Here is a 144,179-nt window from a genome sequence, read left to right on the forward strand (position 1 = left end):
CCGGTCATGCAATAATAGAACTCAATTCAAAAGTATGTTTAAAAACAACAGTTGCAGGTTCTCGTTTACATTTTGGAAGCTATTGGGTGTTCCTGAAAGATGCACATAAGTACCGATGCGGATGCGGTGCGCAGATTGTTGGCTGTGAAAGCCAGGTCTGGAGGCTTTTATTTCACAGTATCAGAACAACATGGCGGAGCTGCCTTTTGTCACATTTCATTTTCGCTTCTCATTTGGAACTCTCGACTGGTGGACTTAGAGATTAAAATGAATATTAATGTAAACAAAGTGAAACTTTTCAGTGACAATTTGCTAATCTTTATTACTGATATAATTCTTCTGATTTTTGCAAAGTCTTAGAGGAATTTGATGAAATCTTTTAAAACAATGAATACAATTAAAATTATTATCATGGTTTAGAAGTAGTTTGCGGTTTAGGAGCATAAAACAACATAAGGGTATCTCATATTTGGAATTATAAATAACATTTACTTTTAGCAAAATGTCAAAGCAAATGGCTAGGATTTTCTTTTAATGAAGTACAGTAATCAACTTGTGAAATTGTATTTTCTCTTCTACTCACTGATCTTAGACCCTAATCCCTGAGAAGCTGTCCAGGTAATTCGCTGGACTGTCTAACCTTGTTTTTGATCTCCAGGACTGGGAGGTCAAAAGAGCCATTTTATGCTTCGCTTGTCGTTGTGATTTTCAGCTCACACTAATCTGTGATAAATGGGGGTGGGGGCTTCTGGAATTCATGTTACAAACCAGAAATAAGCTGACAGTTTTCACTTAACTATACAGAAACTCTGCCTTTGATCTCCAGCATTCTGTATACTGTCTCCTTTGCTTAGCTGAAATATATCCTTAAAACCATCAAAGCTATTTATTTTTTTGCAGTCCGTAAAGAATGAGCTCTATTTGCTTACCCTAACCCTCACGTGCTTCAGCAAATAGACAAAGGTTTAAAGTCATTGGAAGAACAAACTAGTTAAACAAGTGTGAAATGTATCCATCTAGAGGTTGGAATCACCACACAGAGCCAAAGATTCAGAAACACTTAGTACTGATGATGAATATAGCATGGTTCAATTTAAACCTACCATTGTACCGCCAACACTCGTGACATGAATTGAAGATTGCAGAAATTGATCTAACTGTTTGTGTGTCAAAAATGAATCCATATAAATATAATATAATAGGTGAAGCAAAGATGTCAGATGACAACAGCAGCACTTCAGGCCAGCTGGACAAACACGCCCTACTTGGTCTCCCAGCTACAATTTAGGTTTAAATCGTTTTTTATTGGTATAAACAATATTGCAATTAAACATTACAATGCCAACTGTATAAAATCGTATGTGAAAGCCAAACAATATGGCATGAAAGAAAACAAACCCCCAGCGCCCTCCCTCCCCCCCTGTCTCCTCCCCGAACCTACCCCAGCCCCCTAACCATAGTACCACCTCCCTCCCTCTCCACCCCATCGAACAGCAAGGGGGAAGAGCAGGCAGCCGCCTAGTATCTTTATGTCTGTACGGGATGGGCCTAATCCTGTGTTAAAACAGGGAGACGTAGTAAATGCAAGTATCTGGGACATGTGAGCTCTCGAAAGTCTATGCTTAACAGAGTCATGAAAGGACGCCACAAATCTGCAAAGGAAGTACCGTCCCCTTGAAGCAAAAAGCTGATGCGTTCCATCCCTGTTACGAGCCATATCCTGTGAAGCCATCCTTGGAACGTGGGAATCCTCACCGTGCCCCAGTGATACAAGATATTCTGCAAATCTGCAACTAGAGTGATACCCATCTGCCTATCTCTGCGGGACCGGAGGGTGAAAGTAAGCATGTTGGGCAGGGCCAAAAGGACATACGCAGGAAAGCGCGGTATTTGTGTATTAAAGTGTTTGTCTCTCCCAATATAGCATGAGTTGTGGACATTCCCACAAAAAATTTGTTGGTGTGCCTTCTGTCCCATACCCCCCCCCAACAGCGTGGGGAAAAGTCATGGTAGCTCTTGTGTAGAAAGGTAGGTGTGAGGTACCAATAAGTCGCTATCTTGGTAGCCGTTTCCATGCTGGAGACATTGCGAGCCGAGTGTCTGGACCTGTAAAAAATGTCCCCCCATTCTTTCTGAGATAATGAGCATCCTAATTCTGCCTCCCACCGCCTCTGCTATGTAGACTTAATCAACTGTTCCGGGGGTCTCAGGAGGTGATGGAGCTCTGTGATGAGGCACTTACTTGACTTTTTAGTGAGTAACCACTTCTCGTATGGAGTGAGTGGCTTTGTGCCCCCTCACGTATTGATGGCTGCATGACCCAGTTACATATCTGCTGAAAATGATATCGCTCAGACTCCGGGAGCTAAAAATCAGAGAGGAAGTGTTCAAAACTCAGGGGTCCTCTGTATCAAATGATCTGTGCCCTTCCTCAGTCCAGTGCTTGAAGGCCACCGGATCCAGAACGGGAGTGAACATGGGGTTGTTAGTTATTAGCGTGTGTAGAGACAGAAACATCATGAGGCTGCAGCGAACGGCGGTCGCGTCCCAAGCCTTCAGGGTCGCCCGGGTGACCAGTGACCCATAGAACCCTGTTGGGCGCTGACTTTTGTGAACAAAAATAATTCTCCACAGGGGCTGGCCTGCCAGGGCTCACTCCATAAAGAGTAAATGCTTCTCTGACTCTTTCTGGAACCATTGGAATAGAACCCGCAATATTGCTAAACATTAGCCTTCCGCTGGGGGTCTATAGCTGAGGCCCCTGTTCAGCCTGGGCTTTTTGTCTGCCCAGATGAAAGAGAGAAACTCACGCTGAAGAGACCCTAACATACCAGGGGGAGGCTCTGCTGGTAGCATTTGGAAGAGGCATAATATTTTCAGAAGCACATTCATTTTAAGTGCTGCCACATGGCCCAGCCATGAAAGGCCAAATGGTCGTCATCTGTGGAGGTCTTGGCGGGTCTGTGACAGAAGATGATTATAATTCAAGGAGACTGTATACCTGACCGAAGTTTCCAGTTTTATTTCAAGGTATGGTATAAACTCTGTGTCCCAAAAAATGGGGCAAATCTGGTGATGGGCATCCCTAGTAGAAGGCTGTAAGGAGAACCCCACGGCCTGCGACTTGGATACCTTTGCACTGAAGCCAGAGGCTGCTGCGAACGCCTCCAGTTCCACGAGAAAGGCTGGTAACGATGTCCTGGGGGCTTCCAGTGTAGCAATAACATCATCCGCATACAGGCTCATTGTGTAACGTACTCCCCCAAACAAAATCCCTGTAATCTGGGTATTCTCCTGCCCCCTCTGAGTCAAAGGCTCCATGTATCGGGCAAAAAGCAGCGGCGAGAGCGAGCAGCCCTGCCTCATTCCCCGTGCTATCGGCAATAACTCAGAGGTGTGTCCATTCACCCGGACCGTGGCAGAGGGACGGCTGTATCAACTGGACCCCCATTTGCAAAAGCGGTCTTCTACCCCAATACGCCACAGGGTAGCCTCCAGGAATGGCCAGTGCACCCTGTCAAACCCATTCTCAGCATCGACAGCCAGCCTGATCCGGTGAGAACTGGGAATGAGTTAACCCATTGAGGTAGTCGAGAGAGTCTTGCTCGGGCAGCTGCTGTGAGGTGTACAGGTCAGCTTAAAAGTCTCAGAAAAGCCTGGTAAATGTCCGCGTCCCGAGTAAGTTCAGTGGTCCGCGCGTCGCAAATCATCAGTACCGAAGCCACCTGGCACTGGGCGCATAGTTCATAGGCCAACAGGCGTCCACATCTGGTCCCCCCTCTGTAGAAAAAATGCTTTAAACTGAGGGTGGTGTACTCCGCCCTGTCGAGATCAAGGCTAGCCAGCTGTGACTCACTGCATCCAGCTGCTGCCACACTCGAGGCGCGCGGCTGCTTATGAATGCTTTCCAATTCTGTCGTCTGTCTGGAGAGTTCCTCCCTCTTTTCCCAGAAGATTCTATTGTCCGCCAGAGACAAAGCGATGAGCTCCCCCTGTGCCACAAGTTTAAGTGTTTCCCAAAGGGTCACTATCGAGGTGTCTGGAGTATCATTAATTACTAAGAATTCCTCCAGGGTCTTCGTGAGGCGCCTCACTACCTCTGTGCGGTGAAGGTGAGTATCGTGCAACCACCAACAGTATGGTGGTCTATATACGGGAGGAAGTGCTAGTGTTAGTGTCAAGGCTGCGTGGTCTGAAAGCACATGAGGCTCTATGTCTGAGGAATGTGCTAGCTGGAGGAGGGATTGGGAACCTATGAAGTAATCTATCCTGGCATAGGTCTTGTGGGCATGGGAGTAAAATGTAAAGTCTGTACGCCTGGGTGGAGAGCACGCCAAATGTCAGCCAGACCTAGTTCCTGTAGACATTCCCTCCCGCTCTTGGACAGTGCCCCAGTTTGGCCTTGTTTCAGAGCAGAACGATCAAGCTGGTTGTTAAACATGGTATTGATGTCTCCCCCTATCAGTAATTGCTGGTCTTGGGAAGTCGTGTCAGAACCCTACAAGTCTTACCCCGTGTACTCATGGAGCTATCTCGCAGGAACAACGTGAACAACCTCCACGTCCCTCTCCTCACCCTATCAGAGGTGTGTATACAGACCAAGGCAAGGATGGGACCAGGGGAAGGAGTCCTAATGGTGTTGGGAAGGGATGCCGTCTGTGAAGACCTGGGAAGGAGCCTCACTGAGGCTGAGGGAACTCTCCTGGGTATCACCAGCTGGAAATGAAAGGTTGAAGGATAGGAAGTCTTCAAGTTGGAAGGGGTAGGACGACCAGGAAGGCAGCCAAAGCACGTTCCAGTTCCCATTGCACCAAAAGAGGGTGACACCAGCGCTCCTGGGCGCGTGTGTAAGTAGGTCTGGCGACAACACCCTCCTGCGCTTGCCGCTACTGGTAGGGAAAACACCAGAGCCCCATGCTAGCGCAGGGATAGTGAAAGGCTGCCACCCTCGCCTGCGTGGTAGTTAGGCAGAAATGCAAGCACGCTTCTCCTATGCGTGACGGGAAAAAAAAGAAAAAACAACAAGCGTTCCCGCGAGTTAGTGTAACCAAAGAAAACCGTGACCACATGTTCCCATAGCATGTCACGAGGGTGAAAGTAACAAGACGCTCCTGCGCCACAGAAATACAAAGTAAACGTGTCCACGCATTCCCAGAGCATGTCATGAGTGTGAAAGTAACTAAGCATGGGCGGATTTTGCGAATTGGCAATCCGCGAACTTGCGTATTTACGGATTCGCAATCCGCAAAATCCGCGAACTCTCGCGAATTTGCGGATTTTTTTTTTTTTTTGTGTTCGCAGGGATTTCTGCCAGTTCTTGAGGGTTCTGTACCAGTTCGCAATTAAAAATACTTGTCGGCTCGCAACGGCCGCGACTATGTTGTTTCTACATCTGGTTCATCATCACAGGTTCACAGCACCCTCTGTTTCACCACTGTCACCCAGTGGTACACCCATGCCACCCTCTGGTACATCACTGCCACCCTCTGGTTGGTTTATCACTATAGATTATGGGTGTGAAAAAAAGCAAGCACACCTTCCCTGCTTCAACTGACATGAATTAATTTGGGGTTGATTAATGTGTCACTGAATTTAAACTTCCAGTCTGGCTGGCACCTGCTTCCTTATCTGTAATTTGCTTTCTGTTGCAGTGCAATTCTTTTTCACAGGACCTTTGTGGCCTATAGTTGCAAGTAGGCAACTGAACTCTGAAGGGTCCCCTCAGGAAGCACTACAGGGAATGGTTACTAATGATAAGATTAAACTTTTGCACCTGCTGAGTGCTTTTAGTTGTGTCTGTAATTGCTTTCTGTTGCAGTGTCATTTTTTTAAAAGGACCTTTGTTGTATACTTGTAGCTATTCTCTGAGCCTGCTGTGAGCGTCAGAGCAGGGTCATAGAATAGTTGCAAGTAGGCAAATGAACTCTGTAGGGGCCCCTCAGGAAGCACTACAGGGAATGGTTACTAATGATAAGATTGAACTTTTGCACCTGCTGAGTGCTTTCAGTTCTGCAAAAATCCAAATATTCAGCAGCATCCACAAAAAATAATCCTTCCAGGTCAAGATCCAAATCAAAGTGACCAGCACATGAAGAAAGCACTCGGAGGAGCCTGGTGGACAGGAACAGGAAGTTGGAGACTGTGGGGCACTTCCTTCCTCCCACCCCCACCCCTCAAAATGGACTCCTTGCAAAGAAAAAGTGCAGGCAAATGTCAACCTGAGGAGTTATTCTGATAAAAATCATAATTTTCAAGGTTTATGCTGCCTGCTGGTGGATTTCTTGTGCGAAATTGCAAATTTTGCAATCTCGCAATTGCGAGATTGTCGCTGCCCGCCACATCTACGTGTTCGCAAGTGTTTACTCCCGCGAAATTGTATAGTATTCTAGTTGGCAAGTGCGACCAAGCAAAAAATCTGCTTCGCACAGATTTACGAATTTTCGGCAAGTTCGCGAGAGTTCGCAGATTGCGAATTTACCGAAAAGCCGCAAAATCCGCGAGCGGAACGGATTTTACGCCCATGCTTAAAAGTAACTAGGCCCTCCTGCGCAGTGGAAATTCAAAGTAACCGCGACCACGCGTTTCCAGAGCGTATCACGAAGGGATAAACCAGCAATGCACTCCTGTGCGTTTTGTCAGCAAGGAGTATGCTTCAGTGTGTCAGCAAAGGGGAGAGACTCAAGGAAGGTAGTCAGGCCATGGTGTCCAAGTCAGGTCATGATGCAGGGCTCGGAGGTTTGATTGTGGTCCAACCATGACCACTTCGGCGTCGCCTGCTTGAACTGCTCTGTTGCTGCTTTTTGGTTGAGGGTTTGTCAATGCCCAGTAGTTTTTAGGCCTCTGAGAGGGAGGGTGTCTGCCTGAGCTCCCCCTGAAAGGTGAAGACCAAACAAAAAGGATGCCCTCAAGAGTAGGAGATGCCTTTCACCTGGAGATGTGAAGTAATGGGACGGAAAGCTTTACAAATCACGAGGGTAGACACAGCCAAGTCCTGATATAGTGCAGGTTCCTGGCCTCTTGGAAGGTAGGGTTGGCCCTGGCTGCTTGGAGTATGCGTTCTTTTAGCTGGTAATCATGCCCACATGTCAGGATGACCACTGGGGGAGCCGGGGTGGCCCTCCGAGGGCCCACTCTATGTGTGTAGTCAAGCCTGACAGGGGAACCCTGAGCCTCGCCCAGGAGCAAGCGAAAGAGACCAGCAACCAATGCTTCAACATTGGGGTTGTCCGTGTCGTTTGCCATGCCTCGGATGCAGAGGTTGTTGCTCCGACATCTGTTCTATAAGTCCTCAGTGTGGGCCTGAAGGTCAACGTTTTGTTCCTGCAGCTTGAGGATTTCTTTCTGAAGGCTCTCCAACTATTCCTCGAGACCTGTGTCCCGTTCTTCCAGAGTGTTAACCCTCTCTCACAAGGAGTCCACATCCCGACGCAACTCTAGCAAGTTGGCCAGAGAGGTCACGGTTCATGGCAAACAAATCTTCACGGAGGTAGGAGAAGAGGGACTCAAGAAATGAGCAGCTGATTGGGGCCTCCCCACCATCCATGCACTCTGTCTCCTATCCAGCCTTTGGGGCTGCCTGGCCTTCAGGCTGCGTGTTTGATGACTTGAGCAGCAGTTTCTTCACTGAGGGTCTTTACGGTCTTTTGGGGCCCTCATCGTGACCGGCAGTGCTCTCGGTCTGGGGTAGGTGCTGATGTCCCTTGCTCCCTCTGTCGCAGTTCCCAGGCCCATCTGACCTAGACACTCACTCATTCTCTGCGGAACACTACGGCCTCCTACTGATGAGCCCAGACTCCAGCAAATAGCACTGATCATCCAGCCAGTGGATCTGAGCCTGTACCAATTAGGAAGAAAGTCGTAGGTGCCAGAAGCCCCACCAGGGGACGCCCCCAACAGGCACAATCGCTGTTGTTGGGCCCCCAGTCCAAGAGGGACAGAGCTCTAACTGAAGCACCTCGGGTGAGTGTCTGGGCCTGCCAGGGTCTCCCCCCAGCTCCCCTCTTTGCCTGCGAAGAGCCAAACACGAGCGCACCAAGGCCACCAGCAAACCACACCAAGGGGGGCCGCAGTCCTCCGGCCCCTGCACTTTCCTCAGGCCAGCTCTCACCCCAACCGCGTTAACCAACCGGGGAGCACTCCCATCCAGCCAGCTGCTGTGTGGACAAGATCGGCAGGGCCTCTTCACTCCACGTCAGTGCTTCCACGGGCATAGTGGGGGGTCCATACTCTCGTTGGCACAATAGTGTTGTGGCCCTCTGCCTCCGGCTCTCTGATGCAATAGTGGTGCAGCGGCCGCCTCTCACCTCGTGCTTGGTGTGCTCGTCTTCCTTCACCGCATTGATGGCCCCGGGTTCCACAGGAGCTTCACCTCTGAGCGCCATCCCAGACTTTTGAGGGCCACATCAGAGCAGGGCCTATGCTGTTCTAGTCATCTGGAGGGGCCTTGCGCAGTCACTATTGCTACACGCACGGGGGGTTCCTCCTGCTCGCCAGGACAATGGCGTCGCGGTCAACCACCACCTGCTTCCCTGCTGTGTTGTTAATGCGGTCACCGCCCCTCAGCTCTTGCTGGGTGGGCCCCCATCAGTCACCGCCTGGATGGCCCTGAGTCTCACCGGGGCTGCACCACGGAACGCCACCACCAACCTTAGAGGCCTCAGCTTCACTGGGGCTATGCTTACTTGAACAGCCAGGGCCTTGTGATGTTCAGAAACGCAGGCTCCACTTTTCCTGGGGCCTAGATCTGCGATGTTCCGTCGCAGAGCGCCACCACCAACTTCTGCAGGCACGTATCCCTTGCTTGATATGCGAGCCCAGAAGCATCCCTGGGCAGCAACTCGCTCACCAGACACAAACCCTCCGACATTCCCCTCATCCGCTATGCAGCCTACAGGCGGGTCTCCTTCTCGCCCGTTGTTCTGCAATGGATTCCGGCTCACTGTGTACTGCCCCTGGACAGTTCCAGACAGTTACTTCCTATGCCAGGCTGACGCTCTGCCACGGATCCCCTCGTCCACCACACAACCCCCAGGGGGGTCACCGACTACAGGGGGGCTCCGCCGCTAATTCAGCGGGGCTGCGCTGGGCCGGAGAGTCACGGAGATGTGCCCTACCAGGTCTCCATCTTGGCCAAGCCCCAGCTACAATTTAAACCCCTCCAAGATGGGAGGCAGCAAGCACACAGCAAGAAGCAATAAAACTACAAAGTAAGTGGAGAGACCAACTAATAGCAACAGTATATTTCTCGTTTGCAGGTGGAGCACTGATATGAGTCTGTCATGCTACACTATTTACACTCTTCTAGAACGCATAGATAAGAATGGAAGATATGCCCAAGGCAGAAGAAGACTCAAAGAGTAAGAAACAGTAGTGGCCAGCATTTATATACCAAATCTTGACCAACCTGATTTTTTCGCAGAATGTTCGACACAACTAGCCAGATGGCTACTAGCAACACTAATATTGGGTTTGGGGTGGATACAATTGTTTAGTGTTGTGGTTGTAGTGCAAGATTGATCACATCAATCTCTTCCTGACGTAGTGGCGGAAAGGGTTTCAAGGGTGTTCTGTTTTTTGGAAAACACAATAGAAGCTAATACACACATGGAGACCGATACAGCTAACAAGTAGAGCTCATTCTATTCCCCTATGTATGAACTCCATGTTTAATTGGATGGCATATTGTGCTCAGATTAATCGAATGGGACACATAGTTCCCCACATCTAAAATCTCAGTTTTAGATCTAGGGGTCTCTAGTAGGCAGAGGTAGGTACATTTGGCGAAATAGGGACCCTTGCTTCTAGTCAGAGTAAGGGGGAAACACACTGTTGATAACCAATGCTCACCCCCTTGGTAGCTTGGCACGAGCAGACTGGCTTATCCCCAAGGCAATATGTAAAGTATTTGCACCAACACCCACAATAACACTGTGAAACACCACAAATAGACACCACACAGGTAGTTATAAAAATAAAGTTATCTTTATCTAAATGAGGCAAGAACAAAACGACATAAATCCAACATACACAATAAAAATGGTTTCTTTAGAAGGTTCTCTGTTAGTGTTCTTGTAAATAAAAATGAACTTGTAGCTTCCGTGTTATTTGGGCAAACCACATAGAAATAGTGGAAGCTCTGTTTTCCTAAGCCCCTGCACAGTTCTGTTATTATTTGCACAGTTCTGTTATTGCTAATAGCTTTCCCCAGCTGGCAGCGGTTCCGCGCGTAGTAATTGCCAAATAAATGCCCCCAAATACGGTGAGAATACACAGTGAGCTTTCGTTTAAGCCTCGGTCCTGCCGTTCCTCAGGGGTAAGTACAGGCCGCTCTCTACTACTGCAGGAGGCCATGAATGGGCTCCTGCAGACTCACACCCCTTGCCCCAGGCAGTAACATAAACATGCGCTCCCTGGACTTCGGTCCGAGCGTTTACCTGGGGCAAGGAGGTCTTCCTCATTTCTCTGCAGGCAGCAGCTGATCACCGGGACGTGGTTGGGTTGGCTGACGATGCCTTGTGCTTCTAGGACTCAGGGTAGCTCGACTTGGACGAGCACCTCATTACCGGGCAACACTCCGTGCTGGTGCCAATAGCAGCACTGCTTCTGTATGGCGTCGGCGGACTCTGGGTCGGCGGCGGTGAACATAGCTCGGCTTCCTTTTCCTTACGCCGAGCTCCCGCTGATGATTCAAACCAGTGGGGGGCTACACACACAGCACTTGGGAGATCGCACTCTCGGCTCCACGAAGGTCACAGTACCAGCTCGATAGTGCGCAGACACACGCACACAACGTTAAGACGCACTGGTCTCACAGGGCTCTCTAGGCAGATAGGGTTGCCTGCAGACACTGGCACACAACCTTGCAGATGGTCCTGGAAACTTGGATGTCCCTGTGTTTCCGATAACAGGAGGCCAGCTGTCCTCAGGCCCTTGGAGACTCAGTAACGTCTCACTGGAACATGTGCTACCTTTTGCATACACTGCACCCTGCCCAGGGGGGTACCTTGGGCCTACCATAGGGGTGTCCAATGTGTTAGAAAAGGGAAGGGTTAGCCCTGGCAAGTGTGTACACTGGCCAAGACAACATGGCAGTTCACAGACTGCGCACAAGCACTGAAGTGGCAGGCCTGAGACACCATTTTAGGGCTACCCATGTGGGTTGGCACAATCAGTGCTGCAGGCCTACTAGTAGCATTTGAATTAACAGCCCTGACACATTCAGTGCACTTTACTATGGACCTACTGGTAAGACAGATATGCCAATCATGGATACCAATCACAATAACAATTTAACCAGGGAGCACTTGCACTTTGGCACTGATCAGCAGTGGCAAAGTGCCCAAAGCTTCTAAACCAGCAAAAATGAAAACCAGCACAGTGTCAAAAATACAGGAGGTAGAGGAAAAAATTCTGGGGACCACGCCTGGTCTAACACTCAGAAACATCATTTCCAATCATAAACCACAGATAATAACTATCACGAGGGATACAGCAAGCAATCCCATGTACACATGGAGACAACAAAGCAGAATACTGGAATGTTGCTTCTTTCAAGAGTGAAAGAGAGAAGCTATCCTAAACTAATTCAATGGGAATGATAATACAACCCGATAAAGGTTAATATGATGGAAAACCTTTAAAACCATAATTTAATGAAGACAATAGAAGGAATGAGGAAGACGTTGGAGTTCACTCAGTTTGATATCACACTCAAACCAATGAATGGAAAGCAAAGTCAGGATTTGGTAACTAATAGCAGCGACTCCTAGAAGCTCAAGAGGACCGCCTAGATCACCGAGAATACTTGGAACCTGTGTGCACAAAAGGTGATAAGTCCGGGAGACTTATATCCTGGCTGATCCAGACAGAATTGTTTGACAGCCCAACATCCAAACTGAAAAATGCCATTGAAGGAATGATCTATAGTGCAGAAGACATCAACAAATATTTTAACTACTTTACACTTTTTTGGAAGGAGAGTACACTCAATGCAATAAATAAATCTGTGATTATCTACACACAATAGCCTCCTCCAAGAGCAGAAAGAAGCACTAACCTCTAAATAACAGAAACGGGGATAAAGGGAGCCTTAATCGATATGGTGATGGGTGAGATCCTAATGTTCTGATGGCTTGCCCATCGAATTTTATCTGACTTATTTAAACAAATTAGCATCCTGTCTCATGCGTTTATTCACAGAAGCCCTGCAAGCTTACCACCTCCCTCCACTTTAAAGTGAACCTTTAATAGTTTCTAAACCGAAATTTAGATGGAACCCACAGGTATATGGACTGTTATCCGACATAAGCACTGATTATGGGATCCTGCCAAAATTCTAGCCAGAAGATTGAGCAAACTTGGTTAGTACCTGGCATGAACATATCACTGAACATCAGAAGGCCAATGTGAATAATGTGTAAAATCTCCTCTGACTGAAAGCAAGCTGTGGGTGGTGTTCTCGATAGACATGGAGAAAGCCTTTGATGAACTCGACTGGCACTTTGTATTTCAACTACTGAAACTGATGATGTTTGGTGTCCAGTACAAGAAACTAATCAGATTTCAAAATGTACTACCTGGTGACAGATTTTGATTTTATTATTGCATTTTCATGGCTGAAAAGTTTATAAAATGTACACAGACATGTTTACTTTTTGGCCATCAACATACAATAATAAAATCAAACTTTGTTGCCAGGTAAGTACATTTTGAAATCTGATTCATGATGAAGTACAAATACAACATGAGAAAACCCCCAAACCAATTATGAAAAATAGAATACATTCTAAAAATTACAATGAACCCAAAACGCAAAAAATCCAAGGAGTAGAAAAAGTAATGACTGTTTATGTGCAGGAAGGGGTCCCAAAACTAGAGTGCAGCATTTGGAGCCCCAGTGCTCTGGTATGTATACAGCCGCCCCATCTGACATAGGGGTTTGTGCCATATTGTCCGAACTTGATGACAACCATCAGGACAGGCCTATCTTGTTTATTAGTAACAAACTATTTTCTCGAGAACAAAGATATGCATTAATATAAAAAGAATATGTCATAAAATGAATCACTAAAAACTTAACTACAATGTAATCTCTACACAGAGCATGTGCCTTTGGCGTAGGTAACTTGGAACAAGGGTACTAACCTCCAGCTATTGAGTTGCTTTCTTTCACTACAGCCATATAATTCCATAGTTAAGCACAGGAAGAAAGAGAGTAAGGGAATGTATTCTTCCTTTCATGGTTTCGTGGTTCCCTAAATCAATCTTCTAAAATGGAAGAAACCGGTGGGAGGAGATTTTTATCAGGGCAGCTGTATACTTACCGAAGCACTGGGAGCACCAAAGGGAATAAGGCTATGCATTCCTTCCTGAGGGCTGTTTGGATTTTTTTTTATATCTCCCGGCTCCCGTTCCCGGCAAAGGTCATCGAGAAAATTGTCAACATGCAACTGGCCCGCCACCTGGAAGACAACAACATCTTGGACGCGTCCCAGTACGGATTCAGACGAAACCACAGCACCGAGATAGCCCTCATCGCCACCACAGACGACATCAGGCACCAACTAGACAACGGCGAAACATCAGCCCTCATCCTCCTGGACCTTTCAGCCGCCTTCGACATGGTCTGCCATCGCACTCTAAAAATACGCCTCCTAGAAGCTGGAATCCATGAGAAGGCTCTTGACTGGACCATGCCCCCCTTTCCGACAGAACCCAGAGCGTCTGCCTCCCACGCTTCCAATCCGAAGCTACCGAGATCATCTGCGGCGTCCCCCAGGGCTCATCCCTCAGCCCAATGCTGTTCAATGTCTACATGGCCCCCCTCGCACAAGTTGCCCGCCATCACGACCTCAACATCATCTCCTACGCTGACGACACCCAGCTCATCCTCTCCCTCACCAAGGACCCACACACCACCAAAACCAACCTCCACGAGGGAATGAAGGCTGTCGCCGACTGGATGAGGAGCAGCCGTCTGAAGCTGAACTCGGACAAGACAGGGGTACTCATCCTCAGACCCACCTCCCCTCAGCCTGGGATGACTCCTGGTGGCCGACCACACCACCAACACCCACCGGCCATGAACACAATCTAGGATTCCTCTTCGACTCCTCCCTCTCCATGTCTAAGCAGGTCAACACCGTCTCCTCCTCCTGCTACAACACCCTCCGCATGCTCCGCAGGATCTACAAGTGGATCCCGGCCGAAATAAGAAGAACGGTGACACAGGCCCTCGTCAGCAGCAGACTGGACTATGGCAACGCACTCTACGCAGGAATCCCAGCCAAACACCTACGACGACTACAACGCATCCAAAACGCCTCCGTCCAACTGATCGTCAACGTCCCCCGCCGCAGCCACATCACCCCCCACCTGAGAGACCTACACTGGCTCCCCGTCGACAAGAGGATCACCTTCAAGCTCCTCACCCACACACACAAAGCACTCCACAACGCCGGACCAGACTACCTGAACAGCAGACTCGCCGTTGTCTCCCGCATCCAACGAACGACCTCCGTCGGCAGATCCTTCTCCTACCTCGCACCCAAGACCTGGAACACCCCCTAGCCACATATGGCAGACCCAAGACCTACTCACCTTCAGAAGACTCCTCAAGACCTAGCTCTTCGAGCAGTAGCAGCACCCCCCTCTCCCCCCAGCGCCTTAGGACCCTCACGGGTAAGTAGCGCCCTTTACAAGTACTCTGATTGATTGATTGATTGATTGACTCCAAATGCTGCACTCTAGCTTTCAGCCAGGCTGCTGCAGTTAAGAGTGGTGGAGCGGTGGTACCTGCTAGGGGGGATTTCGAGAGATGACCACAAGGGAAAATTAAATCTTTTTCTATGTGTGCGGCAGAATGCAGAAAAAGCAAAAAAGAGGAGAAATACAAGTATTTCTCCTTGTTGTGCCATTCTAATGCCTGCTAATTGCACTGCATTAGTTTTTTGTGCTGCCTCAGATTTACACCTCCTTGTAAATCTGGGACAGTGTCAAAAAGCAATGGGTGTTGGGATGGAATGGCCATAGCAATACCCATTGCACGCCTCTTTCATGCACATACCTGCTTGAAAGGGTACCATATTTACAAAGTGGTGTTAAGCCACAAAAGTGGCTTAAAGCCACTTTGTAAATATGGTGCAGGGCATTGATCCACCAAAATGTTTTTAAAAAGTGATGTTCTTGTGGCGCAATCCCCTTGTAAATATGCCCCAGAATGTTCAAACACTTTACTGTTCAAACATTTTACGTAAACCACCAACACATCCTATTCACCCGGCCGCCTGTCACATTTATCTCCCCCTCCCCTTCATTTACTATTTGAATAATGTACCAAAATAGTAAGTGTATTTCTGCACAAAAATATTTCTTTTGTGAAATAGCATTTCTATTTCTCCTGCTTTGTCGATCAGGCCTGGCGTCTTTTGGCTCCTTTTATCTACCGCGCCAACTATCAGTGATTTTAAAAATTGTATCTTACAGAATTACTATGTCGAAAGTTGTGCTTCATAGGACACCACCCCATCTAATTGTTTGCAAGCATTACAATTTTCAAATTCATAGCAGTTTGTTTAGTTTACACATGTAACAGCAGCATTACATTTAATACGACTGTTGCCCATCAGCCCTTTTTGTAAACTATTTTCTATTTGTGTGTTTGCATTTGCCAGTTGCTTTCAGTTATAAAATATAAAAGGCATGCAGTATGTTGTCTGTAATCGTTTGAGATTTTGCATCAGACAGAAAATAGAGAAAAAGCAAAAAAGCGCACAGATGTCCAAAATGATATCGGTTGCAGTTAAAAGGATTCTTTTAGTTTTCAGGAAATGAAGATTGCTACCGTTTTTCCCGAAAACATTACAAGTCCTCCGAGGTGCTCGCCTCTCCAGTACGAGAGAGAAATACATATTTAAATAAAAGTTTGTGTTTTTGCTACTGCCCTTTCAGATCCTTCTTCTATCTCACAAAGATGTTTATCACTTGAGCTAAAATTCTTTTTTGTGTATTTCCACATTTCACATCAGTAGGAAGCGATAATCCTCCCTTTCATGCGCGCAATCTCATATTCGTGATAGACCAGCTATGCTTATGTGGGATTTCATGATGCTTGGTGTGAAGGATTGACTGAGAGCAGTGTGTTTTGAAAATGTGTGCATGACATTCACAGTTTAATTTGAAGATCAAGTAACACCAGCCTTAATCCGCAATCTCTGCTATTCAAATGAAAAGGTTACAACTTCCACGAGAGAGTTGGACTACACATGTCTAAAACCCATATTGGCTCAATAAAAAATGACTCTGCGAGGAAATCAAACTACATTGAGGTAACAGATTACCATAGAGATAAGCTTACTTCTAAAAGTTCAGACGAGAAAACAGCGTTAAAGGTGAATCCCGTTTAAATAAAGATACAAACAAACCGAGTGAACTAATAGAGGAACACAGGGGCATATTACCAAGCGACAAAGATTTACCGCTGAGCTGCGGCGATTTTTATCGCAAATAAACCTTGGTATTACCAAGGTTTATCGCAAATGCGATAAAAATCGGCCGCAATGCATGAATATCGCTGAAAAGTCAGCGATATTCATGCATTACCGCTCTTAGCCATGTTATCCACCTCCCATTGGATAACATGGCTAAGAACTGCTCAGGGCAGGTGTTAGCTTTTGGAGATATTCGCGCTAAGCACGAATATCTCCATAAATTGGTAATAGGAGATAGCGGTGTTAGCGACTGTTTCCAGTCGCTAGCATCTAGGCACGCCCACTTTGCATGTCATTAGTGATAAATATCACTGACATGCAAAGTGGGGCCCAAGATGGTCGCTATCTCCTACTAGCTGTCGCTAACTGGTGTTAGCGACAGCTAGGTAATAGGGAGATAATTTTATCTCCGCTTTCTTGGCTTTTAAAGCCAACAAAAGCGGAGATAAACCCACTTGATAATATGCCCCAGACTGTATAAATGCAATAGATTGCAGTAACTGTATGTTGAACGTTACGCATGTACTTCGATCCGATCGAAGTGTATTATAAGGTACATTTGGGTTTCTATAGCCAACTGCTACACATACTCGTCCTACCCTAGAGGTCTTATTTACATTTTTTATTAGAATTGTTGTTGGATAGCAGTGCAGAGTCTAAAATAATGCAGCTAAGTGCTACAGTAATCATAACCTTGAGTTTTTTTAATTCAAAGGTTTCCTTTTTATATCGCTTCTCTACCCCTCGAGTTGTCAAAAAACAGTTCCTAATGAGACAGTGTCTAGAAGATACTTTTAACGGTACATGCCAACTATGAGATCAGAATAAGTAAATATTGAATAATAAAGCTTTTAGGTTTAGCTATATTTTTGGGCACCAAAACAGGTGTTCATCTACATCACCACAGGGCCAGTGGCTAGTGCTGAATGGTGGAAATCTGGAACAAACAAAAGTCTATATTGTCCGTGTTAGACCTGTCAACCTTAGGGTGGTCTCCCCTACATTTTTGCCCTTTTTGCCTCCCATTTTTATCCTATATTTTGTTGGACTTAGGACTCTGGGCGCCTCACCACTGCTAAACAGTGCTGAGGTGCAGGTGCTCTCCCCTAAAACCTTGTGAGGCTGGCATATCTGCCACAAGCCACTGCTACTGCAGTAAGGCTAATCCTCCATAGGCTAATATTGGGAACCTCTCCTTATGGAATAACTTCTGACAGGGACCTAATAAGTCTATCATGTTTGGTCTTGTTGGACTCGGGGCGGGGAACCCTTTCCAATGATATATAGGGTTTGGGCATTCCTTCGCTAGGGATCCCACTTTTATAAAGGGGACCTTTTCCTGCCTACACTTAGATTAGGCTGCAGACTCCCCCCTCCCCTCTGCATACTGATAGCCTGCCTGGGTTGGGAGGTGGGAGTGGTGATTCACACCTTCTTCCCTGGGATGAGCTGTGATGGGCTGCCCATTGTAGCCTTAACGGCCTGTCTCTCGTCACTGTGACAGCTAGGTCAGGGAAGGCAGGGAACATTCCAGAACTCCCTGGACTCTTCCAGAAGCCCCTGCCCCCAGACCCTTCCAGAGACTTCCACCACTTTCTAGCCCTTAGACTAAAAAGATATATAAGGGAGGGTCCTGGCCTCACATTCTTGTTACACTGCTGGACCTGGAAGAATCCCTGCTGGAGTGAGGACTGCTGAGCAAGAGGATTGCCACTGGGAAGGAGGCTGACTGCTCCAAGGAACTGCTGCCCCACAACCTGCTGAGCTGCCCTACTGTCTGCTGATCCTGCCCTGCATGGGAGACTGCAACATCACCACCAGAGTGTCTCCACAACTTCCCAAAGGAACTACTTTTCTTTGAACCACATTTTAAAGAGTCTTCAACCTTTTAAAGATTGCCTTTTTGGGACTGCACCCTTTTTAAGCTAAAGGAAACTACCTGTCCTTGGACCACAGCGTTTTAAAGACTGCCCTTTGGAACAGCAACAACACTCTCAAGATTTGCCCTGCAACGCTGTGCCTGCCCTCAGCACTACTTGCCCCGTGATCCTCCCGAGGGCTCTGTGATTGCCTCTGTTTCTGGCGCAAGCCGTCTGAAACTGGCCCTGAGGTCACTGCCACTGGGACCGGAGCGCGCTGTGTAGCGCTGAGAAGTGAAGCACTGTGTGGCAGGAGGCTCCGTCGTTGCCCCGGACTTGGAGGCACTGTTAAGCGCTGTGCTAAAGGAGCGCTGTGTGGCCGTGACACCTACCCGTGCAGCACCTGCTGAGCCCGAGGCCTCAGGGGGAGAGGAGCCTCGCACACGCGCCTGCAACCACCACCCCAGGTAACGCCTCAGTGCAACCAGGCTGCTGCGAGGGGGCGGGGTGCGGGTTGGCCGGGTACCTGGAGTGTGAGCTTTGTGCTTGGCTGGGAACCGTCCTTCACTGACCGGCCTACGGGGGCATAATTACTTGGTAATTGACACTGGGGCATTTTTTAGCATTACCAGCAGCGCCTGGGCAGCCGCACTTCCTACGCTGGGAGCATCATTTTTATGAGAGGCACACTTATTACGCTACAAGGGAACTTTGGCCTAAGAACCTTCCCCCAGTGAATTTTGACCATAAGAACCTACCTCAAGTGAACTTTTGCCATCCAAGGACACTGTGAGAAAGACATTACCAGCAGAAGCCCTTGGCACACCTGAGCTTTTGGTGATTTGATCAGGCCTGGGAACTGGATTCATTCTTATTGATTATTGATCTTGCTTGGAAACTGGAATCCTTTTTTATTATTGATCTTGCCTGGAGCTGGATTTACCTGCTTTTGGTTCTCGCATATCTTTTAGATAAAGAAATTCTTATTCTTATACAAAACTGGTGTGGTGTTCCTTTTGTGAGTGTTTTTACTGTGTCATCGCCATTGTGTGTTGCACAAATACTTTACACATTGCCTTTGAAGTTACGCCTTCGCTGCTCTGCGCCAAGCTACCAGGTCGGAAGCGGTGGTCCCTACTTGGACTAGGGTGCATACCCCTGCCAACTAGAGACCCCGGTTCTAACAGTCCCAAAATAACTGTTTTGTATTTGGTGGTTTCTCTTACTATGCAATCTCTCCATTCTGTCAAACACCATCATTAGAGTTCCTCTAGGTCCTGTCGCTTGTTTCTTCTTTTTTATTCAACAGTAATTAATCCAAATACCTGACGGCAGTACAAGCACAACCAGGTCCAGTGCATAGAACTTCACATCGAGACCTGACCTTTAGAAATAGACATTTGACAGTTTAATGTTGAAGAACAAACCCCCCCACCTCCCACTCCAACCACTCTCTGTCTAGTTCCACACAATGAATCCACAGCAGCACTACTGGTTCCTCCCACACAGAAAATGCAGATGGCACCTACAGTGCCCGGCACCTAAAGAGTGATCTCATCAGGCCTACAGAATGCTCATAGGCCCCTCTTAAGCCAGAAGCCTGAGGGAGCGCAATGACTTAGGAAAGCCCAGGCCTGGTTCCGCTACTCCAAGGTGGTCAACTAGGAAGTGGAAATCAACAAGAACTTTTCCAAAGTCTAAATGAATAAACAATGCATGTATATTACTAAAGTACCATACACCAGACCAGTGTTATTTATAATTTATTTATTTTAGACATGAACATTTTCTTTTTTGTTTTCATTTTTTTAAGACATATAGGGTAGTGATATTTACCAATAGTATACATGTATACATTTTGTGAGCTAAACACACAGAAAGCATCGAATGAACCATATAAACACACTGAGAACAGAGACAAAAATAACTACACTACATCAAAAATTCAGACAAGACAATCACATACAGTCATATAAAAGAACAATATCCAGACTTTTAACCACAAAAGGGCCATGGGGTCTTAATTCATAGGGTAATTACAGTAACAGTGTAATATTAAAAGATTCTGAGATAATAAAACACAATGTTATATAGACAGAGACGTGCCAACTCACGTTTCGGAAGTTACAAGCAGATGAAAGCGAGTGGTTCAACCTTCATCAGGGCGCAGCTAATATATATCATTCTGTGGCAGTTGCCATCCAGTCTGTACATATTCAGAAACCATATCAAGCATAGGGGGCTCACAACAGTCTTCAAATACAGGTTGATGAAAAGCTTTGCCTCAGTGGATGTTTCCCTGAAAAGCTTTTATTTGCATTTGGTTCTTCATTTGGAACACCCCCAGTTCAGACATCATCTGAATCCTATATCCTATAAGAAGCTTGCCCTATGGTAGGCTTGATTTAATTCTCAAACATTTTTTTCATTGACATTTTATTAAAAAAACAGTATTTGAAGACTATTATGAGCCACCTATGCTTGATATGGTTTCTGAATAAGTGCAGACTGGATGGCGACTGCCACAGAATGATATATATAGACAGCGCCCTGATGAAGGATGCACAGCTCGCTTTCATCTGCTTGGAACTTCTGAAACCCGAGTCCACACATCTCTGTCTACATAACACTGTGTTTTATTATCTCAGAATCTCTTAATATTGCACTGTTACTGTAATTACCCTATGAATTAAGAGCCCTGACCTATTTGCAGTTAATGTATTGATATGTTTATTGTTCTTTTATATGACTATATGTGATTGTCTTGTCTGAATTTGTGATACAGTGTCTTTATTTTTGTCTCTGTTCTCAGTGTGTTTATATGGTTCATTCGTTGCTTTCTATGTGTGTGGAGCTCAAAAAAGTATTTATATATATATATATATATATATATATATATATATATATATATATATATATATATATATATATATATACATATAAATATCACTACCCTATATGTCTTAAAAAAGAAAATAGAAAATAGAAAAAGTTCATATCTAAAATCAATAAATTATAAATAACACTGGTCTGATGTATGGTACTTTTATAATATAAACACATTGTTTATTCATTTAGACTTTGTAGAAGTTCTTGTTGATTTCTGTAACTGGTATTTTTCTCTGGTTGCTTCTCCATATTGAATCAATGTTTCAGGGACCCTCTTTGTGTAGTCAACTAGGAAGTATCATTGAGTTTCAAATGTCTTTGCCATGTTGTGATAATCCCAGAATAATTTCTCAATTGCCAACAATGCCTACAACTTTCCTGCCCATTCATAGATCGTGGTTGATTTCCATTTCTGAGCAATAAGCTGTTTCGTTACCAAAATCATATTAAAGATTATTCACCATCCACCCTTCATCATAACATCATATCCCATGGGAGGAAGACCTATAATCATTGTGCCAGGATCCATGTGCAAAGGGTAGCTCACCACACCCTTGATATAACTAAGGACCTCCTTCCAAAAAAAGGTAAACTTTGGACATGTCTACCACATGTGGGTCACATGCACATGAAGGCCACATGCTCTCCAACACAACCTATCCTGCTGACCATACTTACACTGCAGGTGTTGCGGTGTGGTATGCCACAGCATCATTACCTTGTACAGGAATTGTCAATGTTGCACACTCACACACAGATGGAATATCTGCCGGGAGGGTCTGCCACTGCTTCAACTAGATTGGGTGCCTCAAATATTGGGACCAGTGCTTCATGTAGGATCTTTCTGGGTCCCCCTTCCCTTTCCTCAAAAGGGAATACATCTTGGAGATAAGACCCTTGGGGCCAGCATGGGTTTTAAATGCTTGCACCCACGGGGTCTAGGGGTGATTAGCTGCTAGTTTATTTGGAAGAAAGAGGACCCAATGGCATAATTGACAATACTGCATCATCTCTGTCTCAGCCAGTGGGAAGTCTTTCTTGCACTGCAAGAAGTCCTTAACTTCACCACCATGAAACAAATCTCGCAGCATTCTACACTCCCCTTTGGTCCAGGACCAAAACGCCCCCCACTTCAGCTCGGGAGTTAATCTTTATTGCCATAAAGTGGTATGATGGGAGAGTTGAAAGAAGTTCAATGGGAAGTTCTCGTGAGAGTGTCCCAGATCTCAAACACAGCCCACAGAATCTCGGAAACATAACAAACTGCCAGCCTCACTGCCATCTGAAATGACAGTATAGCCCAAGGGGCCCGTCCCATCGCCGCTACCTCCATATGCGTCCAGTGACATTCCTTCTCCTAAAGGGATCACTCAAAGAACACTAGTACTAGGGCGGCATGATGATATTTTTCACTATTTGGGAGTGTCAATCCCCCCTGGCACTTAGAGGCTCGCCCCACTGTTCGTCAAACTCTAGCCTTCTTTCCAACACATATAAAGCAGTCAATGGACTTCTGCAAGCTTTTGGAATCCCACTCTGGTACTTTGAGTGGGAGTACCTGGAAGAGATCTGGTAACTACATTCTTTTTAATGATGACCAATCTCCACGCGTTGAAAGATAAAGGGGTGTCAAGCATGCAAAATCAACTTAAATTATGCTAAAGGTGTGGATAAATAGCAGTATATTGCTGACACAAGCGTGGAGTAATGTAAATGTAAACGTAAATGTAAATGTGTTGTATTTGTAAAGCGCACGGCTGCCCACGCGATGGGGCGTCCCGGCGCTGCACTCATACCGCTGTGGAACCCTTCCTGGATTTTCCATGTGAAATGTCCACTCCTGGGCACCCCCAAGGTGAAGCCAGGCATCCAAGCGCTGCTGGGGCCGTTGTGGAGATTAAGCAAGCTATTGCCCAGAGTCACAGAGTGGGACCCATGATTAGACTAGGCACAGAGGCGAGAATTATCAGGTCTGGGGAGATTGAGTCCAAGAGCCGCCGAGGCGGGAATTTTTTTATTTATTTATTTATTTTCGAGATTTTTATTGCGCAAACAAATACCCGAAGGTGTCTCGGCGCATGTGGAGGCTAGAGGGACCGAACAGCAAGCTTACTGGTTGAACAACCATGTCTTTAGGAGCCTACGAAAGCTCATCAGATTGGGGGCAGTTTTAATCATGAGTGGCAAAAGGTTCCAAAGTTTGGGAGTAGCAACCAGGAAACGCCTGTCTCCCCAGGTTGCCGTTCTCGTGCGAGGTACCGGCAGGAGGCAGGTGTTAGCGGATCTCAGCTGCCTTTTAGGGGTATACAACTGAAACGCTTCAGTCAGAAACTTAGGTCCAACGCCGTGCACTGCCTTATAGGCAATGCAGAGGGCCTTGAATTTAATGCTACTCTTAGCCAATGCAGATGACGAATGGCGGGAGTAGTAGGCTGGCGGCGGGGGATGTCAAGAAGGATTCTTGCAGCCGCATTCTGTATGGACTGCAACTTAGATAGAACGAGTTTCTGAGTATTAAGAAAGAGGGCATTCCCGTAGTCAATTTTAGAAAACACTAGGGTAGAGACCAGGGTCTTCCCAGCTGAGGTAGGGAGGTAGGGCAGTCATTTCCTAATTTTCTTTAGAATAAAGAAAGCGGATGATACAACCTTATTGACGTGAAGGTTGAATGACAGCTTGCTGTCAAAAATAACTCCCAGGTTTCTGGCTTTTTCTACTGGGACAGGGGGAGAGCCCAGCTGGGTAGGCCACCAGATAGAGGACCATTCCGGGGAGAGTTTACCGAAGGTCATGACCTCGGTTTTGTCCGAGTTAAGCCTCAGACAATTGGAGGACATCCAGGTACTGACAGCAAGCATAGCCCTTTGGAAATTAGCTGCCACCACTGGGCCGTCCTTATGGATCGCCAGAACCAGTTGGGTGTCGTCTGCGTAAGATGTAAGTCGCAACCCATGGGCCTTTATTACCCTCGCTAAGTCCGCTACATAGATATTAAATAGCGTTGGACTTAGCGAGGATCCCTGTGGGACTCCACATGGGAGTGCAGAGACAGAAGAATAGAAATTGCCCAACTTCACTGTCTGGGTACGGTTGGCCAGAAAAGATGAAATAATATCTCTAGCCATACCGTTTATCCCCAGGGCTGTGACACGGTCGACCAGAGTAACATAGTCGACCGTGTCAAAGGCTGCGGACAGGTCCAAAAGGATCAGGACGGCCACACCTCCCTGGTCCATAATAGCCCTGATCTCATCTGAGGCCTTTATTAAAGCGGTCTTGGTTCCATGCCCTTTCCTGAAGCCAAACTGCGTTTCGTCGAGCAGTTGGTGAGTATCGACGAACTCTGAGAGTTGTTTATTCATCAGAGATTTGCATATTTTGGCAGGAAAGGGGAGACACGCAATAGGTCTATAGCTGGCCAGAGCTGTAGGGTCCAGGGAGGGTTTTTTCAAAAGAGGTTTGATTACTGCCTTCTTCCAAGAAGCTGGATAGTGCCCAGTTTGAAATGCGGCGTTACAGATTTCCATAAGTGGACGAGAGATCACCTCACTGAGGTTAGCCATCACTGAGGGGGGACAGGGGTCCAAGGGGGAGCCAGACTTGATAGTAGACACGAGTCTGCTGATTTGATCTTGCGTGATGGGGGCAAAGGAGGAAAAGGGATCATGGTCAATAGCTAGTCCTTCCTCGCTGCAAGCTCTGGATCTTGTCCCTGCCTCCCCTGCAAAGGATGCGTAAATATCTGCCACCTTAGTGGTGAAAAAGCTGGACAGAGCGTTACAAAGAGACTGAGAGGGTTCAGCCCCAGGACCCATAGAAGGGGTGGACAGAGTAGAGACCACTGAGAACAGTTCTCTAACAGAGTTCCTGGCATTCTCTATTTGAGCCGAGAAGAAGGCACTTTTTCGGGCAATAATAGCCTTTTTGTATACTGTCAGGGCATCTTTGTAGGATTGTTTGGCTATGGGGCAATAGAATTTCCTCCAACGCCTTTCTAGGTTCCTGCAATATTGTCGGTGGAGCCTAAGCTCTTCGGTGTACCAAGCCGCCGACGGAGCTGTTCTATTGGGTCGCATAAACTTCTCCGGGGCCACCTGATCAGCAGCGTTCCGAATCCAGTCTTGGAAGTCGGAGGCTGAGAGAGCAGGGTTGGCTCTTCCCGTGGGAGAGGAAAGGTTCAGGATGTCCGCTATCTGAAGAATATCTGCATTCTTCCAGGCACGAGTCCCTATCCTTGTTCGTGGCCTGGAGGGGGGAGGGTTAGCAAGCCGGGTATGTAAACCAAAGATAATGGCCCTGTGATCTGACCACGTAAGAGGAAGAGTGTCTAATACAGAGATGTCTGGGTTGTTGGTAAACAAACCATCTAGTGTGTGTCCCGCCTGGTGTGTTGTTCCCTTTACCAATTGTTGAAGTCCTAAGGTTAGGAGGTCAGCAGTGAGTTGAGTGGTGTCGTGGTTGCCCTGTTCTTCCAAAGGGAAGTTAAAATCTCCCAGTAGCATGTATTCCGTCGAACTTAAGATGTGGTCATTAAAATCAGAAAGTGTAGCAAGAAAGGAATTTCGAGGCCCAGGAGGTCGATATAGCAAAATTCCTTTGAGGGCTTGTTTGTAATTAATATTAATAGAAAAAGTAGCTGCTTCACAATTAGTGGACTGTATGGGATCGAATGTAGTACGGTACTGATTTTTATAAATAATGGCGAGTCCGCCACCTCTTCCTATATGTCTGTCATGCCTAGCAACACTATAACCCTCAGGGGTTGCAAGGCAAAAGTCTGGTCCTGAGCCAGCATCTCCCCAGGTTTCAGTGGCGAAAAGGAAGTCAAAATCATGAGCGAGAATGAACTCGTTAATCTGTAAGCTGTGGCACGGAAGAGAGCGCGTATTAATGAGCGCTGCTCGACATCCATGAGAGTGGGTGATATCCGATTCATGAGAGAATATATTACTAGGGGCGTCTGAGGCTGAGGAACCTGGCAAACGAGGTTGCTGAAGTTGGTATTGGCACCCAGGACAAGGGGAAGGGGTAACGCCCACTGCAGTAGAAAGAGGCAGAATGATAAAGTGTTGGCGAGAGTGGCCAGGGTTCAACTGTCTTAATTGCTGGGGTGAATAGCGCACTAGAGGGCAAGGAGTTATGGCCCTAGGCCGTGTCCAGTCGCGGACGGGCGCAGACGGGCTTGGCTTAGGCGCGGCTTCGGCACGCGCCCGCTGCGCCAGCCCGCTGCGCCGTCTGGTCATAGTACCAGTTATATAGGGTGTGAGGAGGGTGGGAGGCCGGCGTGACTAGAGCGCAGCCCCAGCCACACCAAAGATGGCGCCCACCGCCGCCTACACCGGGTCAATAAACGGCTGGGCGAGGCAGGGAAAATGAAGCAATAGCGTGTAGAGGGGTGTCAGTGTACCTAGATAAAATTCCCCTTAAAATAAGCAATTTAGAAGCCCCCAACAAAAAATACTGTTCGAATTTAAAATCTCCTTAAAAACGAATTACACAGCGTGTTAAAGCCAGCAAATTTGTAAATTCGATCCGACTAGCTCGCAGCCCTAGTACTCTCACTAGGGAGAGCTCTAAATGGCAGCGAGAGCAGAGCAAGAACCAAGCTAAATAGCCTGGGAGGGCGGGAGGCCGGCGCGACTAGAGCGCAGCCCCAGCCACACCAAAGATGGCGCCCACCGCCGCCTACACCGGGTCAATAAACGGCTGGGCGAGGCAGGGAAAATGAAGCAATAGCGTGTAGAGGGGTGTCAGTGTACCTAGATAAAATTCCCCTTAAAATAAGCAATTTAGAAGCCCCCAACAAAAGATACTGTTCGAATTTAAAATCTCCTTAAAAACGAATTACACAGCGTGTTAAAGCCAGCAAAGTTGTAAATTCGATCCGACTAGCTCGCAGCCCTAGTACTCTCACTAGGGAGAGCTCTAAATGGCAGCGAGTGCAGAGCAAGAACCAAGCTAAATAGCCTGGGAGGGCGGGAGGCCGGCGCGACTAGAGCGCAGCCCCAGCCACACCAAAGATGGCGCCCACCGCCGCCTACACCGGGTCAATAAACGGCTGGGCGAGGCAGGGAAAATGAAGCAATAGCGTGTAGAGGGGTGTCAGTGTACCTAGATAAAATTCCCCTTAAAATAAGCAATTTAGAAGCCCCCAACAAAAAATACTATTCGAATTTAAAATCTCCTTAAAAACGAATTACACAGCGTGTTAAAGCCAGCAAAGTTGTAAATTCGATCCGACTAGCTCGCAGCCCTAGTACTCCCACTAGGGAGAGCTCTAAATGGCAGCGAGAGCAGAGCAAGAACCAAGCTAAATAGCCTGGGAGGGCGGGAGGCCGGCGCGACTAAAGCGCAGCCCCAGCCACACCAAAGATGGCGCCCACCGCCGCCTACACCGGGTCAATAAACGGCTGGGCGAGGCAGGGAAAATGAAGCAATAGCGTGTAGAGGGGTGTCAGTGTACCTAGATAAAATTCCCCTTAAAATAAGCAATTTAGAAGCCCCCAACAAAAAATACTGTTCGAATTTAAAATCTCCTTAAAAACGAATTACACAGCGTGTTAAAGCCAGCAAAGTTGTAAATTCGATCCGACTAGCTCGCAGCCCTAGTACTCTCACTAGGGAGAGCTCTAAATGGCCTTGGAATTGAACTCTGGTCCCGGGCCATACCTCTGCATCAGGGTCTGCCGCTCTAACCATTGAGCCACGCCACGCATCCCCAGATACTTGAGGCCTCTGCACACAACCCAGTGCAGTAGAAGAAGTGAGGTAAGTTCAGCGTACACCTCAGGGGACAACCCACACCCAGCATTTCAGATTTTTGAGGTTTCATTTCGAACGCAGGAAATCACAACATATGCATGCAGAACCTACATTACTTTTAGATTCGAGCACATAGGGTTAGTCACAGCAAGGATAATGTCATCCGTAAAAAGATGTATCATATGCAGTTCCCTGCTAAAGAGCATGCACTCAATGACCGCCTGTCTCAGTTTTGCTGCCACCAAGTGTTCAACTGCAAGTATTAACAGGAGCGGGGATAATGGGCACCCATGTCTAGCTCCCCTATACATGGGAATCCGTCTCCACATCTCCTCATACACATGAATATGAGCATACGGAGCGCAATAATTAGCCGCTATCCACATTAGCATGTGGGGTTCCAAACCTATGGACTCCAACATTTTGAAGAGAAAAGCCCAATTAACTCTGTCAAATGCTTTTTCAGCATTGAGAGAGAGTATTGTCATAGGAATAGACTGAAATTGTCCGTTGTCCACAAGATGTGGCGCCTGCTGAATATTGTCTGCTGCTTGGTGATATGGGACTAACCCCGAATGGTCTTGGTCCACTAGGTATGGCATGTGGGGCAGCGACTGATTCACAAGGACCTTTGTGATGATTTTTACATCCCAGTTTAGCAGGCTGATCAAACGATAAAAGCTACATTCATCAGGTGGCTTACTTGGTTTGGGTATTAAGGTCAGATGTGTTTCTGCCATAGATGGGGTCACTGATTGTGAGGAAAGAAAGGAGTTAAAGGGCGCTGTTAGATGTGGGATCGTGGCTGCTTTGAAGGACTTATAGAACCGATTAGTAAGACCATACGGACCTGGCGCTTTATCAAAGTGAAGGGCTAAAATTGCCGCTAAAACCTCTTCTTCCATTATGAATTCCTCTAATTTGTCTCTGTTGCTACTATTGAGAAGGAGCAAGCGCGCTTCACTAAGAAAGGCCTGTCATTTGTTTCATCTGATCTCTGTTCCTCCATGTCTAGGAGGCTTACATGGGCCTTGAGGTCTCCTGGTCCCCTCTCTGAAGATGAGCCCCTCTCACTGCCATATACTAAGTCTTGGACAGATGATGGGGTCAGAGAGCTGTCACCCCCTGATCGATGACTCTTCTTTCATAATCCATAACTTCACTTTCCAAGGGTGGCCAGGGTCTGCAGGCTTCTTCCCAGGCCCTGAGGAATTCTCAAGAGCTTCCTTATCTGCTGATAAGCCCAGGTTAATCTTTATGTTATTAGACCATTCTCTTTATTCAACTCATTGACCTTGATTGTCGATAGAGTGGGCAGCTTGATCTCCTGGGGCCAGATGTGTGATGCATTTTACTGGTTGCAAACAGCCCACTGGACCATTTGTGACCAGTAAAATGCATTTTTCTATGTCCAAGGCCTATTTTGCAAGTCAGTAACCTATTACCAACTCGCAAACTAGGGTTTGCGAGCCGCTATTTGTAAGGGGAGTGCCAATGATGTCCCTTCCTAATAGCGAGTCACAGGGGAATGTACAATTGTTTCGTGACTGGAATGTGGTTGCAAAACAATTGCAGTTTACCACCTACCTCAAGTGATAAACATCGTTTACCACGAAGTTTTAACAACGCGGTACCTTTAGCACGCATCCCTTACAACGCAAGTCGTTACCACGACTTGCGCTGGAGGGCGCTAAAGGATTAAAAATAGTAAATTTACTATCCAAACACCTTCCCTAGGGTCCACGGGGACTGGTGTTAGAATAGTAAATTATACTATTCGAAATCCGCGCCCCCCAACGCAAGTCGTGGTAACGACTTGCGTTGTAAGGGATGCGTGGTAAAGGGATGCGTTGTGACGATACGCGTTGTACCGTCATACATCCACCTCAAGTAGGTGGTAAGCCAGACACAAACTGGAAGGGATCCCAGGGGACCTTTTCCCCTTTGTGAATGGTAATGAAAACGTTTTTTAAGAGCAGGCAGTGGTCCCATGGACCTCTGCCTACACTTAAAAAATGAAACAGAAATGTTTTATTTTTCTTTCTCAAACACATCCTGTTTCCACTAAGGAACACGAGCTGCATTTAAAACAAAAAGGTTTCTTTATTTAAAAGCAAACACAGACAAGGTGGTCTGCTGTCCACAGCAGGCCACCATCACTGTGTCATTGCCCATTCCCAATGGGTGCACATTGTAACCTGCCCCATGAATATTGATGAGGCAGGTCAATTGCGACACCATTGGGTACTGCTAATGTGTCTGAGACACATTAATACATTTTATTATGTGAGTCTCTAATTGCGAAAAATCTCAATTAGAGAATCGCAAAATGAAATGCCCAGACAACTGACCTCATGTCCACTTTTAAAGGACTTTCATAAACTTTGCCAAAACGTTTTCAACTTATCAACCCTATTTAAACTTATTCCAAATTTTTAAAAAGTTTGCAAACTTTTGTAAATCATACCTTGGACACTACACAACCTGGTAAAACTAATGGTAAATTACAGTACTTTCTTCTTGGTATCTACATGGTGGATGTTTAAGTCTCCTTCTTATTATTTGAATGGTACTGCAAAACACATGTTCTAGATCCTACTGCTAGGCACCAATGTGAGGAAAGTGCGTTATTACATTGTGTGGTTGCGTGATCTCAATGTGTGATAAAGTCAGAATTCTGTATTAGTCCAGTCACGTTTGTTTGTAAAACCTTGGCTCCAGGGACAAATGTAAAAGCATTCAGAAGTACCAACCGAGATGAATGAGAAGAAAAAACAACACAATAAATATCTGAAACCAATATCTACACATAGGTTGTATTTTTACCTTTAAATAGAAACTCCAGAAGGTTTCGGAAATATTACTTTTTAAAGAAACAATAAATCATAGCTTTTCACCTAGTCAATAAATCATTGTAATTTACTGTGACTCGCGGCTTAGTGTTAGTCACAACATGTAACTTGAAAACAACTATAAGTTTACTTTTGTTGTGACCAACTGTGTCAGGGAGCCAGTCACATGGACCAATAAGGACCAACAGAACAGTTACCCCACAAGAAAAGCAGTCTCCAGTCCAGTTCTAGGTTCTATGGGTGAAGTGCCATTGGAAGCCAAAGAGTTATCCTGATGCAAGGGGTACAGGATGCAGAACACCCTCAAGAATGCTAAGAATGCGGAGTCAGTGCCGTGGGCCTTTCTGGGCCGCCTCTCGCTGAATGAACAAGGTGGGTTTACGTTGGCCTTAGAAGTTGAGGTCCCATGAAGTCCTGATGTAGTTCAGCTCAACCCCATTTGTCACTGGTCTACTGGTCTCTGGTTACAGTAAGACCAGTGGTTTCCCTTTAACTTGCATTAACTATCATGCTGGGTTACCAAACAGCACTCTGACAATACAGCCAGGTAAAGCAGACAGAAGTGCAACTTTTGAGGGTCGGGACTCTGTCTCCCAGGCTTCACTTCAGTGGCAGTCAGGTGTTCTTGGCCACTAAATCAACAATGCAGGCTTCTTCAGCTCTTATGGCCCGTAGCTGTAACAGTGAGTCATCAAACTAACAGTCACTGGCACCTTCTCTGTAGGGCTCATGGACAGTTTTTCCTCAAGCAGCACACCACAGGCACAGTCCTTTATTTGCTAGACCAAGGTTCTGAGGTGCACTCCATTCTTTTGTTTAGTCTATCTTTTCTTAGTCCAGGGAACAGCAGGGCAGTTCTCCTTTGGTCCTCTCGCAAGTTTGGACTTGACCAGAGGTCTCAGTGCCAGGGGTGCTGCCTTTATATCCATTTCCGACTTCTAGCCATTGGACAACCACGTCCCCTCCTGCCTAGTGATGACTTCCTGTAAAGGGGTTCAAAAGAAATGCCCAGGACATCCGGAGAAGACTCACCTGCTGTTTCTGCCATCATCCGGTATGCAAACGTTTTACACCAGAAGATTCCTCCACACCCACTTCCCTCGTGAGCATGCTCCAATCAGCTGCACTACAGAGGTTTGTTGCATTAGTTGTGTTTACTTCCAATTGTAGAACATGTCTTGCAATGCATGCAGCTTGCATTCTGTCCTTGTTGCCGGTTAAATTGTGTTTTGACTTGGGCTTAGCAATTCGGTTTGTAGCACCCGCCAGCCCTTTATGCCTTCTGAGCCATTCAAGGAGGCAAAACAGAAATATGGACTGGTATCCTCCCACTTCCCCTCTCCAACTACAACCCTGTTTTAGGAGCTTTCTCAAACTACTCACAAAGTACCAGAAGTAGTCTTACCCCCTTCACATATTACCAGTCTACTTGAAGTGCTCTCAAACCCCTCACAGACTAGGGGGCCGATTAGGATGGCGGACGGACTTGCGTCCGTCCGCCACCCTTGAGGAGGAGGGAACGTCCGCAGGGGCTGCGGCGTTCCCTCCGTGCTGATTAGGATGTGACCGCCAGGGTGGCGGTCACATCCTCTATATTTAACATTGCGGCGGGTGCAGCTTCAAGCTGCACCCGCCGCAATGTTAAAAAAGCATGTTTTACATTTACATGCACAAAGCGGCCGGCACCGCACGGTGCCTGCTGCTTTGTGCACGCAAATGCAGGGGGGTACCATAGGTACCCCCCATGTGCACCCCCCATTCACCCAGGGGGCCCGCAACGGGCCCCCAAAGTGAATGTCCGTATGCTTTTCCATGGCGGAAAAGCCGCCGTGGAAAAGCATGTATTCACGAACATCCTAATATGGCGGACGGTGTCTCATAGACACCGCCTGCCATGTTATAGCTTTTCCGCCACGGTCGGAAGCCGACCGCGGCGGAAAAGCGGCGGACGGAATTCCAGACCCACCAGCCATCCTAATTTGGCGGTGGGTCTTTGGAGGCTCCGCAGCGGTTTTTCCGCATCCTCCAGGCCGGCGGACACTTCCGCCGGCCCGGAGGATGCGGAAAAAACGCCATCCTAATCGGCCCCTAAGTATTAAACACTGCCATCAGCCCTCACATACCTCCAAGAGTAGCTAACACTAAAGAGAGTACTAAAATGCCTCTCTGACTAGCAGTCACAAACCAAGGAGAGAACAACCCACTGACAGCACTTTAACACCACCAATAGCATTATCACACTCTCTCATGCCATGGGCTAACAGCCACACTCTACCAAAACACTCTCAGACCCCTCAAAAAATAGTTTTAAAAAGCGGGCAGGTATGGTGGTAACTAAAACTGCCTCTTCGCTAATTGGTTAGATTGTGTGTGTATTATTGGGGGTGAAGGCAAGAATGAATCAAAAGAGGATGAATAGATGAGTGATTTGAGAACTGAGTGCACGGATTGTGAGTGTGTGGCACGCTGGGGAGTGAATCAGACCTGTTTAGTTTTCCATAGTTTTTTAGTTTATATGTACCGAACTTTTTTGCTGTACTGTCAAGATCAAAATGCGAATATGCAAACAGCAAATTTGTGGGCAGATTTAGAAATCCGAGATGGCTCTCAGTCGGGCACCGTATGTTCTACCGTAAGAGGTGAAATACATTAAGGCACCAGACGTATAAGCTGTTCGTAAACACATCATTTGCCACGGAGAAAAGAGGAGCAGTTAATGGCCCATGACCGTTTCCTCATTTCCTCTATAAAAATTGCATTACTTGAGAATAAAGCAGACTTTTTCTTCGTGGATCTGAATTTTCACCGTGCCTAGATTGCCAGTGGAACCGCTCCTCTCCGCCCGCGTCTAAATTGGTTTGAACAGTGAGAGAGCGGCCTGATACTGCTGAGCAAGGCCTTAGGGCATTTGAAGCGGCGTTTCTAGCACTGCTTTTCACTAGGTCCAAACTGCGACACCATGGCATTTCAATTTTAGGCTCTGGTAAACCAAGAACCTATAGTTCACGGAATGTTTCGATTGAACTCGGTGCCTAGCCCAGCCCTGGGAAGTTATTTTCCAATTAGAGCTACTTTCATGCAAAAAGGGAGTTAGATAAAAAAGTCTTGAATGTTTTGCATGGGGGCGGGGGAGGGGGGCACTTTTGCCCAATTAGAACCTCTTGTTATTTTGCAGGCTGCAAGCCCGCTGACCAGACGTTTCTTTCACACACAACAGGCACCGACATTATATCCTGAAAACACTGAGGACTGGCTCTGTACTTCAGAAGCATCGTCTTGTGCACTTGTGTTTATTTTTTGTGTTGAATTTCTTTATTAGTATTTATTGAATATAAGACAATAAAAGCAATTAAATACATGAATATGCAATATGATAACATAATTTACATTGTAAGTAATGCATAAAGTAAAATATATATGAATTCATAAGGATGAAGACTGTATCTTATGTTAATACAAGAAATACAATAATAAGATGAAAGGAGGATAAAAAGATTCAGTTGTGTTTATTTCATTGAATTTTATGATAGACTTTCAACAGTGGGGACACGTGCTCAACAGTCAGAAGATGTCATAGAATATAGAATTTGTGGCGCAAGATATCGACTCCAATGGCTGAATCGTATAAAGTGAGCAATTGAAGTGATCATTTAAGTCTTGGTGCCGGGTCACACAACATTTTATCCTCCACTATTTGGTGTTCATATGAACCAGCAATTTTAGGAAACGTGTTGTACCCAGGTGTGTGGGAAATTGGTGTAATCTTCTTTTGCGTAGTTACGCAAAAATGTATAAAAAATATCATAAGCTACTTATGTGAAACGCAAAACCTGCATTGTGTGCTATATTTAAGTGCAAAATGCGTACTCACATCTCTTTTGGATGCAAAGATGCATTTTACCCTCAAACACAAGTATCACAAACAGTAACCTCTTGCAGTCAGGTTGTTTGCATACATTTGTTGCAATCAATGACATTTAATTATGCAATGTTGCATTAAAGCATAATTTCATTTTACATAATATGGATACCCACAAAACTCATACTCACCTCAGTATATTCTTGGTTAAATATTACCCACAATACCCCCATTGCCATATGGACTGACATAGTAGGTAACATTGTTGAATACATAAATGCAGTTCCATATTTTCCGAGACTGTAACCGGCTAGGGCCTAGCTAGCTCTTTAATTTGTCCTCCTGCTATCATACTGTCGTTCCAGAATTCCATTCTTCGCTTGTTGGCTCTTGTGTAATTCGATAGACCTAATGCTTTAGAGTAAAAAAGATAATTTATGATTTGTGGACATGAAACTATAGAGGAGGTAGTTGCTGCTTATGCTTTTGAACAAAAAATGCGTGATCCTAACACATTTCATTGGTTGAAATTGGTGCTTCTGGGATTCAGGTTTAATAGCAGCAGCAATATTCATAAAAATAATTGAAGTTAATAGTTATTGCATAAAGTTCATATGAATTTTTCATATTGAAGCCAGCCAGAAACGTAACCGAAATTTTTACTTTGCCACAGAGTACTATTTAGACAGCATAATTACAGATTTCAGGACTGTTGAATCAACGCAAACCTTTATCCCTTTGATGTTGTTGGCATGAATAACCTTGAGTTGTGTTAAACTAGGTTATTTTTGTGCAAAACAAATGGAATCAATTTTAGATAAAACGCATCTCAAGCACCTAGAGACAGTCTATCTGCTACAGAAGTGCAGTTAGTGAAAACAATCAGTTAGTGCTTTGCCAATGCACAATTGACCACAAGCAGGAACAGCAATCAACACATAACATTGACCTAGCCATGAAATAAATACTTACAAATGATTTGAGGCGAGGGAATGATCAAACAAAAAGTCTGAAGGTACCTGTGAGGGAAACGGAGTCTGACACACTCAAATAAATAATTTTGATGACCTGGTAACTTGGTTTGAGGCTAGCATTACAGTCTCACGTTGCGCATTGTTTAAATGTGCTTTTACTTTTAAGTGTAAATTTACCACATTTAGTGTTCTGTATTTATCTACCGACCTAAGCTTGGTCCTGACCAGTTTTTTAGCTCCACATCTGGTCTGGAGTGTTATTGTCGGCTGTTTGTCTCCCCGGTCCACCACAGCCATTAGCGGGCTGATTGTTGTGGAGGGAGCATTGAACTGCAGACGCCGGAGTTTCCTACTTCCGGTGTGCCATTTTTAGCCGGCATATTGTAGGTGAGGCAGTCTAGTCTCCACTTCCCCATAGCCTATATTTAATCAGGCCATGGTGCGGGAGCGCAGCGGACGCGCGAAACGGGCACGCCAAAGGCAAGCCCGTCCGCGCCAGACCGCGCCTGGACGTCGCCAGACGCCAGAAACGCTGACAGTGGCACTATAGGATTGTGTACCTATTCCAGGGCCAAGCTGCTGGCTGTCAATACTCTGGTAAGCTATTGTAGCTCGCCTCTGTTAGGATCCACGAAGGGGCCCTTTTGCTGTCTTTGCTGTGGGTTTGATTCACACACGCTTTCGACCCCCCTCACCCACCCCCCCTTCGTCCAGGTCTTCTATGAAAACCCTTCATCTTAATGTTCGCTCCTTGACCAAACATTATCTAGATGTGTATGATTTGGTTCAGGAGGAGTCCCCTGATGTTTTTTTCTTAACAGAAACTTGGCTCAGCGATGACATGGTGTCAGAACCCAGCTTAGCGCTTCCTCTAGGCTATAGTATCCTGGCCTTAAACAGGGAGACTAGAGGGGGTGGCATTGCGGTTATCTTTAAGTCCTGTAACACCTGCACATTTGTTAAAGAGTCTGTGGCGGTCTGCAAATGTGCCCTGTTGGACTTGGCCCTTTTGGCAGGTTCACCCCGAAACCTTTTGCATTTGCCTAGCCTGTTTCTGTAACCTGGTGTTGGTGATTTTAGGCCTCTGCGCACTTTTTCACTGTGGTACAGTGTAAAGTGCATGCGCTCTCTGTGTATGTTTGGTGAGTGGCCTGCCCTCCCATAGGAATGCATGGGGAATATGTGTGTCCATGGTAGTTCCTGCTGTGTGGGGAGTGCAGGGTGGAGTTTGGTATGTGCGAACTCGTGTGAATAAATGGTGCGCGATGATGTGCGCAGATTTATTGTGTCTGGTGTGGAAGTGCCACTTCTAGAAGTGGGCATGTCTGTGCAGTAAATGTGAATTGGCTGTCTGGCTTGTGATTGGCTGGAGCTGGCTGGGGTGCCTGGCTCCAGGAGTCAGGATGGGTCTGCCCCGGTGGTGAATGGAGAGATCTGCATATTGATGTGAGGGAGGGGTGCACCTGGGACCTGAATAGGGCTGAGCTTTCCCTCCACAATGCTGGCTCCGCCCCCTGTGGTGTGTCTGATGTCCCTGACCCACCCTGTGAATAGGCAGAGGGGCTGAACAAAACAAAGTGCTCAAGAACCAGTTGCGTCTGGTTCGGCCCTTGCCTGCACCTTTGACAACAAAGGATTTCTGTGTATAAAAAGAGGCTGTGACCTCATGTTAAATGTTCTTGTGTTCCTACTTGAATCTACAAGTGGTGTGCTGCTGCCGGGGCCCAGGGGAAGGCTTGCCTCCCTGGGCTCTGCCCAGCCCCTTGATGTCTGATGGACCTTGTTGCTGGAACCCCGCTGCCTTGCCTGGGGGTCTGGAGATCTTCCCTGTGCTGAGGAGCTGGTTGCTCCATGTCTTTATGCCCAGGACCTCTTGAAAGCCCCTTTGCTCAAGTTGCTGTGTTGAACTGGGGTTTCTATGCCCCCCCCTAGTGCCTGGGAGCGCTGTGCTCCTTTTCCTGGTGGCCCCTTTAAGAGGGAATCCCCTGGGGAGGGATTCCCCTGTGACTCCTGCTTAGCGGGTGTCCACCCCGCTTATTTAATTATTTTTATTTACGGGTTCCCATCTCGTTTATATGCACCTTAGCGGGTGCCCACCTCGCTTCTAAGTTTATTTTCTTCACCGAGGGAGCTTACCCCTCATTTGTGCCCCAAGTTTCACCGCCGCGGCACCGAGGAGAATGCCTCAAAAACCGGAAGTCCGGCCCGCGCCTGCCTGACTAGGGGTGGGGCTTGGAGTGTGTCCCTTCCGCTCCCCCCCCTGCCTGGGGGGAAGCCGTGTCACGGGGGTCTCCTGAGCAGGGAGGCAATGAAGAATGTGGCTCAGCAGGGCTCCCGTGAGCAGAGGGAGCGCTGCAGCATCTGCAGAAGGAAATGCCTGTGAGGCTCTCGAAAGCGAGAGAGCCCCGCCCGCTGTCCCCGCTGAGCGAAGCCTGCTGCCTGCGCCGGTAGAGCCCGGTAAGTGTGGGTCTCTCCGTGGTGGGGGAGCCAGTGGGAGACAGTCAGAGTGGCCCCGTGGTGCCAGTGGGCCGCTCCTCCGTGGCTATATTGTTTACAGGGCACCAAGGGGGTCCCGAGGGCCAGAGGGGCCCGTGTTCTTGCCCCCGAGGGCCTGACGACAGAGGCATGTTTTCTTCAGGAGCCTAGGTGGCTCCCACGCCCCCATTATTGTTTAGAGCCTGGAGGGCTCCCAAAATGCATATTCTTCGGCCCAGAGCCTATAGGGCTCCAATATTTGACCAGGATTATTTAATGGACCAGAGGGACCTGGGTTCCCTCCAACGCTTTGCGGTGTGTATCACTTACAACGCAACTTTTACATCGTAATGCTGTTACAACGCAGCTATTACAACGCAGGATCCATTACAACGCATGGCATTACAACGCATGGCATTACATCGCAGATGCTATTACAACGCATACCATTACATCGTAAGTATTGGTAAGTATATAATATATTTTAATTTTATTTAATAATATATAAATGATTTAATTAATATTAATTATAAATAAAAATAAATAAAAATATTTATTTATGTTTTTAAATATTATAAATTAAATTTATTATTTTAAGTAATTTTTTAAATAAATATGAGTATAGGAGTATATGTATAGGTGTTTGGGGGTACAGGGTGTTTTTAGGTTTCAGGGTAGGGTTTGGTTTTTGGGGTACAGGGGTGTTTTTAGGTTTCAGGGTAGGGTTTGGGTTTTGGGGTACAGGGGTGTTTTTAGGTTTCAGGGTAGGTTTTGGGTTTTGGGATACAGGGGTGTTTTTAGGTTTCAGGGTAGGGTTTGGTTTTTGGGGTACAGGGGTGTTTTTAGGTTTCAGGGTAGGGTTTGGGTTTTGGGGTACAGGGGTGTTTTTAGGTTTCAGGGCAGGGTTTGGTTTTTGGGGTACAGGGGTGTTTTTAGGTTTCAGGGTAGGGTTTGGGTTTTGGGGTACAGGGGTGTTTTTAGGTTTCAGGGTAGGGTTTGGGTTTTGGGGTACAGGGGTGTTTTTAGGTTTCAGGGCAGGGTTTGGGTTTTGGGGTACAGGGGTGTTTTTAGGTTTCAAGGCAGGGTTTGGTTTTTGGGGTACAGGGGTGTTTTTAGGTTTCAGGGTAGGGTTTGGGTTTTGGGGTACAGGGGTGTTTTTAGGTTTCAGGGTAGGGTTTGGGTTTTGGGGTACAGGGGTGTTTTTAGGTTTCAGGGCAGGGTTTGGGTTTTGGGGTACAGGGGTGTTTTTAGGTTTTAGGGCAGGGTTTGGGTTTTGGGGTAAAGGGGTGTTTTTAGGTTTTAGGGCAGGGTTTGGCTTTAGGGATAATTAAATTATAATTACCATTTTAAAATTAATAGAAATATATTTAATAAATTAAATTAATTATTTTACATTAATTAAATTTTTTAATTAAATTAAATAATTTAATATTATTAATTTAATTTAATTTCATTATAAAAAATATGTACATTAAACTAATTACTTTTTTTAATTAAATTAAATTAATTACAATTTTTATTATATTTACATTTATTAAATAGATATAATTTTATTAAATTAAATTAATGACAATTTTTAAATGTTTTTTAATTAAATTATTTTAAAAAATTTAATTACAATAAACTAAATAACATTTAAAAAAAAAAGTCAACTTACCTATATTTACGATGTAATGCCATGCGTTGTAATAGCATCTGCGATGTAATACCATGCATTGTAATGACATGCGTTGTAATGGATCCCGCGTTGTAAAATCTGCGTTGTAACGGAATGCGTTGTAATACAACGCGTTGTAATGACACCAATCCACGCTTTGCCCATTATTTTCAACAGCCCCGTGTGGCTCTAACATTGGCATATTTGTTTGTATGGGCTAGTGAGGGCCCCTGTCGCAGTTTTTCTGATTCACAGCTGCCCAGCAAGTAGTGGGCAGCTGCACCATTTAGGTTTCCTTTCTAGGGACATGTCTTTGGACTCAGGAGTGAGTCGCACTCCTTCGCCCCTACTTTGGCCATCCACAGCTGCGCAGCACTTAGTGCCAGCTGCAGCGTTTAGGCCCTGTTCTTGTCCTCAGCTGCCCAGCAAGTAGTGGGCAGCTGCAACATTTAGGTTCTGGCGCAGTGGGGCAACCTGGACCCTAATGTGATTTGTGTACTAGAGTGAGGTGCTGCTAGGAAATGTATTGTTATAGTATGTTTTGCGCACCCCGTGTTTTATACCTCTAAACTGTGGTTTATGATTATGAGGTTATGTTGCATTCCAGGTGGTTATGCTAGTGAGATGGTACCCCACTCTGTGCTTAACGCTCCTACATATGTTATCCTTAGGAGGTAGGGTCTAATGTGTTTAGACTAGTGAGGAGATTGACTACTGTATTTATACTGGTTAGGCCTAATGTGATTTATGCGTAATGGGCAATGCCTTTATGCCTGTGATACCGCTAAATGTGCTCATGCTTAGGAGGTTGTTTTGCCTAGTATAGTTTATACTAGTTAGTTATGTGCCCCTGCGTGATCTATGCCTATGGTGATTAGTATTGCGTAGCGTGTACCTACCTTTTACCAGTGGTTACTGGTTGTGTTCTACACTTGTTATTTTGTGCTACACTTATTCTATCTTCTAGAAGTGCTATTTCTGCTAAGTGTTGATCCTGACAGTGGCCCACGTGGCCCTGTCCTGTGTAAATAATCCCGTGTGAATATTGCCCATGCCAGTTGGCACAATGTATATTGTGTGATTACTATCTGAAGTGTTTTGACAATACAAAAGTTATTTTTATGTAACCTTGTGTATAGTTCCTTTTGTAGTGTGCCTGGGATGTTGTTGCTGTGTGCGTGTGCAAATGCTTTACACATTGCCTCCGGGATAAGCCTGTCTGCTCGTGCCAAGCTACCAAGGGGGTGAGCAGGGGTTATCTTTGGCGTGTAACTCCCTTTCCCTGACTATAATAATAATAATAATAATAATCCACATTTGTAAAGCGCACAATCACCCGTAAGGGTCTATAGGCGCTGGGGGCGGTCGGGAAGATTAAGCGAGCTATTGCCCAGAGTCACATGGTGCTGGGCTAACCTGCCGCCGGAGCCGGGGATCGAACCGTGAACCCCAGATTCCAGCGTCAGTCGCCCTGGCCGCAGCGCCACACCTCACCCACTAGACTAGAGTGGTGGTTTCTGCCTGGCTTTGGCGCAAGTCTTATCCAACCAGAAATCCCAGTACTAACATGCCCGTTTCGGAATCGCTTTTAGTGCTCATTCGACCATGACAGAGTTGTTATTCTATCGCCCCCTGGGCCAGCTAAGGAGTTCAAATCTGCTCCTATTGATGTCACCAGTATTCTGGCAATGAGTGTAGCAAATTTCAGCATTTTGGGAGACCTTAACATGCCTTTTGACCTCCAGCATGATAATGAAATTGACAGCTTGCATGCAAACCAATTACTTCAATAGGTTTCAGGCCATACCCATATTGCCAGTCAGTTGCTGGACCCCGTCTTTTCTAATAACATGCAGTTAGTGGTGGCCCTCTCCGACGACTCCACGCATGACTCCTCCAAATTTAGGAGCGGTCTGGTGGCAGTCGCGGAGTGGATGACCACCATCTGCCTCCAGCTTAATGCCAATACATCTGAGGTGGTGCTGGTGGGGAGAGACAGGGGACTATGAAGTGAGCAATGGTGGCCCATCACCCTTGGTAGTGCACCCACCCCTAAGGCGGTGGTAAAACACCTAGAGGTATGAATGGACTCTACACTCAGCTTCCAGGATCACATCAAGAAAGTGGCCGGCACCTGCTTCAGCCTCCTTTGGGGACTTAGGCCCCTGCTGGGGTTTTTCGATCCACCCCCGTCAGTTAATTGTTCAAGCAGATATCTTATCTAGACTGGATTATGCCAGCTCGCTCCTCCTAGGGGCTAATCAGGCAGAGGTAGTGCGCTTGCAGCGAGTTCAAAATGCTGCAGCCAGAGCCCAGCCAAATTGTGGAGCTCCCTGCCCTTTCAGATTCGCAGTCTGGATAGCCTGCTGGACTTTCGAAAAGCCATTAAGACATACCTTTTCCCTGTGGCCAAGGTTCCCCTCTCTATGTTCACTACTTTCAGTGCTGGGATGCCTAGATGTTAGCCTCAATGTTCCACTGCTGTTAGCGCCGGGATGCTTTTACACTGAGGCAGCTGTGTGCTACATAAGCCTAGTTAACATTAACCTTAACACTATATTCAATCTCATGTGCCTCCTAGGATTAGGAATATATTTATCCTAATCCTTATCACTTTAGAACGAGATCTCATAGTCGATACTGTGTAACTCGATGTGTACATGCAACATGGCCAGCAAATCAGGGCTAGTATTTGTAATGTGTACACTATTGCCTTTTGTGCCATGTCACCAGTGGCAGCTCCTCAACTAAGGCGGAGGAGTGTCTCCCCAATGAACAAAAGGAAAAATAAAATGATAATAACTATTGTTATTATCAATATAATTTTCCTATTTCAGTGATGTGCTCTTGGGCGGGGTTGGCCAGACCAGGGGGAGCAGTGGTTTACACTTCCTAAGTGCTCATGACTGCTTGACTCTCCCTCTTCGGCTGGCCAAACAGTCCTGCACACTATGCATCTTCCCCACCATGCTACATTACACAGCCTGGTGAGGAACATGCAAAGCCTCTACTTCCCCATCTGAGCACCGAACCATGGCACTCAGACCATTCACAACACTGCATTGCAGCATTGTGAATGACTCAGGAGAACTTGGCAGCATGGGGGTTTCCTGATGCCGGCCAGGGCTTCAGAAACAAGGAAGATGACAGAGGATGGAGGAGAGGAGGCAGCCTGCCGTTACTGTAAGTGTTTTTTATTCCCTGATTCCCACCCCACCACCCAGGTCCGGTAGCAAGCGGCGCAGCATGTCACACCTTAAAATGGGCAGAAACAGGAAGAGTGCACTCTTTCACAAGCAGTTGCCCTTCAAATGGGTGCAGATATCCCCCTTCATGTGGGTGCAGGTATAGACTACTCCCCATGCTGGGGAATGTCTGGGGAATATGTGTGACCCTGTTTTACCCCTTAAGAGGGCTGTTCTAAGGGGGTCACTTGTTAGGGGTGCACTATCAGTGCACATCCTTAAGTATTATTTTCCTCTTTGCCTGCATGCATAATAAGGCAGGGGCTCAGAGGCAAAGAGTTTGCCTCATTTTCATGCAGCCCCTCCTGCATGCAAATAGGGAAATGCCCCATTTAGCTTTGCTGCCATTTTGTGTGCACTAGTGCTATTTGAATTATCTGAATTGTGCAATACTACGTGCTCAAGAAATTTGCCTTGCACGCTTAATGCAAGTCCAAGGCTCTGAATGCGATACCTCCCCGGGCAAAGTTTTTTGTGGTGGTAGTGTATAATCATTGGAATAGTTTCCACACTTGCCAGCAAGGTGTCGGCTGAAATATGAGAAAGTGTTTTCTAGTTTTACTAGACCTGCCAGCCTTAGCGTAGTGTTCCCCCCAAACATTTTGCCTACCTTCTCCGTTTTTGCTGATCTCATTTATGTTGGCCTTAGAATTCTGTGCGCTTTATCACTGCTAACCAGTGCACATGCTCACTCCTTAAAACATGGTAACATTGACTTGTCCCGAATTGGCATATTTAATTGACTTATAAGCCCCTATTAAAGTACTACTATATGTACACATGGCCTGTAAATTAAATGCTACTAGAGGGCCTGCAACACTTATTGTGCAACCCACTTAAGTAGCCCTTTAAATATGTATCAGGCCAGCTATTGCAGTTTGTGTGTCCAGTTTTAAAGTGCCATTTTCAATTTGTCAAGATAAACCTTTTGCCAGGCCCAAACCTTTCTTTTTAATACATAGTAGGCCCTGGACAGTCCAGATGGCAGATTGCAGTGTATTTTAAAAGTTGGGCAAGTACATGTCCTGGTAGTGGAAAACTCTTAAATTTCTTTTCGTCCTACTGCAGGACCTACTCTCCCATAGGATAACATTGGAGTTACATTATTACATTTGATAAGTGGTAACTTCCAAATGGTAACAGACAACCAGATCATGTTTGGTGTCTTTGGAATTTTAATGGATTTTAAGATACAATTTTGAAAATGCAACTTTTAGAAAGTCAAAATGTTCCTGTGTTAGCCTTAACCTCACACAATAGAGAAATTATGTCTGCCTGGATGAACCACCACTGGCAGAATGGAAGGGCGAGCCCTACTAACACTTGAATAGGCTGTGTCCCGCCCCTGTAGTTAGTCTGGAGCCCCACTTCAAAAAAGGCAACTGTTGTAAATATTGGACCTCAAACACCAACTCCTCAGTACACTTCTGGACCCGTGGAGACTCTACCTGAAAGAAGAACTGCTGTGCTGCTGAAATGACTGCCACACTGCTGGACTGCTGCCCTGCTGGACTACTGCCTTGCTGGAGTGCATCCTTGCAAGATTGCTGCCTTCCTGTCTGAATCAGAGGGATTTGGACCTGCGCCTGAAACCAGGACTCCCAAAGTGACTGCAGGGGCTAGTCTGCTGGCTTTTGTTCAGAGACACAGGGACATTACAGGCATCCAACCACCTGGGCCAGCACCTAGATCCAGCTGGATAAATCCCCTAACCCCAAAGTGGTACCCATCAGGTCCTGGACACTTAATGTAGCCTCAGATAGGCTAAATTGAAGTTTGCGGGGTCTTCTTGACCAAACCCATTGGTGCTGACACTTTGTCATTCAGACAGGCTGCCAACATGAAATTCCATCCACCAACCCTTCTGCAACAGCATCAACTGCTTGCAGGGAGTGCCACTGTGAAGCCCTGGCCTAACTGTTTGCGATGACAACAGGATCTTTGCACTATATCGATGCCCATCTATGATGCCAGGCCTGCTCTTTGTGCTACATCAATGGCCATCCGCAACACTGCCCTGCGCCTCACAGCCACTTCCACTGTGAATGTAACTCTTTGCTCTAGGCTGAAAAAGTAACTTTCAGTGGGACAAACCTGGTCCATGTATCCAACCTGCACTCTGTTGCGGTCATCCTGAGCTTGTGACTTTCTGTTGACCTCGCATGACCAGATAGCTACGAGTGGCACTTTGGGCTTTTTTTGGTGCTATTTCTACTTAAATCTTTGGAATTGCTTATCTCCGGTTCTACTAATTGGATTTTTGTCACTTTACTCTTGTTTTATATACTAAAATGTACTCTTATTTTTCGAAATTGGTGTAGGAACCTTTTTGTTGGAGTGTTCTCATTTTATTACTGCTTGAAATGTTGCACAAATACTTTACAATTGCCTTTAAGTTAAGCCTGACTGCTCTGTGGCTAGCTACTAGAGGGTTGGCAACAGGTTAATTTGGAGGTTTCGCCCATTTATCCACGCATTGCGGACCCCAGGAACGATCCGGATGGCCTGCTTGCACCCTCCAAGTTTCTGGAGGGAGCGCCCACGGAGCCTTTACCAACATGGCCACTGGTTCGGCAGAGATGCATCGCTGCTGTGGAGTCTGAGCTGGCGGCTCTCCCCCCTCCGCCCGGGAGGAGTGGTGATTGTGGCATGTAGCCTGCGAGGAACGGCTCCAGTGTAATCCATGGCTGGTAAGCAGAGCCTGTGGAAACCGGAGCCTGCAGTGAGTGATGGCGGTCCTGCGATTTAACCCTGGACATGCCTACCCTCCAGTCCCGACCTATATTGCTTGGTACACCGCAGCCCCTTCCGGAACATACCCACCCCAGGCCCCCAGAGAACACTCTTTATCCGAGCGGCCTGTCCCACCACGGACTCTCATGGACTTCTTTACTTTTTCTTTTGTCCCGGCTGCCATTTTGCTGCTGCTCTCGGACACTTTTCTTTGGACCCCGACTCAAGTCAAGTCAAGTCAAAATGTATGTTTATTATGACCGTAGTCTTTAAACAAAGCAGTGAGCATTACACAGTAAGGGGTGTAAACAATAAATACCTATACTTATTTTTAAAATGTTATTCTTTAAAAGACAGTTCTATAATTCATTTTCAAGTACAAATTCCATTTCTAAAACACTAAGCACCAGTTAAAAGGTTCAATACCTAAAAACATGTTATAAAAAGTTTAAAACCTATTCAAGTTCATAACGTTGTGCAAGTTTCAAAGAAAACAAAGAAGAAAGAAGAGAAATTCATACAGTACTACATGATTCCTTGGGCCACCATGCACTCTGGGCCACCTTTAAGAATTTCCCTAGGGCAATCACAATATCGATGGAGGGTATTTCTGTTAAGAGGCTGGCTGCCTGCCTCCTCGTTTTTATTTCATATTTTAAGAAGACCGGTCGCAGCCATAGTTTCCTCTGCTCCAGGAGGAACAGGCAGTCCAATAGAATATGCGGCCAGTCCCCCTTGGTTCTCAACCTACACTTACAACAGCCATCATGGTCAAGCATTTTGGCTTTAAGCTCTTTATTTATTATCCACGGGTTAATACCAGTTCGACACCTCAGGATCCCTTGCCTGAACCCTCGGTTAGGGAGTCTATCGAGGTAGGGGAACCAATTTTCATTGGACCAGGCTTCCAACATGTGCGTCACTGATTTTTTATTTGTTAGATAGCCTATGTCAGTTGCTTTAGAGACTTCCTTCCCCCTTTGCTTCAGCTCCCCTTTAGTACTAAGGATCCGAAGCGTTTCTTGGTCCCAATCAATCTCCAAAGCTTTGCAAATTCCTTTCAGTTTGTCCCTACAACTTTTTGCCCATTTTAGCTCGCTTCTCAGTATTTCATTGCGACACCAACATGCTACTTTTTGGTTTTCAGGGTCTTCCAATCTCTTCCAAAATCTAATCACCGCCATCTGGGTTTGAATTTTCCAGGATTTTGTTGCTATTTCTAACCTGATGGCTTGTATCATTGAGGATTTAGGAAGGGATAAGAGTCTTTTTAAGCAGTTCCCCTCTAACACGTCCCAGGATCCCTTACCGCTCAAATAAAGGATCTCAGCGCCATATAACATTTGCGAAGGTATCATTGCTTCAAAAGCTCTCAGCATAGGTCGGTGTGACATCTCTCCATATACCCCATTAAATCTTTTTAAGCCACATATGGAAGAGAGTGCCTTAGCTTTTTGGGTATCCAGATGGGAGTTCCAATTTAAAACTCTATCGAACCACAAACCCAGATATCGATATTCATTCACATTTTCCAGTTTGAGATCACCTATATACCATGTAAATTTGCTTATCTTTTTCCCGAAGCAAAGGGTTTTGGTTTTATCTAAATTAATTGTTAATAATTTACTGGTACAATATGTATGGAAAGCGTTAAGCTTCCTTTGTAGGCCCCTCTCGGTCTGGTCTATTATCACCAGGTCGTCTGCGTACAACAGGCAGGGTATTTTATTGCCATCCATTTTAGGGCTGGCACTGCCCTCCACCTCAAGCTGTGCCGGAAGGTCAGACAGGAAGATCGAAAAGAGTTGTGGGGCCAGCACACAGCCTTGTCTTAGTCCATTTGCTATGGGTATTTTTAAAGTTAGAGAACCCACCTTATCCTTGATTACTTGGCCCCAGTTTTCCCTGTGGAGTTCTTTTATTATAGTGAGTAGATCCTTAGGGATCTTCAGTCTCTCTAGTACTTCCCATAAGCAGGCCCTATCTACCGAATCAAAGGCTGCTCTGAAGTCGACGAAACAGCAGCATAACTTGCCGTTCTGTTCCGTCGACTTCATCGCCATCGCCCATAGAGCAAATCCGTGGTCTATTGTAGAGTGGCCTGCTCTAAAACCACCCTGTTCTGTGGGTATTATTTGAAACTCGTCTACCCATGCATTCAGCTGTTTCAGCACTATTTTAGAGAACACCTTCTCGCCTATATCAAGTAAGTTGATTAGCCGGTAATTTTGTGGCTCCTCTTTGCTCCCTTTCTTGTGGATTGGCCTGATTACGGCCCCCTTCCAAGTGGGCGGCATTACCCCTTCTTTTAGGACTGCCTGGAACATCTTGGCTAGAAATCTTGCCCACCATTTAACATCAGATTTCAATATTATCGCAGGGAGGTTGTCCGGCCCTGCTGCCCGGGTTAGGTTGAGTTCTCTTATTGTGAGCTCAACATTCTCTTCCTTGAACTGGTGCAATAGGACATCCGAGAATTCTTGCCATAGATTAGGCTCCACCTCCTTTCTAGGGGTTCTTACCCCGTATAGCTCCCTTATATACCCTTCCCATGCAGCCTCACTCACCACACAGTTCATATCTCCATCTGATGCACCCGCTACAGACTTTACTAGACTCCAGAATTGCCTTAGGTTTTTATTCTCTATGGCCTCTAATAATTCTGACCAGCATTTTTCTTTGTAGACCCTTTTTGCATTGGTTACCATTTTCTTAAATTCTTTGTTCAGCTTGACTAACAGGTCCTGACTCTCTAAAGTAAAATTCTTTTTTTGTTTTCTTTGTATTGCACGTATCTCCTTTTTCTTATTTTGGCACACCGCAGAGAACCCTTTACATCTAATTGTAGGTTTAGCCATTGTAGGGTGATTCCCTTTTAGTTTTATCTTTAAACATTGAACCACCTCTTCTAATTTCCCTATAAACCATTCCAATTTTTTATTCTCACAGTTTTCCGGTGCTATTTTTAATTGCATAGACTTCAATTTTTCCATGTATTCCTCGGTGAGGCGTGTCGTCACCCGTTTGGGATACTCGACCTCCTGTGTGATCACCCTTTCTCTCAGTTGATCTTTTCCCCCTACTATAGTTATATACAGGAGTTTGTGGTCACTCACTTCTTTTTGAACCAACCTAAAGTCCCTGATCAGACCGAAGCTCCAAGCCTGCAGGAATATATAATCGATTGGACAATTCTGTTGCCCTTGAATAAATGTCTTTCCTGCTGGGCAGTCTGTCTCTACTCTCCCATTTACGCAGTGAAAACCCCTACCTCCTAAGGTATGTGCTAAACCAAGATCTTGTTTCGAGATTTCCCCGCTTGGGAACTTGGCCGGATTTATCCCATACACCTCTAACTGTTCCCTATTCCATAAGTCAACTTTCTTTGGGTTCAGTTTGTGGTTAAAATCACCCATTATTAATATTGTCTCTAGGGGAAATTTTTCTAGAGTACTATCTACATCCTCTTTAAAATACTTCATTTCCTTTTCATACTCCTCCCTTTTATCCCACTGCATATATACATTAATTAAAATCAACATTTTATGTTTCTGTTTCACCTTCGTGAGATCAATTCTACATGCTTGTACCCATTTGCATTTTGTATTCAACCTTTCAAAATCTCTCATAACTTTTGTTGATATCAAAGTCAGTAGCCCCCCCGAGGGCCGTCCATACTTTTCCTTTGTGGCTAGCTGCTGTATCTGAGCGTATCCGTCAAATGTAGGGGTGTTGTCGCATGACCAGGTCTCTTGCAGGCAGGCAATGTCCACTTTATTTATGGTTTCTTTTATGTACTCACATTTTTGCCCATTGCCCAACCCATTAATATTCCAAGTTAAGAGACCTATATCTTGCGACCCCCCTCCATCCTATTCAACGTCACTCAGAACCCCTACTTCCTCCATATCCAATGAGTTACTTAAGATGTCTTCTCCCATTGTATTATTATGTAACGACCAGTTATCCCATGAGGAGTCATTCCTTGTGTTATCTATTATGATGTTCAGGTGGCTTAAATCCTTTTCCGTTTCTCTACAGAGTAACACTTGTCTCTTCTGAAGGCCGGCATGGTGATTTAAAAACTTATTATCTGTGCATGATTTTATTTCACTCTCTGGGACAATCCTTATTCCCTGTTTAGTTATCTCGGTTGATGCTTTCAGGATTGCCCTTTTCACCAGATCTGAGTGGAGGGTAACTTTTGTTACCTCCTTTCCATACCTATTTTCGACAAATCCAACTTGCTGTAGGTCTTTAGTACCAATCCCTATCAGGCTGCCGCATTTTTCAAACGCGTTTAGAATCATTGCCCTATTGAGGGGTCTTGGATTTCCTGTCGACTTCACTTTCCTCCCGGCTGGTACTAGATCTAGAAATAACCAACTGTTCTTGTCTCTCTCAGAAGGATTCGTGTTTGTTAGCAACTCCTGGTGATAAGTGATTGACCTCACTATTTGCCGCCCGTTCTTTCTCATATTGGGGTCTTCATAAATCTGGGATATTGCTGTCCTTTGTTCCGTTCCTCGATCGTCCCTTTGCCTTACTTTCTGTTTAGTCCTACTAATGGGAGGGGGGTTCTCGATTGCCTCTTTGCCTCTCTGCTTTTTTCTTAGTACTCTCGGGGTCCTTCGGGTCTTTTGGTCTTTTACCTCTACATGTACTTGTTTTGAAGGTTGCAGCTGATGCGTTCAAGATTGACTGTATCACCCCCGTCTCTGTTTCCTTCCCTTTACTCTTCACTTCTTGTTTTGGATGCCTGTTTTTTCCAAACCTGGACGTGGCTCCCCGTGTGACATACCCCCCACGCCTCTTTATCAGCATTGGTCTTCTTGATATATATACATTGTCTTCAGGCTCTTCTGCCTTCTTTGCTGATTGTTTTTCTGGTTCGTGTTCACTTTCCAGTGATACTCTGCTTCCTTCTTCTAGTATTACCATGTCACTTTTCTCCTTTGACGGGGTTGGGACTATTATCGTTACCTTGTTTGGCATTTTGCTCTTTATTTCTCCTAGTTCTTCTTCTATTCTCTTTAGATGTTGTTTCTGAGCTTTCATCAACCCATTATTAGAGAGGCTCACTTCCAGGATCCCTTGTAGAGCCTTCTGGAGTAACAAGATTATTTCTATTAGCGATGATGTTGGCGTTTCCGAGATCACTGAATCCTGAATTGTATTTCTGACCGGATTTACTGGGTTGCTAGACCTTATGCTCTCTTGATGCATTGGAATTTTTTGCAATTGATAAAGCTGCTGGAATTGATCTGGAGCCCCTCCCCAGATAACGCTTTGGTTCCGATCTTCATTTCCCCTTTGGTCATCGTTTCCTGGGGACAGCTGTGAGAACAATTTGGGGGATGATGATAATCTAGGCGCCGAGATTTGGTGATTTTGACTTTGGAGAGTCAGATTTATAGTATTACAGTTCTCTCCCTCCTCTTTGCTGCCCGGGCTGACTTCTTCATGGATTCCTCCCTTTTCTAACCGACTTTGACTTTTGTCCGCCTTTTCTGGGTTTTCATCCATTTCTCCGCCAATTTCCACTATTTCTTCATCTAATTCCGATGTTACCGCTGGATTCAATGATTTATAGTGTTTACCCACAAACTCTTTTATGGACTTTGTAGCTCCCATGTTCTCTTTCTGTTTGCTAGTCGTTTGGTTGCCCCCTCTTTTTGCCTTCTGTACATTCTTCGCTGTTTTTTTAACTTTCCTTTTCTTTCTTTTACCCTTACTATTATCCGAGGATGACACATGACTTTCTTGGCTCTCTTCCGGCGATTTTGAGCCCTCCATTAATTTTCTTCTCCCTTGATCGTCCCCTGTATGTAGATTTGACCCTTTCTTGGGAACCATTTCAGGGTACAAGCACTGTTGTCCTAATGTAGGTGTAACAACAATGTTTTACTTAAAGCAATTACAATTACAATTAACCACTTACCTCTGTTCTGCCTTGATGCCTTAATGCCTTCCGCCTGCTTTCCTTCCGTTTAGAATGCCACAATTGCCCTTTCAACCGTGTTTTAGGTGGGTCGCCTGCTTCCCAGTTGGTTCACAGTAGATCACAGAAAATCCTAGCCTCCTTTGGGCTATGCCCTTCCTTGGTGCCTTTAAGTGCCTCACTTGCAAGTTGAAAACAGCTATTCCCCTATTTCCCCTGCAGACTCAGCTGGTTGCTATTCCAGCTATAAGTCCAAGTCTGTCTTGGGGTTAATTGGGTCTGAATTATGCTGGTTCGGGGTGAATGCTACGTTTAAGTGTTTGCTGGCGATGAATATTCAAATGTTTGCATAAGAGGTAGGGCACGCGGCCGTTGACCTCCGCTGCCGCTTTTCCACAAGCGCCCCTATCATGTGAGCTTTTCGTGACTCTTAACGGCACTCCAGCTTGTGCCTCCTCCTCCCCTGCGGGCCCCGCTGTGATCCCAGGCCGGGCGGGGGGGGGGGGGGGGGGGGTGAGTGACGGTGGGGGACGGGGTTTGCAGCAGTCCGCAGTCCGCAGTCCGCTTCTTTGCCTTTCCTTACTTCCCGTTACCCGCTTACCGCAAGTAGCTACAGCGGTCCTCCGGCGATTGTCCTGCCCTAGTTTACAACTTTAGCGCGGCACTTTCTCCGTGGCTCCGTGGCTCACCGCTTGTCTCCGCGGCACGGCTCCTACTTCCAAAATTGATCTGCTCGAGCTTCGCGTCTGGCGTGGGCGTGGCGTGGCTCAGGCAAGGCAATGCTAGGCGAACAGAGATCTGAACCTCCCAATATCACTGATTGACATTGGACCCCGACTCTCCATCTTGTCCATTCCCTCGTCCTTTACCCTTTTCCCTTATTACCCCCTTGGCGATCCTCAAATGTTTCTTCCCTTTTCTGTTTTGCCTTTTCTCCATACCCTTGTATCCCTCCCACCCTCCCTTGGTGCTGTGACTGTGTCCCCCCTCCGACCCCCCTTAATGGAACTCTGCTCTTCTCTTCTGTTTTTTTTTTGGGTCTTGACCTGAGAAAATCTACTATGTGTATATAGATATATATATATATATATAGAGAGAGAGAGATAACTCTAATCACTAGTATATGCATTAGACCTTTCTATTCTCTACCATTCCTATGTGACTCTTAGAGTATATCCATTTGTATCTCTTCCTTGAGTGACTTTACTATTTGTACATTTGCAATTGTTTCTGTTTGTATATTTTATATAGCGCATGTAATCCTAAGTCCTTATGTTTTGCAACTGGTTCTTATGGAAGGCGCTCTGACACCTTCGGGTAAAGTTCGCGCTATATAAAATTGCATCACATAAATAAATAAATAAAATAAATAAATAAATAAACAATACTTGTCATCACATATGACTCAGTCTTTGTATGCTGTAGGGCTTGGAGCGAGACTGGAATATATTGGAGCAGGTCGTTGGTATGGTTGCCTGCAATTATGGTAATAAAAGAGCAATGGAATAACCAAGGTGTTTAACATCGTCAGCATCCAGCATTCCTAACGTGACCTTTTCTAGGTATGGGAACTAAACTACAGCTTTTAGACATTATATCTTTGATAGTGTATCAACAAGGGAGTGTAATGGGGAGAGGATGTAGTATTTTGACTAGAGCAGCGACGCTCAACATCCTGTCACTCAGGACAAATCACTTAATTTCCCAATGCATAACAAAAATGAATGTGGCCTCATGTAACAAAACTGGTGCTCATGTTGTCGTGGTGAGCCTCAGCTAGGCCTTCCAGTGCTAGGGGTTCTCCCTTCTCTGTACAAAGTACTTAGACCAATAGGAAGAAGTTGGCATGGAAACTGCAATACAAAACAATGCACTTTATTAAACTCAAGAGGAGGAACTACATTCACACAACACCCTTCGGTAGTGTATGAAGTAGCACACAGAACAGTAGGAACATGGACCTTTTATACCCACCCAGGGGCTCAAAAGAAGGCGGTATAAGAACAGAAAGAAGGTTTTAGGTACATATAAGGTCATACAGAAAATGCACAATCAACAAGTGGGAGGAGCTAGCAGTTGCTAATTCTAGTAAACACATCCTGACAGTTACAGACTAATGACAGCTACATAGACAGCTGCAAGCTCAACTGAGCATGTGCAAAGTGGAAGAGGCTAAATATAACTCGTCACTAGGCAGAGCACAAGAGCAGATGACAGAAAGGTAGGACAGAGCACATGGTGAGCACGTGGTAACACATGGCATACAAAATGGCTGCCAAATCCAAGATGGCTTCAGCTAGATGCTAACCCCGATCGCTGCCAAATTACAACAATGTAAAGCGCTTTGATACCCGATCTCTCGGGTCTGGTTCATGCTATATAAAACTCAAACCAAAAAAACACAAGGAAGACATCAAAAGACATTGCCTGATTGTTTTTTTATTGTGGTTAATTGTGAAGTCAAATCCCCAGAATGTGCTATCAATGAACGAGGGGTTGTGAGCTGACTGTACATATTCTATTTAGGTGGGTCTAAGATTTAAAAGAAGAATGAAATTCTGTCTACAATGTCAACCAGGCAGTCACATATACCAGGATCCCCATTTTTGCAAAGAGCAAACCTATCACTCTTAAGGGTATCCAGGTGCTGTGGGCCCGTCTGGGAGAATAAATGAGCTATTGCCCGGGGTCACATGATGCTGAACTTAGCTGCTACTGGTGCCATGGATTGAACCATGGGCCCGCGGTATGGAGTCAGGCACTCTGGTCGCTGTACCACACCTCTCTCACTGTGTGAGGATAGATAAGCTGTCAGATGTATTTCCTGTAAGTCTACTAGTAAAGTGAAACATTATAGGCTCATTTATATCCGTGAATTAAAGGGGCTATCGAGTGAATGATATCACAATAACTCTCAAAATCCCAGCTGACATCATCAAACAAAGAAAAAATCTAGAATGCCTACTGTTGGTCAGCGTAAGGTTTGTAGGACCAGGCAAAGAGAACCAATTTTTCTCTGAACTAAATTTATCTTCAAAATGGATTCTCTACACTGGCTCCCTTAAAATTAGGAGACATTAAAATGTCCCCCTGTGTTGTGGATGAGCTGATTTTGCCCCAAGGGAAATTAAATAAGGCCACCCACAGGTAATCCACAGTCTCTCATGGGCATATTGACCAGTCATAGAACTGCCTATTGGCCAATGGGCTCCAACTTATAACACATATTTTGGAGTTCTAGAAGCTTTGTCTAGGAGGCAGAATATTTAATGATATTCCAGTTCTAGAATCCAATTTTTCTGCAGTAAAATATATATTGGTGCACGTTTACAGAGCTGACTCTCAGTTGTATCAGGTCCATCATGAGTAGGTCTTCCAATCCAGGCCTGTCTTTGCATTCAGGGTCTTGTAGTCTTCCCTTTCCCTTCCAGTGCTCGAATTCAAAGGAAAATACCCAAGGGCCTTAGTTCCTCACTAAGGGGCCTATGAAACTCGAGAGTTCATGAAGTGTATCTCTAGGGGTTTAGGGAGAATTGACCATTCCCTTATGCACATGGGTTGGTGGATTTTAGTAGTCCTATATATGTTTGTGCGTATGTACAAATATATTGAGCACGTCTGCATTTTAGTGGATCTAGCAAGTTGTATACGTGTATGATATTGACTGCAGCTTTGAATTGTTGCATTTTACAATTGCATGCCATTTGTCTAAGGCACTGTCTTTATTTAAATATAATTTTTTCAAAATAGTTCATTCTATATGCACAAAAATTCAGCAATCGAATGCATCGTATCCATTACGCGGTAGTATATAACAGTGTTTGCTGTGTTGTTTCTGTCTAGCCTTCAAATGAATAAGATGTACTTCCATCTAAAAGCTGCGTTTCTTTCCACTTAGTCAGACTCGTATTCTCCTGTATTGGCTTCTATGTGAAAGTAATTCCCACATGAAAATTGCAGCTCCTTTTCGTGCAACTATTTTTTTTAATTATTCAAATGAATTCCCAGGTAAGCTCATTAATATAGGAAAATTGAATAATGTACTGCCCTTCTGTACATTAATTAGAAAAAGCAGTCTCAGAAATGTAATTCCTGTGGGTCCACTTGTTTTCTTTAAATCCATTTACACGCATTACAGCAACTACACTTGTTTATGCTACATACAGATCGTCTCAGTGGGAAAATAAGTTTAATGAATCTAATTTTCCTTTTAACTGCAGATTTACTTTGAAAACAGCACCTAACCAAAGAAGAGAAATGAAATGAAATGAAATGAAATGAAAATGAAAATGAAATGAATGAAATGAAATGAAATGAAAAAAGACTTATATAGCGCAACTTAGCCCTTCGGGCGTCAAGGCGCCTAACCAAATCATAATCAAAACATAATCTTAGGTCCGAGAGCATGTCTATGGATAGGCCTCGATGAAGAGCCACGTTTTTAAAGATTTCTTAAAAAGCGCCATGGAAGGTAGTGTTTTTAGCTCGGCGGGAAGGGCGTTCCACAATATAGGGGCCACAGAGGAAAAAGCCCTTCCCCCCCATCTGACTCTATTTGTCCGAGGGACGGATAGAAGGTTCTTAGTAGCAGAACGTAAGTTTCTACTGGGGGTGTAAGGAACCAGAAGGGAACTTATAGCTTCAGCGCAGCCGCCAGAAAGAGCGCTGAAAACCAGGCACAGGATTTTAAATGAGATCCTGGCCTGGATCGGGAGCCAATGCAGGCTCTTCCTGGCGAAAGTAGCTGAGGAGAAGTTAGGAACATCCAGGACAAATCTAGCAGCCGCGTTCTGGATGGTTTGAAGACGTCGGATAAGGCCTTTATTGATGTCTGCATAGAGCGCGTTGCAGTAATCCAACCGTGATGTAACTAAAGCAACCACAGTCTGTTTGCGGGCTTGGGGGGAGAGGTAGTGAGAGATTTTCCTGAGAATCTTAATAACTCCCCAGCAGGTGGACACAGTTCTATTAACCTGCTGTGTCATGGCAAGGGAGGTGTTGATAATCACACCCAGATTTCGGGCGGATTTCGAAGGCTGAGGACAGACTCCAAGGGAAGGGGGCCACCAATCACTTGACCATGTGTCTTGATCCTTGCCAAAGACCAGGACCTCGGTTTTTTCTCCGTTCAGCTTTAGTGAGTTTAAGATCATCCACTCCGAGACTGCTTGCATGCAGTTCCTGAAACTGAACGCGGAGGTACTCACCGAGTGAGAGAAAGACACCATGATCTGGGTGTCATCAGCGATTGACACCACCTCCATCCCCTGCGATCTTACTAGCCTGGCAAGTGGGGCCACATAGATGTTGAAAAGGGTCGGACTCAAGGCCGACCCCTGTGGTACCCCACATTGCACAGGTGTAGTAGGGGAGAGGTACTCTCCTAGCTTGACCCTCTGCTCTCTCTGGTTAAGGAAGGAGGTCAGAAGGCTCAATGCTAGACCCTCCACCCCTATCTCCCTCAGACGGGCTGTTAAAGTCGAGGGAGATAGGGTATCAAAGGCTGCAGTCAGATCAAGCAGGACCAGAAAAGTAGTCTGGCCTCGGTCGACCTTTGATCGAATGTTGTCTACCACAACCGTAAGGGCCGACTCGGTGCTGTGAAATTTCCGGAACCCATGCTGAGATTGATCAAGGAACCCAGACGCCTCAAGGAAGGTAGTCAAATGCTGATTTAGATGAAATTCAAGCATTTTAGCTGGGGCAGGCAACAGAGATATAGGTCTGAAATTTTCGAGGTTTTCCGGATCCAGAGTCGGCTTTTTAAGTAGAGGCTTGACTATAGCCTTTTTCCATGTTGCTGGAAACAGGCCCTCAGTCATGCTATGATTACATATGGTAATCCCCATTACTCTTAGTCCTACTCGTCCTCGACCCAGTCATTACTCATGAGGTATTCCACACGACAGGAAACAAAACAGGAAAACGCTTTTAGACTCCACCCACCCTCCTGTCAGGTGCTATAACACACCTCACCACCAGAAGCATATCCTGATGTACCAAGCACCAAAGGCCTGGAAAGGGAGGGCGGGCGGGACGTATGACTGGGTCGAGGACGAGTAGGACTAAGAGTAATGGGGATTACCATATGTAATCGTAGCATTACCTCTACGTCCCTCGTCCTCGACCCAGTCATTACTCATGAGGCATACCAAAGCAACGCCCAAAACAGGCCTTTGGCAACCACACAACAAAACACAGACCAGACACAAAGGAGTGCAGCAAGATAAAGTCGCAAAAGCGAACAGAATCAGAGCGGAGGGAAAAACCCCCCACAGCCAGCAACACTCCAGGACCAAAAACCGGTCCGGGCAGAAAAGGCACAACCCAACCAGCAGTGCCGCACGAAAGTGGATTCGGAGGCTCAGAACCCAGCCCGGCAAAACCACCAAGAGACACACCCAGGGAAGCAGTCCAGGAGGCAGACACGCCCCGAGCGGAACGCGCCAGGACACCCGCCGGACAGGGCAAACCAGCACCAAGAAAGGCAAGAGCAAAGACCGCCAGAAACCAGCGACCCAAAAGAGAGCCCGGAAGTAGCCGGAGCCAAACCAGCCAAGCCAAAGGACACGGGGAGAGACACAGAAGAGCGAAACACCCCAGAACGAGCCCCAGAAAGGACAAGGCACGCGCGAGGCCAAAAGAAAGAACAGAAAAGCCACCAGGCCAGAAATACGGGCCCACAGATCCCAAAGGGACAAAAAAGGGGAAGACAGCAAACTCCCCAAGACCAAGGAGAAACCCCATGGGGGCACCAAAGAGCGACCAGAAGGAGAAGAGAGCAACCCCGAAAATAATCCAGAAACCCAACAAGCCAGCAGAAGGGAGAAAGGAAACCGGGATCCGGAAGGCACGGACAGCAGCCGAAGGCCCAGCAAGGGAACCAGAGGAGGAACACCACCTCGAGAAAGAAGACCAGTGCCCCGCATAGGAAGACAAGGCAGACCACCAACGAGAAGCCTCCAGCACCAAAAGCAAGAGGTCGGGCAGACCACGTCCAGAAAGAGGGACGGAGACCACAGAGGAGAGGGGAGGAGGCCCCATCGCCAGGCCCGCAGCAGAGGAACTCCAAACCCAGGCACAGAGACGAGGGAAACCACCGACTCAGGGAGTCCGCCACCACATTGACCACACCCCCAATGTGTGGAGCAGACAGGGCCAGAAGATGAAGCACCGCCCAATCCGAGATGGAACAAGCCACCAGACTCAGGGACGAACCGTGGGCGCCCCCCAGGAGACACAGAGAAGCCACAGTCACCGTGCAGACCGATCGCACCAAGACATGGCAACCCTCCAGACGAAGGAGGAAATAACGAAGCCCCCTTAGTACTGCAAACAACACCAACCAGGAGGATGACCCGCGAGACTCCGACGGGAGCCAGTGCGCCAGCACCACCCCACGGGCCAGAGCGTAGCCCAAGCCCGAGGTGCAGGTATCCGTGGCCACAACCAGAGGAGGAGGGAGATGAAACAACATCCCCACGGAAAGGCGGGAGTGGACCAGCCACCACCGGAGAGTAGACACAACATCCAGAGACACAGGAACAGGAACCGCAAAGTCCAGGACAGGAAAGGGGATCCACCTCTGCACGAGCCACAGCAGAGGCCGCAGACGAACCCAGGCCCAGGGCACGGTGAAAACAGAAGCAGCCAAGAGGCCCGAACCTCCAGCCACCGAAGAAGGGGAGCCGAGACAAGCAACAGCAACAACCACAGCAAAGACTGCAGGAGACGAATCCGGGCGTCTGACAGGAACAACCAGCCCAACACAGAATAGAACACTGGCCCGACGAAGGTCCACAGGGACGCAGGCACCAGGAGACCAATGGGCAAGTAGAACAAACACTCGTGGCCCCAGAGAGTAGACATGGACAAGTGAAGGCGGCGAGACACGACCGCCAGGGACGGATCCCGAACCAACCAGACGTCCAAACACGGGAACACAGACACCCCCAGGAGATGGAGAAGGGCCACCAAGGGAGCCATCACCACGGAGAACACCCGGGGGGCGGACCAAAGACCAAAGGGGGGGACGCAGAACAGCCAGCGCCGACCCAGCAGGCAGAAGCGCAGGAAACGTAGACACCGCACAGCCACCGGGACGTGCAGGCACGCAACAAGGAGGTCCAGAGAGGAGAACATCCAACCGGACCGGATCAGCTGAAAATCCTCCGGAGAGACACCATCACGAACAGGAACTCCAGCACGAACAAGTGCAGACCCCGAAGGGTGAAGACCCCCCCTGAACTGCGGCACCACAAAGAAGATGGAGTAGACGCCCAACCCCCACACCTCCTACGGAACAGGGACAACCACAAGCACGCAGACCAAAGAACGAACACCGTCCAACAAGGCCAGACGGCGGGAAGCAAACCGAGGAGAAGGGGACACCACCACCCCGGAAGGGGGGGAAGGGGGGAGACAAGAATCCGAACCGGAAGCCCAGTGACGAAACAGCCAGCACCCATCAGCCCGAGGACGTCAGGCGCCAAGCACGAAGGAGCCCGCGAAGACACCCAACAGCCAGAGGAGGACCACCAGCAAGAACGGGCCCCAGGGTGGCATAGTCCGGACGCTGCGGACCAGACCCGGCACCCCACTGAGACACCTCCAGAAACTTCCGGGAAAAAAAAAACCTGCCAGATCCACGCTGAGCCCAAAAGGAGGACCGGCGAAACCCAGAAGGCAGGCGGAAAGTCCAGGCACCAGAGAAGGAGGAACCCCCTCTGGGCGGAAGAACATGAAAGGACAAAGAACGCTTGAGCACCTCGAAGACCCTGTGTAGCTACACCTCCAGAGAGACACCAAACAGACAGGCATCAGCGGAAGGCGGCCCCAAAGCCATGGAACGCCGGGCCGCGTCCGACATCCAAACCCGCAGAAACAGGATACGGCGGGTAGCAACAGAGGAACTACAGGACACAGCAGAAGCCCCCACAGAAGCAAAGGCGTCGACCGAGAGATGTGATCCTCCAGGCGGGCCACAGACGCCAGTCCAGAAACGCCCGAACGAACAGCCAGATGAGAAGCAGCAGAAGACATCTTCAGGGCAGAATCCGCCCACTCGCCCACACCGTCCATCAGAACGCGACCAGCAGCTATGGAAGGACGACCCATAAGACAGGCCACCGCAGAGTCCACAGGAACGGAGAAAGGCAAAGAGTCAGCCACATCCCAAAAAGGAGAAAACAAGGACAAGAAGAACCGAAGAAACAGAAATCCCAACAGCAAGCAACAGGAGTCCAGAAGAAGGCGCCCAAACCGGGCATCAGCACACCTCCAGGCATCCCAGGAGAGGGGAGGAGGCCCCACCGGAAAAGAAACACCACCCCACACGATGGAGGCAGCACACGACCAACGCTCCAAGCCGAGCTCCAGGCATCCGTGCAACTACCCCAGTAGAACAGGAGAGGGTAGGAGAGGGAACGCAGTGCAGTGGAACAGACTCCTCCAACGGAAAGCGATGAAAGAACAACACTGCCGAGCACTTACCGTCAGCAGACCCCCACCAGACGCCAAGCCAGGACGCCAAGAAGCAGAAGACCAGCGTCCAGGCCACAGCGCACGTGAACACCGGGCAACGTAGAAGTCAAATGTAGAGGAAGCGCAGCAAAGACCCCTGCAATGGGGAACGAAACAAACAGCCGCTCCATAAACAGTAGAGGCCAGTGGAGGGGATGTAGCTCAGTGGTAGAGCGCATGCTTCGCATGTATGAGGCCCCGGGTTCAATCCCCGGCATCCCCAGGAGTCTCTGGTCTGTAGCTAGGCGTTTTCCAGAAGGCCAGCCTGCCACCTTAGCACAAAACACAAAAACACGGCACGGCACAGTGCAAGTACAGCGAACAAGGCCATCCCAGAAGAGACGGCATACCAGACCTGCACGTTCTCCCCACAGATCACATGTAGCTCCAAGAACGTCCTAGGGTGATTAGAGCATAGAACCAGGCAGCAACAAAAACCCCACGGACATCGGGCAAAACTTTTTCAGCCAGAAAGATCCCCGTAGCAGCCGCAACATGGGGAGGCAAAGAAAACCTGTCCCACCGAACAGGCGAAGCAGCCAGTATCCACCGGCACGGATAGTGGTCAGAGTCCCGTCCGGACTCGGGGCTACCGGGAGCCCGCAGCGGCAGCCAGCGGGGCAAACAACCCTGGAAACACTGCACCGCCGAGCAGGAAATGGAGTTTTCAGCACCAATAGGCACAAATCAGGACGGGCATCCCAGCCGGAAACTCTCCGATGCGGCAAGGAAGTCAGACGCGGAACCAGAACAGCGTCCCGACCTCCCGCAGCTATCAATCCAAGTGCTCCTCCCAGAAGGCCTACTGGGCACAGAATGCGCAACCGTGTACAAACACGGATCAGGCACGACTCCGCTCCAAGCACCGGAGCGCCCGGAGCCCACCCGCGCGTCCGCCCACACCAGCACCCGGCACCGAACACGGCCGATGGGTGTAACAGGGGGCAATGCGCATGCGCGCAAAATCCAGGAAGACGCCGCCGAGACAGCCGGCAGTCCCAGAGCAGTCGGGAGAACAACGCGACCCAGAGGCACACGCAGGAGCCGTCACCAGGGCCCCCACAAGGCAAGGAGGCAATGGCGACATCGGGGAATCCAAAGGGGAGGAGCGCGCCCCAAAACAGCCCAGCGCTCACAGCCCCAAACCCCTACCTGGTCCATCGAAGATCCAGCAGGAAAGCAGCAAGCAGCAGGAGGAAGATCCACAGCACAACCATCAGCGTGACTGGGGCAGGAAAAACGAAACAGGAAGACCCACAAAGCCCAGCAGTACGGGTCACCTGAATCCAGGAGGAGAAAGGGAAGCCCAGCAGCCCCACTCCAAGAAATCCCACGACGGTCCATGGGAGCCCCCCAGAGCCCAGCAGAGGAGGATCCACAGGACAAACGAAGCAGGTAAGCGCCCGGCACTCACCCCAGCGTCTCCCATCAAGCAAACCACCGACAGGAAACAAAACAGGATATGCTTCTGGTGGTGAGGTGTGTTATAGCACCTGACAGGAGGGTGGGTGGAGTCTAAAAGCGTTTTCCTGTTTTGTTTCCTGTCGTGTGGAATACCTCATGAGTAATGACTGGGTCGAGGACGAGGGACGTAGAGGTAATGGCACGATTCATCACCTCAAGAAGAGACAGAGAGAAACATAAGTTTTTGCTCGGAGACTATAAGGCTAGGGTCATTAAAGAAAAGCAGGCCTAGAGAAGGTTGTTGCTTACTGTATCCATCCCATTTACAGTGAATAACCTTAAGTGTAGGGCTGTCGGCTGCATAGAAATGTATAATTCGCTGTTCTTGCCGTGCTGACATCTAACTCGGAAATTGAATAGAAAACATTACCAAAGGCAGATTGAATTGTAAGCTTTGAGTACTAAAATTATGGGAAAAGAAAAACAATGTTTGTTATTTGAGTACACACCGCGACTGGTATCATCATGCTGCATAAATACTCCTTCTTAATTACAGCAGCTATCACTAACACACAAGACAATCGCACAACAGTGTCAGAGAAGGTGATGAAGAAAGGAGGTCTATAGGTGAGCTTTTAAGAAGTGCTCTGCCTTAGAAGGGCAGGCAATGTTTTGCTCTGTCGGTCTTATTTACAAGTAAGTGCCGCAGCGCGGCACTGCAAGCACTTTGGCTGCACCATGCTGCAGCACTTTCAAAACACTGGAATATGTCATATTTACAACAATATGATGCATCCCTGTGCGTTTCCCTGCTCTTGCGCACAATTACCTGCAAACGGGGCTTGTAAATAACCACGTAAGTACCTATTTCATGTATCAATTTATTTGTGTGTTGAACGGTGCTAGAACCTGGATGGTGGCAAAGAGCTGTGCAATAGAGAAAAGTTTGTTGAGATAATAGAACGATTTGCAATAACCAAGGCAGAAGTTGTGGACATTAATGGTGTACACATTTTTGGGGCAAACATGATTTATGTACATTTGGGGCCAACAATACAGGAAGTAGACAATAAATACATCAGTTTTAGCCCTAGTCTAGAAGTTGTCACAAGATCCATATACATTTGAAGCCAACATCTAAAGTTACAAGTCATACAATATTAGAGCTTGCAAATATTAAACATAAGAGCGGTCACCAGCTATTGTGCCGATAATAAAACTTTATATTATAGGTACAAGTGAAGTGGAAATGGCATCTACCTGGCGTTAATAATAGGTTCTGCACCATAAATTTGCTGTACATATAGCTTGACGCATATAGGGCCAAATGTATAAAATTTGCAAATAGCAATTACCTTATTGCGATTTTCTGCGAATTGCAATTAGATAATCGCCATTCCCAAGGTATGTAACTGCATGAGTTTCATATATCGATTCCTAGTAGGTCGCAAATCGACCCACCTCATGAATATTAATGAAGTAGGTTGCAATTTTAGACCCATTGGAAATTACTAAAAACACAGTGATGGTGGCCTGCCAGGGTCAGCAGACCATCATGTCTGTGATTGCTTTTAAATAAAACAAGCACTTTTTTTAAAACCCATACCGTTTTCCCTAAAGGAAGAATGAAAAGTTTTCTTTTCATTTTTAAGAGCAGACAGTGGTCTGTGGGACGACTAGCTGCTATGAAAAAAACGTTTTTGCTACCATTCCCAAAGGGGAAGGGGGTCTCTTATGGACCACTTCTCATTCCCTTCCCATTTGTGAACGGTTTACCACCTACATTAAGTAGGTGGTAAAATGCGAATGTTTTGCGACCGCATTTCGGTCACAAAACATTCCTACATACCAGTGCGATTCAGTATTAGGAAAGGATGCCCTAAACACACTTCTTCCTAATAGTGAATCGCTAATCCATTTGACGATTTGGTAATAGGTTACCGAATCGTAAAATAGGGTTTGTTTGGTACATTGGGAAAGTCTTTTTTCCAGCTTCAAACGGAGACCTTAAAAAATGTACATACATGTGGCCCATAGTGTTATAGCAACTTAGTAGATTTAGCTGGAAACAGGAAACAGTAGGTCACCAATAGTGGAAACTAAGTCACAAGATCATTACACTTTTAATTTGAAAGAGAGAGTACTGGCACTTTGACCTAGTCATGCAAAACCTTTTATAGGATCTGTTCTGGACACTATCAGACTGAATTTGTGTCAGTCAGAGGCCAATCTATCCGCATGGTGAAGGACATTGCCCCCACCATCCAATGGGACTTGCGCCGCTATATTTAGAGTTGTCCGCCAGCCCCTACAAGTAAGGAACAGTCTTTGGTGTTGTGTTCTCAAGGATTTTTCTTCCTTAACACTCACAGTATTCCTTGCTAATCATTTGGATGAAGGACTCCAATGCTGTTGAGAGTTCATCATTGCTGGCACAGTTATCCTTCCTCGTTATCTCAATTGCTTGTGCCTACCATAGCACCACTCAGAAGTGACATATCCTCTTATTGCAGGCAGTTTGTCGCAAAGAGAAGTTTGATTGTTTGCCAATCAATATCTATTTTAGATTCAGCTGAGCATTGCGTAGTGGGTCACGTGCACCCCTTGAAGCCATATTTATGAGTGCTGTGTCCTCCTGGCAAAGGGCGAGCATTCCTATTAGGAAAATTCCATTCTGGCGTAGTATTTTGTTGCTTAAGACATTCACAGTAGGCAGGCTGAATTCGATTTAATGAGTACAAGCCATGTGTGAAACCATGCGCACAAGTACAAATCTGAAAGGCAGCACACAAGTTTTTTTTTTGTAATTTGAAAAACAAACAGGTGTATATCTTTGGTTCACTCACAAGCAAATAAAATGCTTCCAAATGCAAACATCTGGAAATTAAACGTGGTAAAACGTGCATTGGCATTTCAGGGAAAATAAAATTAGAACACTATAGATGTTACTAATGCTGTCCAATTATTGTTATGCTATTGTAGAGGGGCTAGCCCTAAAATACAGATGTTTGGAAGTTAAAATGACTTAATAACGACACATTTCTGACAGTTTTAGGAGTAAATGTCCACTGATATGGAGATAAAAATGACACCGTTGAGATATATTGTACTGCTATCATAAACAGTAAATTCTAAGGTACAATGTTGTAGTCTAATACACGACTAGTACATCAGACTTCTATTTGTATTCACGAACCTATGTTTTAGAATCCATGATTTGTGGCAGTATAGCCTAACCATGACTGATTTATTCCGTCTTCATAATTGTCTGGCAGTTTCTCAAGTCGGTCAACAGATCAAAATAAAAGCTATCTAGAAAATCTAGTTTGTATTGTAAACCAAGTGAACGCATCATTCTTCTGAGCTATGGTGCACCAAAATCTCTCAAAAGGTGTGCATTCATCTAAACATGTATATGAACACAGCAGAGAGGAAATAATCAATGTATGTATGTATGTACATTTTGGTGGATGCAGGGTGGATGCAATGGTGTAGCTAGCTCTCTGGCCGCCCACAACACTCGTGCTGCCTGGGGTGGCGCATCCCCTGCACCCTCCCTAGCTCTGCCACTGGGTGGATGAGATTCGAAGTTATTGAAGGTCTAGTTGAATATCTTTGTGCATGGATCTCTGCTCAAGAACATAGTAACTTTATGTATTACTTGTGTGCACATTATGGTTAGCTTTCTTGAACCCCAATCCTGTTAGAGTATTACTACTTTCGTAACATAGTGCAGTACTGACAAGAACATTAAAAGCATGGAACGTTTAATATTCTTTAGCCTAGTTTAATTGCAGTGCTAGTGAAGAAAAGGGATAAGTAAGTGCAGTGCTTAATTTATTTAAAAAATAAATGCCGGGCCATAGTCAGGAAGCCACAGAAGCTTGCACCACTCATTGCCCTTGCCAGCGCTGCCACTGACAGTACCAACACCACTAGTAAGCATCTGTTTCCTCCAAGTGTGACAATTCAGACTATTCCCAGAAACCACAGGCTCAAATTAAGCACTGCTTAAGTGGCCTCATGAAAGATACATTCTTACCAGTCTGGAGGCGGTCTGTCCCTGAAATGAAAGATGAGTGTCAGTCTCTAATATGGCCTTGTTTTGTGCTCTGCTATGTAATAATATCAATGCATTCTTAGGCTTTAGTAATATGGTTGTCAAAATAGCAACATAATGCCCCGTGCGTCTTGCCTTCTTGTGGGATCTTACCTAATATCGGTGATTGAGCAAAGTGTTTTGTAAGCTTCTGGGTCCACTGATTGTTACATTATTTCTCCTTAACCAAAGCCCTTCTCTTCAGTGATGCTAGGCTTTATGGTTGGAGCATTCTCTTGTATGGCCTGGTTGTGTCCTAGCAATGATAGAAAATCAATGCTATAGAAGAGTAGGGTCTGATCAAACATATTCTTTCAGATAAAGGAGGCTCCAAGGCAATTTTCTGCAACTCTGTATTGGTAGCCTACTTACTTATGATCCACATATACAGCATAAATATTACAATAGTGTTAGAAATTGGGTCTCTAGTTCGCAATGGTTTGCAATCTGTCCAAGTAGGGACCCTCACTCTAGTCTGAGTAAGGGTAAGGGTGTCAGATAAGATAACCGCTGCTCACCCCCTTGGTAGCTTGGCACAAGCAGTCCTTACTTCACTGGGGAGGTGATACTTCGGATCCTTACTCCACCAGGGAGGTGATGCATTGGTTCATTACTGAAAGGGGATGTGGTCAGTCGATCTCCGGACACATGGCCTCAGTTCCTTAATGCGGTGCGACGTCGATGAGGAGCCAGCATCGAGGGACAATGCGTCAAACTTCCAGACACACAGCGTCGGTGTGGCGGCGGTGGTGCAGCATCGATTTCATAGCTGTGAAGCCGGCACTGCGTCGATTCTTCAGCAGCAAAGAAGATGCTGCATACAAGCAGGTGCTACAGCCGTCAGTGACACAGTATTTGGGATTCATGCTGAGGCAATGTTTCAGCTGCAAAGCAGGTGCTGAAAAACAGGTGCTGAGACTTGATGCTTGAATTTTCTCACCAGGTTATACTTCGAGGAGCCCAGGAACTAGATTTGGCACCACTTAGCACGTCAGGGCTCTCAGCAGAAGATCCCAGGCACAGGTAGGTGAAGTCTTTGATGGTCCTGAGACTTCTTAACAGGAGGCAAGTAGGCACAAGCACTTGGAGTACCTTGGAAGCAGGATGTGGAAGCAAAGTCTAGTCCTTTCACTCCCAGCAGAGAAGCAGCAAGCTGCAGGCCAGCACAGCAAAGCAACAGGTAGAGTGGCCATCCGTCCTACAGCATCCAGCTCTCTTTCCTTATAGAATGTACTCAGTCCATTAGTGTTCTGATTTTGGGGTGTCAGAGGTCCAATACTTATACCCCTTTCTGCCTTTGAAATAGGCAAACTTCTAAGGAAAGTTTTTGTAGTGCACAAGACCATGCCCTTTCCTTCCCTTGGCATCAGACACACTACAGGGGGGTGGAGACCACTCTGTGTGAGGACAGGTACAGCCCAATTTAGGGGTCAGTGACAACTCCTCCCACCATGCTAGCTCAGGAAGGCCCATCAGCCTGGTGGTGGCCCATTAAGATATGCAAGGCACGCCTCAGCTCCCTTTGAATAACTGTCTAGAGTGAATGCACAAGAGCACAACTGTCAGCCTAACCAGATGTGTATTCTACAGACAAGGAGAGGCACAGAAGTATTAAGCAAGATAATGCCAACTTTCTAAAAGAGGCCTTTTCAAACATGCAATTTAAAAATCCACTTCACCAAAAGATGTATTTTTAAATTGTGTGTTCAGAGACCCCAAACTTCAAATCTCTATCTGCCCCAACGGTAAATAATACTTAAAAGATAATTCAAGGCAATCCCCATGTTACGCAATGGGAGAGCTAGTCCGTGCAATAGTGAAAAATGAAACGAGCACTATTTCACTATTAGGATTTGTAAAACACACCCGTACATGTCCTATCTCTTAAATACACTGCCCCTGTCCATCGGGCTGCCTTGGGCCTTCCCTAGGGGTGAGCTTTATGTAGTAATAAGTAATAATAAACCATCTAAAGCATTAGATTCTCAATTAGCAGCAAATAACTACAACCAATGGCTCACAGACACTTTTAATCAGGTAGCGCCTTTAAAGAAAATGCGTCCAAATCGCGCAACACCATCAGCCCCTTGGTTCTCTGAACCTTTAAGATTGGAGAGACAGAAATGCCGCAATCTAGAAAGATGTTGGCGAGTTAATTATGATAATAACGATAAAGAAAGGTACAAACAAGCACTATCAGGCTACAGGAAGCTGTTGAGACTGGAAAAGAGTAAATACTTTTGTGAACAGATAGAGAAGGCCCAGAACTCCAGTAAGCAATTATACCAGGTAGTGGCAACATTAACAAACATACCAACAGCTAATACTGCAGATATCACCCAAGACTTCTGCAATCAAATGGCTGATTTTTTTAGGACCAAGGTCACAGAAATCTTTGATAAATTTAACAATAACATGACAGGGGAATCATCAGAAAGCCTCAAGAACACACAACTTACATCCTCATTTTTGAATGAATTTCTCCCCCCATCACTGTCAGAAATAAAAGATCTTATTAAATCTACAATGTCGGGTTCCCCCTTGGATCCCTGCCCACCGACCATCATAAAATCAATAACTGATGTGGTAGCTCCAGTCTTGGAAAACATCTGCAGTACCATCTGCGAATCAGGAAACTATCCTCAAAGATGGAAAACAGCTATAATAAAGCCACTTCTAAAGAAACCCACTCTTAACACCTTGGAATTAAAAAGTTATCGCCCTATAGCAGCGCTCTCATTTCCTTCTAAAATACTTGAAAAAATTATAAATAAACAGCTGGCCAACTACATTGACTATAATAACCTGCTAGACAACACTCAGTTCGGGTTTAGGAGAGGCCATGGAACGGAGACGGCGCTCATAAAGGCTTCTGAGGAGATCAGACAGATCATGGACCAGGGTGGCACAGCAGTCCTGATCTTGCTGGATCTCTCAGCGGCCTTTGACACGGTCGATCATAACATCCTGATCGACCGTGTCACTGCTATGGGCATACAGGGTAAAGCTGCGGAGCTCTTGGCTTCTTTCCTGTCTAACAGAGAACAGTCGGTAAAGATGGGGAGCTTCTATTCACCAACGTTTGTGCTGCCCTGCGGAGTCCCCCAGGGATCCTCGCTAAGTCCGACACTCTTTAACATCTATGTGTCGGACTTGGCGAGGGTCATTAAAACCCATGGAATGGGAGTGACTTACTCAGTTGGTGCTAGCGGTGCATAAAAATGGGAGTGAGGTGGCAGCCAACTTTCAGTCAGGTATGAGACACATTAGTCACTGGATGGACAGTAATTGTCTAAAATTAAACACCGATAAGACCGAGGTAATGGTGTTTGGAGACCTAAAACCATCTTGGTCCCCGGTCTGGTGGCCACCAGAAATGGGTAATCCACCCACCCCAGTTTCAAAGGTGAGAAACCTGGGAGTGTTGTTTGACAACAAACTAAGCTTTACCAGTCATGCTAATGCGGTAGTTTCCTCTTCCTTTTTCACGTTACGAAAAGTGAAAAAGTTGTTACCTTTCCTTCCCCTGTCTGCGGGAAAAACCCTTATGTCCTCCTTGGTGTTATCCAAGGTGGATTATTGTAATGGGCTTCTGTTGAATGCCCAGGAGCAGGTTTAAAAAAAACTACAAATGGTGCAGAACGCTGCTGCACGAATTCTGACCAAAACTCCCAAGTTCGCATCCATCTCTCCTATTGTTTACCAACTTCACTGGCTCCCAGTAAAAAAGAGAACCAAATTTAAGGCTTTATGTATCATCTATAGAGCATTGAACAGCCTAGGACCTGACTTTTTTAGGGAATCACTGTTGGTGTATGTCCCTAATAGAGCTTTAAGATCTGCTTCATCCGCATCTCTATGCATTCAACGGGTGAGAACGGTTACATGGGGAGACAGACGCTTCCTGGTAGCCGCCTCGAAGCTCTGGAACACCTTGCCCCACCATATAAAAAGCAGTTCCTCACTGATGATTTTCAGAAAGCAAGTGAAGACATGGCTATTCATCCAATAATGCACAGGAGGTGCCTCTCTGTCTGCCCAGCGCCGAGACACCATTCGTGGTATTTGTTGCGCTTTATAAGTTTAAAAAATAAATAAATAAATAGTAAAAGGGACGTTTTGGACCTGACAATTGGATGCACTTGCAAGGTTGAAATGGCAGTTTAAGACTGCACTGACAGACATTGCCGTGGCAGGTTTGAGACATGTTTGAAAGGATACTCGTGTGGGTGGTACAATAATTGCTCTAAGCCCAATAGAAGCATTTGATTTACAGGCCCTGGGCATACCAGATGCACTTTACTATAGACATATTAGTAAATCGAATATGCCAACCATGGGCACAGCTGAGGAAGTGTACATTGTATTGATGTGCACAGATATTAGTTTCACTAGAACACACCTTGGGCTTTAACCGTTCCAATAATTTGTCCATTTGACAGGTGCTTATCTGGAAATATTACATTTCCAGAAAAAAAGATCTTTAAGGGGATTGTGTGCTTTGACACTTGACATTTTCACTTCTTAGACAGGCCAATATCCTGCTACATTTGATCATACCTAAAGGGTGGTGTTCAGTGATTTTGTGTGCACTTATAATTTTTTGTTTCGGAATGACTGTTATACCATGAGGAAGTGTTCATGAAATATACCTTCAGGACTTGCTCTCTCAAACCTCAATTTTGCTCGGGCTCTAAATCCTTCCAAGTTATTATCCAGGATAACCAAGGAGTCCTGGCTCTTTCATATTCATAGTTCTATTAGGTGAAAGACTCCTTTATTGTCATTTGAATTGGGATCAATTTAATTTTGGCTTCATGATAACCTTCCCAGTTAAAGTCAGGTTCAGGGAGACTTACACGAATATCTGACAGTTCAGAAGATGTAAATTCGGAATCTTGAGCCAAATGTATGGCTTCCAGAGGCAGCCCAGGCAACATCTCAGCTGGTTAAGTTCATTTAGTCTTGTCAATAAGGGTTGAGTTATGACTTGCTGGTAGGTCAGGTCAGTCTTGTTGTGAATTATTGATTTAATGCATTATGTTTTGCCCTTCTGACCCATTAAATAATGATGCCTATCATCTTTCATCATGTGTGCAGGGCGAAGGGGGAAGATTGTAACATCTGTTCTACCATCCTTTACAAATCTCACTTACCTCATTGCCAATTTGAAAATTGCCTTTCACTCTTTGCTTAAATGGTGCATTTAATATGTTTTTTGTGAGGTCTACCAGTTTTACCATTGAAGGAGTTATGAGCTCTGTCATCACTCTTCTCTTGGGACGTGTTCTCCAAGTTCTCGGCACTTCCCTTTATTAATAAGTGCAGTGAAATAATTTTAGGTTTCAGAAGAGGGCAGGGTGCACTGTGTTTCAGTTTAAAGCTAGATTTACAGGGCCCGATTCACAGAATTAACTTAAGACAAAATACTAAACTTACTATTTTTGGTATTCACAGAATGTACTTACTACTTTTGGTATTCACAGAATGGAGTTACGACTACTACCTTTACGTCCGCACTCGGCCGGAAATTCCGGCCCAGAGGCGAAGTTTCCGGCCTGGAGGCGGAGCTTCCAACTTGGACGCAAAGCTTGCGGCCCAGAGGCGGAGCTTGTGTCCCAGAGGCGGAGCTTCTTGTTTGGAGGCGGAGCTTCTGGCTCGGAGGTGGGGATTTAGCCATGGCTGAATCTCCACCTCTGGGCCGAAAGCTCCGCCTTTGGGCCGCAAGCCCCGCCTCCAAGCCGGAAGCTCCGCCCCCAAGCCTGAATTTACGCCCCAAGTGCGGACGTAAAGTTAGTAGTCGTAAATCCATTCTGTGAATACCAAAAGTAGTAAGTGCATTCTCTGAATACCAAAAGTAGTAAGTTTAGGACTTTGTCTTAAGTTAGTTCTGTGAATCGTGCCCACAGTTCTTTTCTCTGCGAATTTTAAACTTTAATCATGGTTTTTTCAGACCTCCCCCAGAATCCTTGTTGCACCTCAGTTTGTGCTTTTAAATTGACTTCATGCCACCTCCAAATTGATGCTTGGATCATTCATGCTTCTGTGACTTTAATAACTGGACCATCTTCTTTCAGTTTAAAACTGTTGCCATTATCAGAAGCAAACTAGTTACAGGCGAGCAATTATTGTCTGGTTACTGGAGGTTGACTCCTTCATTATCTCTTCAGTTTTTGATTGAATGAAATAACAATGAATGCTTAAAGTTTCAGGAAATCTAGATTTTGTACATATGTAGACTCCACCTTTTCCTCTTCCAGCATTCCTAATCTGTACACGCAGCCTTGTGTTCCCTTACTCAGTACATTTCGCTTAACACTGCAGTCAATTTCTGTGGTGTGAATAATCCCTTGATGACCTGAGATATCCTGTAAACGCTCTCTTATATTACTGGTAGAGACTATCAATCTGTCTAGATTGTTGGCAGATACAACTTTGAGATTTAGGGGCCGTTTGATAGAAAAACCATTCGAAAAACTGTGACCAAATTCACTCAGGTCTTCTAGATTTTAAAAAAGCGTGCAAACGGGATTTCACTTTGCTTAAATTGCTCCTTGTACTCTTCTGGTGAAGGTCCCGTATCCACTGCATCTGCAGCCCTATGCACTTTTGCCTTCCAGTGTTATATTATTTGATATTAAATCAGCCCTTGCTCAGGCAAAAAGAATTAGCAGCAATCTCACAAACAGACACAGAAGAGGCAACACATCAGTGCAGTCGATAAAGAACAACAAAGGAAGGAAAACTGTACAGATATTTGATATTTCAAGTGGTACTCTGTACAACGCCAATCCAAACCTGAGTGTCCCATGATCAGCATTGAGATGCACCCGCTGATTTCCTCTATCACTGGATCCAGAGATTAGAATTCTGCCCCTACATGGAATTTTAGTTTCAGCAGAAATCAAATGAACACTGCATTGTGTGAAGCAGACACCGAAGCCAATCCCAGCCTTCTCATATCAGCTTTCTACAATCTTTGCTAGTGGAGCCCCCCTTGCTATTTCAAGGAGCTGAAAGTGATCCCTATACATAATCAAGTCAAGGACTTCCTCAAACTATCACAAAAGTTAACATGAAAACTTAAGTATTAGCAAGGAGCAGAAAGAGGCTCAGGAGCTGAGCAAAGACATTTTTTCACACCAACTCATATTCAATATGATTTTCGGAAAGGCTTATGAAAGCCCTGGCTAAATATGCAGAAGGGATGAAACACACTGTCAGCTTAGAGTCGGTTACGGAAAAAACAACTCCCTTTTGGGGTCAGAAATTTATTAAGCAGGACATTCTTCACCCTTTACAATTCCCTATTTTGCGAACTGACCTATTAGTATCTTGCCGCTATATGTATCAACAAACCATTTTGCATTTCCTAAATAGCGAGTTTTAAGGAATCGCTATTTAGGAAATGCAAAACGGTATGTATGTACAAAATCGCTTTCCAATAGCGATTCCTTAGCATTCCTTAATTTGAGATTAGCAAATTGTCAATCGCAAATTACCCCTTCATTTCCATGGGCCAGGAGGCCCATAGGAATGAAAGTGCAATTTGCAATTAGCACTTTGCTGATCGCAAATTAGGGATGTTTCCAAGGGTGCAGGGGTGTCTCAAGAACACCCTGCTGCACCCCTGAAAAAGACATTTGGGGGCATATGGCGCACATACATGCCCTAAGGGCATGTATGGGCGTCATATGGCACCTTTGGTTTTTATCAAAAAAGATTTTTGATAAGAATTCGCAAATTACCACCAACTAGAAGTTGGTGGTAATTTGCTACTCCTTAATGGCATTTTTTGCATTTTATTTGTTTGATACATTGCATTTAAGGAATCGCAAAATTTGCAATTCCTTAAGTGCAATCGCAAAATAAGGATTAGCAAATTTTGCTAATCCTTATTTTGCATCAAACTTGTTTGATACATTCCATTTGTCTATTTAGCATTCGCAAAGGCCGAAATTCGCAGAATTTCGGCCTTTGCGAATGCTAAATAGCTTGATACATATAGCGGTTGGTCAGTTAACAACATCGTATTGGATTACCAAAAGATTGTTGCACAAAATGTTACCATTTTTTATTAATCCGATTTTAATGTGTCTGGTTCCATACTCTATTTTTGTTCCAATGTTCATGATTAGCACACGCAAATCCAAGTTTCTTTAAATTCACATGTATACTATTTTACACTTATAATACTTAATATGAGTAAATCTATTTATAACGGCATGGTGTATTTTAACCAGAAAGTAAAATTACTTTATCAGTTAAGGTGGGCATTTTAGTTCGGAAAGGTAATTGAAGTTTGGTGAACAGTCTTTGTACTTGCCCATTCCCCATCCTTACCCGTTAGAGATATTTTACAATCAAGGGCACGTGTCAATCCCTATCCAAGGTAGAAATGAGTAATGGATACCAACAGCATTAGTGGAGTTGTGGCCCAAGAATAAATTATTGGTACCTTTGGAAAAAAGAAAAACATTGAATATGAGAAAATGCACTATACTGGTGCATTTACGCAGCGATTGATATACATGACTGTTCTCCTGGGGTAGTCATGAAAATATGTGTTAGTCTATACCATACAGAGGCATACATCTACAGATGTAGAGTTACATACTTAGTTTGTGAATCCAGTCTTACCACTTTATCCTTTGTAAATGTTTTTAAAGATTTATTGGGCAAAGTGTTCATGACAAGATGATTTGTGCCTAATTTCTATTAACTGATCAAAATACATTAACTTCCTGGGGGGTGATACGAAGCACTAAACATACACTTTTTTGGTGAGAGATTTCGGAATTTTTGCATTTTCCTGTGGTCTTTGAAGCTCTATAGTATCGCATATCACAAATGCTTCACATAAAGCATAAGGCAGGGAGTCTCCTATGCTGTGAAACCGAGGGGAGGGGGGCTGACAGCTAAACAAGCCTTCTTGCCAGGGCGCCTGCTGCATGAAAGAAATGTAGATTGTGGCTGCTCAATCTGCAAACACAAAGGGTGTTTTGAAGCCAGTGAAAGGGCGAGATTTTGATCGATACCTTATATCTATTGATCCAAACCTCGTTCTGGTCGACTGAACCTTTATTGCCTGTCTTGGAAGGAAACAGTACACCTATCTGCAAATTAGTTCACCCAAGAAAGGACTCTACTCTCAAAGATCACGGACAACTTCTAGGTTTCAAAAGTTTATTGTAAAGATATAATGAGCTGCAAATACAAGCATCTCAGAATGAGATTCACGAGATACACAGGTCCAATTACATACATGTGCTCTCGAAAAGCCCTCAGACGAGCAACAGAAATCACTAACACAAGTTCTAAAAATAGCAAAGCTATCAGCATAGACGCATATCTCTCCTTCATTTAGGTTGGAGGAAAACAAACACAGGTTAGGCGTCCCTACCCTGTTCTAGATGGTATCCCTACTTAACCAAATCCCAACCTAACAAAGGTGTCAGCAATGAATGACCCCCAAGGGAAGTCACCCACTCTAAGTCTCTTGGTGAAAACCTAAAGTTCTCCAGTCATGACCCCTCACTGCCTACCCATCCGCTCTCTAAAGGGTCCTCAGGTCTCTGCTCTAACTCCACCCAGGGGTGCTGTCCCTAATACAAAACAGTCAACAACATTTGAGACGCCCCTTGCGAAACGCCTCTCACGTGGTGCAACTTCAGGCTTTTTCCATGATGCTTTGTATTGGGCCTCAGACGTTAGAGTTGACCTTGCTTCTCAGTCTCTTCTCCGGCCCGCTGATACCCCTTAAACATTCCAGAACCCTCCTCCATGTCTGGGCCGTCTACTGAACAGGCCTCTATTCATTCACTTATAATTGGATCCCCCCTTTCCTGTTGCAGACAGATATCTGCCGCCAAGAACCCAACTCTCATAGACTTCTAAAAAGGCTTGCAACATTTCTCAGCCCAGACATGTACGTGTAAATCAATGCTAAAACATTTCAGGCCTACAATATTTCACAATATGATTATAGCATTCAATTTCTTCATTTAATTAAAGCATGTTAAAACTCTTATTCTATTATTTAGAAAACATTACTCTAAATCATGGCCCATTAATGCAATGACCAAAAACGTTAAACAATCTGTGTCATGAAAAGAAACACCTTCCCTTTTAGCTCCAGCTCTGGCCCTGAGGCCTACCACGTTCTGCGTTTTACCACAGACCATCTTATATGTTAACAGCTACACGACATAGATTCAAAATAATCACGTCTAATAAAATCATATAATGTCACACATTTCTGTATTAATTCCACTTCTACTTAAATCTCTATATTAGCTATACATTTAGAATATAATTTCAGATACTATTAGCACTCATGGCATTTCTCTTCATGAATTATGCTCTCTATAGGTAAGTGTGATGTACTCATATATTTATATCAGTTTGCGCTCTCTCAGTTCCCCCCTTTGATGACCTCTCGGGGTCATCACTAACATTTAAACTGCAGTTATTGCTGGCATTCTCTGCGCTTCCAGAGCTCTCAGGCTCCTGTACTGATTATCTTGTATGGCAGCCAATCTCTGCAACTGTTCTCTTTGGGCCCTTTCTGACCTTCTTGCTCTGTACCATTTGAATACCCTCACCAATCCCCACAATATTATCCCACAGATCAATATTATGATGATAGGCTTTAGGATATACCAAATAAAGCTTTTGCCTAAGGTGAAAAACCACCCTCCAACTGTACTCATTCCATGGCCCACCTTTTCCCAGACATTTTCTCTACTCAAGTCTTCGATCTCTTTGTGTATATTAGTTATGTTCTTAATAACTTTCTCAAGGGGTTTTGAAAGGTCTGGAATGTAAGTGCAACATTCCTGAACCTTCAAAGCCTTACAGACTCCGCCCTCTTTTGCTAACAAGACATCTAATGCAAGCCGATTTTGAAGAACCATAGCCCTTATCGATTGCATCTCTCCTTCTACCAGCATTAAGGACTGAGCAGTGCTGGCAGACAACCTGTCGACAACTGTTGCCAGTCGTCTAATTTTAACATCATTAAGGATTATTCCCAAAAGAGGGAACATAGCTCCAAAGACATCTCCAACCATTTCTGCATCGCCTAAATCTCTCCTTCCCCTCGATGATATCTGGCCCTCATTGATCAATAAGTCTTGTGCATGATATATTTTGGGGAAGACAATTGCCAAGTAACATGATCCATACCAGTTGTCAGGTAGTCTCACGTAAGCATTTCTTCCACATACAAAATACACATTTGGAATCACTTGCATTCCCTTCAGGAAATCCTTAGTGTAGTACTCTAAATTAAAAGCATGTTCACAGCCAACTTCACCCACGTATACATTTTCATAATACGTTTTGGCTCGGTGAAGACATAACTTTCCTTTCTGCGCTTTATCTAAAGCTATTGGACCACTACTACCCTTTCTCTTGTGTGACTTCTCTTCCTCGGTCCAATCTAATTTCCCTTGTCCTGATTTTTTCAAAATCTTTTGTCTCCTGTAACGATCATCCACCTGCCCTATGAACTTTTTCTCGACTTCTGACACCTTGCATGTCAGGTTATTTCTACGGGCATGTGAAGTATCTAAGGTAATCCAAGGAATGAAGAACTTGGCCAATCTGTCTTCACTCTTCCAGTAATCCCATTTATTCATCTGCTTATAATTCGGGACTTCTGGCAACACAGAATCATAATTGGAGAAATAGTATTCAAAACTATCTCTCTCATAAAATATACTAAGCAATAAGCTACATGTAATGCCATATGTCAGAGGGAGGTGATGATATCGAATTCCTTCATCTACAGACGCAGGCAACTGCATGCAGACGTAGCAATCCTTAACCTCCATGGCATCCACGTATTCATACAAAAGTTTAGCATAAGCATTTGACCTAAAGTCTCCTTGGGACTCGTCTACATGTAACCTGCGGGCTTCTGCAGCCAATAACGCTTTCTCTTGAGTGTTTTCCCTTTTCTCACCTGCAACAGTGGGTGTAAGTGTTACTACAGAATTCGCATCAGTTACCTTTACCTCTTCCTCATGTCCCTTTACATAAGAAATTGTTACCACTAAAGCTATTAATATTATCACTCCTACTATTAGTGTACCTATTATACATTTAGCTCTGCGGTTCGGGGTGCCGGCCTCCATTTCGTCAGACAATCTAGCTTTTCCCTTTCTCTTTGCAAAAAAAGTTCTTTTCCTCTCGTTCCTTTACAGTCTCTTTCAATCCTTTTTTGTCTTTAGAATCCACACAGCTGGAGGCTGACAGCCTTTTTCGCAAAAAGTCCTTTCACAGTTCAAAAAGACAACCCTAGCCCTTCTCCATCCACTCAAGGGGTTCCCTAAAATTCTCTGCTTCCTGGGCGCTAGGTAATCTTCTTTTCTTCTGCTTGCTTTATTTACAAAGTCCTTTAACAATCGACTATTAGATTTGTGGTTGCAGCTTCAATAGCATAGTTCAATATTTCCATGCGAAGAGTATGCTCTTCATGTGCTGTTATCGTGGTACCAAAGTCGGGGAATTTCAATTCTGTAAGAAACATGTGTTTTAACTTGCTGAGGCGGGGAGGTCTGGGGAGCACGAATGTTAGTGACCCTTCTTGTTCGACACCGGGTACCAACAGTTGTATTTCCACGGTGATAATGGGCTCAGAACTGGACACCACCACCGCTCGGATCCTCCCTGTCTCTGGTTTCACAGACATTTGTCGCCAGATATGTCCACTCAGGTGTGGAGTATCTTCTGTTAGGCACACGCACTCTTCTTGACCTTCTTCGGTCTGGTGCTTCAGCGCCCTGAGCACCTTCTTCTGGGTCTGAGTCTTCTGATATCGGAGGAAGGGTTGCTTCTGGAGTTGACCTCAGGCTAGAACTTCTTCTTTGCGGCCAATTTGCTTCTCCACGTGCCCTTCTACTCCTTCTCCTTCTGGTCTGTTCTCGCTCTCTTTCAGACCTGTCAGGGTCAGACTCGTACTCCCAGCTGTCTTCTCCTTCTGTAGCGTCTTCTGTTTCGCTGTTGTACTGACCGTCCTCAGCTTGGTCAGACTCGTTCCCTGCTTCCACTGGCACCTCTACAGCTTGGCTAGCCCCCTCTATGGCTTCTTGGTCCTCAGCTGGACGTCCATCCGAGAGAGGAGCTGTTTCCAGAGGTGCTGGAACCCTTTTCGTATGCGACGCGTGTATCCAGTTGGGCAGGCCTCCCACCTTTACAGCTGTACTTGTGATCAGGATGACCTGGTAGGGCCCACGCCAACGAATATCCAAGCAGCTTCTTCTCACATGTTTCTTCACCAGGACCCAGTCCCCAGGATACAGGTCATGGCAAGGGCCCTGGCACGCTGGAACCTCTGCAGCCTGCACCTGAAGGGACACAGAACGCATGGCGTCAGACAGCCCCTTACAATAGTCCAGGATCATATCATCTGTGATATTTAACAGTGCAGTAGCTGGAATAGATGGCAGTCTCATTGCTCTCCCCATTAACACCTCATGTGGTGACAACCCTGTTCTTCTGTCTGGGGTACTACGAAGGCTCATGAGTACCAATGGCAGGGCATCAGGCCAACTCAGGGTCGTTGAGGAGCAAACTTTCGCTATTCTGGACTTGATCGTGCCATTAATTTGTTCCACAATTCCTGAGGCTTCTGGTCGGTAACTGCAATGGAGCTTTTGGTCTATATTCAGTGCAACACAAATCATCTTCACAAGCTCGCTGTTAAAATGTGTTCCCCTATCTGATTCCAAAAAGGCCGGCACCCCGAAACGAGGGACAAGTTCTCTAAGCAGTAACTTAGCCACTGTGAGGGTGTCGCACCTACGTGTAGGGTATGCCTCAACCCATCTGGAGAACACACAAACAACCACCAGGACATAGCGGAGGCGGTTGCATCTTGGCATTTCAATGAAATCTATCTGCATTCTGTTGAATGGACCTCCAGACCTTCCTATGTGACTTAGTGCAACTGGTGTTCTTTTCCCTACATTCAGCTGCTGGCAGGTCACACAACGCTGGCACACTGCTTCTGCTGCTATTCTAAACTTAGGATTGTACCAAGTCTGTCTAAACACTCTCAGCATAGCATCTCTCCCTAAGTGTACGGGACCATGTATGAGTCTAGCCATTGGACTCACCATCTCATTGGGCAACACTGCTCTGCCGTCTGCTGAGACCCAAAAATGAGTCTCACCCATTACACATCCTGCCTTTACCCATGTTTCCTTTTCTGAATCAGGAGCATTTTCTTGCATGGTTGACAATTCATCCCAAGTATCAACAGTTTCCAGTATCATGGCTAATTCAGTTCTTACATTTATTCCACCCACATCCACCTCTGTGAAAGAGTAACCTTGTTCTGCGCAATACCGCGCAACTTCATCAGCATATCTATTGCCTTTCGAAACAAAGTCCTCATTTTTGGTATGTGCGATGCACTTTACAACTGCGATACTTGCTGGACATTGCAATGCTTCTAACAACAAGCGCACAAACTCTCCATTGCGAATGGGAGAGCCTGAAGAAGTCATGAACCCTCTTTGAGACCATAACTGCCCGTAATCATGAACTACCCCAAACCCGTATTGGCTGTCGGTGTAGATGGTGACTCGAATTTGATTGCCTGCTAAGCAAGCACGTGTTAGGGCAATAATCTCGGCTACCTGAGCGGAGTTTACTCCTTCCAGGCACCCTGCTTCCACAACTCCTTCAATTGTACAAACAGCATAAGCTGCTCTCAACTGCCCAACTTCGTCTCTTACACATGAGCCATCGACAAAGAAAACTTCGTCTGGGTCGGTCAGTGGCTCATCTACGATGTCGGGTCTGGGTTTGGTGCATAGTTCAGTCACATCGAGACAGTCATGGTCTGTATATTCATCATCATCATCAATATCATTTGGAAGTGGCATTAAGGTAGCAGGGTTCAAAACAGAGCATCTCTTGAGGGTCACGTTCTCTGCAGCAAGAATAACTTGCTCATAGCGCGTGAGCCTGCTATTGGTCAGATGCTGTGTTTTGGTCCTGGTCATCAACAGTTCAACAGAATGTGGCACGCACACCTCTAACGGGTGCCCCATGACGATATTTTCACATCTCTCAATGCTGACACCCGTTGCAGCAACGGATTTGAGACATCCGGGCAACGCTGCGGCTACTGGGTCTAAAGTAGCTGAGAAATAAGCAACTGGTCTACGGGCATTCCCATGGATTTGGACCAACACAGACAACGCACAACCTTCTCTCTCACAACAGTAAAGAAAGAATTGTTTATTGTAATCAGGCATTCCCAATGCCGGAGCACGACACAGGTCCTCTCTCAGCTGTAAGAATGCCATCAAACAGTCTTTGTCCCATGGTACCGGATCACTCACCTCCTTGTGCGTCAGTTTTTGCAAAGGTTTTGCTTTCAGTGAAAAGTTCACGATCCACTGTCGGCAATAACCCACCATCCCTAGGAACATCCTGACCTCTCTCTGGGTCTGAGGCGCATTCATTTTCATGATCGCCTCTATCCTATCTGGTGACACTTTTCGTTTGCCTTTCTCAATTCTGTGTCCCAAGTACTGCACTTCTGTCAGGCAGTACTGCAATTTTCCCGGGGATACCTTATGCCCATTGGCAGCTAGGTGATTTAACAAAGCAATGGAGTCTTCCCTGCAAGCTTCTTCTGTGTCTGACGCCACAAGGAGGTCGTCTATGTACTGGACCAGAACTGACTTCTGGGGCAGCACTAGACTTTCAAGATTTTTCTTCAGAAGCTGGTTAAAGATCGATGGACTCTCTGTATACCCCTGAGGGATACGACACCATGTTAGGACGCGATTTTCCAGTTTAAATGCGAAAAGAAAATGGCTATCTTCGTCCAAAGGGATCGAAAAGAAAGCCTGACAAAGATCGATCACAGTGAACCACTCAGCTTGGAATGGAATCTGAAACAGTATCACTGATGGATTCGGCACCACTGGACAACATGAAACGACTATGTTATTAATCTTTCGCAGGTCCTGTACTATCCGAAATTTCCCATTGGGTTTCTGCAGACCCATAATCGGGGAGTTGCATGGACTACCCACAATTTCTTTCAGTATTCCCTGTTTAATCATGGACTCGATCACGGGTTTTATGCCTGCAATCGTTTCTGGAGTCAATTTGTATTGGGGTGTTCTTGGGAACTCAGCATGCGGTTTCACTACTATTTTCACTGGGTCCACCCCTTTGACCAATCCAATTTCTTCCCCAGTGAAATCCCATACTTCTGATGCCACTGTCTCTCTCAAATCCCAGGGAAGCTCGTCTACTGTCAAAGTAGGGTACAGCTCCACACATATTCTTGAGTTTGCAACTTTGAAATCTGCATCATCATCATTAGTCAATACCTCCACTCCCTGGGGTGTACAGTATATAGTACAATTCAATTTGCACAACAGGTCTCTTCCTAGCAGACACACAGGGCTTGAATCGCAAACCACAAATTGGTGCTCATCGCTGTACTTCCCTATTTTCACCTGTACCGGTTCTGTCAATTGGCTGGTTATTCTCCTGTTTGCGACCCCTACCACCTGTATGGTCTCTCCAGACATGGGCAGGTCTGGAACTGCAGCTGATCTGATCGTGGATCTAGTGGCTCCTGTGTCCACCAGAAATGTCGTAGGGCACCCTGCTACTTCTGCTTCCACATAGGGTCCCCTCTGATCTACCTCTAAGGCTGCCCCAAGGGTGCAGTCTTCTCTTTCCACTCTCTGTCCGGTTAATGGGTCCACATAATAGCATTCTTCACCTTCCACAAACAGGGGCATTTGTCTATAGGTCTTACCCATACTCCCTACTCGAGGAGGTTGCGGGAACTGGGCTCGGGGAGGAGCCCCCCCCCCTTTGAGCACCTTTCCTTGGTATGGCGTCGCCCCTCTCATAGGTGCGCTCTGGACCTCTTCCTCCTCTATCTCTTGCTCTCCGATCTCTACATTGTAAGGGCACTCGCGTTTCCAATGCCCCAACTCGTTGCACTGGTGGCACCTAGTCGTTTTCTTCAAGGTAGCTATGTCTACTCTGGGTCTAAAGGTAGTACTCTCCTCATTACCCTTGTTCTGACTGTACTGCTTCTTACCTCCTGTACCTGTCCCTTGCTGCTGTTGTTGCGGTCCCCCCTTTCCTGCTGTCTGCAATTGTACCACCATCAGCTTCTCTTTTAGTTTCTTAGCCTTGGAGTCTACCTCATCACAGCAGTACCTGGCATATCTCAGTATTTCATCTAGGGGTCTACTTTGCCAACAAATCGAGTGTTGCTGAATCATTAAACTAATATCCGGTCTCAGTCCCAGGACGAACTTGGACACGAATTGCCCTATGTCCTTTGGATCCATTACATCCAAGCCGCTATACTGTTTAAACGCCTTCAGCAATCTCTCGTAATATTCGTGAACTGTCTCTTTGGGTTCCTGTCTCGTTCTGTCTATTCTGACCCAATCTATGTCTTGCATTGGCACCTTTTCTTTCAGCCAAGTCATCACTCTCTCGAATTTTGCCATCACGATCTCGGACGGCCCATTAGTCCTAGCATCTCTCTCTGGCTCCGTTGTGGGCCACTCAGCGCTAACCTTGCATGCTGTCCACAGATCTCCTGGTACTACAATGTCAAACAGCGTGTTCAGATCTATCCATAGGACTTTTGAGATCTTTACAAACCTCTCGACTTGCTTGTACCACTCCACGGGGCTCTCTCGTAACTTGGGGAAAGATGTGGTAAAAGCAGCTAAATCTCCCCTACTCCAAGGGACATGTACATAGCTCCCATTGGCAACTTCACGCAAAGGGTAAGCTTCTATCCCCTGCTGTCCTGGTGTCATACCAATCATGCTTCTCCTGCCGGTCCCTTTCTTGGACCACCTCTCTTCCCATTTATCTAGTGCCCTCCATGTCCTTATTCCAGCAATCAGTTCCCTTATGTGTGTTTTCAGCCCAATCGTTCTTCTCTCATCTAGGTCTCGATCTGAGTAATGTAGCCTGTGGTTACCCTGTAATGCCTTGGTTCTTGACAGATCCACCATATATTTGCCTGCTAGTTCGACTAACTTCTCATGGACTGCTCTCGCCTTTCGTGTGATGTCCTTTGCCATATACAGTATTTCATCCTGTTCATACATTTCCATTCTTTCTAAAGGCAGGGTACCATCTACCATGTCATCCAGATCTGACCTTAAGCTGGAGACATCAAGTCTCTTGGCTTTTATCTCAGCTCGCAATATGTCTTTCGAAGGGGGCTCACTGGTCTCCCTACCATCCCAACTTCGAGCTCTGCGTTTGGGCTCAGGAGAATTAATGGGTGGCCTCCCTTGCTCCCATCTCTCCAGGTCCCATGCTCGGCCATCCGATCTTGGAAGGTGATGGAACACGGGCCTTTTATCCCTACTCTCTCTCTGCCCACTCTCGTCTTCTTCTCTCCTCACACCGCACATCTCTCTGTTATTTTCCCTCTGGTCGCTACACTCCCTTTGCCTCGTATCGCTCAGTATCCGATACGATCCTTCCTGGTTCCCCATATTCCCTGGGCTGCGCTCATTTCTGTCATCACAGGGACTATGGTGCGACCTCTCACAACTCCCATTCTGTTCTCTGGTGGCAGGCACACAGTGTGGACACTTAAAGCTGTTCCTGTACTCTTGCGCTCTCCTCTCCCCTTCACTGAGTATTGGGCACGCCACCCCTCCACTCCCGGGGCCCCCGTTTTCCAGGTCTGTTCTACCTCCATTCCGGGCCCAATGGGTGACTCCCCTACTCCCTCTACAGTCCCACTCCGGGCTACTCTCCCCAGCCCCGCAGTGAGTTCGTGCTCTGCTGTCCTGACTTTCCCTTTCTGCTTCTGCAGCATTGATGCACTTTTGAGCCTTCACTGCCTCATCCCACTGCTTCATGTACTCATTTAGCTCTTGAAAGGATTTTCGTCCAGATCCCCTCAGATCCATTGGCCATCTAGGGCCCCCAGGATCTCCTCCTGGGTCCCCTGCTGTGTGCATCGGGGTGCTCCACTCTCTGGGTATCGGCATCTGACTTGGTGAATTAGTGGTATCGTTCCTCCTTGCCTGCTCTGCTCTTTCTCTGTCTTTCCTTTTCCGTTCTTCCCCTTTTGCTCTCTCTTGGTCATATATCGATATTATAGGACCTATGGTAACAGGTACCTGTAGTGCATCTGGTAATGGGTAGGATGTGGCGCTTTCCGTTTCCGGCGCTCTTTGTACCACAAACCTACCGACTACCTGTTGCACCTGACTAGGCTGGAGCAACTCTTTCTTTGGCTCAGGATCCCACTCTGAACTGGGAAGCGGTCTATGCTCTCCTGCATTGCCCCCCTTTGCTCCTTCAGTATTCTCGACCTCTCCCCCTGCTCTATTATACGGGGGTGGCCTGTCTGTCAGTAATCTGTTTATCAAGCTGTCCTCTGTTTCGCTCTCATCATCTTCTTCCAGGGGACTTTTATTTACTGGCGCCTCTAATACTGGGTACAGTTTATTTATTTCCAAATTATGCACTCTCCATCTTTTAGCATCCGCATCCCACCTGGCATCCTGTACTGCCCTTACCGAGCGTTTCACCCTTTCTTGTCGTCTGTTCATATTCCTTTCATGCGCTGCCCTAAGCCATGCTTCAAGGGCTTCAAACTGGGTTGGTCTAGGCAAGGGTCTCTTTGAGGTCATGACTGATTTCAATCGATGTAACACCTCTAATCTGAACGTCCCGTACTTCGGGAACGTCAGTTCCTCGTTTCCTTCAGTAATCTTACTCCACTCTGATATCCAAAGGATCGTATGCAACCCAACATTTACTGCCATATAACGAGCTGGCGTACCCTCCGGCGGGGCTTCTTCCCCTTCATACGATCCTCGCCTCTCTTTCTTAAACAGCGCTTTCAACCATTTAAAACACTTCATAATTATGCGCACAAAATTCAGCCTCGCTACTCTGTTTACTTCCTGATGACAATCCACCAATCCTGTCGCGGCTTTGCTAGCTTGGCCTATCACAGCGCGGTCTTTCTCCTGTCAGCCAATCACTTCGCGACACCACCTGACGTCTCTTTTCTCCGCTTCGCAGCAGCACCCCTCCTTTCTCAACTCGTCTCCCGGTTATGCATGCGTCCCATTCATACACTGAAAAATGACTACTTCCGACCAAGCGGTCACTTCTCTCGACTGTACGTCCACAGTCTATCTGTAATTGTCAACACAACTGACGAGATGTCTATCGTCTCTCTGATAGGTTGCTTACACACACAGTAACTTCCGACCAGCGTCCGTTACTCACGCACTCACTCTTACGTTCCCCCTATCTCGGTCTCTCGGGTGATCAATGGTACCTCATGACCCCCTTCACTCTAGTTGACAATTACTCTGGGTGTCCGATACACCCGAACCACTTAAGCTCTCCTTGAACTTAAGATTTCCACCGGTTGCGCGCGCTCACAACCTGTTCCACAGTCACTCTACAGACATTCAACTCCGCCAGACATTACAACATAGATACAATACAAAAACACCGCAATCTAACACGCATAACCCTTTATACTCACTCTCGACCGATACTGCTGCTTTTCCTGTCTCACGTCATCCGGATCTTCATCTGCGGGCTGTTCTTCCGATCATCGATTTCTAGGGGCCTTGGGGTAAGCTAACCTGGCCTAGGTCACCGTCCTCAAGAAGGCAACCATCCTCTATAGCTACCAACTGAAAGGGCGAGATTTTGATCGATACCTTATATCTATTGATCCAAACCTCGTTCTGGTCGACTGAACCTTTATTGCCTGTCTTGGAAGGAAACAGTACACCTATCTGCAAATTAGTTCACCCAAGAAAGGACTCTACTCTCAAAGATCACGGACAACTTCTAGGTTTCAAAAGTTTATTGTAAAGATATAATGAGCTGCAAATACAAGCATCTCAGAATGAGATTCACGAGATACACAGGTCCAATTACATACATGTGCTCTCGAAAAGCCCTCAGACGAGCAACAGAAATCACTAACACAAGTTCTAAAAATAGCAAAGCTATCAGCATAGACGCATATCTCTCCTTCATTTAGGTTGGAGGAAAACAAACACAGGTTAGGCGTCCCTACCCTGTTCTAGATGGTATCCCTACTTAACCAAATCCCAACCTAACAAAGGTGTCAGCAATGAATGACCCCCAAGGGAAGTCACCCACTCTAAGTCTCTTGGTGAAAACCTAAAGTTCTCCAGTCATGACCCCTCACTGCCTACCCATCCGCTCTCTAAAGGGTCCTCAGGTCTCTGCTCTAACTCCACCCAGGGGTGCTGTCCCTAATACAAAACAGTCAACAACATTTGAGACGCCCCTTGCGAAACGCCTCTCACGTGGTGCAACTTCAGGCTTTTTCCATGATGCTTTGTATTGGGCCTCAGACGTTAGAGTTGACCTTGCTTCTCAGTCTCTTCTCCGGCCCGCTGATACCCCTTAAACATTCCAGAACCCTCCTCCATGTCTGGGCCGTCTACTGAACAGGCCTCTATTCATTCACTTATAATTGGATCCCCCCTTTCCTGTTGCAGACAGATATCTGCCGCCAAGAACCCAACTCTCATAGACTTCTAAAAAGGCTTGCAACATTTCTCAGCCCAGACATGTACGTGTAAATCAATGCTAAAACATTTCAGGCCTACAATATTTCACATTATGATTATAGCATTCAATTTCTTCATTTAATTAAAGCATGTTAAAACTCTTATTCTATTATTTAGAAAACATTACTCTAAATCATGGCCCATTAATGCAATGACCAAAAACGTTAAACAATCTGTGTCATGAAAAGAAACACCTTCCCTTTTAGCTCCAGCTCTGGCCCTGAGGCCTACCACGTTCTGCGTTTTACCACAGACCATCTTATATGTTAACAGCTACACGACATAGATTCAAAATAATCACGTCTAATAAAATCATATAATGTCACACATTTCTGTATTAATTCCACTTCTACTTAAATCTCTATATTAGCTATACATTTAGAATATAATTTCAGATACTATTAGCACTCATGGCATTTCTCTTCATGAATTATGCTCTCTATAGGTAAGTGTGATGTACTCATATATTTATATCAGTTTGCGCTCTCTCACCAGTATTGGCTTTAATTAATAAAATCACTAGATAGAATCTTCTCCATGACACAGATTTATTCTTTTTTAGTGGTGCTGCCAGGGAGTTACCAGATGAGCTGTGAAGTGTGTGCTTTTAAAGGTCAGTTATAAAACAAGTTACAATATTTAAAGTCTGGGTATTACTAAACTCTATATATCGGACGCACTTTTTCATTTTAAACCTTTATGCACATTTTGTAGCAGCCGATCTTATACTGTGTGTAATGCAAGTTAAAATAATGACGAATATTCACAGTGCTTTCTATCACAGACTGGGACATGTTAGCACAAAACATACACAAGTCAATATTCTCCACTGCTCCAATCAGGATTCAATTCTATGGCTGTCTGGTCACCAACAGACAGACAGACCACTGCAATGCATTGACTAATTGAGGTTTCATATGTACGAAAGTACATTTACCACTGATTTATATGTAATGCCTTTATTTTAAATTTAAGCTGTGTGGTATTTTATATGCATTTACCAGAAGGTAAAAGACCAAGCAATTGCAGAATATTTAGCTTTTTTACACGCACCTTTGACCCTGCCATCACGCTCCCTCACCGCTGTGGTGAGCCACCCAGCCACTGCAAAACATTGTGTACACGCAACTCCCTGGGCCGGGCGCGTACCGGGGAGTAATTATTAAAGGGTGATGTCGGGGCACGTGACCGACGGCACGAACCGAGTACACAAGTGGTTGTGCCTCTTATGCTGTTCGTCTGTATCTCCAGGCTTCACCGTGGTGGGTGCCCCGAGTTACCCACACCCCCAGCTTTACCCTACAGATCTACGAGTACCCCTCTGTTAGCAGGATACCACATTGGCGACGAGGGTGGGATCCGACTCCGTGAGCGACCTCGTGGCCTGCTTGTGAGTAAGCCTTGTCGGAGATCGGGTGGCTGAAGATCACTCAGAGCGGAAAAACCCAGGGGGTGCCTGGAGGTTGACAGGGACCCTGGATCACGCGGAATAGCACCGCAGGGGGTCAACGGGTGTGAGTGCTCGAAAGAAGAGGAGCGGTCAGGCCTAGCGGGAGTAGTGGCGGATCGAGGCCTAGTGGCAGTTTCGTAGGCATGGCATGTGAGAGGCGGAAGCCATGCCTGACTCGCAGGAGAGAACGGCTGCGGCTGGGGCAACAGGAGGGAGGTCGGGTCGCACGGCCACGAAGAACGTTCCAGAGTTCAGCCAGTTAGCAGATCCCACGACGGAGGCGCCGCGCTGTAAGAAGTGTTTGGGGAAGCTGGAGAATTACTCTGTTGCCACCCAGGAAACGGAAAACACCGTCAAGATGATCTATTCCAAGATCTGCCAGACACTGGGGACAGTAGTAATTATGACAAAGCAATACAAGTCCTAAATCGCTATTTTGATCCACAAGTTAACCCGGATTATGAACATTTCCAACTGCGGCAAGCGAAGCAACCGAAGGAGGAATCGATTGATATGTACTACGCGATGCTGCAGAAGCTAGCCAGTACCTGTACAGTGCCTTATCGGGCATTTGAGACCAGAGCCCAGTTGATTGCAGGTTGTAAGTCCTCAGAGCTGCGCCAGTTAATCCTTCGCCAGCCAGGGATCACGTTGGGTGAAATCTTAATTCTGAGGAGATCCCATGAGTTGGCAGATGCATGGGCTGGCAAAATGGAGATGGCGCTGGCGAGAAGTTGGGGGGAAGCCAGCCAGTATTTCCAACTCCGATCAAGGAGGAATGGATCGAGGTGATCAAGAAGTCATATGACTGAGGAAATGGAAACATTGCCAAGCAGAAAGACCGGCGCCGGAGGCGTGAATGCCGGAACTGCGGCATGGGGGCGCATGACCCAAGGGTATGTCCAGCACAAGGGAGGCAGTGCCTAAAATGCACTAAGTACAAACATTTTGCCAAGGGATGCCAGAGTGGGGGCAACAAGGTGGAAGCAAGCCCCCAGGACTGAAGGTTGTGAAGGCGGCCAAGATGGTGCAGGTGGAGGAAGAAGACGACAGGGGGCCACCATCGTCCGACACCGATGTTGAGGAGGAGAATGTTTTTATAATCTCCCACATCCGAGGGGTGAACACTGCCAAAAGACCACCGCCGACTTGCCAAGTGGGGATAGGGGAGTCATGTACACGAGCCCTAATTGACACTGGGACATCAGTCAACATACTGGACGCTGGTCAGTATAAGAGACTTAATCCCTGGCCCCGGCTGATGCCGACGGGGGGGGAAATTCTCACGTACGACTCCAATTCCACTACATGGGGTCATCCATGCGGAGGTGAACTACAGAGTTACCACAACAAGGGTCTATGTCACCTATGATCAAGTGGGCTCATTGCTCAGCTGTCACACGGCCGAAGATCTAGGATTGGTGATGTTTGCAAAGTAAATACATCAGTCCCAGGCGGACAGGATTCTTCAAGAGTTACCTCAGCTGTTTCAAGGACTGGGGTGCCTGAAAGGAGAGGAAGTCCGGCTGCACATTGATGAGTCTGTCCAGCCTGTTGAGCTTCATCACCGAAGAGCACCGTTCCATCTGAGAGCTTTGGTGGAAGCAGAGCTGGACTGGCTGGAACGAGAGGGGTTGATTGAGAAAGTGTCGGCCCCTATGCCGTGGGTGTCTCCCTTGGTCATTGCACCCAAGCCAAAGCAACCTGGAGCCATTAGGCTGTGCGTGGACATGAGGCTCCTGAACAAGGCATCAGGTGAGAAAGACACATAACCCCGACCATTGATGAGATTATGACGGACTTGAATGGGGTGCAGTGTTTCTCGAAAGTGGACTTAAATTCCGGATACCATCAACTGAGGCTGGCGGAAGAGAGTAGGTACATAACCACGTTCTCTACCCACGTTCTCTACCCACGTGGGATTATGATGTTTCAAACGATTAAGCTTTGGGGTGTTCTCAGTGGCGGAAGTATTCCAAGAGGCTGTGCGGGAGGCACTATCTGGCCTGGTGGGAGTTCTCAATGTCAGCAATGACATTCTCATCTTCTCAAAGTCGTTGGAAGAACACCACGTGAGGTTGAGGGCGACTCTCCAGCGACTGGTGGAGCAATGTCCCACCTTGCATCAGACGAAATGTTACTTCTACACCACCAAGGTCGAGTTCTTTGGATATCGTTTCTCTGCCCGCGGGCTGCAGGTGTATCCAGCCAAGGTGGAGGCGATCAGAACAGCCATGATCCCTCAGACGCCATCTGAAGTGAGGAGATTTTTTTGGGAATGGCGAACTACTGTGGCCGATTTATTCAGTGGCTAGCTACCTTCTCAGAACCACTAAGGCAACTCACCAAGAAGGACACAGGGTGGCAGTGGACAGACAAGGAGGCTCAAGCATTTGCTGACGTCAAGAGGGCTTTACTGAAAGGGGCCACGGTGGCGTACTTACAGCCGGGAACAGCGACGGAACTCATCGTGGATGCCAGCCCGGTGGGGTTGGGGGATGTACTCCTACAGTGATCTAACTAGGATTTGTGGGTTCCCATCGCCTATGCTAGCAGGGCGCTCATATGGGTGGGAACCCGATATGCGCAGATTGAGAGAGAGGCCCTGGCCATCCACTTGGCATGTCAACATTTTCATATATATCTGTGTGGGCATTAATTCACCGTAGTGATGGACCACAAGCCACTGGTACCCCTATTTGCGGGAACAGCGAGGAATGGGCCCCTGCGGATTGAGAGGTGAGCTGTTCAGATCCAGCAGTACCAGCTTGAGGTGGTGTATCATCCAGGAGCGAGTAACCCTGCCGACTATTCGTCACGTCACCCGATCCGAGCAGAGTTAAAGGGTCATAAGTAGATGACGGCGCCGAAGGCTTTGTGAAACTGTTGCTGGAAGAAGCTCGACCCCAGGCTTTGCGACTGGAGGACATCAGGAAGGCGTCGCAAGAAGATGGATATTTACAGGCCGTTGCCCGCACATTGCATGATCACCAGTGGAAGTGGTTCCTCAGCGGGAACAACCGAAGGTCTGCTGAAGACAAGGAATACTGGGAAAGTGTGTGGAGATGTCGAGGGGAACTAGTGCGGAGTGGGATGGCATTATCCTGTGAGGACCAAGGATAGTGATATCGTCTGCCCTCTGTGACCGCACAATCGACTTAGCACACCAAGGGCACCAGGGAATGGAGAAGACCAAAGCATGACTGAGGACAAAGGTATGGTTCCCAGGGATGTACAGACTCGTGGAAGACAAAGTGAGGAAGTGCCAGGCGTGTAAATTGGCGGAGGTGGTCAACCCACTGGCGCACCCTCTTCTCAACCTTTCGTTGAGTCAGGGAGTGGTTCCGCCAGTGTGGAAGCAGGCAATGGTCATCCTGCTGCTTAAAAAGCAGGGGCTGGACCCGAAGGTTCCAGCTAATTACAGGCCAATTTCGCTGCTGCCGGCTCTTGTAAAAATCTTGGAGAAGCACGTTCAGTCGGTGCTCTCCAATTTTCTGGAGTCCCATGAGATCTTACATGACTCCCAGTCGGGCTTCCGTTCAAATCGTAGCACCGAGACCGCACTCCTTGAGGTTTCTGAAACCATCAAAGGGGTGCTGGATACCGGGGGCAAAGTCATGCTGGTGTTGTTGGATTTGTCGGCGGCTTTTGACACCGTCCCCCATGATGGCCTGCTTGCAAGACTCTTTGAGATTGGTCTTCGGGGGACGGTGCTCAGATGGTTTTCGTCTTTTCTAGCCGGCCGCCGGCAAACGGTCTGGACATCACCTGACACCGCTGTGATGCCGCCTTTGGGAGTCGGGGTCCCTCAGGGCTCTATATTGGGCCCGACCCTTTTTAACATCTTTATGACCCCTTTGGCGGCGGTGGCGGAGTCATTTGGTGCCCGGATCGTGTCGTATGCCGACGACACCCAGCTCCTCTTCTCTTGTGAGAGAGGGGCTGACTTTGACGGGGAGAGTATCCGGAATTGCCTTGGGGCGTTGTTCACATGGTTCCAACTGAACAGCCTCAAGTGCAATTCCGACAAATCTGAGGTACTCTTCTTCGGGTGCGATATGGAGCCTAGCTGGCAGGCCTGGTGGCCCATCGACATGTTCCCTCCGTCCGGTTCTTCCCCCATGGCTAAAAACCTGGGGGTTAAGATGGACGCCCAGATCCTGGGGGTGACCGGCACCTGCTTCGGCCTTTTAAAAATGTTGCGGAGGTTTTTGCCTCTCTTGTCAGAGGAGCACAGGAGGCTGACTGTGCAGGCTCTGATAGGCTCCAGGTTGGATTATGCCAACATTCTTTACCTGGGCCTACCAGAGTACCTGTTGCAGCGGCTTCAAGTTGCGCAGAATGCGGCGGCCAGGGCCATCTTTGGTCTAAATAGACGCGCCAGCGTCACCGGGCTATTGGTGACGCTGCACTGGCTACCCACCCGCAAACGGATCGCCTTTAAGGCAATGACTTTGGCCTATAAGGCGCTCCATGCCGTGGGAGCAAAACATCTCCAAAAGAGGCTGGCCTTTTACCACCCGGCTCGCTCGCTGAGGTCTGAATCTCTACTTTTGGCGGCTGTCCCTCGTGTCCCTCGTGTTAAGAGAGCTCGCCTGGGCGGCCGATCTTTCAGTCTGTTGGCTCCACAGATGTGGAATTCGCTTCCGCTCCCACTTCGGGGGGCCACTACTCTCCTTGATTTTAGAAGAGGTCTTAAAACTTGGCTGTTTACTCAGTAGGTTCCCTAGCAGTCCCTCTTTTTTTTGTCTGTTTGCTTTCTACTTTTTTAACTGTGTTATGTTACTCTGAATTAATTCTCCTTACCTGAAGCGCCGGGACACTCTTTTTGAGTAACCGTTGCGCTATACAAAAGAATAAATAACATAACATAACGTATCATAACTGGGGCTGGCCCCCCAGAAGCACCTATCATCACGGATGGTCCCTGCATGTCGCCGTGGGAGCGAGTAAGCTTGGACTTTGGGAGCTTCCCAGACGGCAGACAAATGGCGGTGTTGGTGGACAATCAAACAAAATGCGGAGCAGCGTTTTACTCCGACGCCAGGTGCACAGCTTTGCGTTTCAGTTTTTACTGTTTCTTAACCTTCAGTTATCCCAATTTTAAACAAACTTGTGACATCTACTCCAATTTCCAATGTATTTCATCTGGATTTATTTGCTTCATTGTTGGTGGACAGCCATTCTAAATTCCCTGTAGTGGAGTTAGTGTCATCAACAGCTTTTGAACACCTGCAACCGGCCCTGGAAAAGACTTTTGCCTTGCTAGAGCTGCCGGGGGAACTTCGAATGGACAACGGGCCGCCATTCCAGGGGCAGGAGTTTCATGAATTTCTAGAGCAGTATGGTGTAAAGCATCGGAAGATAACGCCGCAGTGGCCACAAACAAACGGCGATGTAGAACGGTTTTGAGGACACTGAACAAAGCCCTGCGAATTGGAGTCGGTCAGGGGATCAATCTGGAAAATTGCCTACACCAGTTTCTGAGAGCTTACCGGCAAAACATCTCATTGCACGACCAAGAGTGCACCGCACGATCTTGTACTGAAACGAGCGGTGCTTGACGAATTTGCAGGACACTATGGGGCATACTATCAAGGGCCGTATTGCCACTTTTAAGGCACTTTTTGCCGAAAAAGCGTCAATATTTTTATCGCCCTATTATCAAGCCTGCTCTAACATGCATTAGCGCATGCTTCCAGGCGTTGGCTGTCACTTTTTCTATTGCCTTGCATGTCAGCGATATTTACCGCTAATGACATGCAAGGTAGGTGTTCCTAACCAAAATAAAATGTAAAAAGTCGCTAACAGCACTTCGCTGTATTACCAATGCTGTCCTGAGATAACACAATACGCGTTAAACCACGATGAACGCAGGTTTTTAATGCCTGATTAAAACCTGACTTAGCCATCTTGTCAATGGCAGGTGGATTGTCAGGATAAGTCCACCATGGCTTATTATCAACGATTTCCCTATCGCTTCTTTTTTATTGCTGGATTTCCAGCGATATTCAGGCATTTCGCCGCTATCGCTGGATTTTTCATCGCTTCGGAGTTAAGCGTTGATGATAACGCGCTAACTCGGCGATGTAATCCAGCGATATTTAAAATCGCGCTAAGCGGGCTTAGCGATAATTATCGCTGCCTGATGATAATATGCCCCTATAACTCTAAACCACATGCCAAACAACTTGCAGCTGTATTAACACGTCAGACACAATTTTAGCACATTTCATCTAGTTTGGGCCTACTGTGCTTTTTCATTTGTAACTGCCCACAAACATTTCATTTCTGGACAAATCAGTAGTGCATGTTGGATTACCATAGATTTCCAAAATGTTTGCAACTTTATGTAAACCAAATATTATCACATTTCTTTCAAAGTTGCAATTATAACTTTAGGATTCTTTATTCACTAATAGCTGAAGATAAAATTAGCAATAATGTACTCCCCACAAATGACTGCATATTTATTCATGTCCAAGGTAATTATTTAAATGATTAATTTGTGCTTATTATAGCAGATTTATCATGAATAAATGTGATGCCATGAGTAGAAACAATATAGGATTATATTATCAAGAACTGCGATAAAATTATCGCCATTTAGCGGCAGGAAACTGCCGCTAAAACGATGATAATGGGCTTGATAATATGCCCTTGTGAATTCCCATAGCAGCCCAGGTTAACACCAGAACCTGGGCTGCTATAGGAATTCAGAAGGACATATTATCAAGCTCATTATTGCCGTTTTAGTGGCAGTTTCCTGCCGCTAAAGCGTCAATAATTTTATCGCCGTTCTTGATAATATGCCTCTTAGATCATTACATTTCTCTAATTTAGAACATAGGTTTTGGTTCATTTTAAAATTGCAATTCAAAAGAAACATTCTTGTATTTGAAATCTATAAGGTTTTATTTATAACAATGTTTAAACGTGGAAACATAATCTATTATGTTTATCTTCAAGCATGCTTATTGTTACTTTTAAGTGATTTCTTGTGAATATCGTTTTTTCCTAACTACATTGGATCTAAGAATTTAAAATGTGCTATTTCATAAGTCTGCTTAACTGAATTGATAATGGGTTTTAATGTGATAAGCCATTTCTTATTATTCTTCTCTCCAGGTCCAAGCTTGTGATCTGAGAGATTTCAATAAATAAAATCAGCCATGTACTGCTCTTTTTGATATATTAAATCTAAAAACTGTTGTATTGAAATAAATTATTCTTGTGGCCCAAATGTTGAAGGAGAAATCAGTAATAAAGCTGATTTGTATTCTACCACAGAGGAGAACATTCCTCTGTTTTTTTTATTGGAAACGTTTTTTTCTTGCATGGCAGGCTATTGCTCTTGTAAGGCTCCTGAAAATGCATTTTTATCAGGGAAGAACTTCCATTGCTAAAATAAATACAAATTTACATTAAAAAAGCTTCTTTCTTTTTACATCCATATATAATTTTATCTTTGAACAAACAACTATGGGCCACATGTACAAAGATTCCGGTTTACAATTTCCTACTAGCGAATGATTGCGGTTCGCTATTAGGAAATCACAAACAGCTATGTACTTCAGTGTGTTTAACACTGTTTGCAATTTACAGTGTGTCACAATTGATCTACCTCATTAATATTCATAAGGAAGGTTGACATTTGAAACCCATTGGGAAATGCTAAAAAACACAGGGATGGTGGCCTGCTAGGGATGGCAGACCACCATGTCTGTGTTTGCTTTTAAACAAAGCCAAGTTATTTTTTATGACCAGATGCGCTTAAAAAACAAAAATGAAATGGATTCTTTTAATTTTTTAAGAGTAGGTAGTGGTCCGTAAAGTTTTTGCATACATTCACAAAGACTACTGCCTGCACTTAAAAACGGTTTTGCATACATTCACAAAGGGGAAGAGAACCCCTTCCCCTTTGTGAATGAGGTACATCGAAATTGAAGTTGGTGGTGAAATGCAAATGCTTTGCAACCGCGTTCTGGTCACAAAACATTCATACAAACCTTTTCGAGTCGCTGTTAGGAAGGTATGCCTTAACATGCCCCTTCCTAATACTGAATCACAAACCCATTTTCCATTTCAGTAATAAGTTACCGAATCTCAAAATAGGGCTTGATACATGAGAAAAGACTATTTTGTGGTCACAAAAGCAACAGACAAAAAACTTTGTACATTTGACACTATCATCTTTCAGATTTAATCAGTGCTATGTCAAGAGAAAGGCTCATTGAGCTAAACGCTTACCATGGTGTGCCGGATATCATGTGTCAATATGATGGTACTCCATTGACTTCTCTCATCAGCCCACACCATCTTCAAAACCAGCTGCATCATTCACAAAGCCATGACAACCATCACCACAACTTATCCTGCAGACAAGCTCACTATCTCTGGTGTTTCTCAGCACACCTGCAGCCACGATACATTCAGACTGCAGACTTAGAAGTGAAAAAAAACATTTAAAACAGGACTTCCATCTATAGACATAGGGGTATATTTAGGACCTGGGTTGCTTCGCGTTAACACCACGCAACATGTTCCATATATAACGCAAACCTTTATTGAGATTGATGAAGCCACGCAAGGCCACTTGAGCGGCTCTATAAATCCGGAGCTAAGCAATGCAGCACAAATCACTGCATTACTATACTCTGCCCCGGGGAGGCATTCCATGGGTGTTGCATGGGTGTTCCCATGTAACTTCCATGGATTTTGACACACTCCTAGATTTATCAGAATTGGTAAACCTGGGAATACGCCAACATGATACGCCTTCCCAGGAGAGGTGTAACAAGGAGAAATAGCTTTATTTCTCATGGTTACTTCCTCTTCCTATGTGTGCTGCAGTATGAGCACTAAGCCTCTCAAGATTGTTTTTGTGCAGGAAGTCACCCCTTAATGCACAAAAACAAACGTGTATGCAATGGAGACACCCTTGCCCCATGGTTGAAGGATGCCTGCATTAGGGTTAGGCTGCCAAAAGGGCACCAGTGCAATGGAAAAGATAGGAATTTGCTGTAGTGATTTAAATATGGTTGATTTCTGCCCTTTCCCTGTCATACAGTGTAGCACAGCAAGGTGACTTTCTGCACTGCGTGACAATTTCATAAATCTACCCCCTAGGATGTGCAACAACATCACAGAACACCCAAAGTTTGCTCTAATTTAGGAAAGACTTGAAGAATCACCTCTTTAACCCCTTCAGCGCTAATGACAAAGCCAGCTCGTCATGGGCGTTACCTGCGCTACGCGGATGACGAGCTGGCTTTGTCATAAACAAGCCATTTTTTAAATTTCAGCGCACAGCGGGAAAACGCGGTAGCGCGGTAGGGGTTAAAGAACACTATATCACAATGTATTAACCTTTCACAACTTTGCTACCTCTTCTAGTACTCACTGACTCTAAGCCTGGCTTTGACCATTAGCAGTGCTCTGCTGCCTTCTGGCTAGGTTTGTGATTTTAAAATAACATATACATCAATGCACTTGAATCCTGGCAAAGCAGACTCAGCCTTCCTTTCTATGGAGGTGGATAAATTGGTATCATAAATTTGAGAATAGTGATCTTTGTAATTTACAATGCTTAGAAATAGCAGAAGTGTAGTAATTTTTAGGATAAGAAAATAGGATATTGTTATTATTATTAGTTACAGTACGATGTAAAAGGTTTCACATAGAACACATATCAATAATTAATTATCTAACGTGATTTGCACAGATCAAATTTCTGTATGAATGGACAGTAATGGCTATTTTCTATGAAAGTATTTTACAAATGAAAGTACATCGTCCAATCTAAAACAGGCTGAAAAGGACCATGGCAAAACGATAGTAAACAATTGTGTAATAATCTTAATCATGTTTTATGGTGCAATGAAGCTGCCCGGATATTGTTAAATGGTTAGAACCATTGTATTAACTACTTGTTGGACTTGACCCTTTTTGCAGGGTTATCCCCAAACGTTTTGCATCTTCCTCCTATTTTTTCCTATCCTGTTGTTGGTTTTAGGACTCTGTGCCCTTTACCACTGCTAATCAGTGCTGAAGTGCATATGCTCTCTGTGTAAATTGTGAACTTGACTGGTTATCCATGATTGGCATATTTGACTTACTGGTCAGTCAAAAGTAAAGTGCACTAAGTGTACCGGGGCTGGTAAATCAAATATTACTAGTGAGCCTGCAGCACTGATTGTGTCACCCACATGAGTAGCCCTGAAAAAATGTCTCAGGCCTGCCACTGGAGTGACTGTGCACAGTTTGCTAACTGTCATGTCGACTTGGCAAGTGCACCAACTTGACAAACCCTAACTCTCCCTTTTCATACATCCAGGACACCCCTTTGGTAGGGTGCAGTGTATGTGAAAGATAGGACATGTACTGATGTGTGTTACATGTCTTGATAGTGAAATACTGGCAATTTCATTTCACTATTGAAAGGCTGTCTTGCCCCATAGGACAGAATGGGGAATGCTTTGTAACATTTTACAAGCATATCTTCCCCTAGGGATAAGATAGAAAAATAAAGTTTAGGATCTCTGAACTCAGAATTTAATAACACATTCGATGGTTTTTAAATTGTGTGTTTGAAAAAGCCACTTTTAGAAAGTAGGCATTTTCTTGTTTAACCATTCTGTGCGCCTCTGCTTGTCTGTGTATTGACTGTCTGGTTTTGAAGTTACAGGGGCTGGGGAGCTGCATTCTCTGAGACAGCCACTGGGGGGTGATGTTTGTCCTGCCTTTCCTGAATGAGTCAGGGCTAGGCTGACTGGACCTGGCCTGCATTCAGAGTAGGGAGAGGAGTTCTCACTAGCACCTGAATAGGCCCGGTCTGCATTTAGAGTGGTGGGAGGAGATTTCCCTTGCACCTGAATAGGGCCTGTCTGTCTTACACAATGCTGTCTGCACCTCCTGCCTGGCAGTGCACGAGAGAACACAGAACGTGTGTGGACTGGCCTCAGAGACCCTTGCACAAAGAGAACAAAGACATTTTGGGATATAAGTATTAGACCTAAAACCCCTTAACTGTAGACTACTTCTGGAATCAAGAGGAACCTTTGCCAAGGAGAAGAGCTGGAGAAACCGAGGAGAAGTACTGCCCTAGCTGTGGGTCTGGGGTTGGCCTGCAGTTGCTGTTTCTGCCAAAGAAAGGAGTAAGACTTTGCTGTGTCCTGTGTCCCATGCTTGAGGAAAGTCTCCAAAGGCTAGAGTAGAGCTTGCCTCCTATTTTGAAGTCTCAGGAACACAAATACTTCACCTCCAGCTCCCCTAAACTTCCTTGCTGGGAATTCTGGCCTGCCAGGAGTTTCTGTGGCTGTGTGTGGTCACTAGAGATTGTTTCTGTTACTGGGAGCCGGAAAGCAACGCAACAAGATAATCAACGCATCGCTCTTCTTGCGACAGTGTTTTCCACGTAACGCCGTGGTGTGAGAAGAATCTCTCTGCACCGCTCGGCTGCGCCTCTGCTGAAACCGATGTAGTGCCTGTCTCCGCTGGAAGAATCGACACATGGAGGGATTATGGCTGAAGAAATCGATGCAGCGCCATTTGATGCCGCTGCATTGTTCGCCGACACATCACCCGCGGATCGTAGTCTTCTCAGAATCGATGCATCGCTTCCCCCTACAGATCGGACCCGACGCACTGCTCTCCTGTGTCCAGCAGGACTGTTGGCTCGTATCCACGAATGTCTCAAGAATCGATGTGACTCTTTGTTTTTCAACGCTCCCCATCTCTGCAGCTGTTTGGCTTGGTGAATTTTGTCGCAACAACAGGTACTTTGCAAGAAATCACGCATCCATAGTTTTCAATGGACTCAGTTGCTAAAACCTTTTTGATAGTCATTTTTCCTAATACTTTAAGTTGGATTTTTTTAAGTTTAGATAAAGATACTTTATTTTTCTAAACTGGTGTGGTGTCCATTTGTGGTGGTATCACTGTATTACTGTGAGTGTTGGTACAAATACTTTACACATTGCCCTTGGGATAAGCCTGTCTGCTCGTGCCAAGCAACCAAGGGGGTGAGCAGTAGTTATCTAGAGTGTGTACACCCCTTACCCTGACTAGAAGCAATGGTCCCTATTTGGACAAAGGTACCTACCTCTGTCAACTAGAGACTCCCATTTCTAATACTACTACTACTAATACATGTCAGCAAAGAACCACAAAGCAGGCTTAGCAGAATGTATCTGCTCCTTCACTTGCTCAAATGTGTTTGGGGATGGGTTAAGTATTTGCTTTAATGGGGCAAGGACACTGTGAGGTTTTCCCGCTCTCCAGGTAACATAGACATGGCTGTCATTAGGGAATCCCATACAATTAACAAGAAGCCCTTTTGAAGAAATGTTGCATGTGGCACTGGTAGACTACTGCCATACCTCTCATTATGGAAAGGATGACTTACCAGGGACGTCTCCTATTCACAAAAAAAAAAGAATTGCCAACATATCACTTTTAGTTCTAATTGCTATCCCGCCGACTCACATGACTTACTGTGGTGGTCAAACCTATAAAAAAAGCACTGGCGAGGCTTTTTGTTATGGAAGTTGGACAAATGTGATTTGTGTAGGTGGTGTGCCACTGGATGCCCTAGAAAAGAAATTTCATAATGAAGCAATACTTTCTACCAAAAAGGCAATATATCACTAATTACATTTTAGTGTGTTAGCAAAGCAAATACATTGAAGAACCCATGCTTCTAATTACAAATTACAAAATCATGTTGCATTCGCATCTAAAGAAAACGTCTATTTTATGCACGTTCCCCAAAAACTAATGGGAACACAAGTGGAGCACAGTAACATTCTCAAAATATCATGACCTTGATCAAAGTCACTCCCGGGTAAATGAATACCATTAAAAGCATATGATGTCTATATATTATCAGATGTTGTTTCAAATAGAATACAGTCATGTGTAATAAAGTCGACTTTAAAATGCCAACTACATTAAACTTCAATTGAAATTGTCCTGGTAATAATGTGGTCACCGTTAGTACCTCTGACCATTACAAAAATGCTGACATCTTCTTTGCTCTAATAACAAGCAGTACCTTTAAACACTTCATATCCCTGAATTGTAAAACCCAGAACTAACACTTGAAGCTACTCCTCCCTGAATCCTAATAACTCCTATGACCCATTAACACTACCCTCCCAGAACCCTATCTAACAACATTCCCAAAGGAGTGCATGTCATTAGGTTATCCACAAATGATCTATTGACTGAAACTAAGGGGCATATGTACAAGGGAAGTGGCAGAGCATGTCAGTAGCCTCCGGGTGTTAATGAGATGCTCCGCCTCTTCTGAAATGCAGGGCTGCACCATATTTGGAAGAATATGGTGCAGCCCTGCGTTCCCCCCTGCGCTGGATCTAAGTTTAACAGCTTAGCGCCAACGCAGTCACCCTTGCACCATAGTTCAGGGGTGTCTGTGTGCAGGAGAAGATTGTTTATGTACGGGAAGTTCCTCCTTCCTGCACATAAACAATCTTAAAATATGTTTTGTAACTTCTAAGTGTGCTGCTTAATGCAGCACACACAGAAGTTACAAATCTGCATTTTTTTTTAATTATTGTTTATGTGCAGGAAGGGGGACCTTCCTGTACATAAATGTTCATTGGCCTTTTGCTGTTATCATGTGTTCTGCACAACGCTGAACACATAAAAACTGCAAAAACGAGGACAAATTAAACATTTCTCCTCGCTTCGCCACACTAAGACCAGGTTTTCCCTGGTCTTAATTCTGGCACTGCCTCATGTTGGAAATGGCCCTTTTTGCAGGGTTAGCCCCAAACTTTTTGCTTCTTCCTCCTTTATTTTTCCTGACCTGTGGTTGTTGGCTATAGGACTCTGGGAACTTTACCACTGCTGATCAGTGCTAAAGTGCATATGCTCTCTGTATAAATTGTTATTGTGATTGGTTATCCATGATTGGCATATTTGTTTTACCAGTAGCTCCCTAATAAAGTGCACTGAGTGTGCCTGGGCTGGTGATTCAAATGCTACTGGTGGGCCTGCAGCACTAATTGTGCTACCCACAGGAGTAGCCCTAAAATGGTGTCTCAGGCCTGCCACCGCAGTTCCTATGTTCAGTTGCTAACTGCCATGTTGACTGGGCACCCACTTGCCAGTCCCTAAACCTTCCCTTTTTTGCATATTAGTCACCCCTTTGGTAGGCCCAAGGGCATGGTGCATTTTAGGTAAAAGGTAGGACATGCCCTGATGTATTTCTCATGTCCTAATATTGAATTACAGCCATTTTCGTTTTTTACTATTGGAAGGCTACCTTTTCCCCATAGGCCAGAATTGGCAGGTTGATTATAACATCTTATAATCCTAACAGACCCAGGGAACATGATAGAAATTCGAGTTTAGTATGCCTGAACTCAGAATGATAAAATACATGATTTAGAGAAGTTGGTTTTAACATTCCGTGTTTGAAAATACCACTTTTAAAAAGCAGGTATTTTCTTGCCTTTCAATCCAAGCCTGCCTCTGCTAGGTTGCGTATTCCTTGTCTGGAGTTTGAGTGACTGGGGCTGGGGGATTCCAGGAGGCAGGGTGAGTCAGCACCGGGCTGAATAGAGCTATCTGCATGTAGAGTGGTGGGAGGAGTTGCACCTGGGACCTGAATAGGGCTGTGCCTGCCTTCCATAAGCTGGCTCCACCTTCTGTGGTGCGTCTAATGTCCCTGGCCTACACTGTGAAAGGAAAGAAGGAGTCATGTACTCAGAGTGCTCCAGGACTGACCAGAACTGGTTTGGACTCTCTGCCTTCAGAGAACAAGTAGAATATTGGTATAAAAATGGGGACCCAGACCCGTGAACTTAAGATCATCCTGGAATATAGAAGGAACCTCTGCCAAGGAGAAAAGCTGGAAGACTGAAGAGGAAGGACTGACCTGCTCTATAGGCTGACCTGCAGTTGCTATTCTGCCAAGGAGAGGGGAAGGACTTTGCTGTTGCTGTGTCCCCTGCTTGAAAAGATCTCCAAGGGCCTGAGGAGAGCCGGCCTCCTGTTAAGAAGTCCCAGGAACAAAAGGACTTCACCCCCAGCTTCCCCCCTGAACTCTGCTGTGAGAGTTTTGACCTGCCTAGAGTGCTTGATCCACTTGTGGGGCCTCTGGAGGTTGTTTCCCTGCTATTTGGGGAGCTGGAAAAGAAGAAGAGGCGAATATCTGCAATTGCCATGCATCTCTAGCTTGCGGAACGCATTGTTGACAGTGCGAGAAGATTCCTGTCGCTGCGAAGATCATCGCAGAACCTTTTGACGCTGCGAGACCTGGCGCACCGCTTGCCTGCAGAATGCATCCCATTGCTGCGAACATTGTCACAGAGTCCAACACTAACGCATCAACGGGCCGCGATAGAAGAGGATCAACACACATACAAGGTATTGCATCGCCCCCCCATACAGACCGGATTCGATGCAACCCGCCCGCTGCGTGCAGCGGAGTTGTCGCATCGCCTCCCCAGGGTCTCAAGAGTGACGCATTGCTTGTTTTCTGATGCTGCAGCTGCCGTTTGGAACTTTTGTTGCATCTACAGGTACTTTGGGCTAAAAGTGACGCAAGTGTGGATTATTTTGGTACAAATCCTTCAACTCTTTTTAAAGTCTTATTGTGGAACAGTGTATGTTGGATTTTTGTCGTTTTGGTCCTGTGTAGACTAGATAAAATTCTTTATTTTTCTAAACTGGTGTGGAGCCCATTTGTGGTGTTTTCACTGTGTTACTGTTAGTGTTGGTACAAATACTTTACACATTGCCTTTGATAAGCCGGTCTGCTCGTGCCAAGCTACCAAAAGATGGAGTGGTGGTTATCCAAAGAGTGTATCCTCCTTACCCTGACTAGAAGCAAGGGTCACTATTTGGACATTGGTACCTACCTCAGCGAACTAGAGACCCCCAGATCTAACACCTCCTATTTACGCCTCCCTTGTATAGGCATAGCGGAAAAGAGGGCCTTACTTACAAGGCAGCATTAACCATGTTTAGTGGCATAACACTGCCTTGAAAATAAGGCTAAGTCCCTATCACCACAGGATTGTTACAAACAGTGAAGATCCCATGGCATAGGGGCTTGTACATATGCCCCTAATTCCCTTCAGAGTGGCTGAAACCATCCATATTACAAAGCCAGATATTGCATTCTGTGAAGCAATTCAACCATTAATGTCCATATTTCGAAATGAGAAACCTCATTACTTAGATAAATATATACTTACATAATCATCCCAGTTAATGCTAGTTAATGCTAGTTGGTGGATGGTTACTTCAAAAGATATATTCTTGTATTTTATGTTAATACTGGTCATCGCTGTTCTTTCCGTGCTATTTTGAATAGATCTCCCATTTCTTCCCTGAGGTCCATTACTCTAGACATTTCAAAAAAAAAATATTAGTAGCTGTGTATATTTTTTCAGTGGCTCAGATTATTTTAAGCCTCTCTATCCACCATCTTTTCCCATGCTACATTTGTCAGACGGAGGGGCATAACAAGACATGCCCATACATTGGCCCCTATTTAATTCCGTTATGCAATTTCAACACGCACATGATTTATGAGAATCAACAGGGTATCTTTGGCTGCGTAATGTATAGGATGCACTGTCCTGACCTACCCATAGTGCATTATTAAATGGGTGCACCAGCTACAACCTGATCAGTGCGCCCGGTTAGTAAATGCCCTACCTCAGCAAACTAGTGAAAAGCAGACCAGGTTTTGAAGCAGTTGATCTATCTTTCACTTTGCAGGTGGCAATCAGGTGGGGGCAGTAAGTGACTGAATCAACCTGCAGAGGGTTCACAAGATTCCTTCTTGCAACTTTGAAGCAGGGGTGGCTCCACCATTATGGCGGAGGAGTGTTGCCCCACTGGGTGGCAGCAGAGTTTAACACTTGAAAAATAGATTATTAAGAAACCAATGTTATTATAATTATATTTTTCTTCTTACTTGGGGCTGGCAGCGAGCACATAATAGGGCAGGTCCATGCACCATATGTGCAACAACAGTGGGGTGGAGGGGTGATGGGCACTGCTAAGTGAACATGATGGTTTGGCTGGCCGTCTTAGGCAGGCCAAACCATCATGGTCACTTAGCTTTTCTCCACCCTGCTGTATTGTACAGCCAGGTGGAGAACAGTCACATGCTCCCAATCCCTGTCTGGGCGTTGAACTAGAGCGCTCAGACCAATCCCAGCGCTTCTCTCATGAGATAAGCGTCAGGAATTGGCATCTGGGAGCCTGCGCATCGTGACCAGCCCAAGACCGGAAACAGGATCGGGAGAGGAGAAATGTGGCCACCACAGGAACAGGTAAGTTTAAATTTTTTTTATTTTGTCTGTGTTTATTTTTGTACCCCTTACCCCGCTGCCATACCGCTTCGGATCCCGAGCAGCCGCCATTGCTTCGAAGGTTTTGCCTTTTGTGTGCTACCTCTAGTCAGTACCCCCTTGACAGTTCCTTTGCTTCTGCATCCTCATATATAACCTGGCGCTTGTGCAGATGCAAAGTATTTATCATTTGCAGGGGACCATGAGCCGTGAGATAGTGCGGGTGCATTTAGTATTACAGAAGGGGCTGCACATCTGTCTGGAGCCCCTTCCGTAATATCAAAGTCCCATGTGTCGTGGAAAGTGGGTGCTGACACCCATCACTCCTGTGGCACTTTTTATATTGCATCCGCTATGTTGCTTGTATTCCACTTTAAAGGGGAAGAGGCTTGAAGTGGCTTCAGTCCTATAAAGGATTCCCTGCTGATGTTTGGCTAGGGCTAATTTTCACATTGGTTCCCTTATGGAATAGCATATACTATCAAAATCAATGGAATGTAGCTTTACCCAGAGGAGTTTCAGTAGTTGTGAATAATTTAAGCATCCATTTACCTGTAGTTTGATAAAGCCCTTAATCTATAGGTGCATTTACTGCCACAGGAAACACACATGATCTATACATGTGTTTATCCTATAAAACGTTTAATACGAGTAATCCAGACACCAGTATTCGTGCAAATATGGTTGTATTTTTGATAGAGGGGTTGACGTTTTTCGAAAAGCAAAGAAAGCCTGTACAGGGAAATTAAGTGCTCAGCCCTCAGTGGGCATTGCTTTGAGGAGAGAATTAAGCAAATAATTGTGTGATCACACAAGCCGCACCCGACATTCAGTTTCACACAAAAAAACGACTTTAGTTTGAGATAATGATGTACTTTAGATGTTCTCCTAAACGTTTGTCTTTTGTAAAACATAATCACCCGAAAAGTTCCATCACAATATGCTAATCGAAGGTTAAGGGTGACTTTTCTATTAGGTCCGTAGGTTAGCGGCAGCGATGGTGGCATTTCAAGACGAGTTGGAAATTGCTGTTTGGAGAGTAATGCTGACACTGGCCAAATTCATCGCACTAGACAGATTGAATAAAACTGCTGGTTTTAAGAGAGCCAAGAAACTGAGGCGTTACGCATGGCTGCACGCTAGTTTTAAAGTGAACATCTTGCCCTTATAAGTCACAACCCCACTGCATCTTAAAATATAGTAAATGTCTTACTGTTGTTTTGAGCAAAAACATTGAAGAAGGGGGTCAGCTTGCAGGAACCGTGTTATGTATACTTTTATTTATTGATGCAGCCTGCCTTTGTTGTTTAATAGCAAAAGCAATCTCAATTTGTGGCATAATTTAAATATAGAATATCTCCTTCCATCTTACAAAGAATAAATGTTGATAAGATAGTGTTATGAACTGGTACTATTTTGGTAAAATGCGGACGAAATGTGTTTCTAGAAAGTACCCAGAAAATGTATAGCAGCTGAAATTGTAATAGTATTGATTTTTTATTTGGAATACTTTTTATCTAGTTGTATTCTGAGTTGCCGGTGCAATATTGCCGTAAATGGGATTAAAAGATACCTTACATTTTAGAGATTATGATATCGTTGGAAAGTTTGTGGGGAAAGTAGGTATCTTGAGAAATATGATCTGTATCATGATTAAAAAATCACTCATTTTAATTTCTATTGGTATTGGTTTACACTCATTTTCAAAATTATTTAAGAATTGTGTGGCACATCCTGGAAAGACACGGAATAGTAGAAGCGGAAGGGAGTGTATGTTTGTAGCATGCAATCATATCTGATTGTCACAGTTCAGCACATTTGGAAACATGAATGAAAATATGTCTACCACTAACTCAACAATTGTTTAGCAGAGCTGAGGGATTAGCGAAGATGATGGAGACTTCAAGAAACAGCAAGAAAAGTCAAAACAGTTCAAGACAAATAATGAAATGTTCATACAAAGGTATTAAAACATTCAGAATGTATCAAAGAATACCAACCCAGGGTAAAACAAATGTCCAGGACTGAAAAGGTTAACAGACTAATAAGAGCCTTGAGTTTAGTAATCAAAATAAATATGTGTTTCTCAGATTAAATCTATTCAAAATAAATATCTAATTGTAGATAGTAGATGGTAGTGGTGCAAGTCAATGGGCTAATTTGGTCTCGGTGTGGATCTCTTTAACTTGAGGCCCAGTTAAAGTATTAGCTTTAAACTTTACATTTTCAATTAACATACTTATCAGTGTTGGATATCATATTTGGTTACTAATTGATGGAGGCGAAACCCTTCTCAAGCATCAACCACAATCTCTGTCAGTGAGTAACACAAGCAAGCCCCAAATGTACATCTGCTTAACCCTCTGGAAGCTTGGCACAAAAGAGACAGGCTTAACTTAGAGGCAGCGTGTAAAGTATTTATGCAGAGCTTCAAACAGTAATAAAGTGAAAACTCAAAAATGAGAAAAATTCCACACCAATTTAGAAAAATAGAGAACATTTTAGTAAATTATTTGAGACTAAAATGATAGAAATCAGTAGAACCGGGAAATATCAAATTTTAAAGATTTAAGTGAAAGTGCTTAGAAGCACAAACCGCCATCTATGCTTATCTGATGGAGCATGGCTGGATACAGGGACCAAGTTAGGCACGTGGAACAAAGTACTCCTAGATCATGGTATGCAGAGCGTTGTGAGATCCTGCATCGAGGATGCAATACGCAGTGGCGATTCAGAGGAGCTGTGAGGCTGCAAAGTGGAGTCCTGCATTGTCATTGAGGCTCCGTCATGGAGGAGCTTATGGTGCAAAGTTTTGCATCGAATGCACCGGCAGTTCGGAAGAAGCTGCAAGTTTGCGATATGGAGTCCGGCGTCATCGTCGAGGATGCCATCGACAGGGGGTTTCTGATTCAAAGGCCTCACAAAGCAGCAGTTTCAAGGAGACTGCAAGCTGTGATGCAAGTCCAGAGTCGGGACGTATTGCGCTGTGGAGGTTCCAATGCTGCTGCGAGGAGATGCATTGCACTCAGTCAGTTCTTATCAGAGGACTACAACTGGGCTGGCAGATCACCTTCAGGCCTGCCTTCAAGGGTCCAGTACTGGGGTGGCATCACTTGGGAGGTAAGAATCACAACAAGGCCAGGTGCTGGGTTCAAGGTCATTGGAACCTTTTCTGTCCCTGAGGCTCTGATCAGAAGGCCACCCAACTAGCCTTTGAACTCACTCTGGTGGTCCTTGGTTCAAGAAGTGTTGGAACTGGCCCTTTCTGCAAGGTAAACCCCAAACATTTTGCCTTCCTCCTTCCCTTTTTGCTGAATTAGTTTTGTTGTTCTTGCGACTCTGGGCACTCTACCATTGCTAACTAGTGCTAAAGTGAATATGCTCTACTTAAAACATGGTAACATTGGCTTATCTACAATTGGCATATTTAATTTACTTATAGGTTCCTAGTAATGTGCAGTATATGTATCCAGGTCCTGCCAATTAAATGCTACTAATGGGCCTGTAGACTGATTGAGTCACCTATTAAAGTAGCCATTAAACATGTCTCAGGTCTGCCACTGCAGAACCTGTGTGTGCAGTTCTACACTGCCACATCGAACTAGCAAATTAACCCTCTTGCCAGGCCCAAACATTCCTTTTTAACGCATATAAGTGACATCCTATGGTAGGCCCTGGACAGCCCAAGGACAGGGTGCAGTGTATGTAAAAAGTAGGACATGTACTTTTAAGTTTTACATGTCCTGGTGGTGAAAAACACTTTACATTCTTTTTCACTACTGCAAGGCCTATACGTGCAATAGGATAACATTGGGATTGCTTTATTACATTTTATAAGTGTAATTTCCAATTTGGAAGAGATGGGACCCCCGAGTTTGGTGCCTCTGAAATCACAATTCATGGTAAAGTTAGATTTTAAATTGTACGTAGTCTGGAAATACCACTTTTAGAAAGTTTGCATTTACATACTTTAGCCATTTGGTGCCTTCTGCCTGTGTCTGAATACATGCCTGGGTAGGTGATATCTTCGCTTTGTGCCTGACCTCTAAACAGCCACACAATGGGAGCTTAGGTGTGACTTGATGGGCCTTAATGGGCCATTAACTGGCTTGATGGGGTGGGGGGCTGAGCTGAGCACTGCCTCACTTACACCCATTGTCCTGTCCACACACAAAGGGCTGCATACCCCCGTAGTGAGTGTAGAGCCAGAGCAGAAAGAGCAGTCACTCTGGTTGCAGTCTCCCCTACTTCTAAGGCACAACTGGGTATACGTACTGGACCTCTGACACCACCAAATCTGAACACATCTGGAACCAAGGTCATTCTGCCAGAAAGAAAGACTGTGGTGCTGCTAGATAGATTGCCACTCTGATGGACTGTTTTGTTGTGCTGGCCTGATGGTCTCTTACCTGGGAGGGAGAAGGACTGGACTGCATCTCTACATCTCGAAACCTAAATATCGCCAGGAGCTTGTTGCTATGCCGCCTGTTCTGAAGTCTCAGGGATATCAAATACTTTTCTTCAACCTACAAACAGCACCTGGGCCTTGCTTTTTGCAAGTCCTACTCTCCCAAGTGGTGCCAATCCAGTCCTGGGCCGTTGGAAGTGACTATAAAGTGCTGCATCTGCAACTCTATTGCGCCAATTGAAACCAATGCTTCACTGCTGTTGCAGGAACCAGATTGATGCATCGCACTTGGAACTGCCACATCCCCTCCAGAACTGCTGCTTCAGAACTGACGCATCACTGCCACTGTGTGGAGAAAGATTCACGTATCACCTATACAGCATGGAGAAGCCTAGGGCATCACATTCGGAACAGTCGCACCTCAGAACCGGCACATCACTCACAGTACTGATGCACCACTGCCCTTATGTGGAGAAATTTGGTGCAGCACCCCAACTGCTTGGGGATCACCGATGCATCACTTGGCTGCTCCCTGCATCTCGTTGTTTGAGACCAGGATCAAAGTACTTTTGTTCAGTAAACCCTGCATAGGTTCTGTATCTGGCCCATGCACCATCGCAGTCAGCCTCAACTCTTGACTTTGTCCTGATCCCAGCGTGACCAATTAACTCTTTAAGCGATTACTACTCCTAAGCACTACGTTTGCATTTAATCTTTAAAAATGGATATCTGGACTACTAATTGTATTTTTTTCATGTTGGTTTTGTTTTAAATATAAAATCATTTTCTATTTTTCAAAACTGGTGTGCTGTCTTTCTCGTGGTATTTTCACTGTGTTACTGTTTGAGGTGCTGCACAAATACTTTACACTTTGCCTCTTAAGTTAAGTCTGACTGCTCTGTGCCAAGCTACTGAAGGGTGAGCACAGATTAATTGAGCATGTGTCTGTCTTACCCTGACTAGGATTGTGGGTCCTTTTTGGACAGTGTGGATACCTCTGCCAACCAGAAACACAATTTCTAACAAGATGCATGCCCAATCCTTTTAATTAGGCAGCATGCATCAGGGCAATAGATTAGCAATCCTTCTAGCAGAGCAGCAGCACAGCAGTCCTTCTGAATCAGCCTAAGACCAGAGGAGTACTAAAGAGTTGGATCTGAGGGTACAATATGTAAAAATGGTGCCCTTTTTGAAGTAGGAGAAGGTTCTGGAGGTTTCAACCCTTTGAGTTGTCTGGAATTCTTGCTTCTCTGCCATGTCCTCAGCTTGTCTGGGGTCACAAAAGACTAGTGGCAAACCCTTTGCGAGTGTGCGCAGGCTGAGCCTTTTTGATGTGCAGCTGCCTACAACTAAATACCAACAAAATAGAAGTACTTATCATGGGCCCAAACCCCGATGCCTGGAGCGACACCTGGTGGCGCCCCACCCTCAGAAACCTGCCAACCCCCACGGACCATGCACGCAACCAGGGAATGATCCTGGACTCCGAGCTCAAAATGGACCGACAGATCAACTTCTTTTCGTCTTCCTGCTTCCACACCCTCCCCCTCCTTCGTAAGACCTTCAAATGGATCCCCCTTGAACACCAAAAGACTGTCACTCACGCCCTTGTCACTAGCAGACTCTACTACGGCAACACACTCTACACCAGAATAAACACAAACCTCACCTGGAAGCTACAGAACATCGAGAACGCCGTCACAAGACAGGTCCTCAACCTGCCACATCACTGCCACATCTCCCAGCACCTGTGCACTCTCCACTGGCTCCCCGTCGACACGAGAATCACCTTCAAGATACTCACCCACGCACACAAGGCCTTCCATGGCGCCGGACCAGCATACCTGAACAGCTGACTCAAATTCCATGCACCCCAAAGGACCCTACGATCAGCCCAGCTCTCCTACGCCATGGTCCCCCGCACCAAAAACACCAGATCGGGAGGACGCTCCTTCTCCTTCCTCGCGGCAAAAGCATGGAACGCCCTTCCACTCCACCTCAGACAGACAACATCGCTCCCCATCTTCGCAATAAACCTCAAAACCTGGCTCTTCTACAGACCCCCTCCTTGATGGAATGGAACCTGCACCACCCCACACCCCTAGCGCCTTGAGACCCTTGCGGGTGAGTGGTCGCGCTTTAACAAACCCCTGATTGATTGATTGGTAGGTCACAGCTTCTTCCCCAGAGATGCTGATCCTGCCAAAAATGTATTGCCCTTTGTCCCACATTGTCTGAAAGCAATACACAAATGCCACCAACCAGCAATGCCTAGTCTTGTGAATTTACTGTTATAGGGGGTTTTAAATTACAATTCCACATCAAACTAGACATTCCTACTTGCTCCCAATTGAAAGTCATCACTTATTAAAGTAATAATGTAACCTAGTGTTACCCTATGGGTGAGTTAGACCTCACATTAGAGTAAAATGAATTTAGTAGCTTTACACTACTAGGACATGTAAAACCTAAACGTACATGTCCAACTTTTTAAATACACCGCACAATGTCCTCTGGGGTGTTTAGGGCTTACCTAGGGGTGGCTTATTTGCAATAAAGGATGGTTTGTGCTTTACAAGAGGTTTATCTTGCCAGTCGAAACGGCAGTTTAAAACTGCACACAGAGGCTGCAAAGCAGACCTGAGAAATTTTTAATGTGTTACTTAAGTGGGCGGGACAATAAGTGATGCAAGCCCACTAATAGCATTTATTTTACAGGCTCTGGGAACATGAAGTATGACTTTACTAGGGACTTATAAGTAAATTAAATATGCCAGTTGGGTTTAAGCCAATTTAACCATATGTAGGAGAGAGCACACACATTTTATTAGTGGTAAAGTTTGCCGTGTCCTACAGGCCAACAAAATGGTTCAGTCAGCAAAGAGGAGGGTGTAGGCAAAAGGTTTGAGAATGACCCTGTAGAAATGGGCCAACACCAGCAGTCAGGAAGAAGCTGTCTGCATTGAGATACTAATGAAGTCTTCTCTTCAATGAGCCAGGTCTGCATTTGCTGGTATTCGCAATGCTTGACAGAGAGAAGTGCTAGGAACAAGAGCATGAGCCATAGATGCTCTCACATAGGTCCATTCACCCCTCTGCTGAGTTTAGAAAGTCCTTCTCTGAGAAGAATAAATATATTTCAGGCAGTGGAATTAAATATTCTCACTCCAGTCCAGCGTACACATATACATTTTGTTTGGGATTGGGTTTGGTTGTGGTAAATCAGATTAACTAGTCTAACTTCTGTCCCACAAACAATTAGTATTTGGGGGTGGAGTCAGAGGAAATTGCACTTAATTGGGAGATTTATTATTCTAGCTCCTGTCCTAAAATGTTTGTGTGTATTTATACACACACGCATACCCATGCACATACACACACACACACACACACTCCAACAGCATATATTTAGGAAAAGGTTTTGCTACTCTAACGCCAGTCCCACAAATATTGGGGACGGTGCATATAAATAGCATATAGGAAATGGCAACTTAAAAAAAAATATATTGTATATTTTGACTATATTAACATAACTAAATAATGAGTACGTATTTAAAAGAAAACACTACCCACACAATAAACTTCACAACCAAGAAAATAGAATATAAAATCATTACTTTTCAATGTATATGTATATATAAAATAATAACAAAAATACACTCAAAGCAAACTACATAAACGTAATATTGACAGCATTTTAAGGCACTATGGCCTAGATGTATCAAGCCTTTTGCGATTCGTTAAGGCCGAAATTCGCAGAATTTCGGCCTTAACGAATCGCAAACGGACATTTTGCATCTTTTGGGATGTATTAGAAATTAGCAAAATAAGGAATCGCAAAAAATTGCGATTCCTTATTTTGCTTAAGCATTTAAGGAATCGCAATTTTGCGATTCCTTAAATGCCATGTATGAAATTTTTTTACATTGCGAATTCAGGTTAAGGAATCGCAAATTAACACCAATTTGAGGTTTGTGTTAATTTGCGATATCCTTTCAAAAACCAAAATATGACAATTTTGAAGGTGGCATGTGACACACATACATGCCCATAGGGCATGTATGTGTGCCATATGCACACACATGTAAGTTTCAGGGGTGCAGCAGGGTGTCCATGAGACACCCCTGCACCCTTGAAATAATTCTCAAATTGCGAATAGCAAATTGGGAATTCGCAATTTGAGAATTACTTCACAATCATTCCTAAGGGCCTCCTGGCCCATAGGAATGCATGGGAAATTATTCCTTATTTGCGAATTCGCAAAATGCGAATTCGCAAATAAAGATTAATAAGGAATCGCAAAAAAAAAGCGATTTTTTACATACATTCCGTTTTGCGAATCTTAAATAGCGATTCGCTAAAAATCGCTATTTAAGATTCTCAAAATGGAATCTTGATACATCTAGGCCTATATTTTAAACATCAATCTTATTCACAAACATAAAAAGTATTCCTGTCTTAAAATATTATGCCCCTCAATATTTTGGTACTCAAAAATTTGTGGGCAAGAAATGATGGTCAAAGGATATTTTGGAGTCGATAGTCAGGTACCACACTAATTCTGTCCAGCCCATCATTATTTTGCTCACTGTACACAACAACAGCAGACAGGCACCAATCATTTGTAAGGTAGCCTTGGTCTTAACCCAAAAGAAAGAGTTCAGGCAGGATTGCCAGTTCAAAGCAGGCACCCCCACACCAGTTACAGCCTAAATACGCCCCATCTATCGGCTACTTATGAGGTCTAAATAAGGGCAAAATATTGAAAATGCTAATGCTGATCGTCCACTTGCTGGTGGTCTTTGGAGATGCTTTTTAGGTAAAGCCTCTAGGAACTAAAGTTATCAATCCAATATTTCTCTGAAGAGGAAAGATCTTGCAATGAACAGGGGCAACTAGAGTAATTCATTCTTATTTTTGCAACCTTTTTGTCACAGGGATATTGTAGCCTTTTTGCTCTCCTTACTTTCTCTTAGGTAATACAAGCAGAGTTGTATCTATAAAGTGTTGTATCTATAAAAGTGCTATCATTACACCCACATCAGGTAGTAGAGTCTGGTCCCAGGCATCATATAGATAGATTGATTTCGATTATGGTTTCCTCAGAGAAGAGTGAAGAGACGACACTCCTTATAGTGACTTAACAAATGAGGTGCAGTCTCAGCAAAAAAGAGACACTCAGGTTCCCTCGTATTCTCTCAATATATACCTGACATTCCTCTTCGTGGCACACATCACATGCAGAGCCGGACTGGGAACCCAAAGTAGCCCCGGCAATTTTGTTGGACCAGCCCCAAGGGTGGATGGGGGTGCAAGTTTGAAGCAGTGATGCATTTTATACTAGGGCGGATATGGCAGCACCACTGCAAAACTGGCCAACAGTAAAAAAAAACACATCTGTCACCACTGCAAAACTGGCCCCGATCCTTCCAGCCTCCTGGGGAAACACCTAATGCCCGCCACGGAAAGTCCGGTACTAATCACATGAACATATGAGGAATATACAAATCACCAGCAACTGTATGACTAGTTTCAGAACCATCATTTCATGTTCTGGAAAAGTTTTGATATTTCACTTTATACAAGTTTATAGTACTGTTTGTTAAAATTACATACTGCTCTCCTTAGGCAGTGCAGTGATTCATGTATGCACCACTGGACACAAACACCAATAGTTTGAGGGCAGAATAATCTACCTGCCTTAAGGGCTACTGATTGTTCATCTTTTGGATTCAAACATTTGAAACACATCACCATTTGAAAATGCACAGACACTATTAAGATGGAGTTGCTACCCAAGTAATTGTTATTTTATGTTCAACTAGTTTTAGGGCCAAAACACTGAAGGGCTGATTCACAAAAGCATTGATGAGTATGGGAAGTACTACAGTGGTATACTTTTTTACATTCTCTTACCAGCCTTTAAATGCACAACTCTTTATTAGTAAAAGTGCAAAGCAGACACCATCATTTCTATTTGTAGTAATAAATATAATTATGAAATTACTTTTGCCATTTTATTCCCATTTTAGTTGGTTTGGGGGTAATTTAGAAAGCCATATATGTGTACGTAAATGAGTACTACAGGAGTCCTACTTTGTATACTCCCAAAATGCCTTTGTAAACAGGTCTCTACATTTTGTCTTGAAAGATTGATTCTAAAATGACCATCTATCTTTATTATAGATCTAGCATTGTTTTCTGACAGGGTTAAATTTGAGTTGGTAAACAACTGAATTGTTTTGCTGTAGATCTGGCTCCCATGCTAACTGGTATTTGCTGGTCTTTTTCATCTGCAAATTATTTTTAAGTACTTGAGATTATGTAACACCACTTAGAAAACTATTAGGATTTCCCCAGGAATTCCTAAACCTCTGTTAAGAGGAGTTACTGACTGCATCAATTATAAGAGTTGCAGCAAGTTCTCTTGCATATCACTGCTCAAAGCTGGAAAAATGGGTAAGTTCAAAATTGCCAGCAGATGGGGAATGAGGTACAGGAAACAGTGAAACACTAATTTATGCCTATGATTCATCATTACAACTATAAAAGTTCAAATTGGCCAGTAAAATGTGAGGTAATACAAAAGCAATCAATGAACCCTTATGTATTACTGAATACGTTAGTTAACTTATAACATTCTTTGTGCTGGAGACACTATCTAGCTGCAGATTCCTCATCTTTTGGATATTCCCAAGGTATCAGACTTGATCGCTAAACTTTTATTATAATAACTCTGCATGCCAGAAGGGGTTGCTGTGTGACTCCACACTGACGCAGTTCAACTCCAGAAATAATGTGCATGCTCTATGTATGCGACACTCAGGCATGTTCATGTGAAATGCTTTCAAAACTGTTAACACCCCCTGATGTGGAGACCCAAAAGCAAACCGGTAACCCAATATGCAGATTCCTAGACTTGGGATATTGGTAATAGGTAGAGTTCAATCACAAAACAGGGATGAAACATAGAAAAGCAGGCAGAATGACGGTTTGACCAGCATGGAATAGTGACACAACCTTCAGCAGAAAGGATGCCCACATCCCCAGAACCATCTGGTACGGACGTAGGTGGAGTATGGTGTATTAACACACAGCCTGATGCTTATTCCTATGTAGTGCTGAAGTAATAGCAAGGAGGAACATAGTCTTGATGGTAAGGATCTGGTAGGAACAGCTGTAGAGCGGCCCAAAATGAGTGTACATCAGAGATTGTGGTCCTACTGGGACATCAAAAAGGCGAAAGAAGAAACATATGCTGCAGCCCTTTCAAAAACTGCATCACAATATGGGACAAGCAAACAATGAGGGCTGATTTTGAAACTGTACGAAGGTCAAAAGGTCCATACGATTACCATGCCCAAAGCCAGACATCAGACAGTTGGACTGTAGGGGATCAATCTGGTGTGCACTGGCCCAAACCATAAACTTGTACCAAAAACAGGTGTATACAGTCTTCACTGAGGGACGCCTGGCTGCCATGACATCAGCCACCACCAGAGCAAGGTCAAAGGTATACAACTGTCACCATTTAGTTTCCATGCATGAAGAATGAGAGTGTGAAGCCCTGGGTGGAGAGCTTGACCCTGCTGCTATGACAGCAGATCCTCCAAGAGGGGCAGCCTAATCAGAGGACAGATACTCACGCTCAGGAGTTCTGGATACCATACTCTCCATGCCCAGTCCATGCCCAGTCGGGAGCCCCCATGATGTCTTGGGCTAGGTCAGTCCTTATCTTCGAGAGGGAAAGGTGTGATATTTGGCAGAAAACTTAGAACGTGGGGCTAGAGAATCTCTAGTCTCATCCCTTCGTTGGCACACAAGTGGTTGTCCTTCCTTGGAATAAGAAAGTGACTTTCATTCAATGTATTTTGCAGTTCATTTTATTTCATAATAAAGTTCGTTTTCAAAGGTTGTTTGTAGTTATTTTTTGAACATTTACAGCATTATCATCTTAAGCACTGTCTTTTAGGCGTGTCCAATGCATTTCGGGCATTGTCGGTATGCCCTTCATCAGGGAATTGACACTAAAAATAATAATATGAGCATGCATTAGAATGATTGTTGAATATGTATTAAAAAACCATGATATGTCAAACATTTAAACAAAACATGCTATCACTCTGTGTTGGTAATTCAAAAAGAAAAACGATAAACAAATGAGGATACATTGGTCAATGCGTGAAGAAAATCATGCTCTGTGTCTAAGTATAAACCAAGAAGTTAAAATGAGGCGGTGTGTCACTTACGTGCTTCTTGAAAGCAGTTGTGTAAGAATCTAAAAGAAAAGGGCGCACGGCTATTAGAGCAGTCTGTGGTTGAAAGAACCGCGTTATGCAGTATCAAATATGCGGGGGGGGTTGGGAACTAACCTGTGTATGTTCTTCAATAAACGTTGGTCCGATGCTAGTCTCCGCGGAAACGCCGGCGGGAAACTGACCTTTACCGCGTTTGTTAAATTCAAAATAGGGGAGTGTCAAAAGTGTGGTGACGGGCTCATGAGCAGAGTAGAAAGACTAACTGTAAAGGCGAAGGTCGGGCTGATCATGACGGGATGTGTGATCATTAACACGAGTCTCAAAGCACATGCTGACAATGAATGGTGAAAAAATAGTGGGTAGTTTAGGAAAAAAGGTGAAATAACGGGTGTTCTGGAAAGAATAATAAAAGATGAAAATCAAAATCTTCCGTGGGATCGAACCCAGGTCTACAGTGTTGTAAGCACAGTGATTTAGCCAAATGGCTGGAAAAGAGTGTGATGTAAGCGTACTGATTTGAACAGTGTCAATGTTCTTATGAAAGGGAATACACACAGTAACATCACAATTGGTGTTCAGAGCAATTCAGTCATAAATAACAAGAAAGTTCAATTCTGTCATTAAGGCCCATTGGTTTCTGGGTCGATAATTTATAAATCCAGTGGTTCTCTCTTCTGAGAAGGAATTTGTTGTTGTCTCTTCCTTCTTGTTTCATGACAGTCTCAAGAACAATGAATTTAATTTGAGAGACATTGTGTTGGGCTTCAACAAAGTGCGATGATAAGGCTGACTTGGAATTTTTTAGTCTGATGTTGGACTTGTGTTCCGTGAGGCGAACCTTGATTCGACGTTCGGTCTTACCGATGTATAACTTCCCACACGGACATTTGATTCCGTATATCAGGTTACTAGTGTCACAGGTGGCATTCACTCGTAATTTGATAGGATGGCCATATCTAGGGTGTTGGATTATATTACCTCTGATGATATTGTTGCATATATTTGGCAGAAAGGCATCCAGGATCCCAGAGTGCCACTCGAGGCCGAACGCATCTGTGTGAGAGACATCTTGGAAACTCCATTGCACAGAAGCACTGACATTGAGCGAACAGATTGAGCTAAGGTATGCTTTGTACCACCTCTGTGTTCAACTGTCACACATAATCAGTTAGGCACCAACAACTGAGTTTGTCTACCCTGGCATTTAATGAGCCTGCCAGGGGCTTTTTCACCAGGAAGATTCCTTGGCGGTCCAGTTAGTTTCAGAGGTGCAAAACCTTCTGGTACAGGGTCTGCGACCCCATCCAACAGTACAATAACAGTTGAGTAATCACTAGTGCAGAATTTTTGTAGTCTCCTCTAAATCTGGACCAGGTCAGAGATGCTCCCTTGATGTTGGGCCCACTGACACTTCAAACCCTACTCCACAGTTCACATGCCACTTGGTGTACTTGAAGAGCAGGATGCATGAGGCCATCAGTCCCAGCAGTGTCAGAGTCAATCTCTCTGAAATCCAGGGCTGTGGCTGAAAGATAGGGATAATGGTCTGACTATCATGAACTAATTTTTCCTGGTAAATGCCAAAAACCAAACAGTCTCCAGACTGGCTTTGATGAAGGGGAGAATCTAAGAAGGAGCCAGTTTCTTACTTTGGCATGCTGATAATGAACCCCAAAGATTACAGGCGGTTCACCACAGTCTGAAGGTGGTTGCCTTCAACAGCAAGTTCTCCAGTTGGGGAAGACTTGCACCCGGACTTCCAAAGGCGTGTTGCCACCATTGCTATCACTTTTGTGAACATATGAAGGGGCTGATCAGCCCAAATGGGAGCACAATGAATTGAAAATGTTTCTCTCTCATCACAAACCGCAGGTAGTGCTGGTGAGCTGGCAGAACTGGAATATGTAAATAGGCATCCTGTAGGTCCAACACCTCCATCCAATGTCTAGGGTCAAGCGTCCCGGGGACCGGTCCCAGGATGCTTGTTTCCGGTCCAGGGAAGACATGGCTTGGTAGTTTGGGCTGGACTGTTCCCATGAGGCACAGGGTCAGACTGATTTGCATATAGCCATGTTTGAACTGGGGTGGCTAAGTGGGCTAAAGAATGGTGATGGATTAAACCCAGATCAGTTGACTGGGGGTGAGTGTTTGATTTGCTCAAACTCTCCGTCCATCATCCCCTTTTATTTCGCTAGGGTCAAGGGCAGACATGGGCCAGATGAGCATTTACAATCTTTTCCTTCCAGAAGATATTTTTTTGAAGATGCAGGTCTAGAATAGTATAAAGCCTTTGTTATTCTTGGGCACCAAGAAGTAGCATGAATAGCAACCACACCCTACTGATGTAGCAGGCACCCTCTTGATAGGTCCTATGGCTATGTCAGAAAATGGAGAGATGGTCCTAAGTCATTTGATTAGTGGATGGTGAAAGGTGCCTCAGGGAAGAAAGGAATGATAAAGCATATCCATTGAAAACAATTAGTTGGACCCACCTGCCTGACGTGCACTCTTGCCAACCCAGATAGAACTGGACGATTTTGCCTCCTACTTTCGCCCTTTAAGTGTACACTAAATATGTTTGGCAGGTGAGCCTGCAAGGAGGGTGGCAGACTGGGCAGTGTGCTGGCCTTGGCTGCAGGGAATGTGGGCAGCTCTGCCTCTCCTGTGAAACTGCTGGGCTGTCTACTGGGATGGAATAGGCTGGCAATAGACCTCAGCAAAACAAAAGTCAACTTTGAAATAGGTGCTGCTGGAGAGGCTGGGCCAAAAGACCCAGAGAGCAAACCGTAGCCCTACTCCTCTTTATCAGGGAGGATTGGACATCCCCCAAGAACGATTTTAAGCCACGTATGACAACGAATGGCAAGACTGGTGCCTATAGCTTGCCCAATGGAGTCAGTGGTTTCCAAGCTACAGCGAATTGTGAACTTGGCCACTTTGGACCATCTTTAATCTCCTGCAAAAGGACAAGGAAATGGTCTTCAAGTACACTAGGGAGAACAAGCACAATCAAGTTCCAAAGGAGATGATTGTAGTGGACCAGCAAACAGAGTCATTGATCGATGGCAAGGACAAATCCCAGAAATGCAATTGGATACTGGGGGTGAAGGCCTCAGCAACAGGTAAGTTGTGAATCTTTTTCTGATATTTAGGTAATATTTGCTGTTGGACCTGGCATCATTAGCATGAGTCTCCCTTCCATTTTGTCTGATTGCCTCCTCTGTGTTTGATATGTTTTTGCTGGTTATATGCTTTGGGCACTGTGCCACTGCTATTCAGTGCCACAGTGCAAGTGCTCCCTATGTTAAATTGATGTACTAATTAGTGATTCCAATTTTGGGTTATTTGAATTACTTGTCAGACCCTAGTACAGTGTACCATGTGTGCCCAGGGCTTGTAAATCAAATACTGCTGGTGGGCTTGCAGCACTGGTTGTGCCACCCACAGAAGCAGCTTGTAAAGTGTGTCTAAAGCCTGCCACTGACATGTCGACTTGGCAGGTGCACCCACATGCCAGTCCCTAAACCTTCCTCTTTCTTCATATCAGACACCCCTATGGTAGGCCCAAGGGCAGGGTGCATTGTAAGTACAAGGTATGACATGCCCTGATATGTGTGTAGCATGTCCTAATAGTGAATTACAGCCATTTTCATTTTTCACTATTGCAAGGCTACCTGTTCTCCATAGGCCAAAATGGGCAGTTAGATTATTACATCTTATAATCCTAACTGACTCAGGAAACATGGTAGAAATTCGAAGTTAGTATGCCTGAAATCAGAATGATAAAATACATATTTTAATAAAGTTGGTTTTAACATTCTGTGTTTGAAAATACCACTTTTAGAAAGTAGGTATTTTCTTGTCTAACTATCCAGGTCTGCCTCTGCTAGGTTGTGTATTCCTCATCTGGAGTTTGAGTGACAGGGCTGGGGGATTCCAGGAGACAGAATGAGTCAGCCCATGGTGAATATGGAGATCTGCATCTAAATGAGAGGGAGGAGTTGCACTCAAGACCTGAATAGGGCAGGGCCTTCCCTTCACAATGCTGGCTCCACCCCCTGGGGTACGGCCGATGTCTCTGCCCTGCACTGTGAAAGAAGAGAAGGAATCATGTCAACAAAGTGCTCCAGGGCTGTGCTTTCCCTCCACAATGCTGGCTCCAGCCCCTGTGGGGCATCTGATGTTTCTGCCCTGCACTATGAAAGGAAAGAAGGAGTCATGTAAACAGAGTGCTCCAGAACTGGTTTGGACTGGGCAAAGGACCCTCTGCCTTCAGAGAACAAAGAGAAAAGTAGTATAAATATTGCGACTCAGACCCAAGAACTTTAGATCACTACTGGGAACAAGACAGACCTTTTGCCAAGGAGAAGAACCAAGGAAGCTGCAGGAGTTTGGACTGCCCCTCTGCCAGTGTGCTGTTTGCTGGGTTGGCCTGCAGTGGTTTAATTATTGCCAAGGTAAAGGAGAAGGAACTGTTTAAGGACTTTCTTCATCTTACAGAATATTCTCCAAGGCCTTGAACTTGTGCTTTCCTCCTGCTGAAGTCTCAGGGACAAAAGACTTCATCGTCAGCTCCCCTCTGAATTTCCTTGCTGGGAATTCCATCTGCAGAAGCCTGCGTGTCGCTGGGAGGTGAAAGTGCAACGCAACGAGAAGAAGCGTGTCCTTGCTGCAGCTGTCATCGTCGCATCGCCAGAGAAGCGTGCCGCCCCCACATCTCCCAGGAAGCATGTCTTCGACGAAGCTGTCTGCTGTCGCATCACCGGAGAAGTGTGACGCCATTGAGAGGGTCGCCATCGCCGGAGAAGCGTGTGGTAGAGCCTGACGCAGCTCCAAAGTACAGAGTCGTCGCAAGGCTGCCAGGGCATGAACGCATCATCATCGCATTGTCGCACCCAGGGCACCATCTTCTCGCATCACACCAGGATTGTCGCATCGCGACCGAGCCGCAGGCCGAGAACCTACACTTCATGCCCGCACTGGTAAGGATCACAACGCATCCCCTACTCTGCGCAAGCATTGAGGCACGACGCATCATCTCCCCCGGAGCACGGAACCGATGCATCTCCCTTTACGAGCCTTTTGTTTATATTGTGTCACGCATCAGGTACTTTTGTGAGAACTGTGTCGCATTTATCACCAACTTGAACTAAGCAACTTTTACCATCTTAAGTACAGTATTTTGGACTTTTGTCATTTGTGGTCTTGTGTTAAGTCTATATAAAGAATACTTATTTTTATAAAACTTGTGTTGTGTCCATCTGTAGTGTTTTCACTGTATTGCTGTGTATATTCACAAATGCTTAACACACTGCCTCTGAGATAAGCCTGTCTGCTCGTGCCAAACTACCAAGGGGGTGAGCAGGGGTTATCTAGGAGTGTAATCTCCCTTATCCTGACTTTGAAGCAAGGGTCCCTATTTGGACAAAGGTGAATACCATTGCCAACTAGAGACCCCCAGATCTAACATTAGTCAATTCTAAATTGGAGCCGGAACAACTGGGGGTGGTTCGCAAGGTTTCTATTACATCTGCATATTCCTGAAACATTGCACTTGGCGAGGGCCAGTTAACATTCCTGACATTGCCCAATTCATCAATGTTTAAGTAAAGGCTCTTGACCATGCCCTGGTTCACTTCTAATGACAAAGTCCTGTTATAGGACACTCTGTGATAATGGAACATTGAGTTTTTAAAAAGTGAGTTTTAAATTGTACCAGAATAAAGTTAAAGAAGGAAACTGTTGGGCATATGTACAAGCCTCTATCGCCACAAGAGCATCACTTTTTGTTACGTTCTCGTGGTGATGGGGGCCTTGCCTTATGTACAAGGTAGCATTAAGCCACTTAACATAAGGCACCCAATCACGCTATTGTTAGCGTGAAAGGGACTTGCGGTGGGCGTTCCACTGCAACACCCATTGTATTTGATGCTGCCCCTATGTACAATCATTCAATCAGGGGTTCATAAAGCTTGCTACTCACCCGTGAGGGTCTCAAGGCGCCCGGGGGCGGGGAAGACAGGTCTTGAGGTCCTTGATGAACGAGTGCAGGTTTGGGGAGCGTCTGATGTTCACAGGAAGTTTGTTCTAGGTCTTGGCTGCGATGTAGGAGAAAGCTCTCCCACCAGTTCTGTTTCTGCGGATGCGGAGACCTCTACCAGGGCGAGGTCGGCGTAGCAGAGGGTCCTCTTGGGTACGTGGAAGAATAATCTCTCATTGAGGTATTGGGTCCGATGTTGTTGAGGGATTTGTAGGCATGGGTGAGGAGTTTGAAGGTGACCCTCTTCTAGACGGGGAAGCCAGTGGAGGGCTTGTAGGTGTTGGGTCATGTGTTTGTGACGTGGTGTCCCGAGGACAAGTCTGTGGCGTTCTGGATGGTTTGGAGTTTGTGTAGAAGAGTTCTGTTGATTCTGGCGTAAAGGGCGTTGCCGTAGTCCAGTCTGCTGGTTATGAGTGCGTGGGTGACGATTCTTCTGCAGTCGGGGGGGATCCTTTTCAATGGCCTACATAGCAGTACATGGCAGTACATAGGAGAAAGGGCCAAAATTAAGTCTTAAGTTGGCGAAACGAGGAGAACTGCATTATTTCTCCTCATTTTTGCTTTTACCGTGTGTGCTGCCTTGTGCAGCTCACATGGAAAAATAAAAATACCATGGTTTGTTTATGTAGAGGAAGGTGTCCCTTCCTGTACATAAACAAACTTTTTTTTAAAATACCATTTTGTAACTTTCATGTGTGCTGCATGAAGTAGCAAAAAGAACAATTGATGGACAGAATGCAGAACAATGTCATACATTCACCCTAGTACAGAGATCTGGGCCTAAATCCACCGTTTTTTTGCTCATCATGCCATTCCAGTTGTGACCCAGCTATATGCAAATCAGTCTTGACCCTGCTCATAATGGGAACAGTCCAGCCCGAAATGCCTGGCCAGGTCCTCCCTGGACAGAAAACAAGCATCCTAGCACCTGCTACGGCCTTTCAGCCCTTATCAGCCAGGATAGCTTGACTCCAGTGGCATGGAGAACACGGGACACTTGTCTGCATGAAGTAGCACACATGAAAGTTACAAAATAACATTTAAGGATTGTTTATGTGCAGGAAGGGACACCTTCCTACACATAACCAATCCTCCCCTGCACGCAGACACCCTTGCACTCTGGTGCAATGTTGCTTGCGTTGGCGCTAAGTTGTTAAACTTAGCGCCCATCGCAGGGGGAAACGCAAGGCTGCACCACATTCTTGTAAATATGGTGCAGCTTTGTGTTTCCGAAGTGGTGGGGTGTGTCGTTAGGCCCAGGAGGCTAACGACACGCTCCGCCACTTCATTATACATATCCCCCTGTTTGTTATAAGAGAATAGTGGAACCGCTATTAATGTTTTAACAACCCGTGTACTCAAAATATGATAGGTATTGTATCCTTTATTATGCTTGTCAAGTGGATGTGCAGGTGTAGTATCAACTTCGCCTGCTACCGTTTCTACAGAGATTGGCAGTAACCAGCTGTAGATTTCCATTTCCTCAAGAGCGTGGAGTAGGTCAAGTGATATTTCTATCAAAGGAGATGTCATTTATTGTTTTTTCCTGGACCAGAAAGAGAAAATGTCCTTATTACAGCTCTATCTTTTTATTGTAATTAAGACTTGATATGTTGAAGACTATCAATACGTAGTTCAGAATTTATAGCAGATAAAAAAACTTGATCACAGGGCATGGTGAGATCTTTATCACCCGAGAAATATCCCTGTTAAATGAAAACAATGCTATAATTCAATGCGAGCTTACATTTGGAGCACGTCCCCCACAAACTACACTGCATATTTTTTTGGAGGCCCGCTTCATATTAAAATCAATATTATTATACTGACTTAGAATGCTGTAAGTGTTGTTATGATTGCGATAATCGCAAAATTAAAGGAGTTTGCTCGTCCTTACGTTTTCATTGACTAGAAGAGAATTGTGCAAGAACCATGTGTCTAAATAATGATTACTTTATTGAATATTTACAATGAAAGTAGAGCAATGTTCTATAAAGAGCTCCAGCTGAACTGTAATGTAATAAAATAAATGTAAAATATGCTATATCTTTAAACTACACATAATAAAATGTACTCGACTCCTTTTCACAAACAGACAGTGGTCTTATTTTGCAAACGCCGCACGTGATCATCCACACTGAGACATGGCAGGTTGGACATTTGGAATACATCCTATCTGTAGGTCAGATGTTGCTGGCTTCTCAGCCTCACTGTGCAGAACACAGTTCAGAGCGCAGTCTGAAGCTCAGAGTCAATAGAAACATGGCAAACAGGCAAAGCAGGATTTTAATGAAAAGCTCCCTACTTACTCTTGACTTATGTAAATCGTGTCAAGAGGAGCACAAAACTGAAATCAGCTTTTAATGAAAAGGTCATGATTTACACTCCAAATATGCAAATCTGTGGGAGCGTAAAAAGCAGATACCAGGCTTCAAGATGAATATAAAACTGTTGAGGGTTTTCCAAAGTAAGTTTACTGCAGGTCTGTAAATGAAGCACTTTCATAAACATACAAAGTATGCATTCTACGTTATAGACATGCAATATTCATTGGGATTGGAAATGAGCTGTAAATTGTCTTTAAAATATTCAAAAGTCACATTTCTACACCATCGCTTTCTGTCTTTTCCTCAAACACATATTTTAGATAATGTCTGTTTGGCTTATTTGTTGCCTTTGGTGTCTGGTAGAATCGACTGTCAAACTGATCTAGGTATTGTTTTTCATTAGAGTCGCTGGGCTAGATCACAAACATGTTTTGACCAGCGATATTTCAGGTCCTGGGTGTAAATTAATTCAGTGCTGGCTCCAAACATATTCTACCAAGGTATTAGGCAATTAGAATTCTGTGGGTGTTAACACTGTGGCAAGAAACCTTTGTGTAGATCTACTGTATGGAATTTCTTTGTAGTAGTGATGTGTTCTGTTGTTTTTTTGTGCTTTTGTGTTTTTTGTTGCATTATTGCAATTTGCTTTTGTTGTGTGGGACTGTGATTGTCCTGTTGTATTTTCTTTTGACTATTCTGGGAAATTGGGCTGTCAGTTGACTGTGGTGTGAACCCTGGTCAAGCAACAACCACAAACCTTGTCAGGGGGAGACGCAAGCCAACCCTAAATTAACCTGTGCTCCACCATCTGTTAGCTTGGCACAGAGCAGTGAGCTTAATTTAGAGGCAATGTGTAAAGTATTTGTGCTACACTTCAAAGAGTAATAAAGTGAAAAGCACCACTGAAAATGGATCCCACACCAAGTTCACAAAATGGAGTACAGTTTAGTAAATAAAACAAGACCAAAGTGACAAAAATCAAATCAGTAGAGCCGGAGTTATTACATTTCAAAGCTTTTAACGAAAACAGTGCAAAAATCCCAAAGTGCTTACTAGGGATATCTGGTTGCGCTGGACCAAGTCACACTTTCAAGCTGACCACAATGGAGCACTGGTCGGCTTCAGTCACCAGGTCAGCCAAATGGCCTGTTTGGGATGGTGGGGAGCAGGGAGGAGCAGGGAGAGCATCATAGGAGGCTGCCGGACTAGCGTGAAGAGCAGGCCAGTTTGAAAAGATTGGCGTTGCCAGAGCTTGAATCGAGATGTGTGCACCGAGGTCTCAGTGTCAAAGATCCCTTTTGCAGTTATGAAAAGCCTACAAGCTTGAAAACAGCTCCTTGTACCGCACCAAGGGCCCAGATCCTGGGGGGGGGCACCACTTGGGGTCCAGGAACTCATTTCAGCTGGATCCAGAGGCTGGAGCAGGATGTTGGGAAGCCTTTTATGTCAATGAGGATCAAATCAGGAGGACAGCTAACTAGCCCATGTAGTCACTTTGGTGTCCTAGGTTCAAGGGTGAAGTTGGAGGTCTAGTTCTCTTCTCACCCAGGCAAGAGTGCAGCAGGTCTGCACAGCAGGGCAGCAGTTCCTTCAGAGCAGCATTCCATCAGAGTGGCAGCCTTTTTGCCAGCACAGTATCCACAGTTCCAGAAGTGTACTGACGAGTTGGTGAGGTCAAGTATTTATACTTAGTTGTGCCTTTGAAGTGGAAAGACGCCTTTTGAGTGCCTTCTAACCTCCAGACTAACTACAAGGGGTATACCACCCTTTGCCTGGAGACAGGACACATCCTATTCGAATGTAAGTAGGGCTGGGACCAGCTCCTCCCTCATATTCACCAGTGATGGCCCATTCAGTCAAACCTACGCTCCCTATTGTGTGTGGCTGTCTAGTAGGAATACACAAAGCCCGACTGTCAACTACACCCAATCATATGACCCAGAGACATGCTGCAGGGACCATATGGCTAAAGCAACAAACTCATAATTTTCTTAAAGTGGCATTTGCAAAATTATAATTAAAAATATAACATGTTAGGATTTTTCATTACAATTCTAGAGACAAACATGAAGGGGTTACCTGTTCCCATTTGGAAATTACACTTACAAAATGCAATACGTTAACTCCAGTTACCTTAATCTATATATATATAAAAACGAATGTATGTCTGTCTGTCTGTCTGTTTGTCCTTCATGCATTACTACACCATTCATCCGATTGCCATGAAACTTTGGGAAATTGTTGAGTACACACCCGCAAAGGTATCTGGCATAATTTGTTTTTAAATATCGGCCCCCTCAGGGCCCTCATAATCTTTCGAATACTGATGTACGCACAAGACGGAAAAACTAAAAATTGTGTATCCACAAACACTCGAATAAATAACTAGAATTAAAACACCATTCATCCGAGCGCCAGGAAACTTTGGGAAGTTGTTGAGTACACTCCCGCAAAGGTTTCTGGCATTAATTTTTTTAAATATCGGCCCACAGGGCCCTCATAATCTTTCGAATACTGATGTATGCACCAGACGGAAAAACAAAAAAGCGTGTATGCACAAGCACTCGAATAAATAAATAGAATTAAAACACCATTCATCCGATCGCCAGGAAACTTTGAGAAGTTGTTGAGTACCCTCCCGCAAAGTTTTCTGGCATAATTTTAAAAAAAATATCAGACCCTCAGAGCCCTCATAATCTTTCGAATACTGATGTATGCACCAGACGTAAAAACAAAAAATTGTGTATCCACAAGCACTCGAATAAATAAATAGAATTAAAACGACACTTTGAAATGTTTTCCATATTAAAATTAATACGTTTCAATAAAAATGACACAATGTAAATTGAATGTTATCATAACGAGTCTCCTTGAATTTCCTTTCTTCGGAGATCGCAGCAACGCGCGACGGGTAACCTGGTTACACTATATAAGTGTAATTGGGAGAGGAAGAACTTGCATTAGTGAAAAATTAATTTAAGAGTTTTTCACTACCATGACATGTAAAACGTAACAATGCATGTCCTACCTTTTAAATAAATTGCACCTTGACTTCTGGTCCATCCAGGGCCTACTCTGGGGTGACGTATATGTATTAAAGAGGAAGGTTTGGGTCTGGCAAAAGGATTACATTGCTAGGTTGAAACTGCACACATATAGGCTTCAATAGCAGGCCTAAGAAATGTTTAAAGGCTACCTAAGTGGGTGGCACAATTAGTGTTGCAGGCCCTCTAGCAGCGTTTAATTTACATGCCCTGGGCACAGGTAGTACCACTTTATTGGGACTTATAAGTGAATTAAATATGTCAATTGGGTATAAGCCAATTCTACCATGTTTTAAGGAGAGCACAAGCACTTTAGCATTAGTTAGCAGCGGGAAAGTGTGCATGAGTCCTAAAGCCAACATAAATGGAGGCATGAAGGCAAAGAGTCTGGGGATGAACCTGTAAAAAGGGCCAAGTCCAACAACTTGTTGTTGGGATATGTTAAGTTTTAATTGTGTTATGTTGCTTTGTGTTTTGTATTTTGTTATGGTGTTCTTCTTAGTTTAGCTATATCATGAATGCTGCTTTATTTCCAACTGGACAGCTCTCCAACTATTTAAGATGTTGGTCAGCCCAAACCTATGGCACACAATAGGAGTTGTATCACAAAATATTTTTGACCAGCAATATTTCATGAGCTTCGTGGAAAGTTAAGGCAGTGTTTGGTGGCAAAAATGTTTATCACTGACTTAGGAAAGTAGGTTTCTGCCCATGGTAATATGTGAATCCACTAAGGTGACTTTCCCACTTATGGATGGTCAAAAGGATGAAATAGAGGTGTCAGCATGTGGAGTCTTCATAAGAAGTCTCTCCACAATCGATGGGTCATGTAGCATAAACCTACCATGTCAGAGCTCATTCTAAGATGCTCTCTCTCTCTCTGAAGGCAAGAAAGAAGTGGGAACTGTCTCTACTCCCAACAACACATTATTCATTGGTAACATTGCCAGAATTCAGTGTAAGTCACGCCATCTGCTCTGAGTATGATCCTAAGTATTGTTTTCCATGGGACAACAGTGTTCTTTCCTTGATATATTTTGTCCATGGTTCCCAGGCCTTCTCTTGTGTGAAGCACAGCGACCTTTCATTATCAACTCAAGTGACACAATTGTAACTTCTTCTCTCCTTGCCTGAATAAAAAACAAAGACATTATTCTATCTATAGCAGTGGCATAGCTAGCCTTCTGGCCGGCTGTGGCGGTCCCTGCGCCTGTTGCCCCTCGGCGGCCACAGTGAAAGAGTGGTATGGGGGCTTGCTATTGCCGCCTTGAGATGGCAATAGCTGCCCTCCGGTCCCCCTAGCTACACCACTGATCTATAGGGAGCGCTTGATTCGCCTGCTACACGAAACATGAGAAAGAACAAATGCATAAGATCCAACTGTTAATTCTAAAGCACGAGTTTCCAGGGAACCACATTTAAGGCCTGCAGAATTTATCTAACATAGGGAAGCATCATATGAGCTTTATAAATTTGCATAAAATAAGGCATGACGATCCCAGCTCGTCATGAGGCACAGTGGAGCTGTGCTCATGACGAGCAGGGCTCGTCTCATAATGGCCGCGGCCCGCCCACACGAAATTGATTTCCCGCCTGTGCGGGAGAATCAATGAGTGGATGGAGTCGTGACGAGCACAGCTCATCATGAGCACAGCTCCACTGAGCCTCCTGACGAGCTCGGCTCGTCACGAGCACCGCGGCGACGCGCCCCCCACCTCCACCCCGCGCCATGGGGGAATTACCCCAGCGGCGAAGGGGTTAATATATGAACAGTAGTCAGTTGCACAAAATGGGTTCTTCGCGTTAACAATTTGCTGCTAATACATTGAAATCCTATGTTAATTCTCCATGTTACTTTTCAATGGCCTAAAATACTTCATTCGTGTTTAGCATGGTTCACAGTCCTAACAGTTTATGTTAATACAACATCGGATTATATGCAGGTGCGGTCTTCATGTGATTATGATGCACCTCTACAAATAATATATGATTTCCACTCTATCCTTTGCATTAGGATTCTCTTCATGTATATTTTGACAATTAACTATTTTAAGCATATCATTTTCGGGGACTTCTTTGTTGTGCTTCATAAGTTTTGTTGACCAAATATTCAATTGAAAGGATTCCTTACTCGTTAAAGCCAAATGTAGAGACTTTGCCAACGTGGTGGAGCAGCCAAGCATTTATAGTGTCCATTATGCTAATGTGGCATCGCATCAGCAGACACATCATTTAAGGAGAGGTTCCACAGCAGTGACCAATGGCACTAAATATTTAACCAGACCTGGCTTCAAAATGTATTTTTTATCTGAGCCGTAGCTGGGAGGGTCTAACAAGGTCAAGTGAAGGTTGGGCGCTAATAATGCACGTTGCACTGTTCATGCTTTATAGGAAACAGACAGTACTGTCATTAAAAATGTATTACGTGAAGCAGCGAAAAGTAACTAAATAGACAAGATCTTTAGATTTTCTTCACGCACTATTAGTTTTGTGAACTTTGACATTAAGTAGAAGAATATTCTCGGAAGAGTTTGAGCTACCATAGTTTCCAAATATAAATACTACCAGTGGACTTGTATTGCTAAAACAATCCATATATTCAGTGTACATTGTGGACACAAAGTTCGTAAATTAATTCCCCCGCATTGGGGAGATAATAATTCATATTAAAAAAAGAAATAGCAGCACTTACGGAGCCATCCAAAACAAAAGCACAGTATAAAGGTTACTTTCTCGTTTCAGAGGATTTTTTCCATCTGCCCTACTACCTCCATAATTGACAATAATGATCATGGAAGGTTGCAGTGACCTGTAAAAATTGCATTATGGCACACTCTCGAAAAGTACTTAATGGAGTAGGGAAGAAGCAAACCTCCCAGTGATTCCTGTTGAAAACCGTGAGACAAAGAACATAAAAACAATCTGGGAGTTAGATGGAGGAATGTTACATGCAAGACAACGAATATTTGCACGTGTCTACATCACACTTTCCCCCTTCATAGGCATCATCTTTAGATGCGTGTTCATTTTTGCAATTTGGAAACAATATTTTTGAAACTTGTGTTGAATTGTATGAAGCAGAGACGACCCAATACATTAATTATTGCAATATTCACTCCTCACATAGCTGTCAATAGCAGGTTCAAAAGACATTGGGACATGATTCATAAAAGCACTGTTGAGTAAGGGAGTTTGAACAATTCACAAGGCCATTATAATGAGCCTTTGAAAAATTATATTTATTTTATGGTTATGTGTATGTAAATTCTAATGTATGTATGGCTTTTGAAGGTATATGGTTATGCTATAATGATGTCTCAATGAAGGTTATAGGAATAAAACTTTGATATTCACCTGCTGATCATATGTTATCATATATTTATTAGCATCAGCATGAATATAGGAAATTGGGTGATTATTTGTGCAGGATGTGAGGCCTGTGAGAGTAATACATCCACAATCTCTCGTTGCTGGGAATCAAGAACCCCAATGTAGCGTTTGAATCTCAGGGTAGCGAAGCAGAGCAGTCCAAGGCCTAATCAGGGGAGGTGGTGTAGGCTAGTAACCACCATTTACTGGCATGCAATAATAACACTCAATAAATGACTGTCCAGACAGTGCTTTTCCTTTAGAAAAAGAAAAACAAATTTATTACACACTACTAAATCTAATGCATTATTTTACAAAATATATACATAGGTCAGATCAAAGAACTCTTGGATTACATTATAAAATCACATTTAACCTCAAAGGGTTATGGTCACAGTGATGTAAATGCAAGGATAAATAATAACCATGGGTAAATGCAATTATTAAAGCATGTCAACCTTCATCTGTAATTACTGTCAGCATTATTTCAACAAAACATTTTAAAATGAACATAACACATGTTTGTATGATTGTTATATAGGTTCAGACCATATAAAACGCAATCATAAAACAGCCCCTATAGAGCACTGCTTTAAGGTCACAAATGGAGACATATATCCAAGCCCCTAGAGGGCACTGCACCCTATGTAGCTTCTTTAAACACCTTCAGGCCACATAAAATTCAGTCATAGAACCAGCCCTTAGTGGGTGCTGCACTCTCAACTATAGAAAAGAAACTCCAGTCTTAGGAGTGGTTTAAGAAAAATATGAGAGGATCATGGCTTTCTTGACCCTGCAAATGAAACATTAAATTTTGTATTTTACTTGTAGTGGGCTGCTGTAACTCCTCAGCCCCTAAAACACTTTTCAGATTTGTTGATGGTGCACTGTCCCCTGGGGCCACCACATGGCAATAAAAAATGCAAGCCACCCCACAGAGAATTATGAGGCACCCCACCCCTGGAGCAGTGAATATTTTGTGAGTGGCTATCCCGCTATGCTGCGAGAGCCGCACATATTTTTTTGTTTTTTATTATTGTTTGGGGCCTGGCGTTGAGCCTCATGCTTCCTTTTTGTTTAGTCTGCCCGATCCCACACAGGCACCTCACATGCCAAGAAGCTGCAGGCCAGTTTAGGGTGCCAGCTCTGGAGCCCAACCTGGACTTCCACTGCTGCCACCCAGCCGCAGCATCCTGACGGCCACAGGGGCCCGCAGATATTCACTCCTACGGGTAGTGTGTGGTTCTCTTGGTAACCACATCCTACAGGACCTGCCCTTTTTCTTTTCTTTTTAAAAAAAGGGAGGGGGGCCATGCAGCCCCCCCTTCCAAGGTCGATTATGGCTCCAGGGACCCCATCTTCCAGGGACATCCCTTTACTTAAAAAAAAATAGTCCTTAAAGGGAGTGGGGCTGCTCAGCCTCCTTCTGTGGCCATTTTTGGCCCTGGGGACCCCATCCCACAGGGCATGTCCACCTTGTTGGGGACCATGGGGGGAGGCTGAAGGCCCCTGTGGTTCCGGCAAACGCCCACCAGCTGCAGGAGCCTGCATTGCTATGTACACCCAGGGTGCTGCTGACATGCAACTCCCTATGTGTAAAAAGCAAAGTGTCCACAAGATTGTACTCCACCAGATTGTGACCGAACCAACACACTCAGCAGGACACACCCTCGACCCCCTCTTCACAAAAGGAAACTCCATAACTTTCAGCCACACCACCGAACTCCCATGGAAAGACCACTGATGTGTCCACTTCACCTTCAGAACACCCACCATCCACAGGCACCAGCACCTGCTCCCACGAAGGAACTGGACCAAAATCACTGATGACCAGCTCACCTCCTCACTCAGCAGCTCCACCCCAACCATTGCGGAAGACGACGACCCCAACACTGCAGCCCGAGCCATGCACAGATAAATCTCAGACTACGCCAACACCATAGCCCCCCTCAAGAAAAACAACAACACTCATGCCAAGAAAGGCAGATGGTTTGCCACGAACTTCGAGAGTACAGACGCTTGTGCCACCACCTCGAAAAGGCCTGCAGGAACTCCAAATCCACAGAAGCCCACATCGACTTCAGAGCCGCCACCAACGCCCACCACCAACTCATCAGAAAAACGAGAAAAAATAAAATTGAAGACAGAATCTCCACACATGCGCACAACAGCAAAGAACTCTTCAGCATCATCACAGAGTTCGCCCAACCTACCAGTCAGTCTACTGACACCCCTCCCTCACAAGACCTCTGCAACAAACTCAGCACCTTCTTCCACCACAAAATCAAGAACATCTATGACAACTTCGACGAAGACAACCAACACACTGAACCCTCACCAACCACCCCCGACACCGGGAAGCCAACGATTGACAACTGGACAGCCCTCACCACCGAGGACACACTGAAGACAATGAAATCAGTCCTCTCCAGGGCCCACACAGACCCCTGCCCCCACCACATGATCACCATTGCACCCATGTTCCGGCACACCATCAACCGCTCCCTGACGAACGCCTCGTTACCCGACGACTGGAAACACACCGAGATCAACCCCCTCCTGAAGAAGCCCTCAGCGGACCCCACCGACCTCAAGAAATACAGACCCATCTCCCTGCTCCCGTTCCCAGTACAAGTCATTGAGAAAGCCATCAACAGAAAACTCGCCACCTTCATCGAAGAGCACAACATCCTCGACTCCTCTCAATCTGACTTCAGAAAAAACCACAGCACAGAAACCGCCCTCCTCTCTGCAACAGACAACATCCACTCCCTACTGGACAGAGGAGAAATAGTAGCCCTCATCCTCCCTGACCTCTCAGCGGTGTTCGACACAGTCTCTCACCGCTCCCTAAAACGCAGACTCCATGATGCAGGAATCTGGAACAAGGCCCTCGACTGGAGTCACTCCTTCCTCTCTGGCAGAAAGCAGCAGGTCAGACTCCCCCTTTTCCTCTCGAACCCTACACCAAGCACCTGTGGAGTCCCCCAGGGGTCCTCCCACAGCCCCATCCTAGTCAACATCTACATGGCTCCGCTCACCCCCATCGTCCGAACCTACAGACTCAACATTGTGTCATACGCAGACAACACCCAACTCATCCTCTCCTTATCTAACAAACCCAACTCCACCAGACACAACTTTCAAGAAGGCATGGAAGAGGTCACCAAATGGATAAAAAGCAGCTGCCTACAACTTATCACTGACAAAACAGAAGTACTCATCCTGGGCCCAAACCCTGATGCCTGGAACAACACCTGGTGGCCACTTGCCCTCGGAATCCCACCCACCCCTCACGAACCATGCACGCAACCTTGGAATCATCCTGGACTCCAAGCTCAAAATGGACCGCCAGATCAACTACATCGCATCCTCCTGCTTCCACAGGCTCTGCCTTCTATGTAAGACCTTCAAATGGTACCCCCTCAAGAACAGAAAGACTATCACCAATGCCCTTGTCACCAGCAGACTCGACGACGGCAACGCACTCTATGCCGGAATAAATAAAAACCTCACTGCAAGCTACAAAACATCCAGAACGCCGGCGCAAGACTAGTCCTCAACCTGCCAAGACACTGCCACACCTCCCAGCACCTTCGCACTCTCCACTTGCTCCCATTCGAGGCTAGAATCGCCTTCAAGATTCTCACCCACGCGTACAATGCCCTCCATGACACCAAACCAGCATACCTGAACAGCTGACTCAAATTCCACGCAACCCAAGGGACCCTACGATCTGTCCAGCTCTCCTACGCTGTGGCCCCCCGCACCAATAAGACCAGATAGGGAAGCCGCTCCTTCTCCTTCCTCGTGGCTAGAGCCTGGAACATCCTTCCACTCCACCTCAGACACACAACACTGCTCCCCATCTTCACGAGAAACCTCATGGAATAGAACCTGCATCCCCCGCCAGCGCTTTGAGCCTCTTGCAGGTGAGTAGTCGCTCTTAACAAGCACTCATTGATTGATTGACTGATGCTATGCTTTGAGAAAGCGAGAGCAAAATGTTCTTGTTTGCTCACGGTGGAGCACGCTATTTACTATGGCATGGGTCATGTAGGGCTCCTGAAGGGGAGGTCGCACGGCCCCTTTCCTTTATTCAAATTTGCCCTGGGAGGTGGAGGTCCTTGGGACTGCATGGGGGGCCGGAGCCCTCCCACACTTTGGTATTTATATTAGCATGGTGAGGTGGCAGACCCTGGGGTAAGAGGGGTGCATGAGGACCCCCATGGTGAGGTGGCAGACCCTGGGGTAAGAGGGGTGAATGAGGCCCCCCATATTCACCCGAGGAGGTGGTGGTCCCCGGGGCTGCAGGCAGACCCAATGGGCCCAGGGACTTGGTGGTGGCTTTGATAAGCCCTAGGAGGGGGGCTCATGTGACCGCCCTCCTATATTTTAAATGCTTTTATGCTGTGTCAGGGTACCGGGGGGACCCCTTTTTTTTTATTTTCACTTATTTATTTGGGGACAGATGGCTCCCAATACTTCCTGGTTGAAGTACTGGCAGCCAATTAGGGCAGTGAATTTCCCTGCACAAGCTCATCTTTGTTTGCAAAGGCTTTGCAGCCAGATATAACTTATCTTCCTTTAACAACTACTGAACGGATTTACACCAAATAAGAAAAAAGCACTTCCTTGAAACAACATCTACCTCTCTCAAATTTGTTGTGAGTCTGTTCAGCAGTTTGGGCTGTAGCTAAAAGTCTCCATGGGAATTACAATTACAACAGCACCCTTATTTTGGGCTCCAATTTCTGGTTCCCCACTGCACAGATCACCCCACACTTTCTATGACACACAGAACCTACCAAGACACTTTTTTGGGAAAATTTAAATTTCTTGAAGATTGGTCAAATTACGCCAAAGTTATAGCCAAGACAAAAAATGCTTTTTCTATGTAAACTAGGTTTTACTACCTACTGACAACTAAATATTGTCAGTCTTCAGTGTTCATTCGCACAAACATCTCTGAGCCTAAAAAACCCTAGCAGTTATTTATTATGGAACTAAATTGTTCTTTTGTTCAAACTTACTGTTGAACAGGCCCCTAAATAAATGAGTAAATAAACCCATCTCTAATCTCTATCAAACAATAGGAACCAATTGTTAAATTGACGATTCATCGCCTTTTCAGGCTGATTGCACACCCATCTGTATTCGATGTATACATCGAAACACAAGCCTTTGAAATTCAAAGGTCCTGGGCAAATGCATACTGCCACTCTTCACACATTGTAAAGTATCATCAGGAACATACATGTCACCAAGTGGTGTCACTGATGTTCCAGGTGCCACATGAAGTTATTGGACGTGACATTGATGAATTTATAAAAGGTGATGCTTCGTCCAATTCTCTTCAGTTGTCCTTTCTGCACCAGATGGCAGATTATGGAATATGCTAGGATCTGAGCCCATCAGTTCCAGTGGCCATGCAATTGAAAATGTATTCTATTTTTTTCTATTTTTCTGAGCTTTTTAAAATTTTTATCATGATTAAATAACATTCGGAGTTTAGAAAGTGAAGGAAGTTTAAGAAAGGGGTGTATAGACAATTACATTTGTGACAGCTCACATTGGATGTTGGTCACAAATGCCAGCGATTTAGTGCTTGCGTTTTACTTCAAGTACTACAGAAAGAAAAATACATTTGGTTATTGGGCAAGTTTGTCCTGAGAAGGCAGAGGTGGACTTTTGAGAAGGAATGGTCTTGTTCTCTTAACCCTAGGCCTCTCAAAATTGTGCTTACACTTGGCAGATACTAAGGATAAATTATGTAAATATTACCCTTGGATAGTTGGTGAATGTAGGCGATCTATGACAAAATATCGAATACAAAAATATCTACATACAAAAGTATTGCAACAAAAATATCGATTACAACAATATCGACATCCTATCTCTAACAAGGTAAGTGCAAACATATCGAAGAAAATATAGATGTCAAAAATATCGTTTTAAAAAAAATATCGTTTTTTTAATTAACAAAAAATTTAATATTAATAAAATAATACTTATAAATGTAATAAACATAGTTAAAAATATATTATAATATTTAAAATTAATACGTTATGTAATAAAAACAAATAATAATAAAGATATATTACATAGTATATACTTAATTAATAATAACTCTAAAAAATATTTTAATAACTTATAAATAAATGAAAATATAATAAATTACAAATAAATTTATATACATAAAATAATAATATAAATACCAATTAATAAAAATGTAAAACAATCTAAAAAAAGTAAATAAATGTTGGATAACGTAGGGGTAAAAATTACTATTCCCACTCCAAGGAGTGCAACAGTAGGGAAAGTGTTGGATAGCGTAGGGGTAAAAATTACTATTCCCACTCCAGAGAGTGCAACAGTAGGGAAAGTGTTGGATAGCGTAGGGGTAACAAATACTATTCCCACTCCAGAGTGTGCAACAGTAGGGAAAGTGTTGGATAGCGTTGGGGTAAAAATTACTATTCCCACTCCAGAGAGTGCAACAGTAGGGAAAGTGTTGGATAGCTTAGGGGTAACAATTACTATTCCAACTCCAGAGAGTGCAACAGTAGGGAAAGTGTTGGATAGCGTAGGGGTAACAAATACTATTCCCACTCCAGAGTGTGCAACAGTAGGGAAAGTGTTGGATAGCGTAGGGGTAAAAATTACTATTCCCACTCCAGAGAGTGCAACAGTAGGGAAAGTGTTGGATAGCTTAGGGGTAACAATTACTATTCCAACTCCAGAGAGTGCAAGAGTAGAGAAAGTGTTGAATAGAGTAGGGGTAACAATTACTATTCCAACTCCAGAGAGTGCAACAGTAGGGAAAGTGTTGGATAGCGTAGGGGTATCAATTACTATTCCAACTTCAGAGAGTGCAACAGTAGGGAAAGTGTTGGATAGCGTAGGGGTAACAATTACTATTCCCACTCCAGAGAGTGCAACAGTAGGGAAAGTGCTGGATAGCGTAGGGGTAAAAATTACTATTCCAACTCCAGAGAGTGCAACAGTAGGGAAAGTGTTGGATAGCGTAGGGGTAAAAATTACTATTCCCACTACAGAGAGTGCAACAGTAGGGAAAGTGTTGGATAGCGTCGGGGTAAAAATTACTATTTCCACTCCAAAGAGTGCAACAGTAGGAAAAGTGTTGGATAGCGTAGAAGTAAAAACAACATACTTATAAATAAAAAAAATTTAAATAAGAAAAAACGTAACTATTAAATAAATATAAACCATTTACAAATACCAATACATAATTATTAAAAACATGATTAGCAATAAATAATTAACTAAAAAAATGTATACAAAAGACCATTTAATAATATTTACTTACCAATGAATAATTAATTAACAATTATATAATTAAAAAAATAATTAATTAAAAAACATTATTACTTAATTACATTTAAATTACTTCCAGCCCTATTCTCCTATAAACCCACTACAGGACATATTTATCAATTAATCAATTAATAAAAATTAATTACCAATTAATTAAAATTAATTACCAATTATTTAAAATTAATTTATATTTCCTAATAATTAATAATTAATTTAGTATAATTAAATTACTTCCCACCTATTCCCCTATAAACCCACAACCTGCTACAGAAAATAATTATCAATTTATCAATTCATAAAAATTATTTACCAATTAATTAAAATGAATTACCAATTAATTAAAAACAATTTATAATTCCTACTAATTAATAATTAATTTAGTATAATTAAATTACTTCCCACCCTATTCCCCTATTAACCCACAACCCGCTACAGAACATAATTATCAATTAATCAATTAATTAAAATTAATTACCAATTAATTCAAATTAATTACCAATTAATTGAAATTAATTTATAATTCCTAATAATTCATAATTAATATAATATAATGAAATTACTTCCCACCCTATTCCCCTATAAACCCACAACCCGCTACAGTACTAAAATACAAACATTAATTAAATTACATAAAAATAAATTAAAAACATAATAAACACATAATAATATACAAGAAAATAATATAAAAATCGATATTAGTAACATCGAAATCATTAACATCGATATTACTAACATCGATATTTAAAACATCGATACTACTAATATCGATATTAAAATCTATCGATATTACTTACCTTCTATATTATGTCCCTTCGATATTTAAACATCGATATTATTGTATATCGATAATTAAATTTCGATATTTTGTCTGCATACCAATGTAGGCACATTTCAGCTAATCATAGTTTGCAGAGGTTTGACTTTTTTGATAGCCAGTTTGCTGTGCCTGTCTTTGCTATTTCCTTCACCACTATGTGCCAAGGCGGGAGGTCTTGTTGAAGGAAATGTCATTCAGCAGTCTGCGTCCTTCAATTTCTAAAGGGTTCAGTTGAAACCTTTAGGGACATAGGAGGGTGTTACAAAGGTGCCATGGTATGAGGAAACTTGACAGACTGAGGTCATGCTTGATGGACACTGAACGAGGGATGGAAGACTGAAAGGGCTGAGGCAGGTTTGGCTTTAGACAGATTAATTGAGTTTAATAAATGAATATCCACTCCATGCAGGAGGATCACAACACGGGGGAAGCGGGGGGAGTTGGATGTCCGCTAAACAGCATCTGTCCTCACATTTCTGATTAGACACTGCTTTTTTAAATCCATGAATAGCTAACAACAGTTATTAAAAAATGTATGCAGAGATATTAACTATGAGACTTTGAACCCTCACACTGCCTAGCCAGCAACAAAGGAGGATGAAAAATTCTAGCACTTGGTATTTCACTTAGAATCTAAAGAGTTCCCTCAAGATGCCAAAAGATCAAATTAGCTTCTTGAGAGGAATGGCTTCACCTTGATGAAGATGGACGACTTGTAAGGAACTCCTGTGCGCTGCTGCCTACAATCTTACATTCATGTAGGTATTTCGACTTTTAAGATCTAGGAATGACGACCATGCTACCTACATTTGTAGTGTGTTGACCAATGGTGTTTTTAATCTGAGAATGTGTGAGAACACAGTCATTGGGTAAATGCTCAGCCTTTCAACCAGTAGAATGATAATTGGAGGTTTATAGAACATTGTCAATTATGGAGGGAGCTTCCCACAAACCAATAAGATGCTTCTGCTAAGCTGCTCTGCAGGCAGGTAAAGCACCTCCTAATGATGCTGTACCCAACACGTGATCAGATTCAAAACAAACGTAGGCAGTGGCAATGAGTACCAAAAGGTAAAAAGCCTAGGCACTTACTGTATCACCAAAGTGGTTACTGATTGCAACAGCCACCTGGAACTCTGTCACTTTTGATTGGGGAGGGCACCATCAGATTATGTCATAGACTCCCGGGGAGGCTGCCATATTAACTCTTCTTGTTCCCATTGAACACAGGACTGGCTCCATCAGTGGTCGCTCTAGTAATTGCACTCTCAGATGAGACATGGTAAATGCTTTTGTTTTCATATGACAGCTTTAACACATATCTTTGTATGCTGTTTCTTACTAAGCCCTGCATTATCCAGCACAATTGTAGTCTAGATAACTCGGTCGGAAGGGCAGTATTTTGTGCATGTTGGAG

The 144,179-nt window shown here is 45.0% G+C and overlaps 1 non-coding gene across 1 annotated transcript; it reads left to right on the forward strand.

Annotated features, from left to right (window-relative positions):
- The first annotated feature begins 61,406 nt into the window (after positions 1-61,406).
- TRNAA-CGC (transfer RNA alanine (anticodon CGC)) lies at positions 61,407-61,478 on the forward strand. The gene has a single exon. It is a non-coding gene; the product is annotated as a tRNA-Ala (tRNA).
- Positions 61,479-144,179: the final 82,701 nt, after the last annotated feature.

The sequence above is a fragment of the Lissotriton helveticus genome, chromosome 10, assembly GCF_964261635.1.
Source record: "Lissotriton helveticus chromosome 10, aLisHel1.1, whole genome shotgun sequence".
In the NCBI taxonomy this organism is placed as follows: Eukaryota; Metazoa; Chordata; class Amphibia; order Caudata; family Salamandridae; genus Lissotriton; species Lissotriton helveticus.